Below are 144,179 nucleotides of genomic sequence, written 5' to 3' on the forward strand. Positions count from 1 at the left end.
TGTAACCTTTGATGTGCCATATGTTATTGATTGAAGACTATTCCAAAATTTTGCTCTTCCAAGCAAAGCAGTCATGAAGATACTTGTATGCTGTGTGCTTCCTTGCTTCCTAGCTTGCTATTTTCCGAAGATACATTGCTACAAGTGGGTCTGCTGGTTTAAATGGCCTACCTCTTGTGAAATATTTTGATACATATTGACAACCTGCCCTTCAGAAAAGCTGTGACTGTTTATACTCCCTTCATCAAAGCACTTCCTCTTTCATACCTGCTCCTCCCCAGCCTTTCACACTTGAGGGAGGACGACTCTGTTCTGGCAGCTAACACCAGATCTTGATCATCCTGGTGCCTCTTATTTGTTTCCCACCCCGCACTGAATCTACCAGCAAGTTCAAAGTCTATCCATATCCGACCGCTTCTCCCACCTTGGTCCACGCCATCATCTCACCTGGTCCTTCACCTGACCCTTTGCAGGTTCCTCCCCACCTTTCCCGGCCCCCGCAAAAATCTGTTCTCCCTTCAGCCGCCAGAGGGCGCACTTTAAAAAGTAAATCAACCAAGCCCTGCCTCTCCCCAAGCCTGCCTCTGACTTCTCAGTTCACTCAGGATAAACCCCACAACCCTGGCCAGGCGGCTCCTGACCCTACTCTTTAGGGTTCTGCCTGTGTCCTTTCCCAGTTTTTCTACTCGTGTGTTTCTCTTCATAAAAGACAGAGATCTCTTTGTATATTAGGAATATTAGCTCTGTCCATCAGAAGTCACTGGTGTTTTTCCACTTTGACACCTGCCTTTTGATTGCATTCATGGACTTTTTTGATATAGAAATCCCAGACTTTCCATTACGATTTCTTCCTTGCCTGTACACTTAGAAAGACTCTCTCCTCTTTAAACATATATTCACCAATATTTTCTTCTAGCATTGTTTTATATGTAGAATATCGAAACAGTTTGTCATTTCTTTTTCTTTTAAAGTTCTTGACAATTGTAACGTATTGGCTTTTCAAGACACATTTTAGAATGAATTTTCTACTTGTCTGCAAAAACCTATTGGGATTTTTATTGGGTTTGCTTTAATTTGGGGGAGAGTCTACATTCCTATCCAGGAATATGGTTTGTCTCGCCATTTAAGCTTTATGCTCCCCAGGAAAGTTTTGTGCCTTTCTTTACACAGGTCATAAAGCTGATTCCTAGGAACTCTGTTTTGTAGTTGCTTTTGTGGGGGAAATATATTTGCAGCCAGCCTTCTTCCTGGGAACCCCATCGCAGGCCGGGCCCCTCTTCCTTCCGTCGGGGTACCTGGAGGGAAGGAGGGGCACGTTTGGGAACGAAGAACTTGGAAGTGGCGGTGGCCACGCCCAGGGTCCGCCGGCCCGGGCTGAGATTGGCACCTCCGCAGCCTGCTCAGGGCGATTAGGTGGCGCCTCCTGGTGGCCACCTCCAGGGCGGCGCTTCTGCTAATTTTCAATTTCACCTTCGCATCACCCCCCTCGATTTTACTTCCCTGCTAGAATTTCGAGACACCTCTCATCAAAGAAGGCAAACATTTTCAACGTTTCTGATTCAGAGAAGTACAATTTGGTAGATGAACTTGTAAAAGTCACTCTAAAGCCAAATCGACTCATAAATGTAGCAGCTATTTTTTCATGCACTCAACACCCGCTGATGGAGGGTGTCTTATGGGCCAGGCTGTAAGGATTTAGGAGTGAACCAAGACAGGCAAGGATCCTACCTTTCCCTTGCATCTTCTATCCTAATGAAAAGAGACTAGAAATAATCAAGTAAATAAATGCGATTATTCCCGAGTGTTACATGCTTTGAAGAAAATAAAACAGTGATGTTTAAGAATGGAGAAGGGGTCAGGGTGGGCTTCCATGAGGAGGTGTCACTGAAGTGGAGAGCTGGATGGTGAGGAGTCATTGCGGGAGGACAGCTGGACTAGAGATTAACCCTCTTATCAAATAAGCCTGTATTTTTTTTTAGAAGTGGAAATTCAATCAGGAGACAGTGGAATATATGAGTCTTCGTTGCCTTGTCGATTCTTTCATATTCATATTTTACGATGCAGCTATGTTTCACCCACAAGGTAAGAGTGAAGTTCCTGTTTGTCTGCAGACCCCGCCATTTGTACTTGTTCAGGGAATGTGGGTGTTGTCAGATTTGACCTGGGTGTGGGACACATCTTACTTTAGACCTTGAGCTGTCTTTCAGGCTGTGCTTAAGGATTTCCTTTTTTTCCTGTAATTATTGCTGTCAATACTAAAAAGAAAGTCTAGGAATTAACAACTCATAGTTTTATGAGCTAAATTGTCACCTCCCCAATTCCTATGCTGACGTTCTAACCCCCAGTTCCTCAGAATATGACTGTAGGTGGAGAGAGGGCCTTTAAAGATTAAGTTAAAATGAGGCCATTAGGGTGGGCCCTAATCCCATATAACTGATATCTTTAAAAAAGAGGTGGTCTTCCCTGGTGGCGCAGTGGTTGAGAGTCCGCCCGCCAATGCAGGGGACACGGGTTCATGTCCCGGTCCGGGAGGATCCCACATGCCGCGGAGCGGCTGGGCCCGTGGGCCATGGCCACTGGGCCTGCGCATCCGGAGCCTGTGCTCCACAACGGGAGAGGCCACAGCAGTGACGGGGCCCACGTACCACAAAAAGGAAAAAAGAAAAAAAAAAGAGGCAATTAGGACACAGACATGTACAGAAGGAAGACCACGTGAAGACACAAGGAGAAGATGGCCGTCTACAAGCCAAGGAGAGAGGCCTCAGGAGAAACCAGCCCTGCTGACTTGAGCTTGGACTTCTACCTCCAGGATTATGAGAAAATAAATTTCGGTTGTTTAGGCAAGCCGGTCTCTGTTACTTGTTATGACAGCCTGAGCAAACTCATATACTTAGATGAATGTTATCTTTATTTTTTATTTATTTTTTATTTAATTTTTTTTTTTTTTGAGATATGTGGGCCTCTGACTGTTGTGGCCTCTCCCATTGCGGAGCACAGGCTCCGGACGCGCAGGCCCAACGGCCATGGCTCACAGGCCCAGCCGCTCCGCAGCATGTGGGATCTTCCCGGACCGGGGCACGAACCCGTGTCCCCTGCATCGGCAGGCGGACTCTCAACCACTGCACCACCAGGGAAGCCCTGAATGTTATCTTTAGAAAGAAATTTAAAAGAATCAAAGTATAATGGTTGAAATAAGTGACTTACTGTAAGAAATACTTGTAAATTTGGGCTTAGAAGGTTGAGCAGCATCCTACTAGGGTTGGGCCATGAGATTTTAATGTGTTGAAACCCAAGAAAGCTGAGAGTTCACTAACCATGCTGCACCCGGGCGGGGTGAGGAAAGACTATTAACAGGAAAGAGGCAGAACAGGGAGCTCAACGGGCAGGGACCAGACGGCTTTCAGAAACTCATCCATTCAGCCAACTCAAGTAAGTGTCACCTACTTGCTAGAGGATGGAAGTGAATCAAGTTCAAGGGAGGGACACATGAAGTCAGGAGCAAACTAGACAACAGGGTGAAGCCGTCAGGTTTTCCCACACTCTGCTGAAAAAGACCATCACACCATCCTAAGCAACCTTCTGGTTTCTAATTTAGCTTTCCAAGTCCCCTGACCTGGGAAAGAGGGGCCCATCCTCCACCCCAAGTTTTGTTTATTGAACATCTACTTTGTCCCAGGCCCTGAGACATACAGTGAGGGATATGGAGAGAAGTGGGTACATTCGAGATCTGTTGGGAGGTAGAATAAGAACTTGGAGAGAGATAGGAAGTGTGGGGAGGTGGGAAGGAGAGAGATGACTCGTAGGTTTGGGGCCAAGGGACTGGATGGATGGTGGTGAAATGAGAAGCTGTAGGGAGGACACTTAAGAGCTCTCCTAGCCATATTGGGTTTGAGATGCCCTTCAAGCATCTAGGAGACATCAAATAATTTGATATGTGAGTTCTGGGCGGAGGCTGGGCTGGAGCTATAAATTTGGGAGTCAGCAGCTTAGATATGGAATTTAAAGTCATGGGACTGGATGAGGTCCCAATCACATCATCAGTCATAGATGGAGAAGCCAAAGGCCAGGATGGATAAATTTTGTTCTGTTAGGTTTTAATTTTCACTTATATCAAAATATTTTCTTATTTTCCTTGTGATTTCTTCTTTGACACATGGAATACTGTGAAGATTGCTTTTTAATTTCCAAATATTTGGAGATTTGAGAGAGATCTTATGTAATTGACTGCTAGTTTCTTTCTACTGTGTTCAAAGAACATCCTCTAACATATGCTATATAACTTCGATCCTTTTCCTTTCAAGTTTGTTGAGAATCACTTTATGGTCCAGCGTATAGTAGACATTGACAAACATTCCATGTGCACTTGAAAAAAATGTGTATTTTGCAGTTTGGGGTTTAAAGTTCTATTAATGTCCATTACGACAGGTTGTTTGATAATATTGTTCAAATCTCCTGTATTCTCACAGACTTTTGAAAAATTAACTTTTTTTAGAACAGTTTTAGGTTTACAGAAAAATTGTAAATATTGTACAGAGAGTTCCCATATGCCTCACACCCCATTTCCCCTCTGTATGGTACTTTTACATTTGTATGGTACTTTTATTACAATTAATGACTCAATATTGATACATTATTATTAACTAAAGTTCATATGTTATTCAAATTTCCTTAGTTTTTACTTAATGTGCTTTTTCTCTTCCAGGATCTCACTCAGGATCCAACAGGACATTTAGTTATCACATGTCCTTAGGCTCCTCTTGGCTGTGAGAATTTCTCAGATTTTTCTTGTTTTTGATGACTATTGGACAGTTCTGAGGTATTTTGTAGAATGTCTCTCTAAGAAGGGATTTGTCTGATGTTTTTCACATGATTAGATAGGGGTTGTGGGTTTGGGGGAGGAAGATCACAGAGGTAAAGTGCCATTTTCATCACATTACATCAAAGATATATATTACAGCATCATTTATGGCTGATGATATTGACCTGGCTGGGGTAATATTTGTCAGTTTAACCAGGTGTCCTGTACTTCATCTGGTACCCCCCTCTAGTGGTCCTCTGGGACTCTGCCATATGTCCATTTGGAACATCAGGGACATAAGGTGGTCTTCAAAAGATTAAAGTTCTGGGCTTCCCTGGTAGCGCAGTGGTTGAGAGTCCGCGTGCCAATGCAGGGGACGCGAGTTCGTGCCCCGGCCTGGGAAGATCCCACATGCCGCGGAGCGGCTAGGCCCGTGAGCCATGGCTGCTGAGCCTGCACGTCTGGAGCCTGTGTTCCGCAACGGGAGAGGCCACAACAGTGAGAAGCCCGCGTACCGCAAAAAAAAAAAAAAAAAAAAAGATTAAAGTTCTTCCTCAATATTTTTTATCTGATGTATGAAATGCTTTTCTTACATTATCAAGGTTTCTTTCAGCCAAGAGAGCTCTTAGCCACATTATCATGAGCTTTTTCTCTCATGGGAAATAAGCTGGCTTCAGTAATAGCCCATGAGTCTTTTGAATTCTTCTGATGGAATTTTGGCTTGTATGCCGTAGGTATCCAGCCCAGCTGATCTTGCCATCTGCTTTGGAAAGATTCTCCTATAACGTTAAACAGCAAATTCTCTCTAGATTGGATACTTGGCGAATATTCGTTTATTTTTCTTGCTGTAATTCAGGAAGGCCTTGAAATTTCTGCTGGTATTATTGCCTCTCCCTTTTTGTGTTTTTCTAACTTCAGTGAAGCTTTCTTAGTTTGAAGACTTTAAATATGAGGGCACTGGCTATTTCATCTTCTTCGACGAATTTAGTGTACATTCTATTTCTTTTAAAATGTTTTAAAATAACCCTTTCATTGAGTGGCATGAATCAGTTTCTTCAAAAGTCCTTTTGGTTCATCTTCTAAGAACTCTCCTGTTTTCTGGTGCATTCGTTATAGCTAACTCCAAGCTCCCATCATCCACGTTGTCTTCTAAGAGTGCCAGCCTATTGCTTCTCTGTAGCAAGTGGCCACTTTGAGGCTTGATCAGATTTTCTTCAGAATTCTCTAACATTTCATTGTGTTTAATATGTTCACTCACTCTCCCTTTTCCTTCTTTGGCTTCTTGTGAAAGCAGCTTCATGCATCCCTAAAGATCATCATTTTCATCCAAAGCATCTTTTAGCATTGTCTAAAGCTGTTCTTTTTTTCTTCTGATGCATTTTGAAGCCTGTTTCAGTTGCAGGTACTTGATATTGAATGTGTTTTGATGAATCTTCTAAAGACTGGATGTTTCTTGTAATGCTAGCCATCACCTCAACTTGTTCTGGATGTTTAGATTTCTCTTTGATACATCCTTTTCTAAAACCCTATACCCCTGGGCATAGTCTTTTCCCTTATCAACATCCCCCCATCAGATGGTACATTTGTTACAGTTGATAAACCTACATTGACACATTGTTATCACCCAAATGCCATAGTTTACATTAGGGTTCACTCTTGGTGTTGTACATTCTGTGGGCCTGGACAAATGTATAATAATCTGTATCCATCATTATAGTATCATATAGAGTATTTTCACTGCCCTAAAATTCCTGGCCGTTCTAATAGGTGAGTAGTGGTATCACGTTGTTTTAATTTGCATTTCTCTGATGACATATGACGTGGAGTACCTTTTCATATGTTTATTTTGCATTTGACTATTTTCTTTGATGAAGTGTCTGTTAAGGCCTTTGACCCATTTTTTTAATCATGGTGTTTGCTTTCTTATTGTTGAGTTTTAAGATTTCTTTGTATATTTTAGATAATAGTACTTTGTCAGATATAGCTTTTGCAATTATTTTCTCCCGGTCTGTGGCTTATCTTCTTGTTCTCTCTGTTTTTATTTTGTTTATTTATTTTTGGCTGCGTTGGATCTTTGTAGCCGCACGTGGGATCTTTCATTGTGGTGCAAGCGCTTCTCTCCGTGTGGCACGGGGGCTCCAGAGCGCGTGGGCTCTGTAGTTTGAGGAACACGGGCTTTCTAGTTGAGGTGCGCAGGCTCAGTAGTTGTGACGTGCGGGCTTAGTTGTCCCGCGGCATGTGGGATCTTAGTTCCCCGACCAGGGATCGAACCTGCATCCCCTGCATTGGAAGGTGGATTCTTAACCACTGGACCACCAGAGAAGTCCCTCTCTCATTCTCTTGATACTGTCTTTTACAGAGCAGAAGTTTTTAATTTTAATAAAGTCTAGCTTATCAATAATTTCTTTCGTGGGTTTTGCTTTTGATGTTGTATCTAAAAGGTCATTACTATATCCAAAGTCATCTAGGTTTTTCTCTATATTGTCTTGTAGGAGCTTTATAATTTTACATTTCGCATTTAAGTCTATGATCCATTTTGAGTTAATTTTTGTGAAGGGTGAAAAGTCTTGTGTTTAGATCTTTCTTTCTTTCCGTCTCAGTCCCTCCCTCCATCTCTCCAACCCTCCCTCCCTTCCTTCCTTTCTTTTGCATGTAACTGTCTAGTTGTTTCAGCACCATTTGTTGAAAAAAACATCTCTGCTCCAGTGTATTGCCAGGGGCACCCAGGCCTTGTCCAGCTTGATGAGTAGCTTGATGTTGTTGATAATGAATCTGCAGGTTGACTGGGATTGACTAATTTGGGCTGAACTTGGTTAACCTGAGGTCAGTTCTGGTGACCTCAGTTGGGCTCACTCCTGCATGTTGTGGTCAGCTGGAGGTTGGTTGCTCTCTGCAGGCCTCAGCCTGGTTCTCTCATGAATCTCAGGGTCAGCTGGAGGTTGACTGATGCTGAGATGGGCTGGGTCACCCTGCTGATCTTGGCTGGGTTTGCTCGTGTGTCTCAGGGTTGGCTGGGTGTCTGCTGAGGTGGGCAGGGCTTAGCTGGGTGCTCGGCTATTCAAGGCTTCCATGGCCCAGGGGCCAGCCTCCAATTGCTGAAGGGAGCTCAGGTGGCCCAGAGCTCCTGCCACCGAGCTCTACCCAGCACCTAGTAATAGCCCCTCAGGGCTTCTTCCTCATCAAACATCTCACTCCTGCAGGAAAAGCTGAAAATCATGCCTTCCTTGCTCAGGTTGGCCTGTATGTTCTTGAAGAGCCATGTGTCTCTCATCCGCCTCCAAGATGTCAACTACTCTTTTTTTTTGGTAGTTAACAACTCCCTAATTTTAGCCTTGAGTTTCTTTCTTTTTTTAAAATTAATTAATTAATTAATTTATGGCTGTGTTGGGTCTCCATTTCTGTGTGAGGGCTTTCTCTAGTTGTGGCAAGCGGGGGCCACTCTTCATTGCGGTGCGTTGGCCTCTCACTGTTGCAGCCTCTCTTGTTGTGGATCCCAGGCTCCAGACGCACAGGCTCAGTAGTTGTGGCTCACGGGCCTAGTTGCTCCGTGGCATGTGGGATCTTCCCAGACCAGGGCTCGAACCCGTGTCCCCTGCATTGGCAGGCAGATTCTCAACCACTGCACCACCAGGGAAGCCCTCAACTACTCTTTTAACGGCCTTTTCTTTTCTCTTCCTGAAGTCATCATCCCCGGGAAGATGGTAGATTTCCTAAACCAGGATATAGAGTAAGAGCAGAGCAGATGTAGTTACCCATTCCTTCTTCTCCTTTTCTTATTTCTCCTCCTCCTCTTCCTCCTTCACAGCTTTATTGAAGTATATTTGCTATACAAAAAACTATAGATATTTAATGTACACAATATGATGAGTTTGGACCCATTTCTTCTTTTGTTTCTGTGGCTCGCATCACCTCACCACCCACTAAACAATAGAAAACACATGAAAAAAATCCCTAGCCTAGCGGGGCTCCAGCGAGTGTGGACACTTCCTCCTTGGCAGGATTGGGACCATTTTTTCTGATAGAGCTAGTTTTTGACCATCATAGTGTTTTCACGAAGGAGTAAGTCAGCATCTGGGTCAAAGCTGCGTCTGCTGCTGTGCCATCATCCCCCCTACACCTTGTCCAAAGGTTACACGCCTTTCATTCTTGCCCTGGAAGAACAGCTGCAGTAAGAGCTCCAGAATCTCAGCCAACTGGACATCTTGCTCCTCATCTTCTCTTGTTTCCACCTCTCAGAGTCACTGGCCCTCCTTGGGGACTTCCCACGACTCCTCCTTTGGGCTGGGCAGCTGCAGCAAAGTGTGTGGGTGGGGGTGTGGGCATACAGAGGATGCCGTCCCCCTGCAGTAAAGCTGCTGTCTTCACTGGCTTTTGTCTGCTGGTTCCACCAACTACGAAAGGTGTGTTTCAGTGATGGATTGCTGCATAACAAACCACCCCACAACTTCATGGCTTAAAACAACTCATCGTTCCCCATGATTCTGTGGGTCTACTGGGCATTTCTTCTAGTTGAGGTGTTAGCTGGTGTCACCTGTACAGTTGCAACCATCTGGAAGACTCACTCACATGTCTGAGGCCTTGGTACTTGTTGTTGCCTAGGACGCAAGAGCTGTTCTCCAAGTGGCTTCCCTGTCTCTCATATTCAATAGTCTAGTCCAAGAGAGTGAAAGAGTATCTTCCATGCCTCTTAAGGACTTGGGCTGGAATTGATATAGTGTCACTTCTGCTAAATTCAGTTGATGAAAGCAAGTCACGACAGTCCAGGTTGAAGGAGCGGGAAAACAGCTCCATCTCATGTTGGAAGGCATGGCACATGGTTGGAGGATGAAGGAATTGGTATTGGCTGTCTTTGGAGGCAATCTTACCACGGGGGAGTTCCCTATCCAACAGTGATTGTGAATTTAACTATTTCCCACTTAGTTCTGTCAGTTTTCATTTCACGTATTTTGAAACTCTGTTAATAGGCACAGACATATTTAGGATTGTTATGTCATCTTGATGAATGGATCTATTAATTATTAAGAAATATCCCTCTTTATCTCTGGTAATACTTCTTGCCTCAAAGTCTACTTTATTGATATTAATATGGTTACATCAGCTTTCTTGTAATTACTGTTTGCATTGTAATTTTTTCATCCTTTTACTTTTAAGTTATCTGTAGCTTTATATTTATAGTGCACCTATTATAAACAGCATGCAGTTAGGTCTTGCTTTCCTATTCAGTCCGACAATTAATTTTTAATTTTATGCAGTCTGACTATTAATACATTTAATGTAAGTATTTATATGGTTGAGTTTCAGTCCATTATCTTGCTGTTTGTTTTCTATTTATCCTATCTGATCTTTGTTCCTGGTTTCTCTTTTTCCGTCTTCTTTTGAATGAATCAGGTATGTTGTAGTATTCTATTATTGATTTTGCAGCTGTACTTTCTTAATTTTCATTTATTTGAATTTTTTAGTGGTTGCTTCAGAGATTAAATAAAGCATGTATTCTTACAGTGTATGTTTAATTAGTATTAAGGAACTTCTGCATAACACAAGAAACTTGCAACGATATAATTACTCCTCTCTTGTCTTTCACCTGGGTCATACCGTGTTTCTATATATGTTATAAACTCCACAATACGGCATTATTTTTGCTTTGAAAAGTCAACTGCCTTTTAAAGAAATTAGGAAAGAGAGAAAATAGCCTTCTATGTTTACCCGTTTATTTGCATTTCTGGCACTCTTTATTCCTTTCTATTAGATCTGCATTTCCATCTGGTATCATTTCTCTTCAGCCTAATGAGCTCCCTTTAGCATCTCTTGTACAGCGAGTCTGCAGGCTATGAATTCTCTCAGCTGTAATTTTTCTGGAAATGTCTTTATTTCACCTTCATTAAAATTTTTTTTGGTAAAATAGAAATTATTCTTCTTTATGTCCATATTACAATGATATTTTACCATGACTTTGTACTAGAAAAAGTGCATTATCAATTACTACTTTATTTCCCAATGGATTATATTTAGGCAATAGAAAAAAATACAATTTTTTTTTTTTTTTTTTGCGGTACGCGGGGCTCTCACTGTTGTGGCCTCTCCCGTTGCGGAGCACAGGCTCCGGACGCGCAGGCTCAGCGGCCATGGCTCACGGGCCCAGCCGCTCCACTGCATGTGGGGTCTTCCCGGACCGGGGCACGAACCCGTGTCCCCTTCATCGGCAGGCAGACTCTCAACCACTGCGCCACCAGGGAAGCCACTCAGTCAGTATTAATGAGGATTGTTGGCAGTTAATGAAGAACCTTGAAAGAATATTGACATGGGCGCTTTAGGAAGATTTAGATGGAGATGGTTAGCAAATATTGGGCCGGCCAAAATGTTCGTTTGGGTTTTCCATAACATCTTAGTTTTTGGCCAGCCCAATATTTACCTACTAGTTACCACAAAAATAAAGTTGATACTTATTCTGTATTGCATCATCATACAATTAAATTTCTAAGTCTGTTTCCTAAGAAGGGAAAAAAGCTTTCTTACAATTTTAGAAGTCTTGTTATAATTGTTGCAAGGACATCTGACTCGAAACCTTGAGACCACAGCATTTGGAGGCAGAACAAACAGGATTTGCTGTTGACTGGATGGGAGGAGATGGTGGGAGACAAGGCAAGGAATCGAGGATGACTGTTGATTTAAGCAACCAGAGCCCTGAGCCTGGAGGGTGGGAGGCCTGCACGAGTTCTGGTTTGGACCTGGTACACCTGTTGGACATACACGTGCAGCGGTGAAGATGCTGCCTGTGCTGCTCCATCCCCTCACATCCTGAAAACCGGAGCGGCCTTTCACCTTGCATTCAGCCACACATGCTGGGTGAATACCACACCCCACCCTCAGCCATTTTTTGCATCAGTGATTTTGTTTCATTTTATTATGAAACGTTTCAAGCACAAAACGTTTCAGGCAGAAAACTGAAAGGATTTTACAGGGGGGAACGATATAATGGGGGAGGAGAGTCAAAGCTCCCATGCAGAAAAATTCCAAGAAATATATGTAGATACTTGCTTCTAAGGAGATGGAGCCTAACCCCCACCCCTTGAGTGTGGGCTGCTTATATCGACTGCTTCCTAAGAGGACAGAATTGAAAGAGGGAAGATGAAAGAGCAGCTCTGCATTGGAGAAAGCTGACAACACTAGCTCAGCCAGGAGATCAAGGTCAGCATCGACAGGAATAGGTCCTGGTGATACTGTGCATCCTTGATATGCTGTGATGAGGATGGCACTTTACTTGTCTTCCTCCCCTAAACCCATAATCTCATTCGAATCATGAGGAAAACATCAGACAACATCCCACCTACGGGAGATTCTACAAAATGCCTGACCAGTGCTCCTCAAAACTGTCATCAAAAACAAGGAAAGTCTGAGAGACTGCACAGCCAAGAGGAGCCTCCGGGGACAATGATGACTAAATGTCATGTGGGATCCTGGATGGGATCCTGGCAGAGAAGAAAAGACATTAGGGGAAAAGGAAGGGTACCTGCATAAAGTATGGACTTTAGTTGATAATAACACATAAGTATTTGTTCAGTAATTGTGACAAATGTCCCATACTAATTTAAGATGTTAATAATAGAGAAACCAGGTATGGGGTATAAGGGAACTCTCTATACTATCTTTGCAATTTTTTTTCTGTAAAACTAAAACGCTTCTAAAAAGTAACATTTCTTTAAAAACACAACCACCATATACCCATCATGTAAGTCCTACCCTTCACACTTTACTATCCTTATTACACTTCACATCTTTATCACATATCTGCCCCATCCTTTTTTTTTTTTTTTTAACAGCCGCGCTTGACTACCTCTTGCTTTTTGCTCAGAACGGCACTCAGGAAGCCCGGGACCGCCCGGCACCCCACTGCCACAGGATCTCTGGGTCCCTTCACATTTGTTAGGCTGGATTTGCTCTCTGGATGCCCCATGCCCCAGGCTTGGCAGCTGCTGAAAACAAAGAGCTCTACTGGCGCCTAGTGGATCTTTAAAAGTAAAGCGTTGAGTGCAGGAAAACAGGGAGGAGGCCCAGAGTTGATTCCGCCCTAGTCCCTTCCCCACTGATCCCCATCTCAATTCTAATTTAGACCCGGACATTGCCTAACTCTGGCCCCGATTCCCAACTGTGCAATCATTTTGTAGGGTTATACTATACTTTTCTAAAAACAGAAAAAACTCTTTTGGAAGGGGGAGAGCATGAGGGGATTGGGAGTCTCCGTTTTGCTGTTAGCAGTTTTGACGACCGTGGAGAACAATTGTGGGGCCGTGGGTGTGCCTGTCCAGCCGCCCCCTCCGGCAGCAGCAGCAGCGATGGTCCTGAGTGGCCTCGCTGTGCCGGCCACGGTCTCTCCCGAATACCGAGGCGAGCGGGACCGGAAGGGAGCTTCCCGAGGGCGGGCGGCAGTGCTCCGCCGTCCCAGGCCTCCTTTTTTGAGGGAGGCCCCTCACCTGGCCGCCCGCAGGCGTGGCAGTTCATGCCCAGGGGTTAGAAGGAACACAGCAAGCACGTCTTAGTGGGGTGTCCCTGTAAGCAGAGCCTGGGACCAGGTTCAAATGCTAGTCATTTCCTTGGGTCTCAATCCCAGGAAACCCCGTACCGAGCGGGACGTGAGCCAGGGGAGGGAAAGCATCCAATAAAAGGTGTGTCAGCAAACCATGGACGCGGCGGCTTCGAGCCCAGTGCTGCTGGGGAGCACCCACCCCGGCTGAGGGGCCGGGGGCTGGGTGAGGGCAGCTTCTGGCGACAGTAACTGCTGTACTTCTGGTGCCCGGGGCCACAGCAAGCAGCTTCCGGAGAGCAGAAGGGGGTGCCAAGGGACTGGGGTGAGGCCCTGCCAGGTCCTCTTGGTGTGTCCGTGTGATGGGGGTCGCCACCGGCCCCCACCTACTCAGCCCCAGGGAGTTGGTCCCCGGCGGCCTCAGCCCAGCAGGACCGGGCGCTGTCGCGTTAGGAGCGGCGCCTCTGGGACCCTGGCCGCCTCCTGCACACGGGGGAGACTCTGTAAGGTGGGAAGCTGCAAGGAGGGGCGTGTAGGGGGGGCGGGTTGCAGGGAGGCCCACCGGGGAGGAAGCAGAGGGAGCCGGCTGCCCGCCGCCTCTTAGGAAGCTTCCCTGGGCCCTGCCCGCCGCCTCCGCACGCGCTTGAATCTCCAACGAATAGAGGACCCAGCTACTGAAAAGCGGAGCAGAACCGTGCTGCTCGCACGGAACAGCGAGTATGCAGGTGATACAACTGTTATCGCCAAGAAACAGGAATGCTCACGGGCTGCAGCTCATCTTGCGGAGGATGGTGAAAAACAGAAACCTTCCCCCAAATCTTGGTGCCTGTCTTCCTGAAGCGCTACCTAGAAACGTGTTCCATAATCTCAGAGCACACGACCTCCTGCGCAGACACCGCTGCTCGCCACGCTTGGGGACCGAGGGAGGGTCCCCGGGCAGCGCGCCGACACTGGCTTTCCGTGCACGCGCTGCACCCTCCCGCCGCAGCGGGGACGGGAGCCGACGCCCGGTGTGAGGCCCCCGCCCGACGGCTACGCGGGGACCCGGGCTGCGCCATCCCCCGAGGGTCACTGTGGGGCCTCGTGCAAGCGCGGGGCCGCGCAGCCCGCGCAGCGACAGCCGGCGCCCCGGAAGGCGTGAACTCCCGGAGGCGGCAGTGCGTGCGAGAAGCTGCAAGTCTCTGGTCGCGTTAACCGTCTGGGCCTGCATGCCCGGCGGCTGCGAGGGACCGGAAGTGCTTGCTGGTGGCGGAAGTGGGGTCGCCGCTCGGCGGGAGGGAGCACCTTGAGACTGTGGTGGAGGTCTCCCCTCGTCCTTCGTGCCTTCACCTCTCTGGTGGGAGGGTCGCGAGGTGTGGGGAGGACACGGGAGTGGCCGGTGCCCCGCCTTGGGGCCTCTGCGGGGCGCGCTGGGCGCGGGGACTCACGGTCTCCGGCGGCTCCCGCTTCCAGAACAAGCGCGTGAGCGCGCGGCCGCCCTCCGCGAGCCTTCGCCACCACGGTCTGTTTGACCCTCACAGATGAAGAAGGGAGAGGCCGCGTAACTTCAGCTGCGGGCGTGGGGACGGGGGGCGGGGCGGGGGGCTGAAGGAGGAAGTGGAACTCGCGTGAGAGCCCGAATCCAGGCCTCGGTGTGGACCCTCCTTCCGCGTGACGCCCTCGCTCACCCTCAGGAGGGGCAGCGTCCCCTGGTCCCGCCGTCGTCTTTGGAGAAGCGCGACAAGACACGTGGGTTGAACTACCTATAAGAGATTATAACAAGCAAAACGCTGTTACTCGGATTTCAGGTAAGTGCTTCTGGCAAGAACACGTCGGGGAGGATGAAGACCCCATCCGCTGACAAGGGTTACAATAAACCTCGAGGGCAGGGCTGTGTGCCACGTCTTAGCAGGTGGCCTGGAGGACGGACCTCCTTGCAGGTGCCGTTTTACACTGTGCTTCCTTCCATAGTTCTTTCAACCTTCATTATAGTTTCACTCAAGGGACTTCGCCCGTGGTCCCATGGTAGAGAATCCACCTTCCAATGCAGGGGACTCGGGTTCAATCCCTGGTGGGGGAACTAAGGTCCCACGTGCTCCCACGTGCTCCCACGTGCTGCTAGGCAGCTAAACCCACGCAGGGCCACTACTGAGCTCCCGCACCTCAAGGCAGCAACTAAGACCCAACACACACACACTCCCAAAAAAGAAAGAAAATATAATTTCACTCAAGTAATTTATAAATAGTCCTGCCAAGTGCTCACTTTTATCTTAGCGTATTAATAATCACAGGACCAGAGACACGATCTACTCCCCAGATGCTACGGTCTAAGAAGCAACGCTTGTATAAGGCTTAAACTGTGAAAGGAAGGGCCAGGGAGCTATGACGTACATGAAAACCACATTTTTGACAACAAAACTAAAACCTCGAAGGGGGAAAAAAAAGACGTAAGAGACTTGTGTATGAACCGTTCCTGGGTACAGTTTGTGACAAAGTGTGTGCCAGTGTGCCTCCTGATGGTGGTGCTCAGTGACACAAACGGATTTATCTGTGACATCATAAAACCAAAAAACCAACAATGCTGTTTCTCCAAATTTTTATTTTAATTTAAATTACAGGGCCAGCCAGATAATCTGATAAGAAATTTACTTTTCCTCAAGAGAAAGGAAATGCTTCCATGGCATTGTGAACAATTGTATACATCTCCACCTTTTTTAAGGGTTAAAAATCACATTGAGTAACTGACTTATGTAAAATGAAACCTTTATAACACAAAAAGAAACCACTTCCAGTATAATAGTTTTGGTAATATGAATATATTAAATGATCATAACTTCAAATGCAACTTTTCAACTTTGAATGTTTTCACATTTTTGTTTAAAAACAAAAAACCAAAAGTCTTAACTATCCCCAGATTCCAATGCGATAGTAACACATCAGTGTTTTCTTTGACACGCTGCACCCCTGTCTTCCACACAAAAGCTCTAGTACTATGACAGCATTGCCAAAGTGGAAGCTGTTGTTTCAAGTTCTAAGAACCAGCTTGGCAAGGAAACCTTGCTTCCACTTGGTGTAATTAATGTTTGCACACGGAATCCAGATACCCAGCACTGGACCACGAGAACCAGAATGATGCATCGCAGCCAAGTCTGCCTTCCTAAACATCTTGGATATTTTCATTTCAAGGAGCTTGGATTGCTTTCTCTAGTTCCGATAGAAAAACATGAATTATTTTACACAGATTTTGGTAAAGACAGCCTCAGGAAAACCAATTATAAGTGTAGACTGCCATTTCAATTAAACAGAATAAAATACATCTATGTTTTCTGGAGCTGTTTTCCTAACTGGTGCTCCTAGAAGGAGATCTTAAAGCCTGCTGAAACATCAATTGGGAGTCTCACTTTACTGGCTGATAAATAATTCAATTAGTAAGAGAGGCTAGCAAAGAATTATATAAATTTCTTAATCAGCTACAGCCATGCTGAATTCGAACTGGCAAACTCTGATTTGTAAGTTGTTAGTTGTGATCTTCATATCACTAAGATGAACAGATACCATTCTAATAACTTTACATAGATATATTCTAGGAGACGTTGTTCTGCTGTGGTCACAGTAACAAAAAAGTGGTGCAAAATCAGTTACTTTATAAATACTGATAATTTGCAGCATTAAGGAACAGGACATTAAAAAAAATAAATTTCCCCATAAGACACCTATGACTAGGAACTCTTCTTTTCCTAAGAGAAGCCAAAGTTTTAATTACTCAGTTTCACAACTATTGTACTGGATTACTTTAAGAAAGAAAAGGTGCTCTCTACAGAGGTCTCCCACACACACAAAGAATCGGCGTTAATTTAGCATAATCGGTATCATTCATCGATCTGGAGAACTCATGACTCATTTTAAGTGAATAAGGCCAATATTATGCAGGAAAGTGTAGCTGACTGAGTTCCAAGTCTGTATTGTAGCCTACTGATGGCACCCCATTGGATAACTGAATACAAAGGATTGGTTTACTTTTTCTTTTAATGCTGTGATACTTAAATGTTAAATCAGCATTTTCAGGTGATCTGAAGTATTTCAATTACATATGAGCATTCATTTTTTGCAAAAACTCAATATTAGGTAATAGTTACATACTAATACAATAACATTCCTCTGCTGTACAAATTAAATCATTTAAAAGAAATGAGCATTCTAAGAATTATATACAAAAGGAAACTGTAAGCATTGTTGAAATGAAATGCGAGGTGTCGTTGCTAGCTCTACTGTTTTAAAATACCTTCAAAAAGTAAAATTAACAAATACCCTTCAACATATCCAGGTTTACAAGTCTCAAGAAAATCAAATGTCAAAAAATTCTAGAAAGCTGTGAAAAGCATATATACATTTTCCTTATGACCTTACAAAGCTTCACAATTTTGAGAAGCTGCTAAGTTTCAGTATCAATTTATTCGTGTGTCAACTTTATCCACCCAAGAAGCTCACATCTTGGATACAGTTCCCCTATGATTTCAAATAAAGCTCTGCACGATCTTCCATTAGTGAAGGCATATAATCTTACCAAGAATCCACACCCAGATCTTTAACAAAGATAAATGCAAACAAGCAGGTTGCTCTGATAATATCAGTGCCCTCTTCCCCTAACACACACTATCATCTATGCATTTGCCTTCATGAACCTAGCCATGTTCAGAACTTCTACAGCAAACGGAGTCTTTGAATTCTGAAATGACACAAAGATCAAGAAAAAGTCCACGTGTGCTCTAGTGTGCAAGAAAGCAGCAGCTACGTTCTCCAACTTGGACTAAAAAAAACAAACAAGGTAAAATGAAAACCGTTCACTTAACAGCAGATTAGCAGTAATGTTCCTCATGAATCGATAACAGTGCCTGATGCTGAATAGCTAACAGCAAATGCTGAATTTGGATTTAATATTTTTGATGTTTATAGGAAATTAGGCTTCTTGCTGAGCTGGTCTCTTCAAATCCCTGATCTGTTTAACTAAATAGGTCTTCTCATCGTTAAACTGTTCATCCTCGGTCCTGTCATTCTGGAACTTGCTGAGGAACTCTATAAGTTTGGTCTGGTTCTTGAGGAGGATGTCTAGGATGGGCTGCGTCTTGTTAGGATTGGCTACAAACACCTGCACAGAGAAAAATCAACATCAGCCACAGGGAAGGAACAAGACACGGGGACATCTATGCTGCACTGAGCAGAGCACATGCTATACCCATCCAATGCTTCCCTGGGGCCTGTGGTGAAGTCAGGATTATTAATTCAGAGGTGTTCGCTTTGGAAGACCTTATTTTACAATTTAAAAAAGGGGGAGAATTACATGTTTTAGCACAAAAAGGACTGACATATTCACTCATGCTCTGAAACTCAGCAGTTGGTATTAAATATAGACTTTGATTGTAGAATAAAATGAGCAGGAGTTATTTCTGGGCAGAGGAGGTCAGAATGGATTTTAAGAACAAAAAGCTCCATGGAAAGCATTAAGAAATGGATTACCCTTTAGTGATTAATAATCTTCTATGCCAAAGATAAATGACACCCCTCTACAAATAAACTTTCCTCGTTCCCAAATGCAAATGGTATATACCCTGTTTCTGGGTCTATTTTTGTTTAAATGTACCACACAACTATGAAAATTGACTGAACTGAGCTGGGTCACTGAGATTACCAAAATGAACCTAATAAAACTTCAGTAATTTGTAAATGAAATGGGATGAACAACTAGTGTTTATGCTTTTAGTACTCTACCTTAAAAACGTGGAAGGCCTCAAACTGGATGTTACGGCTTTTGTCTCGTAGAAGGTTCATCATTAACTTGAGGTTCTCAGGTTTACTGATGTATTTTGTCATAATTGTGAAGTTGTGTCTGTCTAATAGTAGCTCACCGAGAAGCTGAGAAGACAAACAATTACGCTTCCATTACCATTTAAGATTTGAAGTAAAACCAAAGCTTTAAAAACAATTCATTAAATAAACATCATTATTAAGCACAGAATACTAGGAGGCACTCAAAAGACTGATGAACTGAACTGAATTCTGACCTAAAAGCTAACGAGTGCCTCCTATTTGTTTGAACACCTACCTTTTCTTCTGGGGTTTAAACCTATGGTGCTCTCTGCTCTCTGAAGAGGACATTCAAGTCGCATTTGGCCCAGAATCTGAGACTGTCAGAACCTATTCTTTAAATATGCATTTGTGTTATCTCAGTAAAAAGAAACTGGTCAGACGATAAGTTACTGAATAACTATATACCTTAGCTTAATTTAAAAATAATTTTACTATTTTTTAAAATTTTATTTATCTGAACTTTACAGGACAAAGGGTTTCATGTACAAAGTTTTCCACATACGTACCCCTAAACACACCAAACTTATCATTTTATCTTATCTGATTCAGAAAGGTTTATAAAAACAAATACTTTTCTGTTCCTTCTTAAGCAAGGTATCCTGAAGATACTCTCAGCTTTTCTTAGTGACTCCTTATCGTTACTAAAAGTGACATTAATTAAGCTAAAAAAAAGTCCGTGCCTTCTGCTAAGTCTGTGCTTCCTGAGTTCTATGGAGTTGACTATACCGTATCAGCCCTTAATTTTAACATCGTCCCTGTTTGTTCTAGATTTCTCTTTCTCTGAAGCCAGCAGTCACCTCTTCATGCTGTCAGGGTGCCAACTTCTAGTCAAGGACTAGTGTGCAGGCGGTATAACCTGCCTGGGGACAGGGACCAAGCTGCGGTCCTTGTGGACCCAGGCAGAAGCGGAGCAGTGGAGAGCGTGGCCCCTGGCACCAGCCTGCCTGGGTTCCAGTCCTGACTCCCTGCTCCCTGTGAGTTCTGTAACCTTGAGAATGTTATGTAACTTCTCTGTGCCTCAGTTTTATCATCTGTACAATGGGAGTGGATAATGGTACCTCTATCTTATGAGAGTATAGTGAGAAGTAAAAGCATGAATACATGCAAAGCATGTTGGACCCGAGTCTAATAAGAGACATGGAGTGAGGTCTAAGGGAAGGCAAACGCATGGACAGCGCTACTCTGCCATGGTTTACTTGCTGTTATTAATTCCTTTCTGGGTTCCTGGCTATGTTCTAGATACTTGAAGTTTCCAGATAACTGATCTCTAGATAAATAACATGCCATCACAGTAAATCAAAAATAACCGGATGTGCAAGAAAACAAATTTATTCTACTTAGGATTTATAAAGAATTTAGAGGAAGAATTCAAAAGCTCAGATAGGTTTCACGTCAAATCTGAATCACAAAATATACAACTTTCAAAGTAAGAAGCCCAGTATTTACTCTTACAGAGGCTCAAAAGATAGTATTAAGTATGTATAAACTTATTGGGTGTTCATTTTCTGTCACAGAAACCAAAGAAATACGGAAAATGACTCATTTCAATGTGATTATCTAGAGAAGGATGACCAGTAATTTAAAGAATTTCTTTGGACATAAAAATAAAAAATTGGGGGAATTCCTGGCGGTCCAGTGGTTAGGACTCCACGCTGTCACTGCCGAGGGCCAGGGTTCATTCCCTGGTCTTAGAACTAAGATGCCATAAGCCATGCAGTGGGGCCAAAAATAAACAAACAAAGAAAAACAAACAAATAAATAAAATTGAAGCTTGGTACAGGGAATACAAATTTGCTGGTAAAATAAATATAGGGATAAATAAATGCCAATGTGGCAGTAAAAAAGAGAGTACAAATTAAAATACATTTTTAGAGTACCACTGGTCCTCACAATTTCTCCATGTGTTCATGAGAAACTGTAGGAATGAAAGACTTGCTTCATATCCATTCCTTTGCTAGCCATACAGTGTCTCTGGGGCAACAATTCAAACCTGCTGTTGTAGCCGAAACAGCCACAGATCATATGTAAATAAAAGAATGCATCTGTGTTCCAATAAAAGTTTATTTACAAAAATACACAGTGGGCTGGATTTGGTAGTTTGCCAAACCCTGTTCTAGAGTTTTAAATCTTTAAGTTTCAAATGGAATTGTCCACAACCTATTTTGATACAAAGCAGCCAAACTCGTCTACGGTTCACAGTGTCACTGCTCACGGCCACCCCCCTTCCCTCACACAGCAAGCTTGTGCCATCTGGGCAGCACTCTGGGGAACAAAACACCTGCAGGGCCTTCAATTCGGTGATACAATTCTAAGTTTTAACAACAGACTCCCAAATCTAAAATACCTCATTACTAAGTGATTAAATCCTCTTCAAAATTCTGCACGTTCCATTTTGGTGTCTCTAACACATGAGGAGGTGAGCAGGGGCAGCTGCCCCGCGTGAACCACTGCTGAACCCCGCCCGCTCCTTTCCACAAAAATCTTGACCATGGGAAAATGTATTTTCCCTGCAAAGGTCTAGAACCCATAGCACCATATCTCCCTTTCCCCAAACACACATTTCAAATAAGGGGTGGAGAGAAATGAACTACTTCAATAATCTGTCATACCTTGAGTGACTGTCTTTTTGTCACATAATTTTCTGAATGAAGTAACTTCTCATATTCACTGAAGAACTAAAAGACAAGAAAACACGTATCAGTTATTTTTTTAAAGACCAGTAATAACATTAAAAAGCTTGAGTACAAACTTCTAACAGCACAAAGGCCAATCGCTGCCCAAGCTCAGCCCCTCCTGTCTGCTTCACACCTGTCCTCAAGGTGATACCCACTGGTTACCTCCACAAAGAAGGCTCCTGGCCCCTTCCCAGCTCTAGCCAGGTGCGCATATAGCTTAAATCTGGTCCTCTTCTGTCCAAACTCCATATGCACACAACATAACTCCCTTTCCCCCCACTGTTTTCTCACTGTTGAGTCAGCTCTCATTTCCTGGTGTTAGATTAGAAAATTCCTATGTTTTACAACTCAACTAGTCCAAAGCACAAGCACAAAGAGAAAAGTCGCCTGTTCTTTCAAAGCAAGAAGAGAAAATAATTAAAAATAGAAGAGAGAAGAAATTCAGCACTTTTAAATAGGTAGGTGTCCCACAGAAGGTAGGACGTGAGCTCAAACTTGACTAATGGGAGAGATTTCGTTCAGAAATGGGGAGGAGAAGAAGATACTCTTGGGGGATAAAAAGGGAAGAACACAGCATGAGCGAAGACCTGGGAAGTGCAAAATGAAGCAGATTTAAGAGCCGACGAGCGTCCGCTAGATTTACAAAATGGTGCTCTCTAACAAGACCAGTGTCCCTGGAATGGTAAGGAGCAGAAGCAGAGGAAAGCAGGGAGGTGGGAAACAGAAGTGAGGGGCACACAAGGCCTAGGGCCACACTTCCCAGACGTTAGGAGAGAAGGCCAGTCAGCTCTTTGTTTTAACTACAGCCGGGTTTTAAAAGCTCCACAATTTTGCAGTACTAGTATGACTCCGCTGGGTAGCAGTGCTTTACTGAGACCTTCCCTTGGTCGTGGTGGGTGGCAGAGGATGCCTGCTTTGTAATTTGTCCATGCGAAAACTGTTTCTACCTTTTCTTTATGATGGGTTCTCATCAGCCATTCGTCTGTGGTTTAGAGCAGGGGTTGGCAAACTATAGCTCGTGGGCTAAATCCAACCCACTGTCTGTTTGTATATAAGTTTTATTGGAACGCAGCCATGCTCATTTGTGTATGGTAAATACATTGTTTATGAACTCTTTATGGCTGCTTTTGCAGTAGTACAGACAGGAGAGCTGACAGAGACTGCATGGCTATGAAGCCTCAAATATTTACTATCTGGGTGGCCCTTTAGAGAAAAGGTTTTCCAGCCCTTAGTTTAGAGCTAACCAGAACTGCCTATGCATTCATTCTGTTGCTTATCTCTAGGCAGAGGTGGGATGGCCATCTGTTTAGTATGCAAGCACCTAAAACTTCTCTCTTCAGAGATGGCTGTTAACCCTACCTTCTCTCAAATGATCATCAAGCCAATGATCAAACAATTGGGTCTGCCTTTAATCAATAACGCAGAAACAGGAACACCTCAAGTTCTCGACAGGAAATGCAAGTTAAGATTTTCTGCTGCATAGTTTTTAGGGTAAGCTTGGTTGCAAGAAATTATTCTCAAGGAGAACTGCCTGGTTAGATTTTATCCCTGGGCCAGCAATAAAGGACTAGGAGAGACAGAGGTCAGGCACTGTTTGGGCCCCTCAAAGATTTGCTCTCCGTGAGTGCACTTTAGTTCAGCATTCTATTTACTGCAGAGGCACGCTTGGTGACTGCGTCCACTGCATGACACTGTAATTCAATTCTCGTCTAAGAATGTCGATGGGAGAAATTTGTTCCAGGTCCCAGTGCTAGAAAAGGCTGTTTCTTTTGAACAAGCTTTACAGAAACTGTGAGCTTTTCCTTGGTTTGGTTTCCCTCTATGCTTTAATTATTAGAAAGCACAGAGTCAAGTGTACAGGTTTTAGAGCATGTGTTTTTGCACAGTAACTCCACCTCAGCTTAATTTAAATTGCCTGCACCTCCCCATTTCCTTCTCCTCCTTGGATCTGACTGCACTGCATGCATATTTCTGTCAGCTGCCGCACATAAATTTGCTAAAATCCTGTTAACCAATGTCACCCATTAATAACATATAGGAAAATATTTTATTGCAAAATTAAAGCGACATCATTGCCAGTAGCAAATTTCTGGGAAATTAGTTTTTATCTTTGGTAGGTTTTAAATTAAGCTACTCATATGTTTAATTAAAAAAAAAACTTTTGAGACCGTGTGGTAATAGAAATAATAATGCTAATGTTTATTAAATGCTTACTGTGTTCCAGGCACTGTGTCTTGCATTTGACACACACATTCTTATCTAATCCTCACAGCAACCCAGTAGTAAGAAGGTGCTATTATGAGCCTTCTTTTAGAGCTGAAGATCCTAAAGGCACAGAGGGTGAATGAAGGTTGCTGCCCAAGAGCTGGAAGCACACGGTGGAGCTGGGACTTGAAGCCAAACTCCACGCAGTCTGGTGCCAAAGCCCACACTTCTAACTACTGTAAAAGGCACCAACAAAATGACTGTGCTTCCAATTTAAACCAACAAATGCACAGGAAAAAAAAAAAAAAACACACCCACATCCCAATGTACACGGGCAGAAAAAAAAAAATGACCAGCTATGTTTAAGCCATTGATGAGGCTATTTATGAAGGAATTACTATGTACTCAGCACTGTGTTATGATGTTACTGGGAGTGGGAGGGAAAGACGGGAAAAGGAACACAAGAGAATTAGAAAGCATAGATAGGTTTTGCCTCCAAGAATCTTCTAATTTAGTTCAATGGCACAGTGAACAATGAAGTATTAACAATACCCAGGATTTTAAAAATTCAAACAACTAGTGGAAGAAGGAAAACCTAAGCCCAATCTTGGGGGAGAGACAGACATTTTAAGTGGATTGTTACTATCATAACTTCTCCAGGAGCACCTATGAGATCTTGGACAATGCCTACATTAAACTAGTACGGCATAAGGAAGCGCTCGTGGGAATCGTGGAGAGCAGAGATGACACGTGGTGGGAGAGAACACATGACACCACTGCTGCGATGATCAAGGGCAACCAGGTTATCAGAGCACCCAGCGCTCGTCACAAGCTTCTGGGGGTTCTACGACTAGCTCAGTCTGGGGGCGGGCCTTAAGGCTGGGCTAATCCACTGCCCTCCTTTTACAAATAAAGGACAGACTTCTGAGTCCCCCAGCGGGCCTTGGTCTTGGGCACAAGGAGTCAGCAGCCGAGCAAGGGCACAACTGGCTGCTGCGTCCTCTAGGCTAGAGTTCTGCCCATCTACCCGCTGCTGTCCCCCTTCCTCTCTACTTGTAAGCAGCAGGAATGTGAGCAACTACCGGAAAGTAAGGGGAAGATAAGAAGCCAGACAGTAATTTTCTTTTTATCTTAACTGTATATTATCATTCAGCAGCAAAGTGCTTTATTTTCCTCTTCTAAAGCGAAAAAAGATGCAAAGGGCAGTGTGTCGTCAAAAAGATAAAATTCTGTTTCTGACCACATAACGCTCTATACCTCGTTTTAGTAGAGAAATGATTTCAGCACCAATTAAAAACATTGTATTTCCAAAATACATACTCTGGTAGAAAATCTAATTAGAATCTTTCATTTCTGGTAACAAAACTTACAATGTGCTATTTTAAAATAGTGTTTCATGTACTTACTCTATCATAATGTTGTTCCAAAAATTCTGCGCTGAGCAATTTATGTCTTGTAAGTAAATCCTAGAAAAAGAAAATACACTTTTTACAGTTGTTTGGCATTCAAATTCTTTTAGAAAAGAGAATCCTAAACATTCCACGCCATTTTACCTGATAAAAACTGTTGTTAAAAATTACTATACTTAAAAACATTTGAGCATGAATTGTACTGAAAATGTTGATTCTATGTAAGAGCAAATAAAATCATTAATAATCAAATTGTGATTGTAATGATTGAGTGTCACAGGTCTACAGCTCTTAGAAGGAAAAATTTTTAAAAAATTGATAAGGCAATGGAGATAAAAACTCAAAGAAAGGGAATCAAGAATTGAAATGAAATAAAAGTAAACGGTTGTGATAAAATGTCAAATAGTATACTGCTCCTGGTGGCAAAAGAGGACATTTCTTTTATTAGAAAAAGTACTGGAGGTTCCATCTTCTTCCTCCTAAATTCAGTTACATTCAGTTTCATATTGAATGCAATCTTTTTCAGAGGTAGAATGGTTTTTAAAAGCCCCATCATATTATAAACATCAGCTCCTAAGTAAGCAGACTAATGCTGCAAACATGTAGCACCAAAAGTTAGTATGACCTAGAGTCCAATTGTGCACCCCTATGAAATAGAGCTTATGCCTCACCCCATGAATTTCCCTGGAAACAACTCAAGGATCATTCATTCAGAAAACACCTACTATGTGCCAGATAAAGTTCTAGGTGCTGGGGCTACAAGGACAAAAAGATATGGTCCTTGCCTTCAAGGACATAGAAGTTATTTAGCAATCAACTGGCCTTGGTCTCACCAGGTGGGAACAAGAATGGAAACACGTCACAGCAGAACAGCCAATTCATCTTTGGTGAATTAATGAATTAAATTCCTTTAGAGCTGCCCACTGGAGAGGTCACTGCCAATAATCCCCTTTCTCCAAACCAACTTTCCTTTAACTTGTTTTCTTTGATGTGTACGTTGGACTTACCCAGGTTACAATGAACTAGTGTTTCCTGAAGTATGTCCTGAGAAATGCTTGAAGGAACGCTCCAGGGTCAATGAATGAGGAAAATGCTACAGCTCTGGTTCCCTCATGGGGATCCATCAGGTTTCAAGAGATTTTGCAGGGAGCTCTTTTGCTGCCTGCTTGTTAGCACCCTTCCCTGAAAGGCCTCCTTTGCACAGGCTTTCCCCTGGCCTACTTACTTCCAACCTTTGGACCTCGACTCAAACATCACCTCCATGGGGGACCCTTCCTGACTGGTCACTGGCACCAAAGCATGGTCACAGTTATGACTTGACATCTGTGGGATTATTTTATTAATGTCTCTCTCACGATAGGCTGTAAAGTCTATAACTACAAGGGTCATGTCTATTTTTACTAATTTCTGAATCCCCAGCACCTATGCAGTATCCAGCACATAGTAAGAGCTTAACATTTAATAAATAAATGAATGAACCAACAGAATCAGGGAACATGTTTGGGAAAACAGCACATTAAGCAATCTTCAAAGTATGCTTTTAAGAAGGCTTCTAACTCCACCCCAAAGACTTACAGGTGTTCAAACTGCTGGATGGGGTATGTGTCCTACGCCCATGGAAGGTCTACCCAATTTTTCCCGAATCCCCCTTGGGGATTAAACAGGCAAAATTAGAAAACCTGGAGTTTGAGTACCTTCAAGCAACTGGAAAGAAATGCTATGAGGCTTCCCCGTATGGGAAGGAGGAGATGGCAGGGCTAGAAGAATTTATATTATCTATTGGTCCATGGGTTGAGATGTGAGGGAGACAGGAACATGAGAACTTTAAGGGAATGTATCAAGCATGCTTGTTAAAGAGTGTGTCCCGCCTCTAACACGCTACTGTGTGGTCTATGACGGTCTCCCTTGAGTTAGGAGCCTCAAGGGCAGGCGTTTGTCTGGACAGATCACTGCTGAACCGGGAATTCCCTGGCAGTCCAGTGGTTAGGACTCTGCACTTTCACTGCAGGGGGCCCTGGTCAGGGAACTAAGATCCCACAAGCCGTGCAGTGTGGCCAAAAAAAAGAGATCACTGCTGAACCTCAGGACCTAAAGACACGAGCAGGCACTCAGAGACTTGTGGAATGAACTGAATGAACAACGAAAAAGTGAATTTAAGGACTGCTGTGGCTAGATCCATGCATGACTTGAGTGTCACGTTTACTTTTTTGTGGCTGGGTCTTTCTGAAGGCCACTGTGAGGAAGTACAGAGCCGGGAGCCAGGTGCTCACCACTCTGTCATGATATGACGACAGAGAATGCCAAGGGAAGGGGTCTCAGAGACAACGGCTCTCCACTGGGGTTGGTTTCTTAGGAACAGGTAGGTAGAAAGTATTACTCTGAAAAGCAAAGATCCTAAATATGCTGCGCCAGAGTTTTTTTCTTTAGGTCTGAGTAAGGTGACTATTTACCTTGAAAGCTGTATCTCCAGCAGCAGCAAGAGGCTCACAGTTGGGCCACACATGACAAGGGGGAACCTCAAACATCTCCCCATCAGAGATTCTACTTGTTATCATCTGGTTTAAAGAGACCAGGAAGCTCAGGAAACCACTGCCAATCTAGGAATCACACCTCCATGGCCTTGGGGTAGGAGAGACTGGAAAGGGGTGCTGAGGCTGCTAAAGCAACCCTTCTTTAAGGAGAGTAAAACATTAGCAGGGAAGGAACAATTGCTGGGAGTGGGCACAGAGTAAAAAGGCCGATACTAAGCTGGGAAGAGAGGAAGTGGGAACTTGCGCAGAGCCTCTGTCTCCTGAGAGATGGGAAAAGACCTTACCCTTGGAACTAGAGCCGAGAGCTCTGGAGAACTCAAACCAGGCTGGGGTGGGGGTTGGGGGGGCGGCAGAAACCGACAGATCAGAAAACGAAGGCAAGTGGTCATGCAGCCAGCATCTGGTAAGCGACCCCCAGAGCGGACAGGATGCACGTGGTCCCAGATCAGCAGAGCTGCTGGGCCAGCCAGCAGGGGGACAGAAAGAACCTGATTTCTGACTTCCCAACCTGTTAAATTCCAGTATAGCTGAGACCCTGGCATTACCTGGAGGAAGGTCAGGGGTCATCTCCCAAGTCCAGCAGATTGAGCAGCCAACTTTTAGGGTGGGCTGAATTTAAAAGATTCCTAAAAGTTATGTGAGTTTGGGTCCCAAACATCATGTCACAAAGACAGCCCTGGAATCCCTGAAGAAATGCTGCTCACCCGGGGGCTATTTTCACAGAGGCTTGGCAAGTCATGTGGCCCAATTTCGTACTTGATGACTGTCTATGTCCAAGGACAAGAGACTCAGTTCTTCCAACTGTGTGGTTCACCTTTGGAGCTCTGAAAGTCAGAAAGTTCCTCCTGTGCTAGAGAGTCAAAACCTATCCCCAGGTTATTTCCAGAAAACTGTCAGAGTCAACAGAACTAGGTTTAGTACATTTTCTCTAGGACCCGCTTTAAATCCAAGCAGTGCTCTCACGCAAGTCCCTACCGAGTCTCCTCTTCTTCAGGCTAAATACGTCCAGTTCCTTTAACCACTCCTCGAATGACAGGTTCTCAGTCCCCCTCACCATCTACTGTCTTCTGAAAGTCATCTATTTGTCTATGTGCCTCTTAAAGTGTAGCGCCTGGAATGGAACACATTTATGTGTTGTTACCTTATAAGCTTATAGTGGGGTGAGACCATCGACAGCTCCTTAGGTCACACGTTACGTGGTCACAGGTAGCTTAGGGGCAGGGCAGCAGCATCATACTGTTTAATTTGACTGGACGTACTCAGAATTTTGTTTACTCAGGGTGGGCTCTCTAGTCAGACTGCCTGGGTTCAAACTCTGGCTTCCCCATTTATGGTCTGACTTCCCCCAACATTTCTAGGCTTCAGTTTCCTCATCTGTAAAGGAGATAATAACAGCATCTCCTTCATAGGGTTGAGCATGATATGACGTTACCTGCCTTTTAGTCATTATCACACTCTGTAGCGATTACACCTAGCGTTACCTATTACTATTATGCCTGACTCCCACATCTCATATCAACAGAGCTGAGTCCTCAGGAGGAAGACCTCAGTTCATCCATATATAATTTCAGCCCGCTATCCTCTGGCCTCTCTGGATCTTTATGAGCCTTATTTCAGGATCTCTGTTATCTGCTTTCTATCCCTTCATGGTATACATTGTAAGTCTTTAATAAAAATGTTCAGCTGTGCTGAGTAAAGACAAATCCACTAAGAATTCTGCCCCAAGAGGGTGGCAGTCCATTTTCTGGCTCCTTATGGATATGGCGTTCAATTAATTATGATTGCTACCCTGAAACTCCATCTAGCTCCTACCTTTTCATTGTTTCCATGAAAACAGACCTGTACAATTATTCAACATCTAATATATCCACGTTGTCATAAAGAAATAATTCTAATAGCTCCTGTTCACTGCATACATACTATGTGAAGACACAATAACCCTGACATACTACTATTACCTACATTTTGACAGATGAAAAGACTGAGGTTAAATCAGCAGCAGAGCTGGGAACTGAATCCAGGCAGCCACGCCCTTAGCCCCCTGATCTACTGGCGTCTATGAGATTAGTATGACTGAACTTACTCTTAGTGAATCCATGCTGGCTGTGGGTACACGGTTTCCTTTCCAAAATGCTCAGAAATCATCTCTTTAGCAATACTTTCTAGTACCTTACACAGGTATAATATCGAGCTCCACCAGTCTCTCTGGGGAATCTACCTTCTTTTACTCTGGAAAATTGGAAATATATTTGTTGGCCTTCTGATGTCCCTCCCCATCTCCTTAATTCCTCAAAAAAAAATATGTGGCCACTGATTTACCATCTCAGAACCCCATTCGTTGAAGCTATGAATCTTAAACATGTTTCACGCAGGTAGTTTTAATTTCCTTTTAAGACTCAGCACCTGTTCCTTGGACTTTAAATCCAGGGTTATGGATAAGCTGCATTTGTTTCAAAGTTGTTTTTTTGTTTTTTTTGTTTTTTTCTTGCGGCATGTGGGCCTCTCACTGTTGTGGCCTCTCCCGTTGCGGAGCACAGGCTCTGGACGCGCAGGCTCAGCGGCCACGGCTCACGGGCCCAGCCGCTCTGCAGCATGTGGGATCTTCCCGGACCGGGGCACAAACCTGTGTCTCCCTGCATCGGCAGGTGGACTCTCAACCACTGCGCCACCAGGGAAGCCCTGTTTCAAAGTTTTTGTGTGTAGAGTGCACTTTCTGGGAAGGTAGCTCTGGTCATAGTCTCGAAGGAGAGCACAAACCATCTATTCTTTTCTGCTATAAAAATGTTCTTTGCAAAGAAGACATTAGCAAACAGAAGAGGAGCGGTCCTCCCTCCCTTCCTGTCAGCACCCCTGGTGTGCAGGTGAGACCAGGGCCGACCAGACTTTTGAAGGAGGGGTGGGTGGCACCTTCGGTGTGTTTGGTAGGTCTGCGCCTCTCCTACACTGTCTCAGTTTGGGGCTCCACGTAACTTTGCTTCTTGCAGAGCTCTCCATTCAGGAGGCTCTTTAACTAGCTCTGCCCTCCTGAGTCATCAGGAGCGGCTGAGATACAGAAGCCATGCTCGCTCCTCACTGCTCTCTCTTCTAGAGCTCATCCTTAGAATCCTACCTGGTTGTAAAGTTTCCCTTCTTCAGGTAGGGAATACCTGCCTGACTCTGCCTAATCCTCTCCTCTCTGGCTACCACGACCCGACAGGGTTGCTTTACCCACAGTGATTCCATCACCATCGTTTTCTTCTTGGTGAGAATCTCATTCAAAGAAGCAATCCTAACTGAGATGGAATTATCAGCAAGGCCAATCAGGGACTCACATCTGTGGCACAGAGTTGTCAGCACATCTCTCTCACCTCTGAGCCACCTGTGCCAAGAGCGTGTGACCTGTGTCCTCTTCTTGGTTAGGCGGTCCGGCTGCACTCCCCGAGCCCACTGCTGCTCCTCTCCTCTGCCCTCACCCTCCTCCTCCCAGAGTGTCCCACGCTCAGGCTTCTGGCTTTCTTCCCACCCAGGAGTACCCCTTTTTGACACATGGTGCTGCTACATCTCCCTTCCTAACAGGTCTGCTACTTTTGAATGGGGCGTCCCCTTCCATCAATATATCCCAGGTCATGAGTCCCATCCCACCAAGTGCAGTGATACCTAAGATGTCGTATTTCTACTCTATGTTATAATCTCAAATTCATTTCATTTTGCTTTGTACATTAATGTATAAATATCTGAGGTCTTCTGACATCCTCTCTAATAATCCCTAGGCGGCCAGGTTCCCAGGCTTTCATCCCATTTTGAGGGTGTTCATTCGCTCTGAGGGACAAATTTTATCCAGAGACCAAGACATGTGCTCATTATCTCAATGGCTCTTTATACATAAAAGTGAACCTTCACAAAAACAGTGGCCACTTCTCACCGTAACAGTGTTCATGGTTTCTGAGCACAGTAGTCTGCAGGTTAGTATATTAAATTCTGATTATATTAAAATTACAGTTCTAAAGATTCACTTATGAGGTCAGACATTTTACATAAGGGAATATAACGTACAAAGGCTTGCTCTCATTGTGAAAAACACTCATAAACATTACTGCTTTATCTACATACCTTAAACAGCACAGAACTTTGCAATTCAAAACAACAATGTGCGCATTGTACAGGGGTATCGTATCATCTGTGTATTTAATTTACACAAACACACAACAGGGAGACAAGGTGGGCGGGTGGGGGGGAGGAGTAGTGCCGGTGATTCTGCACCCCCACCCCTTGCGTTTAATAAGCTCAAGCTCTGGCCTGAGCAGGAGATGGGAGAGAGAAGTCCACTGTGCCCTCGGGCCTGTCCACAATAGAGAAATCTCTGTCCTGAGTGTGGTTCTAGTATACTGCAAATTAACAACAGCCCTGAACAGAAGCCAACTACTTTGTCTGATGCTTAATCAAAGAAACTGCTGCAGTATGTTCCAACGCAGGAGAAAAATCTGATTTTCATATGTACTGCATATCTATATACTGTACTTGATGGGTAATTTAACAGAAAAGTGTACTTTTGACCGTACAGGACTTTTTCCTTTTAGACAGACTTTAGAATCTAACTTTTCTACCCTTTTTAAGCTGTGACTCTATTGCGTACGCCTGAGTCACAATACACATTTAAATATATCTTCCCTCTTCCCGCTAGAGGGCAGCCATGTATAGACTTGGAGGGTAGAGAAGGTTTAGGAAAAACAGCACCCCTGTTAATCTCACTTCTATGTATACTTAGAATATTATAGCTTTTATGTTACCTTGAATGTGGCAAATGCATCTGAAGCTATATCAAATGTTGACATTTCGACATATCTGAAGAAATCATAAAACTGTTCTGACCACAAAATGATTTTTGCAAGTGGTTCATGTCTGATGCATTCTCTTAACATTATTCCACAATTCAGAGCTATTTCTGGAGACTCATATCTGCAAAAAGAAAAGACAAAGATGACTGCTTTTTTCCCCCATCACTGTTCTTTTAAAAACTCTAACAGTTCCAATTTTTAGAACAGGAAGTTTCAGACGTGTCCTAATTAAGAGCAGGTTACGAAATGCATCTCTCTCAGAGTAGAATATGTGCTCAGAGGGGTTCAGTCCAGAGGGCACACACACATTAGTTGGTGGTGACTGCTTCAACCCAAAGAAAAATAACAGCTGTGAGAGCGATCATGGGAATAAAGGCTCATTACTTAAGCTAAAAGATCTGAAGAGACGTCTGCCGGGTCACACCTCCAAATAGGGTTTAGTTTTACATGTGGTGCTCTCATCACTTCAGAAAAACCAAAAGCTGAATGAAAAAACAATATGAAATAAGCAAAATAGTCTCCTAAAGTTCATAGTATCTAAACGGGTCTATCAAATATACCGCATTTATACTTCATTGCTTCAATTCAGTACTCAAAATAGTACTTTCAAGACCGTTGGCAGCAACACATAAATGCTACAAAGGATGTCACCAAGTGCCTAGTCAGGGATGGCCCGAGGGCTCTCGCAGAGGACACAGGGGACTCCACGGCATCCCTCATCAGCTTTCCGCACAGCCTTCCTCTACACCCATCTCAATGTCTCTGGCCTCTTCCTTCCCCGTGATCAGAAAGAGAACCTTGTTTTCCTCTCAGCCCAGCAGACTCTTCCATTCTGATGTACATCAAATCCCTCGGACTGGACTCTGCCGTTCTGCTCCAACACAGCACTCTGTCCCTCCACCTGCTTTCAAGCTGCACACACAGGCTTAATCTCCTCCCCACTCAGTGTCCTCTAGTTTCCTGCCATCGAATCCATTTCCTAACATTTTACGAGTAAATGCCTCCGCTTCGCTAAAACAAATGGTCTTTTCTCATCAATTCTGCTATTTAATTTCCTGACAATGCACATCTTTGCATCTCTCTCTTTAAAAAAAGAAAAGTTCTCCCAGCTCTCCTTTCTGCCTCCTCTGTTTCTATTTCTCGCCTGGCTGAGGTCTTTCCTCTGTTGCCTCTGGCCTGCTAGTGAACGCTCCTACGATCTCATGGTTCCCTCCACGGCTCCTAAATTGCCCCAGCTCAGATCTACCCTGGGCTGTAGTTAGGCATTTTCTGTTGCTTCTGGACAACTTCAGTTAAAGGCCTACCATAAACTCTACAAGTCTAATATGGCATCACTATTTTGCTTCAGATACCTGGGTCTAAAACAGGTTTAACAGAACTTTCTTTGATAATGGAAATGTTCTGTAACTATGTCGTCTACTGAGCACTTGAAATCTGGCTAGTATGACTGAGGGACTGAATTTTAAATGGCATTTAATTTAAATTAATTTAAAATTAAATAATTACGTGTTGTCAGTAGGTACAGTATTGAACAGCACAGTTCTAAACCTTCCCCTCTTTACCTACTCCCAACCTTCCCATCCTCAATATCACCACTCCTTTTAAATACTTCTTTGCAATATTTGTTTCATTTTCTTTTATCCATTCCCAGTGCTGCATGAAGTCACACCTAGTCACTCAAGTGACCCCTAACCAGCACCTTTGTTCAAGCTCTGTCTTAACAAATCTATCTGACGACCAGTGTTATCAACAGCCTTTCCAGCTTAGGAGCTTATAATGATTTCTTCTTGTTAATCAAATAGACAAACGTCTGGGCGTTGATGTCCAGGCGTCCCCACATCATAGCTACTCCTCTGGTACAACTCCTCTCCCACTATGCCATAAAATACTCCGACTATCTCCTTCCTGTTGTCAATCACTGTGTTCATTCCTGCCCTTGTACTCACTCTTTTTTCTGCCTATGCAAATTTGAAACCATCTGGAACCTCAATCCTAAGTCTATCTCTGTTACCAACTCTTGCCTTATTGACTAAACCCACATTTTATCCCCTGAAATCCACTAGTAGTATTATCTAGTAGAATTATCCTTCTGTCGTACATATGTTTATCACAGATCCTCAACAAGATCAAAACCACGTTCCTTTGTATCACTTATGGCATGGCAGCTAGAATGCTTACTGGCTCTTAGGTGATTAAAATGTCTGCTCACAACATGGCTGATCATACAATTCATCTCTGCTGATCTGTAACAGGCAGGAGACTAGAAAGACAAGGGTAAGACACTTTGGCACAACAAGTTGGGCAGGTTTTGATGGCAGTTTGTCAAGCTTGTCTTAAACGATTAAATGTAAACCAGTGAGTACAAGGTAAACAGTTACGCTGTACAACCTGTTAGCACGTTAACATTTCAATCGCCAGTGGAAGAATGACCGCTCCAGATTTAGACGAACACTAGCAACAGGATTATTTTCAAATGCACTAATATTGTTAGCATAACTCTGCCAAATGTCTAACATCAAAGTGCCAATACTTATAGCCTGAGTGGATAATCACATTGCGTTAAAGTAGACCAAACTAATTAATCAACAAAAGCAGAAAAATCTTTTTATTTTTTATTTTTTTGGCCACACTGCATGGCTTGCAGTATCTTAGTTCCCCAACCAGTGATTGAACCTGGGCCCTCAGCAGTGAAAGCGCCGAGTCCTAACTACTGGATTGTCAGGGAATTCCCAAAAAAGCAGAAACATCTTAAACTGGTAGTTTCAACAGGGTCCCTGGAAGAAATGGCTGTTTCCGGGTCTGAGGCAGGATCTGTACAAAATGAGCAAGGGACATTTTGTGCCAGACAGCAAGGAAGCCATCAAAGATGAATGGGGCCTTGCCAAAAGGACATAGGAGCCAATTTGAAGGAGCTCTCAATAGCCCAAGACGGGGCAATTTGGACATAAAAATTTGGTCATAATGACTGCAATGGATTGAGACACATCAAATATATTTTAAAACCCCCTAAAACTTGAGGTCATAATGGTGCTTAAGACAATAACATACTCATTGCTCATCTAAGGAAGTGGCTAGGGCACCAATTGATTATACTAAAAAATGATACAGTGGAAAAAATCAAGCATCTATTCTGTCTTTCCTATAGAAGTCACTGCTGAGGAACGAAACACATTTAATATACAGAGAAGGAATAACAGAATTAGCAAATCACCATTTTGGACCTAGACAATGATCCTCAGTGGATACTAAAACCATTAGGTGAAGGGTTGATGGAGAACTTTATAATGGACAGACTGACAACGCCTACATCCACTGATCAATCTAAGTATCACCAGAAGTAGGACCATCTGCGTTGCCCAACAGGAAGCAATCCCATCACAATCCCATTCATGAAGAATTCCTGCCCCCCCCAAACTGAAGCTGAATCTAATCAAACTAACTTGAAAGAATAGAGGATAGAGGAAACATGGTTACAGGTGAAACCACAGAATGCAAATCCCAAATATGTGGTTTTCCTGCAAAACAAATGACCCAGTTGCTTCAACAAATAAGTGGTGTTAAAAGAAGGGGGCAGGAACTATTATAGATTAACAGAGAGTTAAGAGTCATATCAACCAAATTCAGTTTGTGGACCTTGCTTGAAAACAGAATGAAACAGCCAAAATGAAAAATGACATTTTTGGTGAAAATCAAGGAAATCTGAACAGTGACTGGGCATTAGATAATATTAGGTTTTTAAATGATATTATGGTTATGTTGAAGAATCCTTTATTATGTACTAGGGATGCATACTGAAGTGATGTTATGTTTGAGGAGGAGAAACAGGAGGCAAGGAATAGATGAAACAAGAATGTTAATAAGTGTTAGTAATTGTTGAAGCCTGGTGACAGGTAGGAAAGGGGTTGTAAGGGGTGGGGGGACAGCTTCTGTGGGATCCCAACACCAGTGGCTTCTCTTTGCCTCCCTAAGCTGAAGTTTCTGCTCTGGTCAGCTCAGCTGAGAGCTTGAAACCTTTCTTTAAATATTACTTCAAAAGTCTTACTTTCCATGACATTAAACAACATTCATATCATACCCCTGGCCACTCTAAAGTGAAAACACAGGCAGAGTTAACTAATTCATAGATTTTAATAACCGCTGCTTTCTATGGAAAAAGGAAGACTGGCTTTAAAAATACACAAAGGCATTTGGCAGCTGCTCTAAGAACACTAAAATTTCAGACTACTCACTACATGTTCATACACGCAGCTCTGGATTGATACAACAAAAAATCAGATGCCAAAAATTCCGTATGGCAACATCTGAAGACGCAACATAGATAGTTAGAACTAGAAAGAAGGAAACAGAATGCTGGCATCCAACACATGCACTGACTCATGCTTTGTCTAAACGAGTTTGAACTTGGGGGAAGTGTTAAACCACAGAGATATGCATCAGAGTGAGGCAAGCTGTAAAGCTGGGGCAGGAGAGCGAGCTGATTCACGCCACCAGTCATGCCAATAGAACAGCTGCCCGCCAATTTAACAGAACGCCGCCAGTGCACACATACCCAGAGCCGGCGAACAACTCTGGTGTGAAACAACAGGAGTTACCTTGCCAATCCGTGATGAGGGAGAAGAGGATTTGTTTTTTTAACTTTTAGTTTTAAGGCTTTTTTGGTTTTTGTTTGTTTTTTTTTTTTTGAAACTGACAGGCTACCCAAAGATAAATGCCTGCTTAGTCCAACAGTAATTCCAGGAAGATGCACTGTGAATTACCAAATTAAGTGGGTTAGTGAGTGGACACACACAGGTGAAAAGCAAAGGGAAGTACGTCATAAACATGTACTTTGTTGACTGTTGACTGAACAGGGTTAAGCTATATAGCATCCAAGCTCCATTTACTGGGAAGCCTTTGCTGCAGTACAGTGTGCATGTACGTCCAAAGAAGATGTCTTTAAACACATGATTTAGCTGATATTTCAACAATTAAGGTTTTTACATCTTAGAGAACAGAAATAAGACACAAAGGACTTATTTTTATTTATTTATTTATTTATTTATTTATTTATTTTTGCAGTCCGCGGGCCTCTCACCACTGTGGCCCCTCCCGCCACGGAGCACAGGCTCCGGACGCGCAGGCCCAGCGGCCGTGGCTCACGGGCCCAGCCGCTCCGTGGCATGTGGGATCCTCCCGGACCGGGGCACGAACCCGCGTCCCCTGCATCGGCAGGCGGACTCTCAACCACTGCACCACCAGGGAAGCCCCAGAGGGCTTATTTTTTCCTTCAGTCATGTATGGTTTGAGAATATAAAGGCTCACAATTCACCTAACTTTAAAATCCCATGGGCATTTTCAAATTCAGTTTAGCTCATAGGTTAAATTTTAAGGAGGGAAATGTGTTCTAGAACTACGGGAAAATGAGCTGATGAAACTACAAAGGAAATGCTTTCTGACATTCACCATCCTGTTTTTGCCCAAGACCGTCTTTCCTTTTTATTTCTCAAGTCAAAAATATAAATCTTATTATATTATACTTTATACATACCCTTTCAATAACATGAACAAAATATTCTGTTGGGTGCAGATGTATTCAACAGTAGGAGTTCTTGTACCAATTTGTCTTCTGAGAATATTGTTGAAAATCTGAGCCACGTCTTTCTTGCCCTATTAAGGAAGACAAAAATATCAAAATGCCTGACTAAATGCCAAAATGCCCTAAATAAACTCAAATCTAGGTACTGTATATTTATAATTATGACTGATTATCTGACTTTAAAATGTTCACAGACATTAAATTTTCTTTCTTATTTCTTCCTTCGTAATTTCAAATTCTAAGTTTTAATAGTGAATTTTTTTAAAGATTTTTTTGATGTGGACCATTTTTTTAAAGTCTTTATTGAATTTGTCACAATATTGTTTCTGTTTTATGTTTTGTTTCTTTGGCCTCGAGGCATGTGGGATCTTAGCTCCCCGACCAGGGATCGAACCCACCCTCCCTGCACTAGAAGGTGAAATCATAATCACTGGACCACCAGGGAAGTCCCTAAGTTTTAATAGTAAAGTATTTTTGACATGAATAACGTGTTGACAAAGTGAAATCTTACTATATATAATTTCAATGATTTCTAACTCTCAGAATCATGCTGACTCGGATATGAAAAACAAAACCTTGCTATATGCTTACATTGTTCAGGGATCTGCTTCCCACCCAAGCAGCTTCAAATAGGATGCTTGTATTGTAAACAATACATATAGCTTCCTTTTGTAGTGATGGAAGGAGGAGAAACTGTATTGTTAGTGTAATAAAAATGAAAGAATTCTGTAAGAAGTTGACCTTTAATGGCAAGTAGACACATCCTCCTACTAAACTAGGTATACTTGGGAAAACCTTTATATATAGATAATTAAGGTACTAAGTATCACATGATGCAGTAGTTCAGAGATCAGTTACACCACTGTACTTCACTAAACAAAACAGGTAGATGTTAACACAATACAGTGAAACTTGTAATCAGAAAGCTGCACAAGAAAGTAACAAATGGAGAAGTAGACCCCAAGAGGTGTTTCAGAGTTGCCACTTTATAAGGCTGACAAGTCTGCAGGAGAGTGAAACGCTAGCATTCCAGCACTAGAGATCACCCTGGGGCCTATGCTAGGTCAGGAGTAGTAATGGCCATCTAGAAGAACCAGTCTCAAGGGCACACATTTGTTTTAAATTAAATTTATGTCTCTGAAGTCCCAAATGAATATTAAGTTCAAGGCCCAGGTTGGGGAGTGGGGTGGGAAGACGAAGGAGAAGGAACTGGATGGTCCAGTGCACTCCCACCTTTGCAGTGGAGATAAAAATCCTTGTTGTTGGAATTTGACACTCTATTAAGTTCGGTCTGTTCTAAAAGATAGAAATAAATTTTCATTCTCTTTTATTATCTATTGATAATACATTCAAGTAACCTATGAACCACATCTTCCCCACCCTTCTCTAAAACTGAATCTGGCTACAGGTGTCTGTCATTTTCTCCCCTGGTTTTCCAAGTACCTGAATAGAGACACAATCCCTCAGGATGATAAACACTGGGGCTTAAATAAAGCACAGCCATAACAAAGAGTCAAAGAGGAGACTGCTCATGACCATGCCAGAGCCCTTCATTACACACTTCTCAGACTAGTTTATTCAGACTGGTATCAAGGACCATTCTTCTCACTAATAAATGCACTAAATATCCAACATGGGATGATCTGGCTGTATAAGCCTGGGCACCAATTTCAAACGCCTACCAGGGACGAGCAGGAAATGCAAATGAGCGCAGCAGGCCGAGGTAGAAAAAACAAGCTGTGCAGTCTGTGGCACACCCAAGCGTGGATGCCAACGTCACGGGCTGAGGGGCCACACAAGACTACAAGGCCCAATGTTGCCAAATTTTCCAAGGGAAGCCAGAAATTCAAAATTGTGTATAAAATCTCCTGCTGTTTTAATGTTATCCTCATTTAAATATTTAAAAGCAGTGCCAAGGAAACAAAACACATATAATCTCGACTGTAGTGAGTTCTCAGCAGGTTAAAAACAAACAAACAAAAAAAACCTAGATGTTCTCTAAGATCTCATCTACCTCAAAAATTCTAACACTCTATTGTCTTCTTTAGATTGTTTATTCCTTGAGAGCCAAGAACCAGTGAATTATGTAAACCAGCAGCTGTTTATTAAATACAGCCTAAATGAAAGGGCATAACAAATACCTAAAAAACTTCATATACGATGTAGTGAAATAGGGGGAAAAAACCTGGCCTAAGTCCGAGATACCCTTGAGTTCCTACATTGGCCCGCTTATTAGGCAGGCAGCCCGGGTATGCTTACAGGTCAGTACCCCTGAGCCAAGAGCCCAACAGGAACCTTAAAATGTTTCAGAGGAGAGAACATACGGAAAATGACTATGAATAGTTAATGTTTTTGAAAAATAAAAAATTGATTTCTTACCTCAAAGTCAATGAGCTGTAAATCAGCTACTAGGGTGCTAAGGAGCCCACTATTATACAGTTCTTGAGCGAGCTGTGCCACTGCTTCTGTCTGTGGCTCTTTTTCATTTGTGCCATACAGAATTTCTTTCATGGCAACCAGATTTTTGGAAACTTCTTCTGTAGCCTGATTTTGGGGGAGAGGAGAAAATTCATTTTCACAAACATATATAACATACCTACACTTGCTAAATACCTTCTCTATATATTACATACCCCCAGATCCCTGTACAAGACATAAAGGTGGGCAAGCCCCACCCTGGCCCTCAGGAGTCAAAAACTGCATGTGTGCACATGTGGGGACTGACATATGTGTTCGACAGCAAAGGCCAGCAGATTCACAACCTGTATACTTGAACGCTGAAAACAATGTTGTTGTAGTAGAAACAGAACAGGGAGAAAAAGTTCAGTTCTGCTCAAATGGGAGGGAAACAACATGGAAGAGGCACCTGAGCTGACCATGAGAATGGAGAGACACTGACAAGCAAGAACTGGCTGGGGAGAAGGAGACTGAGGGGAACGAATGGCATGAACTGGGGATGAGGGAGAGAAGCAGCACAGGGCCTGTCAGAGAAAAGGTGTGGAGGGAATAAGGGAGTGACAGAAGAAATGAAGCTGAAAGAGGCTTTGAATGCAAAGCTAAAATATTAGCAATAAATAAAGTCACTAAAAAGCTTCCACTTCTGGCAAGATGAAAAACAAGGGTCAGATTTACCTTCCCTCATGAAAAAGACCAAAAATTGGAGGAAAATATTTGAAACAATGAATTTTAAACACTGAACTTCAGGCAGCACAGGAGAGTGATTCCTGAGAGAAGGGACACAGATGAAGCGAACCTCATACTTGCCCTAGCTTACTGCCTGCCCGGAGAAAACTTACAGGCCACGTCACAGGGAGAGGGAAGCCAGGCAGAACAGGCAATGTCCACGTGAGGAGACAGAGCTGGGAATCTATGGAGGCCAAGGAGACTTGGTGCTTTTGCAGGGCAAAGTACCAGAGAGGAGACAGCCACACTGAAGAGAGTGTTAGAGACCTGCAAAGACTCACTTGCTACTCTATCTGAGTACTGGTAAGCACAGGCATGTGAGTAACTACCCAAGGCCAGGGAACAGAGCCATGGAGCTCACGCTAGACTCCCATCAACCTGATGGAAAACCTCATATTCACAGGCATAAAGCAGAGCTCTCAAAGGATTTTGTCTCTGCTGTTATAAAAAATTAGCCCTGGACTAAACTCTGCTCTCCAAAAAGCTTAAAAGCAAGCCTGGAAAGAATCAAAACTGGAAAACACAACCAGTAATGAGGAGGAAAAACAGTCAACAGTAACAGCCCTGCAAAGTGACACAGATGGCAGAAATCAAACAAGGACATTAAAAGTTACTATAGGGCTTCCCTGGTGGTGCAGTGTTTGAGAGTCTGCCTGCCGATGCAGGGGACACGGGTTCGTGCCCCGGTCCGGGAAGAGCCCACATGCCACAGAGTGGCTAGGCCTGTGAGCCATGGCTGCTGAGCCTGCGCATCCGGAGCCTGTGCTCCGCAACGGGAGAGGCCACAACAGTGAGAGGCCCGCGTACCGCAAAAAAAAAAAAAAAAAAAGTTACTATAACTATAGTCAGTACGTTCAGGGAAAAAACGAGCATGTTAAGTAAAGGTATGGAAGACATAAAAAAACCCCACCAAAATCAAACACTTAAAAACTAAAATTTATGAAATAAAAATTACACTGGATGGGATCAACAGCAGAGCAGACAGTGCAGAAGAAATGGTTAGTAAATATGAAGACAGAGCAATAAAAGCTATTCAAAATGAAACACAAAGAGAGGGAGAAAAAAGACAGCACAGCAGTGAGCTACAGGATGACTGTAAGCAGTCTAATACATGTGTAACTGCAGTCCCCAAAGGAGGGGGAAGGACAGACAAGATATGTGAAGACATAATGGCTGAAAAATTTCCAAATTTGATGAAAACTATAATCCCATGGAGCCAAGAAGTTCAAAAAAATCCTAAGCACAAGAAACAGGAAGAAAACTACGCCAAGCCATAGAATAATCAAATTGCTTAAATTCAGTGAAGAGAATATCCTAAAAGCAACCAGAGGGGGGGAAAACATTACAGACAAAGAATCAAAAAGTAACAGACTTCTTGACAGAAATGATGCAAGTCAAAAGATAGTGGAGGAACATCATTAAAATTCTGGGGAAAAAACAAAACTAAACTGTCATTGTAGAATTCTATACCTAGTAAAAATATTATACAAAAATGAAGGTGAAACAAGAATTTTTAAGACACAGAAAAGCTGGAAGATTTTGTCACCAGCAGACCTGCACTATAGGAAACGTTTAAGGAAGTCCTACAGGTAGGAGGAGAATTCAAGATGAAAATCTGTGTATACAGAAAAGAATGAAGAGCACTGGAGACAGAAATGTGGATAAATGGAAAAGATTTTTCCATTATTAAAAAATAGTCTCTAAAAGACAACTGGCTGTTTAAAGCATAAATAACTGTATTTTGGGGTTATGCCATATGTAGAACAAGAATATGTGGCAACAATAGCTCCAAGCGGGGGCAGTGTTAAGGTTTTTATACATGAAGCAGTATAATATTTCTTGAAGACAAACCACAAGTTAAAAGGCATACACTGTAAGTCCTAAAAGAACCACTAAAAAAACCAAAACAGTTATAGCTAATAAGCCAACAAGGTAGAATACTAAAGATATGTGAAAAACATAAAGGCTATAAAAAGCTAAATAAACGGAAATATTTATGACCGGAAATTACTTCAGGGAGATTACTTAGCACAGATTCAGAGGACATCAGCCTTTAACGGTACCTAAAGAATCATCCAGGTATTCCCTTCTACAACCTTCTAAACCTTCTTACCAAATGATCACACTGCTCCACCTTAAATATTTCCAGGGTCCAGTAATGCAGGATTAGCAGACTTCAGAATCAGACAGCTGTTAGAAAATTTCATAGTGAAACAAACATTGCCTCACTATAGTGTCGGCTGGTCCTGGGTCTGCACTGCAGGTAAGGCAGTATCTTAACTTCTCTTCCACATAAAGGCTCCTCATTGAAAACAGCTTGCCTGTCTTCCCTAAATAGTCTTCTCCAGAAAAACCTCCTCCCAGCTACTTTAACTATCCTCCTAAGAAAGACAGGATTAATGTTTCAACTCTATCCAGATGGAGTGATGCACAAGACACCGGACCACCATTTCCCTGCAAATGTTGCAAATTTAATGTAGCTCAGGGCTACCTTTAAGAATTTTTGCAATTATATCATATAATTCATTCAAAGCCAGAATAAACACTGCAATGATGGTTTTAACTCTTCTCACTATTTAATTTAATCTCATTAATAGCCCATCATTCAACACTGTGGAGGTATTTCTGAATTCTGAAGGACATCCAAAATGCCAGCTATTGTACCCATATTTGTATCATCTGAAATCTGATAGGTAGGTATGCCTCCCATGGCCTCAATCATTAACCAAAATGCCGAAAAGGAAGTAACTGAATGGAGCCTAACATTATGCCTTTGAATCATCATGCTCTTTTCAGTAACGATCTATAAATAATCTTTGGGCATGGCTGCTCAGCCACTTACATATACACTTATTTCCAAATGATATTCAAAAGGCTTTTGTTAAATACTTGGATAAAATAAGAATATACTATTTCCTCCACATTTCCTGAATATAAGGAAATGAAATAAAGTTAATTTGGTACGACCGTTTTACTTAAGTCTATGCTGATTTCTACTGACTACTGCTTTCTTTTCTAAATGCTTACAAAGTATCTTCCTAATAATCCCATTATGAAACCTTATTCAGTATCAATGTAAGCAGAATCTTTACCTCTTTGAGTCTGCTGTTACTACCCTATTCTGTTAATGTCTTAGATTTCTGACAGCAGTTTGTTGTCATCCCATATATAAACTTTAAGTACCCCAGAATGTTACTTTTTCTGGGCCAGGAGATAAGAATCAGTTATCAACAGTAAATGTTCTCTTATAATCTAATTACATGTGTTGCCTTTTCAATTTCATTTTATTAATCTCTATTCTTAAGATGACTCTCTTTGACTGGGAAGAATCTGACATTTAGTAGGTTTTCTGAGTATACTGTCTGCTGAATTTACTCAGTGACCCTACGTCATAGACCTTAGCCCCACCTGCTTCTCTGACTAGATCAAAGTTTTGAGGTTCTTAATAACCCTTCATGTGTCTCAGTTTATACTCTGCTTTGAAATCGTGATATGATTTTAAATCTGAGATCAGACCATACTTTATGCTTTCTGATAGCAAAGGATGAAGAAGAAGTGCTCACCATGTTGGGGGGAAGGGGAGTGACAGCTGAAGTATGGGGTTTCTTTTTGAGGAGATGGAATTTTAAAAATTGTGTTGTTTGTGGTTGCACATTATCGGTGAATAAACTACGAACTACTGAATTGTACACTTTAGATGGCTGAACTATATGATATGCAAGCTGTATCTCAAAAAAGCTCTTTTTAAAAAATGGAGGAGAGAAGCAAGGAAACAGAAAGCTACCTATGGTGCTTCTAAGATGAAAGGCACCCTGGATTCACACATGAAGCCCTCTTCTTCCCTTTCAGCAGACGACACTGTCACCTACATTTCGAGCGGGGAGGAAAACACCACCGAAACCTCTCCTCTGCTATAACCATTATACTCACCTACCTCTATTAACCCTCCTTGCTTCTGAATTCCACTCATCTCCTGCCTTCTCAGGATCTCATCCTGTCTGTTATCTCATCTCCTCATATAGTCGACTCCCCTCTTACTTGATTCTCCCAAACTCCAATTTAAATATGGTCTATTAGATTCCTACTAACAAAACTAAACAAGCTCTCCTTTGACTCCATAACCCCCTCCCAGCTACTGCCCGCCATAATTAAGCCTCTCAGAACACGTCCCTGGGTCTGTTACAGTCCACATCTCTTTCCTATTCACTCTTCAGCCCAATCCCGTGAGGCTTCTACAGCCAGTACTTTATAGCTTTTAGACAGTCACCAACGACCTGCCTGCCATAAAGACAGTTTCTAGCCTTCATCACGCGTGAGCTCTCGGCAGCATTTGAAGTTGGCTACACCCTGCTTTTAAAACCGCTCCTCCCTGTCCTCTGTGACTTACCAACACCTTACTTTTTTTCTTCCTGTCTCCCTGGTTGCTCCTTCTGTCTCCTTTTTGGCTCATCCTCCTTGAGTGGGCCATTTAAATACTGGGAATTCCTCCAGGCAGAGTACAGGGCCCTCTTCTTCTCATTCTATCATCTCTCCCCAGGTGACCTCATCCACACCCACAACTTTAATGAACACCTAAATGCAGATGCCTCACAGATTCCTATCTCTAATCCAGTTCTCTTACTAGTATATTAAGCAACCTGCTAGAAGTGTCTCTACTTGGATGTCTCAAGGTATCTCAAACCTAATGCATCTAGAACAGAACTCACGCTCTTGCCCCAAAGCCTATGTTCTTCCCTTGTTCCCTATTTCTGGGAATGAGATGCCACTATTGATGTTCTTATAACGTGTCAGAAACTTAGGATTCATCCTCGACTCTTCCCTCTTCCTCACCCTGCCCTGATATCTAATCCATCACCAAGTCTCCAAAATCCATGCATTTATACTCCACCATCACCACCCAAGTCCCCATAACTCTTGTCTGGACTACTAAGGAGCCTACTGACTGGTTTCCTTGAACTCCCTAGAGTCCGTTTTCCACATCACAATTAGAATGATCTTTTCATAACACAAATATGATTAAGATTTGTGCTTAAATCCTTTGTCTTAAAATGCTTAAATCTTTGTGTTTAAAATGCTTCAATTACCTACTGCTCTTAGGATGGAGAAAATTCCCTTTTAACATGGCCCATAAAACCCTGCATGGTCTGACCCTACCTCTCTGACCTTACCCTGCACTGCAATTCCTCCCCTACTATCTATACACCAATGCCCTGGTCACATTGGGCTCCTTTCGGGCCCCTGCACATGTGGGCGCCTATACCCACAAGGCTCTTCGTGCTCACGTTCCACCCCACCTCCCGGCCAACTCCCACTCTTCCTTCACTGCTCAGCTCAACGATCACCTCCTCAGAGAAGTCTTTCTAAGTCAATTCTATCATACATTCTCCTACTACCTGGTACTGCTTCACAGTGGTTTTCACAGTTGTATATAACTCTGCTTTTCCTTGTATTTCTAAGTAATGTCTGTTTCCTTCTGCTCCATTAGTAGCCCAGTGCTTGCAGGTGCTCCATACATGCTTGATGAGTGGCTGAACATGAGTATACATGATCACTGGGATATAAAGTCCAGATGAACACTGGATGTAGGGAAATGGGATGTTCTCACACCATAAAGTCAAGGAATTCCTCTAAAAAAGTAGTGTAGATACAGGGACCTGAAGGAAGGACACTCTGCAACACCTCACCATGAAAAGTTAAGGGAATCTACCTGACAGAGTTTCAGTGGTGAGCAAGGAAACTAACTCCCTGTTTCCTCAGAGAAAACAGTCTGGAAGGATACACAGCAAACTGAGTATAATATGCCTATGGGGAGGGGCAAGAAGAATACTTTCACTTTGCACTTTCTGTATTTCAGATTTGTTTGAATGTTTTACAGTTCATATTTTAATTTTTTTAAGAGCAAAATGACAAAGGGAATGAGAGAAATAGATCAAAGTGTTTACTAAGTTGGTAACAATTGGCTTATCTAATTTCTGCTTCTGTTTCCCTCCTTTCACTCCTCCCCACACATCCCCCCTAAATTTTTAAGATTTCTAACAAATAACTAAGTATTGTGTATAGGTCTACACATGTAATTAGGTCTACCAACCACGCCTTGAAAACCAGTGCCACAAACACTGCCAGACAGAAAGTTAAAGACTAGAATTGGGCTTAACAGATAAAAGGCTACTCAAACTACTGAGAAGTAGAGAATGGCATTGGGGACAAGTGACTTCCAAACCTGGTTATTTCCATGGTTAGTTACCATCGACACAGGATAATCAGCAGCGTGATATAAAAGAAAAACTAAAATTCATCAACTTTATTGTTCATTAACAGTCCTGATACATGAGAGCAATCAAGTTCATATTTCAATTGACGACTTCTAATTTTATGTATATTTCAACCATTTGTGTGAGTTCTGTTCCCCATTACAAGTTGAACACAATTACAAGTTGATTTTTAAAAAGCTTGAAAAAGAAATAAACATGATGAAATATTACTAAAAGATGATCAGAAAAGCTTATGAAATTAAGTGATTCAGCAGAAAAGGTGATGCAGCAAGAATTTACTGAATGAAGACACCACATACAGAATAAATAAACTTGGCTGTTCTTGTTTAGATTTCACTTGGTTCCCTTCATCAGCATTCACATTAGTGACCCTGGCCAGCCTGCATTATGTCAGCACGTCCTCTGCCTCTCTGACCACATCCTCCTTATCTGCCGCCTCCCTGCTTGTCTCCTCACACCTACTAAGTAAGCTGTTCACACTTACAGCTCCTCACACGCTGTACCATGGTCAAGCTGCTGAGATCATCATGACACCTAATCCACTGGGCTCCTTAATGACCGTGGGACCTGTCCTGTGAAGTCAAAGTTTCAGGGCTGCCCATGCTCACAGCTCCAGGTCTCCTGCTCCCCTAAACAATGTGGGATGTCCTTTACTGAAGACTTTCTCTACTTCAGCCCCCAGGGTAGAGCAAGTGACGGAACCTGTGCACACCTGGTTCACTAAAATTCATGCAACTGCTTTCACTCCAGCCAGAAACATTCCTTCAAACTGGATTGATTTTTCAGCCAGTTACTCCCAGCAGCAAATACTTCAAAACTGCTCCACTTTCCACAACAGAACTTAGTTCTCTTTCTCTGTTCCACATCCGAACATCTAGCTTCACCTCCCCCATACTGAAATAAGACTTTCTAGTGAAAACATCTTCAACTTCTTTGATCCACCTTGATGTATTTCTGCCATCCTGTCTGGACCCTGGAGATACACCAGAATCACCTGGGGAAATTTTAAACAAAGATGCTCACTTCCCTAAGAGACTTAGTAAATGACAAAAGAAAAATAGTACTTTTACAGGGAGACGCCACTTAACCATGTGATCATCACAAATGGTACTGAGACTACTGGCCTCGTGAGCCTCCTGAAAGGACCCGCTGCAAAGGGCACGGCATCACTTCTGTGGTCTTTCTTGCCAAAAAGGCGTCACCTGCATTGAATCATGAGGAAACATCAGCCAAACCCAAATTAAGGAACATTCTACAAAATAAGTGGCCAGTATTTTTCCAAAGTGTCAAGGTCATGAATGTCAAAGACAGACAGAGAAACTGTTCCTGATTAAAGGAGACTAAGTAGATGTTACAGCTAAAAGCAATGTGTGATCCTGAATTGGATCTTGGTCCAGAAAAAGGACATTAGCAGACACTGTGGAAATTTGAAAAAGGTCTGTGGATTAGTCAACAGTATTGTATCAATGTTAGCTTCCTGATTTGATCATTGCACCGCGGCTACATAAAATATTAACATCTGGGGAAGCAGGGTGAAGGGCACTCTTTTGCAATCATTTTATCAGTCTTAAAAGCTAATCAATCCTCTTATTTTGCTTTACTTCACAGGTAAGAGGCAGCCCTCCATAATCCCCAGGCTGACGGCTCTATGTATGTGTGCTGGGGAAAGGGCCCCTACATGAAAAGGAGGCTGGCCTTGCCTCAAGTCCCCCCTTGCAATTTTGCCAGTTGTGTGGCCTCATGCAAGGTTGCTGGGCCCGACGCCTGCTGGGATCTATTCCATTTCTCAAGATCTCGAATTCCAAATAAAGGTTCTCCCAATTCTCTTCTGCCCCGTCATCTACTCTCACTCTCGCGCCCTGGAGGCTTTGTCTCTTCTCACGTGACCCCAAATGCTCACACCCCTCCTCTTCCCTCTCAGCCCATTCCCGCCTCCTGCCATTCTCCTCCTGACGCCACAGCAGCTGCTACCTTGTCTCAGCCCCCGGCCTTGCAGTGCTCTCTCTCCTCATCTGCACCTCTCATTTCCCTAACACACATTCAAGGGCTTTAGAAAGGGATTGCTTACACTTCTTTACACCCTCCTCCCTCCAATGTGACCGAGACAGTGATTTACACACGGTCTGACTTCACGATTTTGTTAAATGGCTGAATTGTCTAGGACACTTCGTCAGGAGAACATGGTGTTCTGAGACACAGATGCTACACGTATGTGGCCAGTGAGCCTCATATTATGTTTCATGGGTACAGTCTACTAACAGTAGCCAACTGTTTTTATAAATACATGGTAATGAAGAGAAACATGTGAGAGAAGCACCCCCCTCAGGATCAGCCCATTCACTTGACTGGAAAATGATGTGGACTGTGCCTCACTAACTCACACACTGCTGACTCGTCTAGGTGAGAGAGACAGAATTTTAAGTTCCTGATTGTTTTCTTGCAGTTTTTGAGAAGTGGTTTACCCTGTATGATTCTACTAAGCAGCCACATATATAGTGGGAGTCTGGGGACACCCAGTTGAGCAGAGTCACGGAGGAAAGAGTCTGAGGCTTGGCAGAGCTTCTCAGAGTCAAGGCCGGGGTAGGGTGCGGGGCAGGCATATTAATCCTGTGCCATGAAGCCTCACTGACTTCCACAAACAACCAGTTGGTAACGACTTTATTTCTACTTAGTATCTTTAAAAAATACTTAAAAATTAAACAATTTAAGGTACAGGATCTACTTAAGCAGTAACCAATATTCCAAAGTTCACACCTACTACTCTCACCTCACTAGTAACAATATCAGAACTATACTTCTTCCCCTCCCAGGGTGAGGAGACAAGTAACTACTTCAAAATTTTAAGTGTCGTGCCCATAATGACTTCCCCAATTAGAACTAAGGCTATGAGACTTCCCACTGCCTGTTTTCTCTTTAAAAAAAAATACGAGGTGGAAAAAAAAGCAACTAGCAAGCCAAACATTTGTGCAAGTGGCCTATTTCAAGACTTCCAAGAATTCAGATTTCATACTAAATCTCTTGCCTTAAACCCAATGTTTCCACAGTACCCATCCCTGTACCATTTTACCGTCATCAGTGGCAACCACTCAGATACCAAGTTGTGATACAAAAATACATTTTTAGAAGACCAGAGGAGCTACTCACTCACCCACTAATGCTTCCAGACCACATCCCTGAAGTGCCCGTAGCCCTTATCACCCACACCTCTTCTGGACCCAACAAGGCCCAACTACTCAGGAGATCCCAAACTGGTCTTACGGTGGGAGCTGTCTAATCACAGATGGAGGTACAGGGTTAATCTGCTGGAGTACAACACTGGGCCTGCCCTCCCCTTGGCTCCCAATTTTTAATAGATAAAGTTACTTGTTAAGCCTAACTTACCAATATATAAAGCACACTTAAACACAGCAAGAGTAAAACGTTTCAAGTATAGATATGGCTAATTCAGAAATTAAAAGGCTAATAACCTTAAAAGAAAATATTCTACTTTATCATAATGTTAACTTAAAATGATGAAACATTTTTCCCCTCCTATCAGAGGCAAAGACTTCTAGAAGATATACTGGTAGTGGAAAAATATATTGGTACAACTTTACTGGAGGGCAATTTAGCAAAATGTATCAAAAAGCCTTAAAAGCTGCAATCCCTCTGAGTCACCCATTATACTTCTAGGGACTTTACCCTGGGGAAACAGATAATTACACAAAGATGTTAAGTACAAGCAGTGTCATTTACAATAGCAAAGGATCAGAACTAAAAGTTATCCCACTGAACTGGTTAAATCATGGTGTACCCATAAAATGGAAGATTATGGCAAGCTTTAAAAACAAGTACATCTATACCGACATGCAAAGATGTTAACATGAAAATTAAAAAACAGGGACTTCTCTGGTGGCGCAGTGGTTAAGAATCCGCCTGCCAATGTAGGGGACACGGGTGCGATCCCTGGTAGGAAGGTCCCACATGCTGCAGAGCAACTAAGCCCGTGCGCCACAACTACTGAGCCCGCGTGCCTAGAGCCCGTGCTCTGCAATAAGAGAAGCCACTGCAATGAGAAGCCCGCGCACCGCAACGAAGAGTAGCCCCCGCTCGCCACAACTAGAGAAAGCCACACGCAGCAACGAAGACACAACGCAGCCAAAAATAAATAAATAAAATAAAATAAAATAAATAATTTTTTTAAAAATTGAAAAACAAACCAGGACCTAGAATAGCGTGACCTCGTGTTTAGTATTAGTAACTTACCAGCCCCAGAAAGACAGGGAGAGAGCTAGAATATGCATGAGAATCTGTGAGGATATCCCACTATCTTAACAGTAGTCATTTCATGTGGGAGTGGGATTAGGATGAGCTTTATTTTGCCTTTTATACTCTGCTGAATTTTCTGAACTTTTGGAATGAACGTATTACTAAAACATAACACTTCATATAGATAGAAATATAGAAATCAATTAAAACTATCAGGCTTGATGAAGGAAGCATAAATCTCTTGCACACACATATGCACCCACACACCCACGCTCCCACATTACCTACAGAGTGCTTACAAAAAGGGAAAGAGGGAGAAGCTGCAAATTTCGGCCTCCTCTCCCCTCACATAATGGTTTCAAATGAACAGGACTTCGTCAAAAAGATACTGCAGTAAAGAGAAAGAATCTGATGACTCTAAGGTTTTGAGCCAGAAAGGCAATATTTCTTAAACCAGTCAGTCAGGAATAGAGAGACCAATTCTGGGGCAGAGAAAATGAATTTTTGAGTTGAATATGTTAAGTCTGAAGGGATGCCTCAGTATGGAATCACAAGATCTTAAGCGTTGAAGAGATGTCAGAGGTCATCGAAATCAGTGGTTTTTTTTAAGTGCTTTTGGGGGCCACTGATAATCACACTTCTTAATCCTGCTGCCATCATTTTTCAAAGTAAAGATCTTGTGTAGAACCCTAATATACAAATAAGGATAAGGTAAAATTGAAAAAGTGGATGAAGGGAGAAAGAACACCTGAAACCATGGCCTGCCTGCTTCTCCAGAGCACCCTTTGCATGTTTGTGGAACATTAAGTTTAAAAGCAAAACAAGAATATTACTCAGCCATAAAAAAGAATGAAATAATGCCATTTGCAGCAACATGGATGGACCTAGAGATTATCATACTAAGTGAAGTAAGACAGAGAAACACAAATATCATATGATGTCACTTCTATGTGGAATCTAAAAAAATGATATAAATGAACTTATTTACAAAACAGAAACACACTCACGGACACAGAAAACAAACTTATGGTCACCAAAGGGGACCGTGCAGGGAAGGGAAGAGCAATAAGTTGGGAGTTTGGGATGAACACGTAAACACTACTATATATAAAACAGATAACAAGGATCTACTGTACACTACAGGGAACTATGTTCAATACCTTGTAATAACCTATAATGGAAAAGAATCTGAAAAAGAATACACACACACATATATATATCTGAATCACTCTGCTGTACATCTGAAAGTAACACAACATTGTAAGTTAACTATACTTCAATTTTTAAAAATGGTTAAAAAAAACCCTTAAAAAACAAGGCAAAACAAACACAAAACAACACTTTCCTTGCACACCACACCCCCGATTTCTAATGAAATAAGAATCCTGCTATAATCTATCTCATCAAAAGTATCTTATCAGGACTTCTCTGGTGGTGCAGTGGTTAAGAATCCACTTGCCAGTGCAGGGGATACGGGTTCAAGCCCTGGTCCGGGAAGATCCCACATGCCGCAGAGCAACTAAGCCTGTGCGCCACAACTACTGAGCCTGTGCTCTAGAGCCCACACACCACAACTACTGAAGCCTGTGAGCCTAGAGCCTGTGCTCCCCAACAAGAGAAGCCACTGCAATGAGAAGCCTGCACACTGCAACCAAGACCCAATGCAGTCAAAATTAAATAAATAAATAAATAAAAATTTAAAAGAAGTATCTTATCAAGTTTCTTTAGATATGTAGGTAGCTCTCTTTTTGTGGGTCATATGGTCTTTGTCACAACTACTCAACTCTGCCACTGCAGCAGGAAAACAGCCACAGACCATGTGTCAATGAATGGGTATGGCTGTGTTCCAATAAAACTTTATTTACAAAATCAAGTAATGGGCTGACCTGGGCCACAGTTTATTCACTCATGCTCTGAAAAATATCTGGTGGGTAGAAGGAAAGGCCAAAGGATATGTGAACCTGAAGTTAAATGTGGACACCCATCAAATCCTTTCAATCCTCCCTCAGAAATCTAGTCTCACATCTTGCTTCTCCTCCTTACCCTTAAGCTTTCCTTGTCATCAGAGTCCTCTTATCAAGTTAATCTTCTGCCATTATGTCCATCTTTACAACACTTCCAATCTCACCCCATCTCTGACTTTGAAACATTACTAGTGGGAATTTAATGGGAAAGAGGTTGGTGGGTTTCTTATAAAACTAAACATGATCTTACCCAAGAATTGTACTCTTGGGCATTTATCCTACAGAAAGGAAAACTTATGCTCACACAAAACCTGTATGAAAATATTCATAGTAGCTTTATTTGTAACAGCCCAAACTGGAAACAGTCTAGATGTCCTTCAAAGGGTGAATAGTTAAACATTTACCCTATGTACACACTATGGTACCTTCATGGAATGGAATACTACTCAGCAATCAAAAGTAATTATTGATATTCACAACTACTTGCACAGATATATGGGGAATTAAGCTGAATGGGCAAAAAAGCCAATCTCAAAATGTTACATACTGTAGGACTCTATTTACAAAACATTCTTGAAATAACAAAATTATAGGTTGGGAGAACAGATTAGTGGTTGCCAGCAAGGGTTAGAGATGGGGGAGAGGAGATGGGTGTGGTTATAAAGGGATAGCAAGAGGGGGCCTTGCGGTTATGGAAGAGCTCTGCATCTTGATTGTGGTAGTGGTTAGACGTGTGATAAAACTGCACAGAGCTACACACATACACTCACAAAACTGTAAAGCTGGTGAAATGTGAATAAGGCCTGTGGACTACACCAATGTCAACTTCCTGGTCTTGATACTGTATATAGTTATGTAAGATGCTAACACTGCGGGAAACTGGGTGTAAGGTACATGTATAAGGTACATGTACCTGTATACTTTTTTGCACCTTCCTGTGAATTAAAAATTATCTAACAATAAAGATTTAAAACAAAGCAGGACAACAACAACCACCACAGATTTCTTCAGCTCCCTCAGTCTATCTTTAGGTTGTATATAAGGCGCTTTTCAATCTACCACAATCTACATCTCTAGCTTCACTTCCTACCATTCTCCTCTAGTAACTCCTATAGTCACCCTGAACTTGTCACTGTTTTCTGGATATGCCATGCTTTAGTCTGTTTCACATTCTGTTCCCTCTCACTCTCTGCCTGCCAAACACTTTTAAACCACTTCAAATGTCACCTAATGCTATCTAATGTACCCGGTCTCTGACAGAGGTAGTAATTGCTTTATCCTCTTGGTTCCCACAGAATTTCACTCATACCTCTAAGTATCTCTACACTGTATTATTTTACATACCTATTTCCTCTACTAGATTATAAACTCCTTAAGAATAGGGACAAAACTTGATCCACGTGTCCATCTATCTGCCCATGTATATATAAGGGCACTAAAATGTCTATGGATTCAATCAAGTTGGGAATCTTCTGCAAAACACGACAATGGAAGTGATGACAGTAATTACTCCTATTGTTATCTTCTGCAAAAAAAACCTGTCCCACTAACTACTGTAAGGATGGAACTCAGCATAAGGAAACATAATTCAAATGCAAATCATTCTTTATAGTCATCTTTTTTAGAAACAATTTTGAAATGATTAAGCAGAATTGTCCTTGCTTCTGCTCCCTATTAGTTTACACAATCAAGTGTATAATTTACATGTAACTTATAATTTACATGTATAATTTACATGTAACTAGTTATAATTATTGAGAAACGCCTCAAAGAACCCAGATTTTTTGAGGAGGAGGGGGCTTAAATCATTTATTTTGTCTTATATTCTTCTCTGTTTCTGAGTTTCTTTATACCCACTCTTTAGCAAAAGAATCATTTTAAACAAAGTCCTCTAAATATATATCAATCTATTTTACTGCCTTAAATATTAATTCATCCTCAAAAAGGGATTAGATGATCTCATTAAAAAACGGAAGTTCTTAAAGTAAATTAAGATAAAGGATGTGAGATGGAATCTAAAAGTAAACTGAGAAATATTGCTGGTACCAAATACTTAATAATGAGACCAATTCTATTATCATATTAATTTCTAAATTAAAAAAAAATCCTACACACATATGTGCATCTCTACTAAAGAAAATGTCTGAGTATACTAAGCTGAAAGATCATGGACTAAAAAAAAACCTATTAATAACCTTCTGGTGTCAAAGATTACTCTAAACAAGTTTAGTAACCATGAGTCACTGTTAAATGGCTATGCTCTGAAAAGGCTATTCCCTTCCCCCCTCTTAAATATGCCAGCAAACTTACTCCTCTCATGAAATGAGTGAATATAGCTATTCAACACTGTGAACACATGCATTCACAGTGATGAAGGGAACCAAGGATAAGCTGAGCAAGGCAGCTATACCTTCTTTACATAGCATGCAGTGGGCAGAGTGTGGAACCAGTCATTATGTATGCAGATCTATGGGGCTATCAGCAATGAGAGAACAAATTCCACTCCACCCCACTCCCATGCCCTAATTATCTAAAAATAGGGATGGTAAGATAAACCGTGTTTTCTACAAGTATGAGGAAAGTAGTTTTCAAATTCTCTTTAAAAGGTACGGCACAGTCCCTAAGAGAGTAATCTATTTGTATTATAGACAAGTCTTAATATGGCAACTGTATACCATACAGAACAAGTAAAAACATCAACACACTACAAAGAAAGAAAGAAACACTCAAACGTTATATTTATCATTTTGTCTACAAGATCACAAGAAATGAATGAGAAAATGCCCACAGATATAATGAATGAAGCAGAAACAGACAAAATTTTACCATGGGTTTGGCAGAGCTAGGAGTGAATACCACCTCTGATTCTAATATAACAGGTGTCCTAGGAAACAAGAGCTTTCTTCATGTGGATCGTTGAGAATAATAACAACAAATAATTCTACCTCAAAATAAGACAGAGGCCTATTCTCTACAAAGGCACCTTGCAAAATATGGCGTTGGATATAACAGTGTGTCAATCGTACAAAGCTTGAATTCCTTCTAAAAGACCTAAGTGACCACCTAGCCCACACCAATACACATCCAGAGACAGGAACCTTGCAATCTCCCATGGAAGCCAACTTCTACTTATTATTTTCCCTAACATCAGGATGAAACTGGACTCCCTGTTTCTCCTCCACTCATGGGGCCTTAATTCTATCTCCTGTCACTGTCTGGAAGCTTCCCTTATCTAATATTAGATGATCTCCTAAAAACATTTTACTAAGAGCTCTAGGGCTCCAATTTTATTCTCTCTCTACATCACATCTCCAGTTCATTCAACTGTTTCTTATGGCAGAACTTTGAATTTCTGTACTAACCTGGCCACTCCCCTCTCAATACACTCTGGTTTCTCTCCATCCTCAAATATGGACTTATCTACACAGAGCAGATGATCACTTTGAATTTAGTGTTTTTCTATTATTGCAACCTAGGTTTTCAATACTCTTGTTTAGGTGCTTTATTACATGATCTATTTATTCTCAGGGCAAACACCTGTGGTTTCTAAGCCACCTATATCTCAGTTGGTACACGGATAGTCTTTTTCTCTCTTCATTGAGTTATAATTAACATACAACAAAGCACACATATTTAAAGAGTACAATTTGATAACTTTGGTCTTTTGTACACACCTCTGAAGCCCTCGAGACAGTGAACACGCCCATCACCACCATGATTCCACTGTAATCCCCTCATACCACCAACCCCACTCTAACCCTCCACATACATCCCTGACAACCCCAAAGCAAACACTGATCTATTTTCTGTCATTATGGCTATTCACAGAGTTTTGTATAAACAGAATTATACATTATGTACTCTTTATAGTCTGGCTTCTTTCACTCAACACAATTATTTTGAGATTCATTCATGTTGTGTACAGCAATAGTTCATTCCTTTTTATTGCTGAGTTGTATTCTATTCTACGGATGTGTCACAACTGATTTATTCACACACCTGGGCAATTTCCTGTTTTGGATATCCCAAATAAAGTTGCTATGAACATTTATGTAGAAGTCTTTGTATGGACATATATTTCTTGTTCTCTTGGGTAAATACCTAGGAGTGAAATGGCTAGATGTAAGTTTAGCTTTTCAAGAAACGGCCAAACTTTGTTCCAAAGTGGTTGTATTATTTTACATTCCCCCCAGCAGTTCCAGTTGCTCTGCATAACCACCAGCATTTGATATAGCCAGTCTTTTCAATTTTAGCCATTCTGATAGGTGTGAAGTGGTATCTCATCATAGCTTTACTTTGCAATTTCCTAAGATTAATATTTTTTCACGTGCTTACCTGAAATCTGTGTATCAGCTTTGGTGAACTGTACATTTAATCCATTTTTTTTTTTTTTACTGGTTTGTTTTCTTTTTGAGAGTTCTTCACATATTCTCGATGTAATCTTTTATCAAATATATGCTTTGCAAAAAAAATTCTCCTCAGTCTGTGACTTGTCTTTTCATGCTTTCAACAGTGTCTTCTGAAGAGCTGAAGGTTTTAGTGTTGGTGAATTCCAATTTATTATTTTTTTCTTTTATTGAGTATGCTTTTGGTGTCATATCTAAGAATTCTTTGCCTATCCCAAGGTCGTGAAGATTTTTCTCCTGTTCTCTAGAAGCTTTATAATTTTAGGTTTTACATTTAGTTGTGTGATCCATTTTCAATCAATTTTTGTATACGGTATGAGGCATGGGTCCAACATATTTTTTGCACATGTGGCTATCAAATTGTTTCAGCACCAATTGTTGAAACTAACGTCCTTTCTCCACTGAATTGCATTCTCACCTTTGTCAAAAATTGTCCATACATGTGTAGGTTTCTTTCTGGATTCTCTATTCTGTTCTACTGATCTATTTGTCTATCTAACATATCTTTATGTTGATATCACACTGCTTTGATTATTTCAGCTTTATAATTCTTGAAATCAGATGGTGTGAACCCTCCAACTTTTTGTTCCAAGCTGTTTTATTCTAGGTCTTTTGCATTTCCATATATATTTTAGAACCAACTTGTCAATTTCTATTAAAAAGTCTGCTGGGATTACAATGAAGTTATAAATCATTTGGGAGGGAACTGACATTTTAACAATATTGAGTCTTCCAACCCATGAATATGGTGTCTCTCTCGCTTACTTAGGTCTTTCATCTCTTAGCAATATTTTGTAGTTTTTAGCGTGCAGGTCTTTCATTTCTTTTGTCAGAGTATCTCTAAGTGTTTCATATTTTTTGATGCTATTCCAAATGATACTCTTAAATTTCAACTTTGGTTTTGTCATTGCTACTATAGAGAAATACAACTGCTCTTTGTATATCAATATTATAACCTGTAACCTTGCTAAACTCATACAGTAACTCAACTACATTTCTTGTAGATTCCTTCAGCATTTCTGAGTAGGTGATCATGTCATCAATACAGTTTTTACTTCTTTCTTTCCATGCCTTTTATTTCTTTTTCTTGCCTGACTGCATAGTCTGCAATCTCCAAGTACAAAGTTGAATAGAAGAGGTGAAAGTGGACATCCCTGTCTTATTCGTGATCTTAGAGATAAGTGAGCCTTTCACCATTACGTATAATGCTACCCATAGGATTTTTTTTTTAACATCTTTATTGGAGTATAATTGCTTTACAATGGTGTGTTAGTTTCTGCTTTATAACAAGTGAATCAGCTATACATATACGTATATCCCCATATCACCTCCATCTTGCGTCTCCCTCCCACCCTCCCTATCCCATCCCTCTAGGTGGTCACAAAGCCCAGAGCTGAACTCCCTGTGCTATGCACCTACTTCCCACTATCTATTTTACATTTGGTAGTGTATGTATGTCCATGCCACTCTCTCACTTCATCCCAGCTTACCCTTCCCACTCCCCCTGTCCTCAAGTCCATTCTCTACCCATAGGGTTTTTATAGATGCCCTTTACTAGGTCAAGGAAGTTCTCTTCTATCCTAGTTTGCAGACTTTTTATCAGGAATGCTAAAATTTGGTTTAGAATTTTTGCGTCTATGTTCATAAGGGATATTAGTCTATCGTTTTCTTGTAATGTCCTTGATCTGGGTATCAGGATAATTGTGGACTCACAGAATGAGTTAAGAATTATTTCTTCCTCATAAATTTTCTGGGAAAAGTTTGTGTAGAAATTGTGTTATATTTCCCTTAAATGTTTGGTAGAAATCTCTAGTGAAGCCATCTGTGCCTAGATTTTTCTTTGTGGGAAGATTATTAACTAAATTTTGAATTACTTTAACAGATACAGGGCTATTAAGGTTATCTATTTTTTTCTTGAGTGAGCTTGAGCTGAGCCATTTGTGTCTTTCAAGGAATTTGCCTATTTCATCTAAGTTGTCAAATTTATTGGCAAATAGTTGTTCATAATATTTCCTTATTACCCTTTTAATACCTGTAGAATCTGTAGTGATGTCAGCTCTCTTATTCCAGATATTGGTAATTGTTTTTTTCTCCTGATGAGTCTTAGCTAGATTTTATCAATTTTATTCAACTTCTGATAGAACCAGTTTTGGTTTTATTGTTTTCTCTGGCTTTTATTTAACTAATTTCTGCTTTGATCTTTATTTATGTCCTTTCTCCTTACTTTGTAATTTGCTCTCCTTTTTCTACTTTCTTAAGGTAGAAGCTGAGACCTTTCTTCTTTTCTATCATATGCATTTAGTGCTATAAAATTTCTGAGTAATACTTTAGCAACATCTCACTAGCTCTGATATGTTTTTATTCCACTCAAATAACTTTGATCCATGAGTTATTTATAAGTATGATATTTAGTTTCTAAATATTTTGGAATATTTCCAAGGCTCTTTCTGTTATTGATGTCTAATTTAATTCCATTGTGATCACAGGTATACGTCACATACATTTAGCCTTTTACTAGCTGATTTTCTGCCTACTTCTTCTATCAGTCATTGAGATTGGGGTACTGGAATCTCCAATTATAATTGTGGATTTGACTGTTTCATCTTCTAGTTTTACCAGTTTTTGCTTTATTTTTCTTTATTTTAAAGCTGTTATTAGGTGCATAAACATTTAAGATTGTTATGTCCCTTGGATTAACTGACCCCTATTTTATCATGAAATAAGTATCCTAGATAATATTCTTTGCTCTGAAATCTATTTTTGTCTGATATTAATAGAGCCCCTCCAGTTTTCTTTTGACAAGTGTTAACATCGTATATCTTTCTCCATCCTTTTACTTGTAACCTAATTGTGTCATTGTCTTTAAAGTGCATTTCTTGTAGGCACATATAGTTAGGATTTTTTCTTTTTTTTTTTTTTTTTACCATTTTTTAAAATCGAAATATAGTTCATTTACAATGTTGTGTTAGTTTCAGCTGTAGAGCAAAGTGATTCAGTTATACATATATATAATATTCTTTTTCAGATTCTTTTCCATTATAGGTTATTATAAGATATTGAATACAGTTACCTGTGCTATACAGTAGGTCCCTGTTGTTTATCTGTTTTATATATAGTAATGTGTGTATGTTAATCCCAAACTCCTAATTTATCGCTGCTATACCCCTTTGGTAACCATAAATTTGTTTTCTATGTTTGTGAGTCTATTTCTGTTTTGTAAATAAGTTCATTTATATCATTTTTTTTTAGATTCCACATAAGTGATATCATATGATATTTGTCTTTCTCTGTCTGACTTACTTCACTTAATATGATAATCTCTAGGTCCATCCAGATAGGACTTTTTTGTCCAACCTGACAATCTCTGCCTTTTAATTGGGGTGTTCAGACCATCTATACTTAATGTGATTATTGATATGGTACATTTGAGTTTATCATCTTGCTTTTTGTTTTCCATTTGTTCCATCTGTTCCTTAAAGTCATTTTCCCCTCTTTTTCTGCCTTCTTTTGGTTTAAGCAAATATTTTTAGTGATTATGTTGTATTTTCTCCTTTGGTATCTCATCTGTTTAGACCCTAGTACAGAGCTATACTTTTATCTTTACTGCATTTTATCAGTTACAATCATGTCCTTCCTCCAACTCCTGCCCCACTACCCCCAGCTAATTGACCCTTCTTCGGTGCCTGATTTAGTCACCTATAGAGTTTTCTATCCTTCTCCAATTTTTATCATTCACAAGCTCTGCTAATTAAACCTTTTAATTCTCCTCAGATCAATCAGTGACAATAAATGTTATTAAAAGTTTAAAGTTGGGGACAGTATCCTGCAACAGATCACCAAAACCCTGCCTAGGTGCTCAGAGTTATCCACTAATCAGATCCACTGGGTATAATTATTCATCCAATCATGAAAAGTGTCCACTAAGCATCCTGAACTACAGGGCAAGATAATTAATAAACACAAAACTATATGGAAGATACTAGGACCAAAAGGGTAGACCTCTTGAGAAGGGTCATTTATCTCACTATTTCTGTGGGTGGTAGCACTACAAGGGAATGTGATACTTGGCCACCATCATAGAATTCAGAAGATATCTGGCTGGGATACCCTCTTATTGGGTCTTAAACTCAACATACAAATTATTACAACACTCTCAGTAATACGTGTTTTATCCTATTCAGTAGAAATTAAGAGTTTAGAAGAGTTACCTTGACAGAACTATGTTAACTCTGTATTCCATTTTCAATAAATAAAAAATAATTATTGAGCTGTCTTTGGAAGGCTTATGTTCTAACAGAGGGAAGAACTAGTAAAAAAAAAAAAAATCATTAAGTATATTAAAGGTGTTAAGTGATACACAGAAAACCAGAGCAAGACCGGGGGAACAGGAATGCCAGGGAATAGGCTGCATTTTAAATAGGGGGTTGGGTGAAAAGTGACATTTAAGCAAAGACTTGAAGGCAATAAGGGAGTTAGCCAAGCAGAGAGTTGGGGAAAGAACGTTCTAGGTAAAGGGGACAGCCCAATGCAAAAGCCACAAGGCAGGAGTGTGACTGAAGTACACAAGGAAAAGCAAGCCAATGTGGGGGGAATACTAGGAGAAGGGACCATTGAGGTCACGGGCCTGACTGACCAGGGCAAGAGTGGGCATTTATTTTTTGGTAAAAGCACCAGACAGGAAATATTTTAAGCTTTATAGGCCACATAAAGTCTCTGTTGCATAATCTTCTTTGCTTTTTAAACCAACCCTTTAGAAATGTAAAAATCATTCTTAGCTCATGAGCCTTACAAAAACAGGCCTAGGCAAGATTTGACCTGTAGAACTTAGTTCAGCCCTTGTTAAGGATTTTGACTTTTACTCTAAGGAAAATATTATTTGACTCATGTTTTGAAAGAATCACTATGGTTGTGGAAAGGCAAGGGAGATCAGTTAGAAGAATACTGCAGTAATCCACAGCAAAGATAATGGTAGCTCAGACCCAGGTGGTAACTAAGAAAACGGGGTGAAGTGGTCATGAGAGTCTTGGCTTTTTAACATCCCCCTTCCCACCCCCCACCCGCAATAAAGTGGATGTATTTGCTCATGAATTGAATCTGGGAAGTGTGAAAGGAGTCACGGATGACTCAAGACTTTTGGCCTGAACAACTAGAAGGATGGCGTATCATTAATCATGATTGGAAAGACTGTGAGTGGATGTGTGAAATGTGTGTTTTGCTTCAAAACAAAGTAGAATTCATATTCCTTAAATTCCAGCACAACTTTGTAGCTATTTTATTAACTCTTCCACAACTTCAGAATCATTTTTTGTCAAGGTACAAAAAGATCCTGCTGTGATTTGAATGGAACTGCTTTAAGCTTAAAAATTAATTTGATAAGAAATGGCATCTCAACTATATTCCATCCAATAACATGGACCAAGTATTCTTTTGTACCTCTGAATAAGGTTTTATAGTTCTCTTCATATAGGTTCTGCATACTTCCTGATGAAAGTATTCCCAGACACCTTATTTTTTTGTTGCTACCGTAAATAAAACTTTTTTTTAAATTACAATTTCTAGATCGTTTTGATGGTATTTAGGGAAGCTGTGAATTTTGTATTTAGCTGCCCTAGTGAACTCTAATTTTCACACTGATTCTCTTGTGTTTTGTAAAGATATATGAATATCTCAACATTGTAATTTCCCCTCTTTATTTGAAATAGCTGTGTCTTTTATCTCTAAAAAATAATTTTATGCGTTGCCTAGAATTTCCAGAACCACTCTAGATAAAAAGTCATAGCAAGCACCCTGGTTTTAATGGGACTACATTCAAGTTTTCAGTCTTAAGTTTGATGTCGAAGTTGCTTTTCATGGTTTTTAATTTAGAGGTTATATTTTCATCTTCCACTGTTTGCAGGTCTCATTCCCTCTTCGCCATTTGCATTAGTACTATTTCCTTCTGAATCTTGATAAGACAGTGAAATGAGAAAGTTCAGGGTTTTCCTCCCTATTTCTAACCTATTTCAGGATAAGTAATTTGCATTGATTGCTCTTCAATCTTCAGAGTTGTCCCCTTCCTTTGAAATAAAATTTATTTTTCAAATTCATAATTTTCTTTGCTTTATTTAGCAGGAGGTCTATTCTTGCTTAGGTTTAGAGCAGGAATTCTCAAACTCTGTCTTACCAAAAAAGGTTCCCTGAGACCCTTTCAAGGGGTCCATGAGGTCAAAACTGTTTTCATATCGATGTAAACACATAATGTGCCTTTTTCCACTGTTGCCATTTGCACTGATGGTGTTGACCTCTAGCCTGAGTCAAGGCTTAAAAAAACGGTTTCACTTAAGAGTGTCATGAGAAAGCAGGAAAAGAATTCATTTTATTAAATTTTGACCTGAGTATACATACAACTTTTTAACACTTGGTATGATAAATAGGAAGTACACATAAAGCACCTTGTGCCCCTTACTGAAGTATGACTGCTTGTCTTGAAGAAAAGTATTTGTATGATAATGTTTGAGCTATGAGCTGAACAAACTATTTTCTTTATGGAACATCACTTTTCCTTGAAAGAAAAACTGACAAATTATTCCAGCTTGTATATTTGGCAGACATTTTCTCAAAAATAAACAAAGTGAACCTGTCTCCTTAAGGAAAACAACCAACAAACAGTATTTGTTGCCAGATTTGAATTTTGAAATTTGAATACAACATAAGTAAGTTTGACCACTTTCCAAAACGTATACTTTTCTGATGAGATCACAGTGGTGATATTTTAAAATGTGAATTTTTGATATTGGATAATGTGTCAACGTTTGGAAGATGTATGTAACTCAGTGATGCAATAGTTTCTAAATGACCAGTGCATGTTACAAAGTCGTGCATGGATAAAGGACCTTTTCAAAGTACTGAGTATGGAAAGTTCATTTATACAGTTCGAGTCTATTACAACCAAGAAACTATCAACTGCTGAATTATGCTGTGGTATCAAAAAACACTCAAAATTATCTGAAAGGCTATTAAAATACTCCTCTCTTTTCCAATTATGCATCTGTATGAGGCCAGATTTTCTTTATATACTTCAACCAAAATAACATAACAGCCATCTTTAAAAGAAGTTAGTTTCATCATATTATTAACATTTATCTACATCTCTTACTAAGGTATGCAAGAAACTGTCTAGAATTTCCATGGAAGATCTAAAGTAAAGTTGAATTATAGAAAATTTCACTAATTGTAGATTGCTTCCAATGACAGAAAGATACAACTAAATAGCCTATAATTACAAATCTTAATCCCATGAGTGCGAAATTCCTTTCTTTATAAGAATACAGGTAAACCACAGTCTTAGACTTAAAAAGATGGTAGAAATTAAGCAGTTTAAGTGTCAACTCAAAACAAAAACAACCTGCTAAAATAAAAGATAGGATGGAAAATCCTGTTCCAATCAAACACTCATCCAATGAATCATCAGGCATCCAGCCTATGGGAGACAGGTACTGTGGAGGGCACAGGTGGGCCAGAAATGACACATGGGTCAAAGAGCTCAAGGTCTAGTAAGGAAGACAAAAATATGGCACAAATAAAATCATGTTGAAGATGGCAGCACTCCTGCCATTTCCAAAGGAGGTGGCCAAATGGTAGATTCATTTTAGAGGGTAAGGGTAAGGCCAGGAGAGGGAATATTCTGGGAAGCCATACAGGAAAAAAATGAATTGGGTGGTTCTGAAAACTGAATGGGGGCTGAGGGGAAAATGGTGCAGGGGTGACAACAAGACAAAGACAGTATGGCTAATTGTTTGCTATTAACTGCTTTCAATGAAAAGAGACAAGCTGAGATTGTTAGAGCATACAGAAAAAGGGAGAAAGGGGTTGAAATTCACCTAGAGAAGCACAGGCCAGGTCACAAAGGGTCTCGTGTGCTACGTGAGAAGGCTGAACTGAAGGTTTAAAGCAGGGGAGATATTTCAGAAAGAGCCCTAAAGAGGCTACCGCTGAGGTCCATAAGAAAGGTCATGAGAATTTTTGTGAAGTAGGAATGGAAGTCGGGATCAATTCATAAACCCCTTAGGAAGTAGAGGTTCATACTATTTATTGAAAGATGATTTTTTTGTGGGGGGGATAGACTGGTATGAAAGTCAGGTTTTGGACTGTGGTGACTTGGGTAGAAGAAGATACTTGTCATGGATACAGAGAACACAAAAAGAAAATCAGGAGAGGTTATCTCCCTAAGAGGACTACCAGTAGAAACACTGATTTCAGAAATGAGATAAACTACATCAACAATGAAAAAAAAATTTTAATAAAATTGAAAACCTCAAATGAAAAACTGAGAAAAAAGTTAAAAATGTATTTGTTAGATGGTAGTACAGGAGAAAACACGTGGTGTTTAAGCACCAGCAAATGCCACTTTAGGACTAAATTTTAAAAAGCCCAAATAAACCCAAATTGGGATTTACTGATTTTTAGAAATCACCTCATAACTTGTCTTACGTTTGCTCCTAATCAAAAGATTAAAAATATAAAAAAAAGCCAAATACATACCTTTTCTGCTTTTTTGTCAGAAATGTCTTGCTTTTCCAGCACGGCCATGCTCTCCTTCAGGTTCTTCACGATGTCTGCAGGAGATTTGTGAGATTTTCCAAATGGGAACGGCATGGCGGCAGCGACCGGTGCCTCACTGCGCTCTGCCTGCTTCACCTGGGGACACAGCACATGGTACAAGTGAGAAAAAGTGAGGTGGATAGAAGACATACTTTCTAAACCCTAATCTGAGAAGAAAAACAGTGTTTGAGAAAGTTACTTTACATCGCTTTCAAAATCAGGACTAGGAAACCCACAAATATATGAGAAATGATAATAAAATTACAGAACACTTTGTACTTTTCAAAATACCTTTTTAATCCCCTGCTCTCCTAACCACCCATTTGAGGAGGAACATGATGGTGCTGATGATGGAGGGTAACTAGCACTGCCGGGCCCCCTATTAAGCAACTGAATCCATCATCTATGGGATCTTTTCAAACAGTTCCCCGAGGACATTATTCTACTCCCATTTACAGGTAACGCTGAATGAAGAAACTGAATTAAGAAACTGCCTCAAGGTACTAAGGGGTAAAACCAGCTCAGGTCTGTCTTGATTCAAAGTGTCCTTAATCACCACATTATACCTCCAATTAATAGATATCTCTATTTCACAGTTGAGGAAACTGAGGTAAAAAGTTAGGTAAGGAGCTTAGCCAAAAAGCACTAGCAACAGACCCACTCTTTAGGTCTCTCCAGATGCGCCTTTTCCAGTGTTCATGCTGATGCTGCTTCCTCCTAAGCATCCTGTGGGTACACCCTTCCTCCTCTTCCATCAATTCTATGGTCTCAGGGCTGGAGAGAACCCTGGACAGAGCCTTGGACAAATCTCCCATCAGATCCTCAAATTCTTTAAGTGACGGTTTCAACATGTACTTTTTCTGCCTGGATATGACTATATCCCATGAAGGAACTCACTTGACAAAGTCTGGAGACAATGAACTTCTGGAAGTTCTTAAAATTTTGCAGGTAGCAGAAAACAACATTTCAACCACATAAACCACAATATTACATCATGCAAAAAGGAGGACATCGACTATTCCAAAAAGTCACCATGAAAAAACAAAGTTAACAAGATAAGCAATGAAAGTAACTTGGGAACATGTCAGAAGTTACAATTTCTTTCACTAAATAAACTAAGTTACACTCACAGGCATTAAACAATCTCATATAAGATACCAAAAGACAACACTTTTCCGAAGAACCTTATAGATCACTTAGATGAGTGATTTTCAAACTGTGAAGTTCCAAACTCCTGTATTTAACCATCCCTGGCACCCACTGCCCACCTCTGCCAAAGTGGGGAGAGGTGGGTCTCAGATACCTCAACCCTACTTTGGTTTTTTTTTCCCCATCAACATAAAATATCTCTGTTGAATAGCATCATAACACTTCCTTTGACCTATGCCTAAGACTTCACTGGAACAAAGTATTGGAATGTTTTTTTCTCTAAAGTATGAGATACAGTGAACTGCATATCTGTTGACAAATAAACATTTAGGGGAAAAGAATGTGCAAATGAATGCTAACAAGAAGCTTACAACTAATGAACAAGTATGTTATTTCTTGACATGTTTTGATACGATCTGTTTTGACCAATCTCTATACCCAAATATCACCTATATAGTTCACCTTCTGTCAGCTTATAAATCCTCTTTTGATCACATTAAAACCACATCTTCATTATCCAAAGGGAAATGTCCTCAAACACAGGTTCTAAATTTACTTTTAAATATTTTTTCTACGACAAGAAGTTTGGATCAACTACAGGTGGCTGTTATATTTTCTCTCTGATTACCTGGCAAGATGGGACCCAAATTCTGGATCATTCTTTTCCATTAAGTTTTTCTTTTTATTTATTTATTTATTTAAATTATTTTATTTTTTTGAAGAAGGGTAGGGGGCAATGCAGCCTGCTTCTCTATAAACAGAGTGGATTCACACTCATGATAAGTCCTATGAAAATATAATCTTCCCTATTTGTACTCCACAAATAATAGCAGTGATGCTATAAGTCAATGCTGGGTAAAGGGTGGGAATGTTTAATGGAATTTTGCAGGAAATGTTAGGGTGCCATGCAACAGAGATATTTTCAGCTCTGGCTCAATGGTGGAAGAAGTGACTTTCCAGGGCAAAGGGGGTTTTAAAAAGTCCTACAAAAAAAAAAAAAAAAGTCCTACCACACACCAAATATTGGTCATAGCAAAAAGAGTACAGCTGCAGAAGAGAATACATATATGAAATGCTTTTGTGAGGGAAAGGGGAAGCATGACACAATCATTCCTCTTAATTAATACACTAGGCAGCCAAGATTCTGCAGAACATATAAACTAATAAAACTATACTTTGGGCTCCCCTGGTGGCGCAGTGGTTGAGAGTCCGCCTGCCGATGCAGGGGACACGAGTTTGTATCCCGGTCCGGGAAGACCCCACGTGCCGTGGAGCAGCTGGGCCCGTGAGCCATGGCCGCTGGGCCTGCACGTCCGGAGCCTGTGCTCCCCAACGGGAGAGGCCACAACAGTGAGAGGGCTGCGTACCGCAAGACAAACAAACAAACAAACAAAAACTATACTTTGAGGAAATACAGTTAGTAACAAGTACCCAAAACAAGAAGTGGACACTCCTCAGCAGATTCCAATCCAATCCCAATGCTGAAGCTGTTCATGACATGCTTGTATTTTCTCTCTGCCCTCCCCGTCCCTCATACACACGCTTTAAATATTCTTTTTATTTATTGTTTAAAAAAATACAGCTAAGTATAATTAAAAAGTAAAAGAATAAATATAAGAACTATATAAATAACTTTATTATAAAATGTATAAATAAAAACTGTATCATATAGTTCTTACTTTAAAGCCTGAGTGCAATAATTAAACAAATCCTTTTATTTCTTTCATTTACATCCTCAAATCCACCAATTCTTAATCAACACAACTAAGATTTGGGGGGTCAAAAACAAGGAAATAATACCCCTTAAAACTTCTGCATTAGAATTTGTTTCTTATGTCTAAGTTTGCTTTGCATTAAGCTTATGCTAATGTATGCCACTCAGTGTTCCAACTTTTTAAATAATTAATTGAAAACATAGAAAAGTTTAAAATTCATGAATGGCTGCTAAGTGATGACCAAGTAGGTAGCCAATACATGTGCCTAGAACATTGCTAAAAGGCTGAAAAATGCTTTAAGAAATAAAAGTTTTAATAAACATGTTAGATTAATATGGACAGAGCTACTAAGTATTTATCGTGTTACTGACTTTAATAAAGAAAACAAAAGCAGCTATTGAGGCAAATGTTACAAGTAATATGGTGAAATCATGGATGTATCATATAAGCATGTTCATTAAAGATGGGGAGGGCTTCCCTGGTGGCACAGTGGTTGGGGGTCTGCCTGCCGATGCAGGGGACATGGGTTCGTGCCCCGGTCTGGGAGGATCCCACGTGCCGCGGAGCGGCTGGGCCCGTGAGCCATGGTGGCTGGGCCTGCGTGTCCGGAGCCTGCGCTCCGCAATGGGAGAGGCCACAACAGTGAGAGGCCCGTGTACCGCAAAAATAAATAAATAAATAAAGAAAGAAAGAAAGAAAGAAAGAAAGAAAGATGGGGAGAAAGATCCCAAAACAATTGATCAAAAGAGGGAGTACCTCTGGGGAGCAGGAAGAGAGTAGGGGACTGGTATTTTTTCTTACAAGCCCTTTTTGTAACTATCTGCATCCTTCAATTTCACATGTATAATTTGATAAACATAAAACTAAGTGTAAAGAAACCAATGAATAATATAAAACAATCTAGCCTTAACACATAAAAAGTACTATTCATAAAACATTTCCACGGAAGGCTGAATGACACAGAAAAGGCTGCCAATTTACTAATCTTACTCATCTCCAAAGTGAGAGCCAATAAAACCAGCAAACTTTGATCATGATCTATAAGTAAGAAAGCTATTTAATGTTACATACATGTGTATGTGCACACACACACAGCTAAAAAAAATATGGATGACTAACCTAGATTTCATGAATCACTAACTAATTTTAGAGACAATAAAGAACCACCTGAAATCCACATGAAGATTTGGAACCACATACAAACTTAGTTTAAGGGTTGAGCATGAAGCTTCAGTCTCCTTACTTCAGTCCCTACAAGCAATAGAAGTGAATCCCTTCACAGAACAACTCATGACCTTCCAACAGTGCTCAAATGATAGCAAAGGCACCACTGAGAGTGAACTCTCCAGCCCACACTGCTTTCTCCCAGGAGTGGAGACGGTGCCTTGAAAGGGGCCTGGTCCACCATCAAGCAGAACTATTCACAGGGTTCTGTCTCCTTGAAGGATGTGAAACACTCAGATACATGTCTGAGTTTTGGAACTGACAATCCCAAGAGTATGGAGATGCCAAAGCTGGAAGTAGCAATGGTTAAACAAGGGATAAGATGGTTACAAGACACCTTTCACCTGCCTGACTCTCAGTTCCCACTTTCTTCCTTTGTCATACGTGTTTGAGAGAATTCCAGGGAACAGTAACAGCAAGAGTTCACTGAGTAAGGCCCTTCAATAACTCTTCATTGCCCTTATGGTAAAATCCAAATTCCCTACCATAGCTTTACCCACCTCCAACTCGCACAGCCCACAGAGGCTCGCTCGCACAGAGGTCCAGCCACACTGAGGTCCTTTCTGTTCCCTAAATATGCCAACTACCTCTAAGCCAGAGTACCACAAACTTGCAAGTATGGTAAAAATCTTAATTTTTAAATCTAAATGGATATATGGGTTTTCATTGTCACTCAACTATTCTGTACATTCAAATTTTTTCTTAAACTACGTTTTGCCTAAACTATGTTTCAGACATAACTAGAGTTCATGAAGAAAATGGACAAAAATACGTACTATAATTGAAAAAATTCATTTAGTTTTCAAATACTCATTTCCCCATCCCTTCAAAAAAATTCGTTCATAATAAACCTCAGTAGGATTCCTTGGGCTGAGTCAAAACTACCAATGCCACTGGCAGAACGCCAGCCACCGTCCGCATTTAGAGGGCTGTGGAAACCCGTGCCTACCATCTCGCACACCGGCGGTAAGCGTGCTCCTGATGGTTGGTTAGTGGTGTATGCCTGAATCCCAAAGGTAAAGAACAGTTAGAGGAGAAATTTAACTTGAAAATTGGGAGGAGGGAGGACAGGGGTGGGGAATAATTTAGCATGCTTTTAAACTAAAATTAATATTTATGAAATAACATGCTAAACCTGCATGAAAGGAATTTGCAGGAACATTTAGCACTGTTACACCCCTTAGGTTTCACGCATTTGTTTTTCTGTCTTTCCAAATGCCCTTTCTTTCTGCCTTTAACTCAATGACTCAACTTTATTCCAATGGTGATGTCCTTTAAGGTTCTATCTTGGCTGTCTTCTTACCCTATATTCTCTGAGTGATCTCATCTACCCACGTTTTCAACAACCTGAAATCTACCTCCAGCCCCGACCAATCAGCCTACATTTCTAACTACTGCTCCCGAAAGATGTCCTCAAGGCAACTCAAACCTCATCCCCAAGTCCTGCCTATTTTTCTAAATTCCCCTTCACAGTGAATGGATCCATTGTTCACCCAATCACAAAACCTGGTCACCACAGCAGACTCTTTCCACTCATTAACTCTTCCATATAATCAGTTCACAATTTCAGAAAATTCTGTTTTCTAAATCTCTCTGTCCCTACAGACATCAAGTGTAGACCCTCGCTATTCTCCACAAAGGGCAGTGGTTGTCAATGGGGCCAATATCACCCCTAGGAGATGTTCTTGAAAATCTGGTTGCCACGATGACTGGGACATTTACTGACCCACTGAAATCACTTTAAAAAGGTGGGTGGGGTTGCTTTTTGTGCCACTGTTCACATAAGCACAGTCCTTAGCTAGCTTCTATATCCTTGGGGTAGGGAGGAGAGGGCTAGGCTGGGAGTCAGAATAACTGAGGTTTTTCTATCTACTCCTGCATCTATGTCCATCACTGAGTGTTAAACTTCTAGCTTTTAAAAAATGGTTATACTATTCATCACGCACAATTCAAACATTAAAGGACGGCTCAAGGTACAAAGTGAAAATCACCTGCAAAGCCTATAGGGACAGCTAGCACTAACAGTTTGGTATGTTTTTCTCTTTTTATCACTTGCTCTATATTTGTGGTCTTTTGCATGGGGGACTCCACTCTTTTCTCTAAAACAGATGGAGACCCGATGATAGCAGAAATGGTCACCTCCATCTTACAAAGCACAAAAACTTCAAGTCACTGTTCTGTTAGGTTAATACTCCTCAGAGTACAAAGCTCCATACCAAGAAACCGCTGGAGAACATACAGAACACCCACCGGGAAACTAGAAGGGTAACACCATTGGTTAGGACTGTTAGGCACTGACCTTCTTAGGCAATCTGACTGCTTTGGGCTCGTGCAACATACCCCTAACCCCTAAATGCAGCTAACTCTAGTCACCTATGTACTGATAAATACTGAAAAGTAGTCAAATGGTCCATAAGCCACTAATTAGGACATTCATTCATTCAAGTATCAACCGTGCGCTTACTATGTGCCATATAAACTTAAGGCACCAAGAGTGGCTGCTCTCAAGAAGACAACATTCTGGCATATATGGATGTGGGTGTATATGTTTTAAGACAATACAGAAAAGCTCCTGAATGACAACACGTTCCTAGACAGTTGAGTTCACAGGACTCTGTGCTAACATATACGTTAGATCTGACTCATAAACTTGGTGGTCAAATGCAAAAACTGCTAACAAAACCCCCCACATACAATAATAAGACTGTTGCAGGACTATCAAGGTACTTAATTAAGCAGTCAGGGAAAGTGTGAAATGTAGTAAACATCTGAACCCATTTTTTAGATAGCTGGCTCTGAGACCTAATCCCCTGCTTCTAGGGTCAATGTTACTTGATTCAGATAAATATTAAATATCTACAACATGCTAGATCTTGTGTTAGGTGCTAGACTACCCATATAGTAAGGTAGGGCAATTATATAAGGCACAGTAGTTAATTACATGGGCTTTAAAGATAACCCGGGTTCAAATCCTGGCTTCACCATGCCTTAGCTGACTTAGACTTTTCTAAGCCCCCTTTCCTCATCTCTAAATTGGGAGAAACAATAGCGACCTAACAACTTGGTATAAGAATTGCATGTGTTTCAAGTGTTTAGAACAGCATCTGCATATGGTAAAATCTGAATAAACAGCAGTTAAGCATAATTACATGCATTTTTTTTCCTTCTAAAATCTGATTCATGACTACTGTTTCCAGAGCCAAAATGGGTTTTAAAAAAGGTATCCACACAGACTGTATAGTAATATAAAATGAGTGATCTTATCCTTTTAAAACCTGCATCTAAAAGTTTTGATTCAGTTTTTGGAAGGATAGGCTACATGCCCTTCTAAGCTGCAAATAAGATGCAATGACTCAGCTCCATTAAAATAAACCATGGATAGCTTTAAGAAGCAGCTGGACCTTTGGTTAATTATCAAAGCTACCATATACATAGCTCATCATCAACTATGTCAAAACCAAAATTAAGTGTTCAAGAGCATACAAGACGACCTGTAAAGTGTGCTTTGCAATTAATGTATCTTGATCAGACTTTCAGGGGCCAATGATGTGCAACACTGGATACTATGCAGGAGTCAGACTGACTTTTTTATAGCCTAGATGGTAAATCAGATGGTTGCCATGGTGGTAATAGTAGCAATATTTTAAATAATGTAAGATCTCTCCTACAGTACTACACTTCACAGTTTACAAAGCCGCGTCACTTCTCTGTTTAATCCCTCCCCCAATGACCTCTCACTTCACTCAGAATAAAATCCACACTCCTGACCAAGGCCTGCAAGGCTCCTTGTGATCTACTGCTCTCTGTCCTCATCTCTTACACTCTAGGCTTTAGCCACACTGTCTGGCTTGACATTCCTGGGCCCGGCCTAAGTACATTCCCCATACTGTTCATGGAGAGTTTTTCGCTCAGATCACTATGGCTCTCTCCCTCATTTTACTCACAGGGCCTTCCCTGACCAATGTTTCCAAAAGAGCACCTTTCCCCAATCTCATCTCCTTATCCTGCTTCATTGCTCTTCCAGTACTTGTCACCATTACCTGACATACATGTCCCAGGAAAAGGACGCTGTTTGTTTCACTCATTCATTGTTGTATACCCAGACACTGGAACAGTGTCTAGAACATACCTGTAGAATATCTGTAGAATGAGCAAACTATCTTTTGATTCTCAAGGAAAGAGTAGAACTCTTTTGATTCATTACTAAGTTTTTTTTTTTCTGTTCTATAGATGAGTAAACTAAGGCACAAAAATATTGAATAATTTGTTCAAACACCATGAAGCTAGTTAGTAAAGTGGAAGAGAAAGGACTTCCAAGGTTTTGATTCCAACTCTTAATGCACCATCTATCAGATTAACCAGTGTCTTTCATATGACAATGAATATGTTCACTATGTATCAGGAGACTTAAAAATGCTTCTCTCTTAAACCTGCTTCTCTTAGATATACGTACCAAGATGGCAGCTGAACCATTACTTAAGACAGTTGAAAAAAAGGGAAAAAGCCCCAGGAAATATAATTGAACACTGTGAACTCATTTAAAAATCAATTCTTCTGAAGATTTCTACTGACGTGAAAAAGTGCCCACAATTCCTTTTAACTGAAAACACTTTAGATACAAAGGTGCATATACATATTTTTTTACATATTTATATGCACCATATATACATATGGGTGTATATATGTATATAAAATAGTCATGTGTTCTATATATGCAAACACATATGTTGACTAAGAGAAAAAAAATCAGAGGTTAATAATGGGTAGTGAGAATGTGTGTTCTATATTAAATTTTTCTTAATGTTAAATATTTACAATGTACATGTACAGTTTTTTCCTGATTATAAAAGTGCTGTTAAAAAAATTAGTACAAGATCATTCCCAATAAAAGGAACCAGGGCTCCATGAAGGAGCAGGAAAATATATAAGATCAGCCAAGCCTAGGGCATGTTACCTCAGAAAGCAAAGATGGATGAGGTCCTGCCAAAAAAGACACAGGAGCCAACCTGAAAGGCTCCCACAGGCCTAAGATGGTACAATTTTGGCATAAAAAAGAAAAATTATTGCAATGAATTGACATGCAAATTAAAATTTGCATATACAATATATAAATTATGTATTTAATAGTAGTACAAGTAACTATAATACAGTTAATATAAAACATTAAAACCCATGAAAATTATAATACTAAAAAAGAAAATCCCTTGGTCACCTTAGAGTTTGTGAGAACAACTCAATACCCCCCAAAACTGGTAAATAAAAGAAAGGGAATAGCACATTTATCCTGTCTTTACTGCATAGCCTGTATTTGAGGGTAACCAAATAGTTGAAAGGGAAAGTTTTTTATAGAAGATTCATATAGTTAATAAATGTAGAAAGAAAAGTAGAAAATTGTCATTTTGTAATCCTTGATGAAATAAGGGATCTAGGCAACAATTATCAACAGCCATTAAAATCACAGGTGAAAGGTTGATGGAGAACTTCATAGTAGATACACCAGAGCTGATAACTTGGAACACTGATCTATCATTAAAAATAGGAAAATCAGACATCAGTGTGTCTCATGATAGGATGCAACAGGAAGTACAAAGGTCCATCTATAAAAATATTTGATCTCCTTTCCTCCACTTAAAAAAAAACTGAATCTAATCAAGTTCCTAGACCTATCAGTCTACAGGAAACACAGGGGATGAAGGAACAAGTTAAACATCACATGGAGTCACCAAGTCAAACCCAGAACAAGGGCCCCTGGACAAGACAAATATTGGGTTTCTGCAGCAAATCAAATAGCATTAGCAGAGCGGGGGCAGGAAAGGCAGTGGAGAATGTTAAGTAATAAAAGAAACTCACTAGACATAGTCAAATGTATGGCTCTTCTGTGGAGCCTGATTCAAATAAACCAACTACACAAAAGATACATGAGCAAGTCAGGAAAATTATACTGGGTAGGATAATTAAGAAATTACTGTTAATTTTGTTAGGTATTATAATATAGTAGATATGTAAAAAATATCCTTATCAATAAGACATACATACTGAAATATAGGTGATTTGGGATTTGCTTCAAAATACTACAGTACCACCCCTCCCTAACAGTAAGGTAGGGGGAATAGATGAAACAAGGTGAGCAAAATACTAGTAACTGCTGGAGCTAGAACTTCATTATACTACAGTACTTGAATATACTTGAACATTTTCATAATTTTTAAAAATCAGTTAATAGAGAACATTTTTTACTCTAAAGAATTGTTATGTTTCTTGTAATTGGTATGTCCATTGTGCTTTGCTTTCACTTTTTTCCCCTTTATTTGCCTAAACGGTCAAAGTTAAATTTGTGTATAACTGCAAAGTTATCACCTTAAACCATGTTTCTGACATAAAAACAACCCTTTCTCCTCTATAGTCTCACAGCTCTTACTTAACTGTTCCAATGTATACGTGTTGTCATTTTGTCCACTGTAATTCAATAAATAAACTTATCTGCTGATGGCACAGAAAAAGTATCTACAGAGGAAATAGGTACACAGGCAATGCCTTCAACAGCTGACTTACAGTGCCCCTCCCTGAAATTCTTGGAAAACTACAGCAATGCCAGCATGAGTATCCCCGCCTTGGGAATGCCCCCCTTCTCTACTTGTCCAAAATCCTGCCCATATCTGATTCCACTTTTAAATAACACTCCTCCATGAAGACCCCCACAGTAATCTTCCTCCTCACTCCTGAGCTTTCAAAATCTTGATTATAGTGTGTTTTTATTATTTATATATGTATCACCCTCAATGAGTCAGGAAGCCCCAAAACTGAATGTGGCCAAACTGAATACCAGCCAACATGTTACATGCTCATAACATTTGGCATATTGCTTTGCATAAGACTCCAGACACATGAATTGACTGGAACTGAAAAACAGTTCTTAAAACAAAAAAGGCCACAGAAATGACTGATACATGAACCATAAACCAGGAGTTAACCAGAAAGTTTTCATCTGAAACCCAGCCAGAACAGGGTTAGGGGCCACCACCTAGATGGTCTTGGAGGATAAGTGAGCAGGAAATCTAGGTAAGCACCTATAATCTAGCTATTGCTATGTACAAAGTTGGACCCACACCTGCTCACTTAACTGTTCCAATCTATATGTTGCCACCTGTATGTTGTTTGTGCCATGAATATAAACATGGCAAAATTCTGACTAAGTCTAATAGATTCATGTAATTAACCAAGATGAAATACTGAAAGGGTGGATCTGGGTTCCCAAGATTGTGGCACGATTTGTAGAACCATCCTGTTTTGGATCTTCACAACTTTTTTGCATTGACTTTTTATTAATGTTAAATTAGAATGAAGTTAATTGACTGATCACTTGGGCATTATATTGTGATGTGTAGTCTCTAAATCCAACACTTTCTATCCACGAAACTACCCCTTCCCACTTTCCCCAATTTCTGTGGTAAATACTTGCTGTACGTCTTAGATTCACATAAAAGGTCAGCCCTGAGACCCCATGTTGAACGTGTGCATCAGAATTCAAGGCAAGTCTTTTGACTTCAAATTCTCTTTGTATTTATTTGTCCTGTCATCTTACATACAGATCAAGTATCACAAAATGTACAACATGGAAGTATGACAATTATCAAAAAGTAATCAGAAATAAATGTTCACAAAGTGTCTTTTTAAAAATATTGATCTTTGGGCCTCCCTGGTGGCGCAGTGGTTGAGAGTCCGCCTGCCGATGCAGGGGATGCGGGTTCGTGCCCCGGTCTGGGAGGATCCCATGTGCCGCGGAGCGGCTGGGCCCGTGAGCCGTGGCCGCTGGGCCTGCGCGTCCGGAGCCTGTGCTCCGCAACGGGAGAGGCCACAGCAGTGAGAGGCCCGCATACCGCAAAAAGAAAAAAAAAAAAAAAATATTGATCTTTAAATTCTGATTAAATAGATAAAAGGCAATTTCTAAGATTATTATGAGTTAAATAAATATGAAAAGGATACCTTGACTGTCCCCTCCCTCCCCGAAAAAAAACCCTACAATATCAAAAAACAAAAATTGGCCCATATCTCTGTTCCATATGCTTTGGAGAGGATTTTTATTGCTCATCGTTGACAACCCAAGTTCCTTTTTTCTATTAAATATCAGAAGTGCATTGCATAGAGAGCTAGGAACTACCTTCCAGTTCCAACTAAAATCTCCCAAACACATGTATAGGTCTGAGTGACCACAAACTTCTTCAGCCACTTATCTTTTGGGAAAATGTCATATTAACTAAAACAAAGCTTCTTTAGGCATATGCTTAATATTTTTTCCAGATCATTTTTTAAAAAGAGAGATTGTTGGAGACCTCAAATCTCTAACATTTTCAGAATTTAGAAGTGTAGGTTAGGGTAGACTATCCTTGGTGGAACTTTCTCCATGACCCTAAAGCTAAATGTACCAATTACATACATCATATGGACCATTAATTCTGTTTTTTGTTGTTGCTTTTATTGTTTTTGGTAATCAAAAGTAGTAAATAATCACTAGGTGAATCAATCTTTAATAGTATTCCCATAAGTTTAAATTTCTAGAAAAAATTCCTATTTTAAATTAATAGCTTTTGTTATGTATGAGTTACAGATTGAGAACTTAATGAAATGGGCTTAGTAAACACAATGTTTAGAAATAATTTTACTTTGTGTTCTTCTAATAGGCTTTCTATTAACTCTTGAAAGTTTCTTTTACACACACTAAACATGTGAATGTCAAATTATGAATGTTTATGAAATATGCTCTAATGATAAAGTTCATTCTTTATTTGAACAACAAAGCAAGAGACACCTGCTTATAGGAGAGAGCTTTGCTTCAGACAAAGTAATTTTTAGACAAAGGAAATTTTACAAGGATTTTTTTAAAGCACCAGCTCTCGTTAAAAAAAAAATCTGTGTATTAATTTTACAACCAGGAACCTCATGTTAAACCTCAAACACTTTTTGAGAGAACCATACTACTAGTGTCAAGTTTTACTGGGGTAATCTCAGTGTATCATGCAGTCATTATGGATTTCCAAGACTAAAATTATGATAATTAAGTACAACAGAATACTTCAAGCTACCTTAAATCCTTTCTGGAACAGGGCAGGGCACATGTAAACAATCACTTAAACAGTTCTAGAATTCACTTAAAGATATGGTTGGAAGTATTTTAACCAAACTGGAATTAGCTAAGTAATTCTTAGGAGTTAAGACTGCATCATGTTTCAGAGCTCTCTGACTTCTTTCTTGTAAGTTTAAATTTTAACCTTAAAAATACACACACACACACACACACTAACTTGAACCTGGCTTCTGCAGAAAAGTTTGCTCTTATACATCTGCTTTTTGCTCCAGTTGAGTATTGGCCCCATAATAGTTTTCAAATATCTTTTGTTGCTTAAAAGAAATGTAGTTTGCTCAGGACTAAAATAAGTGCCATGAATGGGACTACTCTTGTAAATGTTTTTTAACTTGTACCAAAAGCTTATGCCAATTTACGCTGTCATCAACAGTGGATGACGGCAGCTATTTCCTCACCAGCCAACCAACACCAGCCCTACTAACCCTTTTGATTTTTGCCAATCTGCCAGATTAAAAATGCTATTCTCTTGACCTCCTTCTCTTCCCCACACATCAACTTGACTCTTTGAATTGCTGATCACTGATGACAGTGAACGCATTTTCATGCCTATTATCCATTTGTATTTCCTTAGCAAAATTGTTTGTACATCTCTAATGCCCATTATTCTACTGGCTCTGGAGTCTTTTTCTCATTGATTGATAGGATACTTATAATATGAACATTATCCTTTTGGCTGTTATTTTTTTTTGCAAGTATGTTAGTTTGCCATTTGCATTCCAACTTTTTGTCAATGTACAAAGTTCTCATTTTCTTATAGCTTTATCTATAATCTTTTTCTTTACGAATTCTAGGTTTCCTATCAGGCTTGTAACTGCATACTGACTATGATGCAAGATTTCATATTATAGATATCAGACATTATTTACAGTTAAACAATGGTATCCTTTTCTGAAATTAGTTCTAGTAGAATCTAATTTAACAAACCTCACTATGATATCCAGTTTGACAGTGAGGCAACTTTCACACTAGCACTGCTTAGTTGTGGGAAAAATCAATCAAGAAATCCACTACAGTAACATGAATTAGTGACCTTTCTCCAATAGCCACCTAATTAAGTTATTGAGGGGTGGGGTGGTACAGAATGTATTCTTTATAAATGGTGACTATACTAAAATACATGTTAAATAAGGATGATGCCAAATAAACATTTAAATGATATATTTTTCAAAAATATAAATCTGTGATTTGAGAATATTTTTAGATGTCACGTAGAAAGAAGAACTCAAAGCACTTTGAACAGCCTAATCAGACATATTAATATTTAAATTACCATCACCATGCTAGCCCGTGAGCTGTCTGGGAACAAGAGCCATAATATTCCCATTCAGTCTGCGTTACATTAAAGCACTGTTGGCAGCCAAATTCCTATAACATGTATCCAGTTGTGCTTTTGTTACAGATAAAGAAGATAAAACTTGAAGGAGTTGACTCAGTCAGAGGACTCCCCTCAGTTATTCTCCAGGATTCCAGCTTGTCACCATTCCTCTTAAAAGTGTGGTGTTCCAAACCAGACCCTGTACTCCACATATGATCCGAGACTACCTATCCATAGATTTCATAAATGTAGTCTTAAACTCCATTCATAGTTTTGATACATTACATGGCAGCTCTCTATTGAGCAACATAATTGACCTGTATGTTCTGTAGTGAACCACACCCTCACCCATTGTTTACTACTGCCTTTTGGGACATAACCTGCTGGACTGAACAATTATTCCTACTAAATTGCTTCTGATTTAGATTCAATATACATTTGACATTTAAAATTTTTTCTTGGATCTCTAGTTTGTTATCCAGAGTATTATTAGCTTTCCTTACCCGGTTCCTGTCAAATACAAATCTGTTCAGCAAGTCACACAGGTCTTCCTTTATTCCCTGTTAAAAGCACAGTACAAATACTGGAACCTTCCAATGAAAGCCGGCCATCAGCTGGTATTGTGTGTAGAGTCATTGATTTTTAAATTTTTTTTGACATCAGTCTTAGCGGTTTTACTTTTTTTAACATCTTTATTGGAGTATAATTGCTTTGCAATGTAGTGTTAGTTTCTGCTTTATAACAAAGTGAATCAGCTATACATATACATACGTCCCCATATCTCCTCCCTCTTGCATCTCCCTCCCACCCTCCCTATCCCACCCCTCTAGGTGGTCACAAAGCACTGAGCTGATCTCCCTGTGCTATGCGGCTGCTTCCCACTATCTATTCTGTGTGTACAGTCATTTAAACAACCACAAGGCCACCAGGTCACCTAACTCATTTTTACAGATTTCTCTGATTTCAAGACACACATATATTCATACATAAAAAATATGTATCACATACACACAGACACACACACAAAATACCACCAAACAGCACTTATCCTCACTATGCAAAATTACACTGACATTCTCCATTCTATTTTATTCTATCCTAGTCCCCTGCTCCCTTCCCTCTCTTTTAAAATGCTAGTCATAGCCCACTAAGTTGATTTCATAACCAACTGATAGGATGGGACAGGCAGTTTGTAAAACAGATTTATAATCAACCTGAGTAGTTCATTTACTAACGATAGCTATCTTATTCACAATGCTGAATTTCTCAAATTATCACAAGGCAAAAAGATTTCATCACTTGGTTTAAGACTTGAAATCATAGTTACATATTACAAAGCATTATTTAGAAATACTTGTAATACATGACTAATTAACTGATTTCCATGAATATGTTAAAGGCCTTTTATCAGTATGGATCTGCCATCTTTAATTTTATCTACACGGATTCATTCACAGATATTCTAAGGAATTAAGTTACATTATCATAGTTTTAGAATTAGTTTCAGAAACATGAACTTCAACTATTCCTTGACAAATTAGCACTGAATTTAATAATATGAAAGGTTAATCAGTGTCCACATTTTTAAATGTGAAACCATTAATCTTCAAGGAAAAAATTATAAATCCATTTTTCTTCTGGTTAAATTTACTACTCACTTTGCCACAAGGTTGTGGAAGCACAGTCCATATGACCATGAGTAAACATCACAGCCTCACCCATGTTTGGTAAAGAAGAAAAAGCAAATAGCCAATCCTGCTCTTTTAAAAAGATGGTAATTCCTTAAAAAAACTGTGTAATTCAAAACTTGAACAGCAAACAAGTGAGAAAATTTGAAACAAAGTTCAAACAAGAAAAATAAAAGCCTTTTCGAAAATTATTTTTTTGTCAAAGAATTTAGATTGAAAAAGTAAGAAAATACTGTCGTTCTAAAAATTTGCACCTGAGAGTGTTGAAATGATTTTTATTTTTTTCCTTTCAGTCATTCCAATTAAGAACTGTATTTTGAAAAAAAAATTCCTTTTAAAAATTTATAACCTTAAAACTTATTTCTAGAGGATCAGATGTAAACCTGAAAAATCAGTCTCCTTCAAGGTTCAGCACTGCTATTTCTGTTCTGGCTAAATGCCCACAAAAGCATAAACATGCCACAAAACCAGCCTGAGCTGAAGCACCATAGTTGGAGATTTGAAGGTTTGTTTTCTTTTAAAACTGCTCAAAGGCCACCGTATGGTGGTATTCAGTGTAAACAGACTTTTTCCAGCAGAAATATTTAGAGTCACAGAATACACAGTTGCATGGCCCTTTAGAGGATCATGTAGAACATTTTACCCAAAGATGATTTCTCTGAGAATTCTTCTAACTGGTCAACATTCCTTTCCACCCCTCCAAATTTCCACTAACTGGCATATGGAGGCTTGATCCTGAGTTGAGAGAAAAACTCTAGATGAAATAATGAGGCTAAAAACATTTTATTTCAGAGAAAGTAACTGAATTAATTTGTCACCTGATTGGCATGATCATATATAAAAACTCTTGCTTGTGTTTTTGGAGGGAAAAAGTTCTCAATCCTACAGCCAAAACTCAGCTCGTGGACCAAAAGATGTGGTCATGCCTCATGTAGTACACACAGGGATTCTTCCAGGACTCAGAATACAGCTAGAGAGACAAGGCACACACAGGAAGAGTGAAATCTATGGAAGACTAATACATGCCACCAGACCCTGCATGACAAAACCCAAATAAGAGAGCCTAGTGGCAAGCTCAGAGGACAGGGCACTGTGTGCTGAAGGTCTCACACTTCAACAGGGGAGATGCTTCCTGAGCTGCATTTTGTAGACAGAATAAATTTGGATAGAAGTCAGAAAATGTATTACAATTGATTAGAGAGCTTTATGCAACAATCTGAACTCTGATAAGGAAACAAAAATTATTTTGTAATTTCATCAAGCTCTGATAGGTAATAAAGTGTCGAATGAAAAGGAAGGCAGAAGGCAGTGAGTTTACAGAACTCACTGTAAACTTAAGTGCTGTTTACAGAATAAACACATGGCTTCTTTTATTGCTCAAAGAACATTCCCCACTTTATGGCGTGGTGCTTTTTAGGGAGTGTTGACATCACAATATAGTCACAATGGAAAACTTGCTTTTTATCTGAAAGCTGTATTGAAAATGTACAACAGAGACATCTTATATCCAAGGGAGTATAGAAAGTTAAGTTTTAGGTAGAGGCCGCAAAACATTCAGGAAAAGCTACAAAGGATACATTTTCTTCCATTAAAAACTTATTTCCTTCTACAAAAATTCTGAACATGGGATTCTGTTTTTCCTTTACTGTTTCAGCAGAAGAATGCTACCAACTCAAGTGAATATGATTACTAGGCCTCAAAAATCCACCTTCTTAGTTTTTAACTTGATCTACCAAATATTTGGGTTATTGCTAACCATGTCACCAACCTATCAGAATCACAGTGGTTTAAACAGGAAGTTAAGGAGTTAAATGTTAAAATTAGGCTTTCTACAGGTATTCTGTGGGTGGGGGGGCACACAGGGTGAGCTTGTTCCATAAAAGTGGGAGTCTGGTGATCCAGGCTTTCTTGAAGTTTTTCCAAACTAAAATGGTGCTAGCCTTGAATCTCACAGTGGCTTTTAAACCTTGCCCTAAGGTCTGGAGCAGGTGAGGGTCCACCTCATCTCTAGCCCAAACACCTCACTTCTATCAGTTTTTTATGTTGTGTTTCTGTGTCAGAAATTTAACAAATTAAAAAAATACTACTACCTTATGACGTAAAACACTATCCATTAAACATGTCTGGGGGACTTCCCTGGCGGTCCACTTGTTAAGACTCCATGCTCCCAACGCAGGGGACACATGGGTTTGATCCCTAGTCAGGGAACTAAGATCCCGCATACCGCGCGGTGTGCAAATAAAATAAAATTTAAAAACAAAACCAAAAAACATGTCCGCATGTTGGACACAAAACTGTTCTCTGAGGAATTCAATGACCTGGCCTCCAAGTCAATTTATACAACTAGATTTGAAATCAAGTCCTGGTTAACCTCTTCAATTTTTCAAAGGCAGATGATTAGTGCTGCCGGCCCCCTCAGTTAATTGTTAAAGCAGAGTAGTTACTAGAAAACTATAACCTTGGACCTCTTTGGTACTCAATTTTCATAAAAAGTTCAATGGCATGAATGAGTATAGGGGGCCATTTCCATAGCTACAGAGCATCAGAAAAGTAGTGATTTAATTAAACTGTGCTCCAGTCTAACACTATTCCTATGTCTTGTACTAAGATGCCTTATACTTGAACTGGGTACTTTTTTTTTAATTTATTATTATTTTTTTTTAACCCCACATTTGTTTATTTATTTATTTTTGGCTGTGTTGGGTCTTCGTTTCTGTGCGAGGGCTTTCTCTAGTTGTGGCAAGCAGGGGCCACTCTTCATCGCGGTGTGCGGGCCTCTCACTGTCGCGGCCTCTCTTGTTGCGGAGCACAGGCTCCAGACGCGCAGGCTCAGTAGTTGTGGCTCACGGGCCTAGTTGCTCCGTGGCATGTGGGATCTTCCCAGACCAGGGCTCGAACCCATGTCCCCTGCATTAGCAGGCAGATTCTCAACCACTGCGCCACAAGGGAAGCCCGAACTGGGTACTTTTACAGACACTTCAGAGAACAGAGAGAAGTGTACCAAGGACCCAGAGCCTTCATTAATAAAGGATCCACAGGGTCTCAATTCCTGGAAAAATTATGCTTCTCCTAAGTGGCTGGTTTACTTTTTATCTCGTGAACACAGCCTTGCAATTGATGGTTTTCTTCTTTGTTTTGGCTTCTAAAACTCAAAGCCAAATGGGTGGTCCCCAACTAGCTAGTGTAAAAGACATGCATTTATTTGTGTACTAACCCTGCCCCAGGAATCATTTTGTCTTTCCTTATTTTTCCTTTGCTCCTTATCTAATTCTTTGGGGTGAGGGAGAGGATGGGACAGAAAGGGGAGAAGAGAAGGAAACATACCCCTATTTTTTTGCATTTCCCTAAAATGGAAGGCAAGAAACATGAAAAAAAAAAATAACTAGCTAATCTTAACATAAAGGTGTGGTTTTAACCTTACCACCATGATAAACTTGTTAAATACTGCAAGATCTAGTGCGTCAATTTTCTCGCTCAGGTGGAAATAGGTAACACTGCTAAGGGGACATCCCGTCTGGGGAGAGATTACTAAATTAAGTCCAACACGGAAAGTGTATTGAGGCAATCAACGTGTATGGTGTGCAGCAAAATAAAGTACTTCCATCACTGTTCTTCAGAGTCAAATAATTTCTATGAATAACAATGGCCCCGGCCTCTTTTCTAAGATGAGAGATGGCTGACACAGCTCCTCCATCACTCAAAGAGCTCTGACTCCAGCATGCAACTCCTATTCAGTACCTGTCATTTGGTAAGTAAGGATAAATAAAAAATACTTCCAAGTTTATTCAACATAGTTTTCGAGCCCCTATTATCTATGAGGCTTTACAGATACAAGGTCTGAATGGCTGTGTTTACAGAAAATACTTTTAGCCAGTTATACAAAATGTATTCTATTCAACTAGTGTAAAAAATACCATTCATAAATTAACATAATGGCTGAATTGTACTTCCAAACCTCTATTCTATATTCTATTCCAATGTCTTCTAGGAAATTAGTAAAAACAACAAGAATACAACTAGGGGTCAGGGCATTTGGGGCGGCAGGGGTGGGGCAGAGGCACAGGGCGTTTCACTGTAGCTGAAACAAACAGAGAATGAGGAGATACATCAAAATGCTACTCAATCAACAAACACTGCTGGCTTAGACTAAAAGCAGAACACTTAGCCCCTCCTTCTGTGTGTCCAGGATTGTTGAGACAAATGCAGTAGCTTTTCAGTCAGAGGTGGATTTCCTTTAGGATACTATGGTCCAATTCTTTACAGACTCCTTTGGGCCTTGAGGATATCTATGGCCAGAGGAGCTAAGATGGAGCCTGCTTTTAGGGCTAAAAAGAAAGATAAAGGACAAAAGAATAGCAAGAAATATGTGGCCTCAGGGCAGACAAATAACCAAGAAGTCCTTTAGAACTTGTATCTTGGACACCTAAACAAATCAGATAGGAGGATAAGAATCCCAACAATCCTCACAGCTGGGAAAATCACAGGGTCACCCTATAGGGTCATAAGGTCCCCAGCACCATCTCCTTCTGGCAACTGCCCCTCCCACCCCACACCATTAACACAGCTCCAATAGGAGGTGCTATAGTCCTATAAGAACCATACCCCTGCTGTCCCCAGCAAAGTAACCTAGAGGGGAAGGTAGACCCGGGCTAAATTGTCTATTGAGAGGCTGAAGCTCCATGAAAGAAATGTAGGTGGCCAGGCTTTCTATCAGGTGGAGAAAGCTGGTCTGCAGAGAGAGGATGCTGGGGGGAGGGGGGCCACGGCAGTGAGTAAACAGAGAAACGCAGTGGCAGATGGACACTCACAGTAGAGTTTGTGTCCCTGGTGAGAACTCTTGGTGAGACCCCAGTGCATTTCTGCCTTGAGTGTTTGACTCCTCCCTGAGATAAACCTTCACTAAATCTCTGCCTTGTTGGAAGAAAGAGAGTTCCAAGTAACACAGGGGCTACTACTTCCTAGGCATCACTGCTCCAGCCCTGTGCCTCAGAAAGGCAACTCTAATAAGGGTAGGGCTTAGACATTGCTCTCTCAACCTTTTACAGGCCAAAACTGGAGTAGTGAAGACTGAGAGTGGCACCATCTTTTACTCTTCCGTGTACTCCACACACCTACTTTGGGGGCTGGAAATCTGAAATGTGTCATTAAATGACACAGGAAGTAACAAAAAAAAATGAAAATGTGTAAATAGTTATGTCCATTTATTGTCCCAAACTGAGAATAAAGCTCAAGATTATATAAGCAAATGCAAATTAAATGCAATGTTTTTCCCATGGACATCCTAAACTGAACTCTCAAGATGATTTTGTGAAACCCTTGATCTTTCCCTTGAAAACAGTTGCTCTGGGCTTCCCTGGTGGCACAGTGGTGAGAGTCTGCCTGCCGATGCAGGGGACACAGGTTCGTGCTCCGGTCCGGGGAAGATCCCACATGCTGCAGAGCGGCTGGGCCCGTGAGCCATGGCCACTGAGCCTGTGCATCCGGAGCCTGTGCTCCGCAATGGGAGAGGCCGCAACAGTGAGAGGCCCACGTACCACAAAAAAAAAAAAAAAAAAGAAAACAGTTGCTCTGAAATGTGGAAGAAATATGGAAAAGTTTAAGAATTAAAGATTACATAAATATATAAGTGTAGTGAATACAGGTATATCATCTCTTTAAACAGTCCTTTTAAGAAACCATAAACAAAACGAAAAGACAACCTGCAGACTGGGAGAAAATATTTGCTAACGATGCAACCGACAAGGGCTTAATTTTCAAAATACACAAACAGCTCATACAACTCAGTAACAACAACAACAAAAACCAATTAAAAAATGGGCAGAAGATCTAGATAGACATTTCTCCAAAGAAGACATACAGATAGCCAATAGGCACATGAAAAGATGCTCAAAATCACTAAGTATTAGAGAAATGCAAATTAAAATTAAAATGAGGTACCACCTTACACCGGTCAAAATGGCCATCATCAAAAAAAGTCTACAAATAACAAATGCTGGAGAGGGTGCAGAGAAAAGGGAACCCTCCTACACTGTTGGTGGGAATGTAAATTGGCTCAGCCATTGTGGAAAACAGTATGGAGGTTCCTTAAAAAAACTAAAAATAGAGTTGCCATATGATCCAGCAATCCCACTCCTTGGCATATATCTGGAGAAAATGCTAATTTGAAAAGATACATGCACGCAAATGTTCACAGCAGCACTATTTACAATAGCCAAGACATGGAAGCAACCTAAATGTCCACTGACAGATGAATGGATAAAGATGGTGTGGTATATACACACAATGGAATACTACTCAGCCATAAAAAAGAATGAAATAACGCCATTTGCAGCAACTTGGATGGACCCAGAGATACTAAGTGAAGTAAGTCAGAAAGAGAAAGACAAATACCATGAAATCACTTACATGTGGAATCTAAAATATGACACAAATTAACTTATTTACAAAACAGAAACAGATTCACAGACATAGAAAACAAACACGGTTACCAAAGGGGAAAGGTGTGGGGGGGTACATTAGGAGTTTGGAATTAACAGACACACACTACTACATAAAAAACAGATAATCAACAAGGACCTGCTGTATAGCACAGGGAACTCTACTCAACATTCTGTAATAACCTACATGGGAAAAAAACCTGAAAAAAGATGCATATATGTATATGTCTAACTGAATCACTTTGTTGTACACCAGAAACTAACACAACATTGTCAATCAACTATACCTCAAAAACAATTTTTTTCTAAAAAAAAGTCTTTTTCAGAGTTATATGGCATCCAACAACAACCATTTAAAAACTAGAACTCCTCAACTTCTCTTTCTTTAATAGTTCCTGAGAAGCTACACGTATGAGTGGAGGAAGAGTGCAAGAGGGAATTTGGGCAAAAACAAGGTGTTTACACTTAGAATCTCTCCATTCAAATGTCTGACTTGAGGTAAAGCAGAACATTTTAGAGTTAGAACATCAGAGTTCTCATTCAGAGAGAAAAGTCTTTTGGTTCAAAAGAAGAATCAGATAGCTGCCATGGCTCCAGAATAAATGTCTCAAAAATCAAGCTACTTTAGGAGGAGACACCTGAGGATCTGAGAGACAACCCTGCTCCTTAAGCATCAAAAAAAAAAAAAAAAAAAAAAAAAGTAAATAAGGCAGGGAAGGGGTCCAGGAACAGCTAGTTTTGCAATTGCTAAATGTTAGATGACATAATTTATCATCCAAACCAGGACAATTCAGGGAGTAAAGGGTGACACAGTGAATAATTATGTGAGGACAACAGGCATAAACCTGGACTTTTCCTGGCACACCAAGACATCTGGTTACCCCTACTCAACTATGGCTATCTTGCCTCCCCTATGACCAGACAACTTTTCTATTTCACTTACTCTGATTTAGCAAAGGCAAAGCAGCCTCCACCTATAGCAAGGCCTAGCAGGGTCACCTGCATATAAATATTTGTCAGTGATGATGCAGGTAAGTCTTTCTTAGCAATATCTGGTATTTCAAATCAGCAAACATCTACAATTCACCAGGAAGAATATGCCCACGTCATGGGATAACTTAACTCTGGAATCTCCCACCAACTCCTCAGCTCCAGGCCAGGTAGTCAACAATGTGCCAGTTCCCCTATGTCTTAAATATTATCCTGACTCATCCTATCCTGCTCTCATTGCTGAAGGGATCAGAACAAGCTGATCCAATTGATCTAATTTGCCCCAAAGGTTAACTGTACTCTGTATTTACAACATTTACACAGCACTTACATTGTATTAGGTATTATAAGTAATCTAGAGATGATTTAAAATATACTGGCGGATGTACAAAGGTTATAGACAAATACTATGCCATTTTATACATAAGGGCATATTTTGGTATCCATGGGGGTCCTTGGAACCAACTCCGCTCAACCCCTGCCCGTGGATACAGAGGGCCAGGCTGTACATAAAATTGCCTTATCTCACGTCTCAACCCACCCCTAGTAGCATAAGCATTATCAGTTTTTAAAATCTCTAATTAATAGCCTCTGCCCCATTGTTTATTTGAATTTCTTTTATTTAGCCACTATCTGAATTGACTACTCATTTATCCAGTGCTTTTAGCCTTACAACCTGTTTGAAAAACATCTTTTAAGAGTTAAGAACATAAGATCTTATCACACCCAAGTTGGAATCCAAGACCCGCCATTTAGTAGAAGTGTGCACAAAAACTCTTGGGCAAAACATTTACTTTCTGAGTCTCGATTATTTACAAAATGATAGGATGACTATTAAATTTTTAACATGAATAAAATGCCCAGGGTAGTACTGAAAACACAGGGAGAGCTTACTAATAAATGGCAGTTATCAGTCTGTATGAGCTTTTACTATTACTGAAGTAAATATTAACCTTTTGTCTATCATCATGCAAAGTTTTTTCACATATTTACCTTAGTGTTTTTTCCCTTTCAATCACTTGACAGCAATGGAAATAAGCCTGCTTCTCATCCAAAGGTCTGATAAATATTCAGATAAATGTTTTCTCTAATTTATGTTTTTATTTGTTTTCTCATTCTCCCATCAGATTTATTTTCATAAAGGGGTAGCTTACTTATCAAACTTGATTTTCCCAAAGAACAAATAACCAATTGTCTAAAAATCTTTTGCTAAACAACCCTTCCTCCTTCCCCACTGATGAATGATTTCACTTATGTATTAGGTGCATATATACCTCTCACTGAACTCCCTAAGTTGACTTTTAAAAAATCTGACTGTACTCTCTGGCCAAGATACACTAATTTAACTTGGGAAATTTTCTTGCTTCATAACATTCAGTACTCACATTCAAGACCACGGTAACTCTCCATTCTGCCTTATTATCTAAGTCTTTTTTTTCACTCAGTTAAGTTTATACTAGTTTTCTTCAGAGATCTTAAACATTTCATATCAATCCCCCAACTTAGGAATTTTATTTTTTGTTGCTATGATGAGATTTTTCTCCCAGTATTTTTATAACTGGGTATTGCTAGCAAGAAAAATGCTACCAACATTTAAATATATTTATGTGGTATGCAACTATCTTATTGAAGTCTCACTTTTAGTTTTTCAGTTGATTCTGTTGGTTTTCCTAGGTTTAAGATTGCAACATCTGCAAATATTGCTATTTTCTACCATTTTTTTCAAGCAGTTATACCTTTTATTTGATGCATTCTTGCATTGGCCAGGATAATATCAAACATCAAAGGTGTATGGCACGCTTGTTTCATTTTCTGATTTCAAGGAGAATTCCACCAATGTTTTCCCATTTAGTAGGTTGTTTGCTGTTGGTTTAAACAGATATTCTTTTAAAGAGTTCATAATCAGGAAGAACTGGTGAATTAGCGTTGTTATCTTGGCACATACTGGTATGATACCACATGTTCAATGTATGCTGATACCAGACCTCAAGGGTTCAAAAACTAGGCTCTGTGACTTACTGGCAATTTATCCTTGGACAGATAATTTAACTTCTTGGCCTAAATTTCTTCATGCATAAAATGAGTGTAATAACAACAACCTCTTTCTTAGGGCTGTTTTGAGGACTGTTAACTGAGATAATATATTAGAACAATGCCTGGCACACAGTAAATACCAGGCATTATTTGTCTTCTTTAATTAAGAGAATTTCCTATTTAATTAAATTTGCTGGTGTTTTACTGAGAATTTTCAGTAAATGGCTATTTCCACAAGTGAAATCGAAACATAGTTTTCTTCTTTTGTAATGTCTTACCAGGTTGTCTCTCTTATATTTTATTATGTTTTTAAGAGTTCATGCTGGTTTTTGAACATGAATTTTATACCTACTGGTATTTTTGTGGAATCTAGAATAAATGAGATAGTTTATTGGTAAGTTTTTCAAGATTTTTAAAGGAACTTATCCTGTTTATATTATAGGGGTCTGAAACTTCCCTCCTTTTTTTGGTTGGGAGGCCACGGCCTTTAATATACATGTAATATATTCCATGATTAACAATCTATTCAAGTGCGGCGGCTCTTAAGACAATTCCTAAAAGCAACCAGTTCCACTTTTATCATTAGCTCTTTCAAAGTTGCACATGACATACAAATTTAGAGCCACTGTCTTTCTCTGGTCACTTCCTTCCGGATGCACGGCTATGCCTTGTTCCTCTTCCCTATTCCTTCCTCTTCTTAACAACAACAAAAGCATCTGCAAAAGATCGCTGTGTCCTTTCCAAACACCTATGATATCCTAGGCTAAGGACACTCATCCCTCACTACACTTAATTTTAAAAGTGGGGGAGCTTTCATAAGATAAAAGAGAAAAAAGCTAAACCACCCCCCATAAGGTTTTAGCTTTTGTGAGGACTGAGTGCACTCCCCTATTGTCCAGTCCTCTTCCATCAACTTACTTCCAGTCACTCACTAGGCAGTCTTCAGGAACAAGAGCAAGACTAGCTCTTGAGTAAACAAATGGGTTATGACCAAACTTAAAGAACAGGGGTGAACGATTTTAACAATATTAAACTAGGAAGTATTTACTTTGCTGTGTGCACATACAGCAATATGGTACCAGTTCTAGTTCCTCCTCGCCTACTTGAGAAGGCAAGGCACAGGGATGTGGGCCACTGTATCTGCAACTGATTTGCCAGATGCAGCCTAGGAAAAGTGTATTATTATAAAGCTATCTTCTAATACAATGAACATAAGTAAAATGATCTTATAAAGACATCAAAATGACTTCTAGGGCTTCCCTGGTGGCGCAGTGGTTGAGAGTCCACCTGCCGATGCAGGGGACACGGGTTCGTGCCCCGGTCCGGGAGGATCCCACATGCCACGGAGCGGCTGGGCCCGTGGGCCATGGCCGCTGAGCCTGCGCGTCCGGAGCCTGTGCTCCACAACGGGAGAGGCCACAACAGTGAGAGGCCCGTGTGCCGCAAAAAAAAAAAGAAAAAAAAAAAAGACTTCTAAGTCCTAAAAAATATTCCAACTTAAATTATACGATTTAACATTTTACAGACAATCTCAAATATGAATGAAACTATGAATCCTTACAGATCCGTATCTTGGCTACATCCTTATCCAACACACTTAACAGAATCCTATTAGGAAAAGAAATAGTTAATAAATGGACAGTAGCTTCTAGAAGTCAACACTCTGCTAAGGACTCACCCCTTTCTGGAATCTGTCCAGCAATCATCAAGTTCACTGTCTATGATTTGTGGATTCCACCTTTTCCTCTTTTGGAAGAACACTACATTAGCTTCTCTCCTCTTCCTGCACAGCTCTCTCTCTTCACAGCTCCTCAAAGACCACTGACAGCTACTCAGTAACGTGCAAGTTCTCTCAGTGTCCTAGGATATCACACATCCTGACCAAAAAAACTTGATCTCATCTGTTTCTGTAACAGAAATCTCCTATGTTCCAGGATGATTCTACATTTCAATACCTTGTGGTGAAGGCAACAGAGTATGGTGGGATACAAGTACACCCTCTGGGACCAGGGTTTCAAATTTAGGGCCCCTTTCTAGGTGTATGATTTCAGACCAATTACTTAGTTTCTTTTTCTCTGTTTACTTAACTGAAAATATGGGAATGAAAATAGGATTATTAAAGGAGTAAATGAGGTAAATATATATAGCGGTCTTAAACTTTATACCAGCAGGTAACATACATGTGCCATGTTAGTAATTATTTATTCTTGTTACCTCATTCCTCTTACTTACACAAGTTCAGAATCTTTATGCTTCTTTAATACTGACTTGGTCTGCCTCAGTGATGCTGATTAGAACCTCTCATTTCAGAAACTTCAGGTCATACTGAGGACAAATAGGCAATAAAAGAAACAACAGGAGAAAATTTAATTAGGGATAGACAATGTAAATGCCTCAATAGGTGACAAAAATGACTGAAGCAGCCAGCTAAGATCAGGACAATGGAGAACAGTCTACAAACTGGATTTGGCCCCCACCACTGTTAATACCCTCTGAATGTTCCTTTTCTTAGGTCGGGACACAAAAATTAAACCCTCAATAGCATTATAAAACACTGAGGATGGGGGAATTTAAAAAATGCAGAAATGGAGATAAAACAGGAAAGAACAACTTTTACCTTGTTCTTTTAGTGAACTACAACTATAAGGATACTAAACTAACCACTGATATAGGTATGTACTTATTTGTATTTAATTACATGCTATAAAGAACGATTATTCTAAACTTAAGATACTGTTAAAAATAGTTTAAAAAATACAATAATATGGCATGAAGCAATTATGAGTCCATTTACAATCAGGAGGCAAATCAACTTTAAGTGGGTCCTTACGGCTATTTTAAAGCTTACTATTCCAAAGGGCTGATCTCAGAACAAATGATATATCCAGCTACAGATCAAAAAGAGTTCAGGTTCACCTGAAGGCCACTTTAACACTTTCAAAGTCCTAAAATATTTTTGAAAGTGTGTACAGTGCAGAAGGAGTTTTAGAACTTCAGTTATCATAAAAGCTAAAAGGTATTGGGCACTTAAAGCATATCAGACACATTATGCAAAGCACTTCTTACTGAATCCTTGAATCCTCAAGACTACTTCATCCGTAGGTTCTACTCTTGCTATTTTACAGATGAGAAAGCTGAGGCAGAATGGACACTGAACACCCCGCCCAAGAAAACACAACCAGAATCTAAATCCAGAATTCTAAAGCAAGAGCCCTTCCTCTTCTAGGCTGAGCTTTAGTTTTCTCACTCACAAAACAGTCTCGACAGTATCTTCTCACTCTAAATCTTAAGAGTTTATAAATTCATGTAACCTCACAGTGTTTCTCAAATTGAATGGTGAATTATTTTAGTAACTAATAACATACATTTAAAAATAGAACAAAATAAAAAGTATCAGAACGCATGCATTGTACATAGGAAGGCCTAAGTATTGTTTCATGAAACTTCTTTTTCAGTTTTGACAATGTGTTTATATATGTGCTGGGTCACTGATAAAAAATGGAATTTCTCACTGTGGGCTGAAGTTTAAAAAAAAGGTGGGGGGAGAGCTTGAAAAGCCACTCATCTAAAGTGTTCATTCTTTTACTTAACAAAACTGAAAATAAATTATTCCAACCTTAATTGAATTCCAACTTGCTGTAAGTAATCATTCCAATTAAAAAGTAAATGCTTTGAATTCCATACTAATAAGTATGGAAATAAGAGGTTCTCCCAAATTATGTTCCAACAGAACCCTCCTTCAAGGTGTTTGTGGGTATTTCCTGGGGAAAGGAGGTGTTCTTGTTACCAAATAAACTCGAAAATTGGGAAATACTGTACATTACATTTCCCTCCTGGACAGTCAAAATGCACATCATTAAAAACTCTGAAAAGCTCTGCAGAAGAATAACACGACCATCATCAAAAAATAAAAACTGATTAACTGTTTTTAATCCAATGCTTTCTAAACTTAAATTTTCTCTGGAACCTCTCCTACCAACTACTAATCTCTCATAAAACCATATTGTAAACAGACAGCCAAACGATCTGCAAGGATCATTTTAATGACCTGAGTTTCTGTCTCCCTGTTGGAGAATCCAGAAAAAGTAAACTGGCTGATAACATGCCATCAAAGAGGGGAAGAGTTGTTTACCTGGACTAGGAAACCTCTGAGACTGACATATAGAACAGGACCCAGCATAATGGGCAATAAAGACTGCCTGTGGAACAAATTAATTCAGAATAGATTTTTGAGGAGTCATAAATGCTCAGGGGTGGTGAATATCACTCTCATCTCTTATCAGTGACAGAACCCTGAGCTAGAAACCATCCTATGATCTAAGCCAGCCTACCACCCTTTCACAGGTAGAGGATTAGAACCAATTATAACCAAAGAATATTATCTTGAGCATGTTCTTCACATCTTCAAATCTGTTTCTACATTTTTGGTCTTTTCTTTTCCACTCACATTGCCTTTAGTTAATATTTTTCCTTTCTGAAAAACAAACAGCTCATAACACTCCACAACATATAGTATTGATACTTAAAAGTTGACAGAGAAACTAGATGTGAGGCTTGAGGATTTGTTAATCATTAACTTACTAAGCTTGTACTTCACAACCACATAACATTAGTTCGTAACCATTTATTCATAAGTACAAAAGAAGAAAATTTGAAAAATAAATACATTTTGATGTAACATTACCTGAAGCAGAAAACTACTGCATTGTGAAATAACACGAGGCACCTGACCAACCAGAAGAAAAAATGTAAAAGCATGGTTACGTGCCACAGAGCTCGTAAAGAAATTGACTTCAAGACCACAGGCAAAAGGAGAGGTGTCCAGTAGAGGGGGGAAAAGCCTACAGAAAGCTTACACACAGGATCACTGAAAATAAGAAAAAAAGAGACTGAAAGGGCTTTTCGGTCTGGTCCCCTTAGTATAATAATGGGACGACTGAAGCCTGGAGATGTGGAAAGACTTGCCCAGAGTGACATGATTAGTGAACGAGTCAGAACCCAGCCCAGATCTTCCAATTCCCAGGCTTCTGCATTGCCCACTATAACATAAGGCCTCCCATCTTCTCTACAAGACCAACATGAAAAATAAACACTGCTTACTGGCCTAATAACCACTAATCAAATTATGACTCTATACAACTAGAGCATTTAGAAGAAAACATCTCATTTTGTGTTATAACATGTGGTTGCTGCCTAGAAACCTATTAATACCCTCTTAGGTATATTTACAAACCTTCGTTCTAAAGTACTAAATCAAAGAAAGTCAGCAAGAAACCAAAACCCTATGGACTGAAATAAAACTGTGTCATATGAGAGAGTCACTGTTTCCGGGAGCACACATTTTGAAGTGAGGCAGATCTGGGTTCAAATCCTAGCTCAACTGTTCAACGTCTGTGTGACCTTGGACAGGCCCTCACCTTGGCTTCCATCTGTAATGATGCTGGGGGATAATACCACTTGATTCTTCATCTATTTCAACTTTATATTCATACAACTACCCCCCCTCCAAAAAAACTTGCCAGCTACATCATGATTATAAACATTAGTATATTAAACACCTTTAAAAAGAGGATTAAGTGCCATAAAGCATTTAACATATATGAATACAATCTTTGTAAATGCTAGTGAAAAAATTCAAAGAAGACATTACTGCATAAAGTATAAAACTAACTTTCTTTCAAGCAAACTGGATAAAGAACAAAGAACCAGACTCTACATCAGTCCGACAACTAATAAGCAGCACAACCCTAAGCAAGTGACTCCACCTCGCAGAAAACTCCACCAGTTACAGCTCAAAGTCAGCCACACCCCATTCCAGTTATGGTGCAGGAAGAACCATGCCGACTACAGGGCTCCTAAAGCTCTCTTCTACTTGAAAGAGTGTAGCATCAGCACCATCACAAAACTCAGTATGAATCGGCCCTGTTCTAAGCACTCTAGACATAGTAACTCGTTTAATCCCCCTACAATCTTCTCAGATGGTCTATATCATTCCTGTCCAAGGAATCTAAGCTAGAGAGAAGTGAAGGAATTTGCCTAAAGTTACAGAGCCCATAGGAGGGCTGAGGGTTCAACAATCCAGGAGTCTGGTTGCATCTGTGCTTTTAACCACAGGTAATACTGGCTCTCAGAATCCTATAAATCCCAGAGTGGGCCTTCAACTATAGACATGTAAACAGAAAACTGTTAACGCTATTTCTTCCTTGTGTCCAAATACAGCTGATAAATAATCTACTGTGGAGGGAGAGAACAGTGACTAACACATTAATGGCGCCCTGTAAAAGATAAAACTACAGTTCACTTGACAAGGTTATAAAGTAGTAACTTAAGATCAAGCTACAAAATGTGTATTTTGTTTCTCAAACATGTTATTAAAATAATCAAAGTGTTGTGATGTTTTAACATTACCATACTTCCTTGGTTATAAAAATTTATCTGCTGGATAATGCTCCTAAGGAACAATCATCATATAAAACCAGAATGCCACTAAATATTGGTTAACTAGATTTCTGCCTCTGTAACCATGCACAGGAAAAATAAAGAAGCACATACAAACCTACAACTTAAACACTGCATTCTGAGTATGGAAATCTCAAATTAGACACAATGTATTAAGGGTTATGCAAATAGGTATGTGCCAGACACTGCCAACATAAATGGCCAGGGCAGGCTTGACCTCCCTCCTTTGCAGCTACTTCACACCTGACTGATTTCTTGCAATTCTCTGCATGCCACTCTTCCTTCCTCTGCCAACTTAACATCACAGTTGCTAAAAAACCACAATTCTGCCATCCCCTCACCCCTTCTATCTCGAGAGAAAAGTTAAAAAAGCACAGTGGCGCCAGGGAAGCTCAGTGGGATAGAAAACAAGTCACACTGGAGGACAACACACACACGTACACATGCACACACATGCGTGCACACACCCCCCCCCCAGAATGCTGACTGCAATAAGCTGTTAACCTTAATTTCATCACCACAGTCTATCATCTGCCGACTAGTCTTGCAATAACTCTTTTCAGAACCCTTGGAAGGCCTAAGAAACAGAAGCAGAACAAACATTTGGCGTTTACTCCCAAACAAGTCGACTCTATAAATGCTGGTGGTACAAATATCTGCCTCACTGTGCTCTGCCCTCATACTCTGGACTGACAGGGTAGTGATTAGGGTCCAGTTGGATAGTCATTTGAGTGGTGAGACACACAAAGTAAGAAGTCCCATAGATCAATTCCTTCTTTAATTAAGGATGGCTCCAATACTAGTCTTCTCTCCAATAAAAAACAAATTATAGACTGATGACCAAATTGTTATGCAATTTTTAGGCTACTTGGCTTGATCTGCATTCACACAAATACAAGATCTTTATATCTCAATAATTAAATAACATATCATAAGCAACGTAACACAGAGGTTCTAAGATTTGATCTTTTCCACAATTTCATCACACAACAAAGTTTTACCAACATTTTGCCATTATATACACTAATCCACCTATCAGACTCCTGCTTCTATTAACACCAGACAACACCCATAAAATCAAATTTCTAAATAAAAGAAGCCATGGAAGACGGAAATTGATGTTTAAAATAGAGACACCACCAGAAAGGTAACCAGAAGACACTACCTGAAATGATGAAATCCTGCTGTATACTGGATTTTGTATTTGCCTGCTAAGGTGAGGTGGGTGGAGGTAGGGGGGTGGGATTTGGGTTTGTGTCTGTATTTTATGGCAGGTGGCACAACTGTGAATGATCAATGAACAACTCCTCTTGGAAAAAGACGCTTGGTAAAATATGGCAGTAATTACAGAAATCTATAACCTACAAAAGTTGACCAAAAGAAAAATACTTTAGTAAATATTCAAAAGTAATAAAGGATGCCTTGTGGTATACACATTTGCAATATACAAATAAAGATTCAAATTAAACCATATTAGGACTTCCCTGGCGGTCCAGTGGTTAAGACTCTGCGCTTCCACTGCAGGGGGCATGGGTTCCTTCAATCCCTGGTCGGGGAACTGAGATCCTGCGTGCTCGGGGCGCAGCCAAAAAGATTAAAATAAATAAATAAAAATAAGACCAGATTATAAAACCAAGCCCCATACTTAAACTGGGCTTTCTCAGCTCTTCTTTTACAGTAACTTTATGAAAATTTATACAGTCTAACTCAGCATCACACTTTAAATGCCATTAGAAAGAGAAACAGAGACCTCATTAATACAGTTTAGATTGTAAAGCACAAGGGAAAAAACTGGTTTAAACAAGAACCTGCTAACGAACTAAAGGGATCTGCCTTGGAAAAAAAAAAGTCCCTTTTGTTACAGCAGCAAATTATTTCACAACAAATTATATATTTTACTAAAGAAATACCGACAGAAAAATGAAATACACCTAGCCTGAATCTTTGTGATGTTATGATCAAAAAGTAGTTAACCTGTATGGATGGCCTTAGTATAAAGACTATTTTTTAGGAGCAGGGGGGAGATGGGGTGGAGTGGGAAGGGGAGGTGCATCACAGTGTATGGGAGATATTATACCAGCTATGAGTAACCTTTTTATAGTGCCTTTAAAAAAAAAGTACATCCACTCATATAGCGGAAATGTGTGATCTCTTCCATACCTGATGACAACACACATCCCAAGTAATAAAACCTTTCTTCATTCAACAAGCAATAGGATCCAAATCTTACAGAGAAGTTAAAAAAGAGTCTTCAAACAAGACGCCTTTAGAAAAAATTCCATCCACAGCAACAGTTATTAAGCATGACTACTGCATTTTATCTGAGGTAAATAAGGCTATCTTGTCAGAAAAAATAATACACTTAAGAAGAAAGACTTCCCTTACACTTCAGTAAAAATATTTTTATATGAAGATACTCAATGACAAAATTGAAAAGCCTAATAAAAGCTATATATATACAGTTTATTTCATTATGTAAAGAAAAAAACAAACATAAAAAGACTGAAAAGGAAATACGCGAAAATGTTAATAGTAACATAAGTGGTAAGATTACAGAAGATAATTTTAAAAAATTTTACAGTACTTCCGGCATTTTACGTCTTTTTTTTAACTGAAAAAAGTTGGCATTCACTTGTCATATAAACAAACAACAAATAAGTCCTTACAAAATCAACACAGGTTCTAAGCTGCTTCCATAGACCATACCTCTAGACTTCGAATAAAGGTGCTAATTATTTGCTAGTAATCTGGAAAAAAGGAACAAAATAAAGCCAAAGACTTTCATTTCTGGCTCTCCTATAAATATTTTCATAACTAAAAACTAATAAAGAAATTTTTACCTTTCTAAGAAAAGGTTCTATGTCCAACTTTCTATTAGTGACAATCTGCTTTTTTAAAGCATCAGTTTAGACTGCCTTACACAAAAACCATCTCAAAGAACTAAGTTATGTTCAGTTCAGTAGTTCCAAAATGTAGACACCTAATACACGGTGCGAGATGTTTTGATGCATTTTAGTGAACTGCACCAACAGAAACACCTCATTTTATACACACCTTTCCATTACTTCTTAAGAGCCTGATATCTAAGGAAGCTTTCTGCAAAAGATACTTTGCTTAGCCTGGACGTGGATTTATTTGAATATCCGGGAAGCTGTCAAAATCGATCTCAAACTGCATTATATTCAAGGCACAGAATGTCACCTCTTTACTGGGCCTCCTTCTCTCCTTTCTTTCACAAGAGCGCCCTTAATATCCCCTAGCTTACACTTCCGGGCCCATGAGTCACTGAGAAATGAGCTCTAAGTTTTCCTTAAAATGCGGCTCAAACGGCTCCTCTACAGCATTCAACGATCTGTTCCCCCAGCAACTCTTTGGCCTACCCCCAGTCCCCACCGTGGCCCTACGCAATAAACTGCACTATCTACTATTTCTAGACTATACCTTTTTACCTTTGTCCTCTAGCTTTGCTGCTCCTCCACATACCGCGTTCTCTTCTGCAACCCTCCTCTCTCCCAAATCCCGTCGGGCCTTCAAGACCCGCTTTGTACCGCCTCGCCCAAGAAGCCTTCCAGATTTCTGCTAGGCGGAAGTGATCGATCAGTCCGGGTACCTTTGATCTTCCCTGGATACCTTTCTAGCATTCTGTAGTTCTTTCACAGGACTTATCATCTCCTTCCTGGTATCGTGGTTATTTGTGTACTCGCCTTATCTCCTGCACCAGAGCGTAAGCTCCTCGGGGGAGGGGACCGCGGGCCCGGGTTCCCCTTTGAATCCCTCTGGCGCGGACCGACCAGGGCGCCTGCACGCACTCAGCGCGCAGGCTGGTTCAACCGAACTCGGGAACGCTCCGGCCGCACAATTCCTAACCAGAAAGCGGTTAGGCATTTTCCCGAAATGAAGAACGCAGAGATGCTATCCGCCTCCCGATAACAGGAAGTTTACCAGGGACCAGGAGCGAGGTGGCCGGAGCCCTTGTGCAGTGGGAGTGACAGTTAGCCGGGCCCGCACTCCCCTGTCCTCCCGGCTCCGGCCGCAGACGCCCCCACGCCGCCAGCCCCGCCACAGAACCGCGGAAAGCTGGCAGGAGCACGGGGCCTCCGGAGACCCGGCCGCAGGCCCGTGGGCGCCGCGCCGGCGAGGACGAAGGGGGAAGGCTCCGCGAGAGGCCCGGGCCGGGCGGAGAGGGTAGGCCGGGCCGCTCCCGCCGACTCCCGGGCTGGGGCCGCCGCCGCCACCCGAGAAAATGGAGGCAGCCCCGGGGCCGGTGACGGGCCGGGACAGGGAGGCGGAAGCCGGGCTGGCGTCCGCGCCTCGAGAAGGGTCGGGCCGGGGGTCACTCACAGGGCTGGGCCGGGCGGCTCCCTCTCCGCCTCCGCGTCGTCGCCGTCCCCGTCCTCGGCCGCCGCCGCCTCGGGCTGCTCGCTCGGTCCCCGCGGCGCGGCTTGGGCGCTCGGCCCCTCCGTTGTCTTCCGCCCGTTCCTGCTCCCGGTGACAGGATCCCGCGGCGGCAGCGGCAGCTGCGCGAGCGGACGGCGGCCCAGGGGCTCCCGCGGCGGCCGCCGCACTGTTGCTCTCGCTCGCTCGCTCCGGCTGCGGCTCTGCTGCGGGGCCCCGCACCGCCTTCGCCCGGCTCCCGGAGGCTCAGTCTCTCCCAGGCCGCGCCGCTCCCCGCTCCCGGCCCGAGCCCGGCTTTGACGTGCGTCTGCGCAGCCGCCGAGGGCGCGACGTCGGGCGGTGCCGCAACGCCCCCTTCGGCCTCGGGCGCCCCCAGGCGGCCGGGCGGACTCGGGGCGTAGGAGTCCGCGCCGAGCCGCAGCGGGAGGGGACGCAGAGAAAAGCGGAAGCAGAGAACGAGAGTTCCTCTCCTTTCACCTGCGGCTTAGATGTTGGTGCTCAGCCCGGTCTCGTCAGTCTAAGCACTCTTCCCGGAGGAATCCTACGTCCACTGTCTGCGACCACTTCCTGAACTCTTAACAAAGCTCTATTTCTGCTAAAGGCCGGGGGCAGACTTGTGCAGACTCATTCCTTCCTACTTTCGAGAGACAGATAACTCTCATTTTAGCATCCTCTGAGAGAGAGTGTAGAAAGTGATCGAATGACCCATATTAATAGGATTCAACCGCCTGGATTTAAATCTCAACTCCACCATTTAGTCTCTATGGGCTATTTCCTGTTCCTATTCCTGCGTTCCTTCACATAGAAGTATGATAGCACAGTACCATAGGCTTATGAGGTTGAACGAGATAATGCATTGCAAAGCTCTGACAACAGACTCTGGTACATAAAAATGCCATACATGTATATTTTCATTTCTTTCTGTTGCTTTGCTTTTAATTTGTAACTGAACAGCTATTTTTGAGTATCTGCTGTGTGCCAGGCACTGTTCTAGGTGGTAGGGCACTGAACGAAACATTACCTGCTCCTGAGATAAACAATAAACAAATAAACCAACAAATATATGATATCAGATAGTTTTTAGTACTATGGAGAAAAAGCACACAGGCTAAGGAGGCGAGGGAGTGCAGGGTATTGTTATTTATAGCGTTCCCGCAGGGGGCAGCTACTTGAAGAAAGAGGCTGCTGTGAGCTCTGAGTATGGAAAAGCAGAAGGAGCAGCAAGGACCAAGTCCCTGAGGTGGGGATGCCTTGGAGCCCAGCAAGGCAAGAGCCCTAAGGCGAGAGAGGAGAGATAAGAAGAGAGGGAGGCCAAATAGACCAAAGTGAGGACTTTGGTTTTTACTCTGAATGAGAGCGGGAGATATTTGGAGGGTTTTGAGCAGAGAAAGGATGTGGTCTGACATTTCAAAAGAATTACTCTGGTTGTGGTGTGAAGCCCAGCCTGAAGGGCCTGAGAGTTTCATCCAGGAGACCAGTTGGAAGGCTTTGGATATAGTCCAGTGACAAGAAGACAGACTCAGCCCAGTGGAAGACTAAAGAAGTGGTCGTGTTCTAGACACATTTAAAAGGGGGAGCTGACATTATTTTGCTGAATTCTTTTTTTTTTTTAAAGATTTTATTCATTAAAAAATTTTTTTGTTTATTTATTTTTGGCTGCATTGGGTCTTCATTGCTGCGCACGGGCTTTCTCTAGTTGCGACGAGCAGGGGCTACTCTTTGTTGTGGTGCGTGGGCTTCTCATTGCGGTGGCATCTCTTGTTGTGGATCATGGGCTCTAGGCACACGGGCTTCAGTAGTTGCAGCACGCAGGTTTCAGTAGTTGTGGCTCACAGGCTCTAGAGCACAGGCTCAGTAGTTGTGGCACACAGGCTTAGTTGCTCCATGGCATGTGGGATCCTCCCAGACCAGGGCTCGAACCCATGTCCCCTGCATTGGCAGGCGGATTCTTTTTTTTTTAAATAAATTTATTTATTTAATTTATTTATTTTTGGTGCATTGGGTCTTTGTTGCTGCGTGCAGGCTTTCTCTAGTTGTGGAGAACGGGGGCTACTCTTTGTTGTGGCGCATGGGCTTCTTATTGTGGTGGCTTTTGCTGCAGAGCACAGGCTCTAGGCATGTGGGCTTCAATAGTTGTGGCACGTAGGCTCAGTAGTTGTGGCGCATGGGCTTAGTTGCTCCACAGCACGTGGGATCTTCCTAGACCAGTGTTCGAACCCGCGTCCGCTGCATTGGCAGGCAGATTCCTAACCACTGCGCCACCAGGGAAGCCTGATTTTGCTGATTTCTAAGTTTTTTGTGTGTGTGTTTTCTGTCTTTTGTTTTCTCAAGCAACTGGAAGATACAATTTGGGGAAATGGGGAAGACTTAAACAGAAACAGATATGAAGGGAGGAACTTGGAAATACATTTGGGGGCATATTAAGTTGAGCTGCCTGTGAGACACCCAAGGAGGGAGCTTGACGTAGAAGTCTGGGGTTTGGGGGAGAGGTCTGGGCTGGAGATAGAATTGGGGGAGTCCTCAGAGTAAGTAAAATCTCAATACAGTACTCAGGGAGATCCTTTAGGGAGAGAGGGTTAACAAAAGACAAGGCCAAGGGTGAGCCGGGGCCCCAACATTCAGAGGTCAGGGAGATGACAAGGAACCAGCAAAGGATGCTGAGAGGAGCCAGCATGGCAGGAGGAGACCCAGGAGAGGTTCACATGCTGGAAGATCAGGGATGGAGGATGGATCCATGGCTCTGAATGTGGCTAATAGTTCAAGTAAGATTAGTAGTGGTGATTGGTTGTTGGTGTCAGTGCCACAGAGGTAACTAGTGGCCTTGGGAAGAGCTGTTTCAGCAGAAGTGGGTGGGAAAGCCTGACAGGCATGGTCTCTAGAAAGAATAAGACCTAGAAAGACCTCTGTAGAGAGAATTGGGCTCTAGAATGAGACACCATGGGTGCAGACAATTTTTTCATGAAGCTTTGTTCTAAAGGAGAGCAGAAAAATGGGGCAGTAGCCAGAAGGGAAAGTGAAGTCAAAACAGATTTTTTGTTTTATTTCATTTTGTTTTGTTTTGAGGATGGGAGCTGTTAGAGCCAGCTTACATGTTGGCAGGAATGATTCAGTAGTGAGGGAAAATTTGATGATGACTGGGGTAGGGCAGCATTCTCTGGAGAGTTATCCTTGAGAGAGCAAGAAGAGAAGGTTGCAGTGCACAGTGGTGGGTCTGGCCTTGGAGACCAGCAAGGCAAGCGTTCCCTCACAGTAACGGAGGACAGGCAGCCCCAGGGATGAGGTGCCAGAACGTGTAGACGTTTCCTTTGAGGGCTTCTCTTTTCTCAGGGAAATAGGAAGCAAGCAAGGTCATCAGCTTAGAGCGTGGACAAGGTGGAGGTGTTGGAAGCTGGAGGGGAGAGGGGAAGATGTACAGAAGGGCCAGTCAGCGGGATTAGTCTGTTTTTCAGAGACCACAATTTGCTGGAATGGGGCCAGCACAGGATGGTGGGGACTTGGATTCAGCTGGGGTGATTTTTGTTAGATAATTCCATGGAGAGAAAAAGGGGAAAGGAAAGGGAGAGTATATACAAGGAAGTAATAATAATAATTGCTGGCTGTTGCCTCCGAGCTGGATAGGAAGAAATGAAGAAATGGGGGAGGAGGTGGGAGCCATGGGAGGGCAGAGACCCTGTGGAAGTGGCAGCAGGATCTAAGGAATGATGGGTGAAAGGATGGTGTAATCGCACCGTAGGCCCAAGTGAGCTGGAAAGGAGGAGGTGCTAGAAAGGAGGAGAGCCAGTTTGCTTACCCTGAGACTATGGAAGAAGCAGTTTCTGGTAAATGACAAGACCTGGGGCAGCTTCTCAAACTAATGTCCACGTGCATTACCAGGGGATCCTGTTGAAACGCAGATATTGATTCCGTTGGTCTAGGGTGCGGCCTGTGATTCGCCATTTCTAACAAGTTGGCGGTGGGATGGGGGAGGATTATTCTTATTCTGGTTATAGCCTTGATACCAAAACCTCAATAAATGCAACACACACACAAAGAAAACCAGTGACTCTTGCCAGTGAATATATATAATCTTGCCAGTGAATATATATATGAAAAACCTAAATAAAAAATATGAAATATAAGTAAAATAATAACACATTACAAGTAAAGTTCATTCCAACCAAGGACAATTGATCTCAAACATATTAGAAGCTATTAGAAAAACTATAGCTGTCTAGGCTCAGAGAGAAATCAACTGATGACAAACCCTGAACAAGCTGGTGCCTGAGGCTGTCTCTGCTTCTCTCTAGTTACCAGGGAAGGGAGGCGCCTGGCCCTCTTCAGTGAGCAGACTGCAAGTTTTATCTAATTTTGAAACTTTGTTCAATGAGGAGTTTGCTCCCACAATATTTTTTTTTTAAGAGGAGAGTTCTTTTTAACTGCAGTCCCCCAAAAGGTGGCCTTTATTGTGCTGACATTCCACAGAATGTAGGGACCCAATTTCCCACAGAATAAAAGAATGCATGGGGGTGGATAATCCCACATGCAAGGTTTGGATTCCTTTGATTTAAGGGTCAGAGCAGGATTCCAGATTAATCTCTTAACTGGGATAAGTCCACTGCATCTGAGAATTATAACAGCAAGATGGCAGAAGTTTCTGGAAAAAGGAGTTTGTAACAAATTCTGAAGCCAAAGTGAAAGGAGCAGCATCATCTGACCACTTGACCGCCTGAGCACTTGAATTTGCCCTTGGGGAGATACCTTTTCAATCCTTCTACTGGACTCCAAGCCCTTTCTATTAATATAATATATATGTATTATATAATATATTCTATAATTTATAGTATATGAGGCATGACCTCTTTCTTGGAAATTCCTTGACCTCTTCACCTTGAAGCCCTCTCTACAGAGGCCCCTCACTCTCCCATGCTATGTCCACAGACCTCAGAGTCACACGGCAGGGTCATCATTCTCCTGGAGTCCGTGTTGGTCCTGTGTTAATTCTTCCATCAGGTTCATTTCCCTTCCTTTCTTCTGCTGAAGCTGGGCCATCGAAAAAGGCACCTCCCTGCCTTAATCACACCACTCGTGAAAGGACTTTGAAGCCTGACTCACGGCTTCCCTCCCCACCCCACCCTGTGCCTGACTTCTCCAGGGCAACATAAGTGCCACTCATCTGATATATTAGGTCATGGTTCCCTCGTACTCTCTGCCCCAGTGACTTTCACTTCCACTCCACTCACCAACCACCTGGTTAGCGCCATGCTGGTCTCTGCAGTCACCAAGATTCTACCTTTGAAGCATGAACTCTGTAACTCTCCTGTTTAACTGCTCTTCCCACCCATTCACCCTTCCCACACCCTCATACCCACAAAACCTGCTCTGAATCTCATTGAAACTTTGTTTATTCAACAAATACATATTGAGAGCACATAATTACTGGGCACAAGCCGTGGGAATGAGACATTGGGCCAATACATGGCCCCTGCATTCAGTGAGCCTGTGGTCCAGGAAAGGCACACAAAAAACAGCAATTACAGAAGAGTGAGACTTGAAGTATAAATAAGATTTAGCCAGTTGAAAATGGGGGTAAATGCTCAAGGAAAATCATGTGAATAGCACCCAATGCAGGAAAGCACAGTGAATATACAGTATATACAGCTTAGAGCTTGCGGAGGCGAATTTTTTTTTTTAAATTTGTCATTTCTTTTTTTTTCCCGACTTACTGAAGTATCATTGACATACAACATATGTAAGTTTAAGGTGTACAATATGGTGATTAGATACACGTATGTATTGCAAAAGGATTACCATACTAAGGTTAGTTCAAATCTTCACTCCCTCACGTAATTATGATTTTGTGTGTATGTGTGTGGTGATAACATTTAAGATCTACTCTCTGCTAATTATAGTCACCACGCTGTACATTAGATATGTACACCTCTATGAGCATTACATATGTGATATATGTGCATTATATATATTATATTTACATTAGATATACTATGAACATCTCTCCATTTCCCCCACCTGCAGCCCCTGGCAGCCATCATTCTACTCTCTGTTTCTGTGAGTTCATCTTTTTTAAATTCTGCATATATAAATGAGAACATGCAGTATTTGTCTTTCTCTGTCTGACTTACTTCCCTTAGTAGAATACCCTCAAGGTCCATCCATGTTGTCGCAGATGGCAGGATTGCGGAGGGAAATTGGCACTAGATAAGGTTGAAGGATAAACAAAGTTCTAATATTTGAAGGTCCATATCATCCACGTTAAGGAGACTGGATTTCAACATGAAGGCAATGGGGATAGGTTGGGTGGAATGAACATTGAAACTTTAAGCCATGGAGTGACAAGCTCAGATCTGTACTTTAGATTTATAAACATCACTCTGATCCTGCATGCACTGTGGGTGGGAGGAAGGCCAGATTAGAGGTAGTGAGGCCAGTGGGAGGCTATTTTCATTCTGGCAAGAGAAATGGGGCCTCAATTAGGGGGCATGGAAATAAAGTGAATCAGTTAAGAAAAAAAACTATCTAGAAGGCAGTAATTGGTGATTTGAAGGATATAGGTGGTAGGGGAGAATATAGAATATAGGATGAAAACCTGGCTTTTGACATAGGCAACTGGTTGGATAATAGGGCTAATTCATTAGATGGATGCCATCTAGGAGAAGTCAAAAGATAGGAGGAAAACCAGGAGAGCATAAAGTCCCACAGACACATTTCCAGAGAAGGCATAGTCAGCAGTCTAGTGCTACCGTAGGATCAAGTGATACAAGGTTGGAAGTTATCGGTTGGATGTGGCCACAGGAGGGTTTTGGTGACCTGGGAGAGAGCCGTACCAGCGGAGTGATGGGTGAAGAGGCACTAGTGTGGCAGTGGGTTTAAGGTGTGAACAGGGGCTACGGAGAGGGAGGGAGGTTGCACTTTCAAGACAGGGAAGCGGAGAGGGTCTGGGAGACAGCGGAGACTTGAGCACGTTTAAGTCCTTGTGGGAAGGAACAGTTAAAGAAGTTGAAGATACAAGAAAGAGAAGGGAATCACAGATGCCTGGAGGTCCCTAAGGAGGGAGGAGGTTTCATGGGAGCATAGGAGAAGGAAGAGGGCTCCCACTTTGTAATAGCAAAGACAGAAGAGGGTGGAGGTCCGGGAAGATGGTGGCTCAGTAAAATCAGGGGAGTGTTTCCGGGAGTTGAGGTATGCAGGGTGTGTTTTGTTAAGAAGAAAAAAAAAAAGAATAATTTTGTCCTAAAGTAAACGGACTGGTTGTTGCATAATGAGAAAGAGGAACGTGTAGGTTACAACCTGAATGGATATAGAAAGGTATAGAAGGTCTAGAAAAGGGGATTTTATTTGTCAAAGCTGGCTAAGTTTTGATGGATTTATTTATAAGATTTTTAAAAAGAGTTTTAGTATCAAATACACGGACACAAAACTAGAATTTGTTTTCCTCTCCGTTAAAATGAGAAAATTATTGGTCTGCCCTTCATGAGAGGTTTGGTAGATTGACTGATGGCCATGGCCCAATCTCTGGAACCTGTGAATATGTTGCCTCACATGGTGAAAGGAACTTTGCAGAGGTGATTAAGTTAAGGGCCTTGAGATGGGGAGATTATTCTGGACATCTGGTGGGCTCAATGTAATCACAAGGGTCCTTATAGGAGGGAGGCAGGAGGGTCAGAATAAGAAAAAGGTGATAGGACAACAGACACTGAAAGAGATTGAAAGCTAGTTCACTGCTGGCTTTGAAGATTGGGGAAAGGGCCATGAGCCAGGAATGAAAAGGGCCTGTAGATGCTGGAAAAAGTAAGGAAATGGATGCTCTCCTGAAGCTTCCAGAAGGAACCAGCTTTGCTGGCATCTTAACTTTAACCCAGTGAGACTGATTTTGGACTTCCGATCTCTAGAACTATAAGATAATAAATCTGTGTTGTTTTAAGCTCCTAAATTTGTTAGAGCAGCAATCAGAAATGAATATGAGGCTGTAAAAGGTTATTCCATACCTTCTGTGTAGTTTGCCAAGGTAACAAAGATTCTGTGTTTTGCCAGAATAACTTTTTATGGTTTATGCTGACTTTATTATGTCCCTGATTTTTTAAGAGAACAACGTTTTCTTACTTAGGAAAGAGCTAAGATTCCTTACAGTCACGTTACCTCCTATGTTTATTTTTAAAATCCTTTCTTGTCACTTTAAGTAAGTACCAAGTATTATTTCTCAGGAACTCATGATCCTACCTTATTCAGGTGTTCAAATATCCCGACAACTTTTGATATTTTGTCTTACCCCATATTGATCCTAAATAATACCTTTTGCACCCAAGACTGTCTTATGATTTCCCAAAGGAAAAAACACAAAGGATTTTTTCTTTCATTGGAAAAAGAGAAAAGGCAGGAAATAATTGGGTTTATTTGATGGTTACTATTGATGAGTTGCATAGGAAGAGTTGTTAAATCAGAAGAGATGCTGCTTAGCATGTCCCAGGGTAAATTAGTTTGGTAAATTGTAATTAAATTCGGATTTTAGGAACTATATGCTCTGGGGAAAATTCCTAGAGCGTTGTCAATGCTCTCATTGGCCCTGTTGTTTCTTGGTGCTGCTGTACCTGATAGTACAGTCATCCCTCAGTATCCACAAGGATTTGGTTCTAGGATCTCCCACAGATACCAAAATCTGTGGATACTCAAGTCTTATAGAAAATTGCAAAGTATTTGCCTATAACCTACTCACATCCTCCCGTATTCCTTAGATTACTTATAATACCTAATACAATGTAAATGTTATGCAAATACAATGTAAATGCTATTTAAATAGTTGCCAGTGTGCTGCAAGTTCAAGTTTTGCTTTTTTTGGTACTTTCTGGAATTTTTTTTTCCAGAATATTTTCTGTTCTCGGTTGCTGGAATCCACAGATGTAGAACCCGTGGACACAGGACCAACTATAGACAACCACAGTAGGTGTTGTCAGTCATAATTTAGCTATTTCTTAAAATGGTAACTCAGCCATAGCTTCTTTAATTTGAATTTAACATCTACTACAGTGGCAGTTTTCAACTGGAAACTGATATCCTTTACTATGGACTTATATTAATATGCAGAGGTTTAGGACTAATTCAAGATTTACAGAGTCTCTTTACTTGATATTCTTTATATATTCTCAGTGTATATTATGTCAGGATTACTATATGTTATATCTGAAGATTTTTTTCCTCTGAAGATTATGTTCCTCCATTTTTATAAATTAGATATCTACTCTTCTTTGAAAATAGAGTTACTCATTATGTTAACAGATATTTTGCCTAAAACATTTTCTGGATTGACTTTATTATTTTGGTTTCTGTGCTGTAGAAACAACCAAATTTCCTTGTCAGTTGTATTTTTCTTGTTATGAACTCCCAGCCGATCTTTCACTTTTGAAAATTGTCAGTAACAGGTTAACCACAGCCATCTTATTTTGTCATCTAAAGATAGTTTTTTGGGTTTCTCTGATGCTTCCCTGAAAGCACTTACAATCAGCTATAGACTAGAGTGCTTGTCTTTGACAAAGAAGGGCTGTCTCAGAGTCCTGTGGAAAAGGACTGTGCTAGGCACTTTGGGGTACAGGCTTCTGATGGCCTTATTTAGACAACTGTGAGACCATACCAGTGGGCTGAGTCAGGATTTCTAGAATTCTAGCTGAGACACAGCTGAATTCATGAGAATACAAAACCAAAATCCAGGGGAACAAGAATTAGTTACCTAGGACTGAATGAATGGATGAGGGGTGATGGTGGGTTTTGTTTGGAATATTGTTGATGTTGTTTTAATGTTCTGTTTTCTAGGTATATAAGGAACTCCATTCTCTTTTCTCTAAAGCTATCTATAACTCATAATAATTCAGTAGACTATGCTTTGCTAACCAGAAACAAACCATGTGTAAATATCTTATGCTCCCTCCTTGATGGTTCCAAAATTCAGAAAGTCTTGTGAGTATTCTTAATTTCATGTCAATATAATTGTTTGCATAGGTTCAATAAGAATCTGTCTTCTGGGCTTCCCTGGTGGCGCAGTGGTTGAGAGTCTGCCTGCCGATGCAGGGGATGCGGGTTCATGCCCCGGTCCGGGAGGATCCCACATGCCGTAGAGCGGCTGGGCCTATGACCCATGGCCACTGAGCCTGCGCGCCCGGAGCCTGTGCTCCGCAAAGGGAGAGGCCACAACGGTGAGAGGCCTGTGTACCGCAAAAAAAAAAAAAAAAAAAAAAAAAGAATCTGTCTTCCTTGTTAACAGGACAAAATTGTAAGCATTGGTTATGAACCCAAGGCTTTTCCTGGAATATCATATTTGAGAATGATGTTCATTTGATCAGAAATGACCTGACACTTTTAAGGAACTAAGGTTGATTTTATGGAGCCAATGGTTACAAAGCCTTCTTGGGAAAACTGGCCTGGTACTTGTTTGCCGAGTTCCCAGCCTTACAGGTGAGTAAGGAAGGTCACTTCCTGGCAGGCCCATGAGCTTTAGGATAATTGGGCAACCTTGAGAAGAGAGGAATTTGCTCAAATTTATGAGTACTGCAGGTGAATTTGATGGCAAATTCTTGGCTTGGCTCCCTAGCCTGAAGAGGCTTTCAACAGTCCAATCTGAGATACCTTATTAAAACTTCCAGCAAACTAACTTAAGCAGGCCTATGTGGAAGATTGCCATTCTGGAGGTACCTACGTAAATAGGCCAAATCTACTGAAACCAGCCTTATTTTGTGATCAAGAAAAATCTTTCTTTGAGGTTATCTTTGCCAAAAGAGGGGTATCAAAAAAGAGAAAATTTGTGTTTCAATTATAGCACACCCTTCCAGGTTATCAGACACTCACCCTGTTCGTTGCCTTTGAGTTTGTTTTTTTTTTTTTTTTTTTTTTTTGCACGTCTTTGTACATTGCAGGTAGCTGATGACGGTGCAAACTCTGTCTTGTCTGATGAGATTTCACTGACCTCCTTCCCCCACCCCTCATGGAAAAACCAGTTTTGGTACCTACCTTTAAATTGGACTGGATTTGTTGCCTTGTCGAAATTGTCAATCCTTACCACATTTTCAATTCTTTCAGTTTTCTTCAATATCTGACTACAATCTTCCAAACTAACTTTTCAAATTTCTCTCCCTCCTGCCTGACTCAGCATTACCAAGAACTAAAACTTGGCTACCTGGATCCCTATCAGCACTCTAGATTGCCTTGCAGCTGGCCTTTCCCCCCAGAATCTGAAGAAGCTCTGCAAGCTGTAGCCTAGTGACTTGGCATCAACCTTTAAGGACCCAGCTCCACAGCAGACCATGCACAGGCTGGAATTCTCCCTGGAAAAGCTGCTGCTGGACCACTAAGGAAGTCCAACAAAATACTTGGATCACACATGCCCGTGAATGAAAGGTAGCCAAGACTATGCACAACATCACCAAGAGTATGGCCATCTTAGCTTTGAGAAACTCAAGGAGTGGTGCTGCAAGATTTTCTTCCTCTAGAATCCCCTGGACTGGTTAATTCTCAAGGTCCAACTTCTGGCTCTTTACTTTAATATGATTCTTATACTATTATGTCTCTATTTTAGGCATCCCTCTTTTAAGATATTTGATCTCCAGGACCATAAAACAACTGACCTCTGACCCACCTCTCAACAGATGGGCCACCAGTTTTAGAAGAACAACACCAGCAAGAATGCTGGAGAGACTGTTTCTTAGGCCCTGCTTCATGCCACTCAGGAGATTTATGCTTGCCTCTGAGTTGTTCAGTGAGAAAAGATAGTCATCTTGAACGGGAAGGCGGGACTGACATTATTGAGCTTTATCTGAGCTCTGTGCAACTTCAGCAGTGATGGTTAAGAAATCCCCCCTACCCCTTTGTGCCTTGGAAATGACAAACCAGCTAACCACAAAGGACCACACTGCCCTCAGTTTCCAAGGGAAGTCTCAACTCCATTCTTTCTCATGACTTCTGTAAGATTCCAAGATGACTCCCTTGTTTACCTGCCTCTATAAAACCCCTGGTTCCCTTCCTTTTCTTTGAGATGTTCCTCCTCAATGAATGTTCTCCTTATTGCAATCACCTGAATAAATCATCTTCCTAATTATCAGGTGAATTTTTTCTGTCACAACTCCAGTGAGGACCTCCCTTTGATGGCAGCCAGCACATCGCCCCTGACTGCCCGGCTGGAATGACAACCATCTGTGCCCTGATACTCTGTTCAGTCCTCCTGAGGACAACCACCCTTTCAACACCTCAGGACATGAGTAAACAGAGAAGGACAGCCTGGCCCTAGTTGCCTCAGGTAGGGTTGGAGTTATGGAAGGAAGCTCTCACATCTTATGTTGAATGGGACAGAAAGGAATCAGTCTGAGATGCTTCTGAATGAGCTGGGGGTAAACACACCCAGGGCTGTCTTTAACATCAGCTGGACAGGTGCCGGGCAGAGCGCAGGCTGAGGCAGAGATGGACCGCAGCAGGTGCTGCTCACCGGGGAGCCGTCGGAGTGACCATTATGAAGGGAAGGGTGAATCTAAAAGTCAGAAATGCCAGAGGCAGCCCTAAAAGCTGGGAAGAGGGGAGACCCCAAAGAGGGAAAGTCCAGGGGAAAGACTGGCCAGAAAGTAAAAGGTGTACAGGCCTTTAGCCAACCCTGACCCCGTCTGATTCCTCTTCTTGGAGGGGAGTGAGGGCAGACAGAGAAAGCTCCACTGGGCAGAATGTGTACCCTCAGGGGTCTCTGATGGCAGCATGTGACAGGATTCACCACCTCTGCAACTTCACAGGAAGTTGAATCAGAAAGAGGCCTTCCAGATTTCAGCAAGGGCATGATGCTGAGAAGGACGAGGAGACCAGATGATGTCTCCATTCTGGAACTGTCTCTCTTGTAGCCTGAGAGATCTAGACATCCGTGGTGGTGGTGTTTTTTGTTTGTTTGTTTGTTTGTTTGTTTTGCGGTACGCGGGCCTCTCACTGTTGTGGCCTCTCCCATTGTGGGGCACAGGCTCTGGATGCACAGGCCCAGCGGCCATGACTCACGGGCCCAGCCACTCCGCGGCATGCGGGATCTTCCCGGACTGGGGCACGAACCCGTGTCCCCTGCATCGGCAGGCGGACTCTCAACCACTGCGCCACCAGGGAAGCCCGTTTTTTTTTTAATGTATCAGATATGATTCCCCTTGGTGAAGCAAGCATGTCTGGGGCAAGGTCCCAGGGGACAATGATAGCCAGGGAGCTCGTGAGAATCCTCAGGGCCCTTGGGTATTCTCTGTGCTGTCCCCAGGCCTAGAACAGTGCCTGGGACTGAGGAGCCATTTTACGAAGCTTAAGAATCTGTACTTACTGTACACATTGTGTCCTGGGTCATAAAAAATTGACAAAGTTAGCAAGCTCATTAGAGGCAGGATGAGGGAATGGGTCACGCTGACTATATGACACGCAGCCAGGAGTCATATTAAGCATGTTTATTAACCAGAACTACACTAGTTCTACAAGTATATACTAAGCAGAATGGATTCTGGCTAAAAATCATCTCCGTGTATAGCAATGGTAGGACCTCTCTGGGCTCTGGCTCACTTATTATTTTAACAAAATCAGGGGACAGAGAGGTGGGTTGACACTCACTGGGCTTTGAACTGTGCTTCCAGAACTGGGGTGCAAACTCAGGCCACTAGGTAGTCAGTGGATTAGAACCTAACCTTGACCAATAGGGCTGTGATGGCTGGAAATGGGCTCTGGTCCAGGAGATCATGTGCATGGTCTTGGTGACATCATCCATAACACCAGCAATTCAAGAGGCCAAAACCATTACAGAGTCCAGTTTTTCAGGGGCCTCTGGCATCCAAGGTGAATAAGGGAGCCTTTAGAGTCTTCTTGGCCCTTGCCTTGACCTGAGTATATTCTGCCGGAGACCTGACATCTGGATGTTTCTGGGTTTCTGTCCTGGCAGCAGTACAGGCCTGTGTTCTGGCTCTTCCCCAAGGAACATGCTGAAGGGGTCATAACGGCAGAGCAAGCCTCCCCGTCCTCTGTACTCCGGAAGTCCCTACCCAATGGTACAAGGCCTTGTCCAGGGGCTGCTGAATGCAACACTGGCCTGTTGCTGGTATCTGGTCATGTTGGAGGTTCTAGGAGCGCTAAGCTATAATTTATTTAGAATGGAGGATCTTCCTTGAGTTAGGCTGGCCTCTGCCAGCTCCTGTTATTTGGGCTCATATGATAATGGAGGATCTTCCTTGAGTTAGGCTGGCCTCTGCCAGCTCCTGTTATTTGGGCTCATATGATAAAGGTTTAGCTGAGTGGGTGCCTAGGCTAGCTGTTTGAAAACCCCACCTTTGAAAGTTAAGTGCCCACTCTAAGTGACCAGGGCTGAGTTTTCCTCTCTTAGAGCTGTTTCAAGCCTCTGTTGTTAGCCTTTGAGGCCCAGTATGTCAGATTCTGTTAAGTTCATCTCTCCAAGCCTTAAAACCTCTTTTAATGTTATTTGTGTCCTGGGAGTTGGTTTCTCACAGAACTAGATTCTTTGAAAAATTGGCAACAGAGCAAAAGTTTTCTAGCAACATGGTGGCCCCATATACATGTTTGGGAAGCTTCCAAGCCAGGCGGACATGGGTGGGCTGAGTTAGAATAGGCTTGGATGAGGGCAGATAAGATTGTGATTTGGGGAGGAGTTTTTGCTAATTTTGGGGTCCAAAGAATATTCCTTTTATTCTGAGGAAGTCTGTTGACAGAATGGTAATGGAAAAGTGAGTTTTTGAATACCTATGGCAACCAGAGAAGTATTATTCCTGATGTATAAGAGTTTTGCCCCTTGAGTGCAGAAACCTGGTCAAGTCAACCTTAAGTATTTTGCATATACACTTGGGGGGAGGGGACACTGGCCCACACGTAGTGTAAAGACAGGGTCCAGGAAATAACTGTGGGTCAGAACATCAGTCAGGTAGGGCTTTGCCCCTGACCAGGAGGCCTTGAAGGACTACACCTGTGAGTCCTCAGAACCCACCTGGTGTGGTTCAGGCCTCAGAGTATCACCAAAGACCTGGACTGATCCACACACATCCAGAAGGCCTTCTCTGCTGGCCCACAGGCCCACATCTGAACTGTTTGTCCTCAGAATGTCCAGCTTTATGGATGGACTGGTTCCTCCAAATTGACTTCATGAATTGAAAATGATTGGAAGTGAGTCTCTTACTGTGACCACCTTGATAGGGCCACCATACAGGGTCTGGGCCTGGTGAGAAAAAATAGAGGCAGGGGTTTGAGGGCTAAAAGTACTTACATGGGATTTGTATGAATGTGCAACCTAGTTAGATCCTAGTTTCCCTTCCAGACTGATGTCTCCTGTCTTGGCGGCCCCAGCCCCATTCAGGGCTGTCCTGTTTTAGCTGGAGCTCCCAGTTTTTCTTCTTTACAATGACATCAGTCCTTGCTGGGTGTGGTCAAGGATTTGCTAACTCTCCATTGTAAGTTTCTTCTAGGTTGTCCTGGATGGAAGACCTGAGCTTCAAAAGATGAATATACTCTTCAAACTCTGCGTCTTGTATAATCTGATTGAAGGACACCTACCTAGGAGAGTGCTGGTTGCAGGAACTGAAAGAGGCTCTATGTTCAAGGATCCAAGTGAGACCGAGACCAACGGTTTCCAGCTGGGTGGCGCCAGGAGCAGTGGGGCGTCCAATACGGGTTATAGACAGCAGCTGAGGAGCTTGTGGGTGTGCTCTCGGTGCCAGAGGGGAAGCCCAGTACAGGGACTCATCTGTGCTATCTGTCTATATTGGTGTGAACCAGAGTTTAGAAGCCTCTTTGACACACTGTAATTTGTCATGAAAAATATCATAGTTACCTATGAAAGGTAGCCAGATCCTTCCTGTCCTTGATTTTAGGGTGGAGAGTTGGGTCTTGATTTCTGTAAATGACATCTTTCTTGGGGGCTGGGAGGGGACAGTTGGGAAAGAGCATCTATTAAGTTGAGGAAAGTGCATGATTCCCTTGGGTGGTTTGTCCATTTGGCTGGTGGGAGTGTGTGTGTGTGTGTGTGTGTGGTGCATACAGGTGAGTGAGTGTATGTGAGAGTGAACATGAATGTGTATAAATGTGAGGGAGGTACAGCAGGAGGTGGCCTGTAACACTTACACAGGAAGCTGACTGACCCACCCCAGGTAGTACATGCTGGGCTGGTCAGAAAGGCAAGAAGATGTAGATTTCTATTAACTGTTGTCTTTTACCCATTTCTCTCCCTACGCCTCCAAAATGGGTTGAGTTTGGCAGGTAGGACAAGCCTCAATACAGGCATACCCAACCTCATACTGAAGGGTGACCAATGACCTCTGCCAGAAGAAGGATCCAGGGGTCAGAGTCTTCCAGGGACTAGAATGGAGGCACCAAGCCCTCACTCAAGCAGCAGCCTGGGCTGGAATCCGGCCTTCCCAAGATTCTACTACAGTGGAAGAGAGCTCAGGGAAGTTGCCGGCTACTGTGGTCTAGTCCCACTGATTCCAGAAAGGATTGTTCAGACCTAGAATGAAGAAGACTCTCTCCAGTCCAGACGTGGTCTGAGTGACAATGCTCCATGACACATGCCCAGATTGGTGCAGCTAGATGCAGCTGATGGACTTGGCTCCCGGCCTCCACTTGCCATCAGGGCCTCCAAGAAGGAGCTGCAATATCTCCAGCTATTTTAGGATCGATAGAGAAGATGTTATTTGTATTGCCACAGTGTCTGAGGAACGGTACATAAGGTACGTAAAGTGTGCTGGAGATGGCCCAGAGCAAATTCATCAAACTGAAACTTGATTTCTTCCAGGCTGAGGATCTGTGTGTATAGTTTTGGTGTGGCTTCTGCAAACCCCAGTGCATCCAGCCATACCAATTCCACACTCACAGCACAGTCTACTAGCCACTCCCAGGATCATGCAAATAAATTTCCAGTCATTTCTGGAACCAGCTCAGGGATAGGGACAGACTATGCAGTAGACAAGTTTCAAATGAAAAGAGATAAAAATTATTTTCAAAATATATAAAGTATCAACACTGTAACATCTTCATTAAAAGTGTTTGTAATCTCTTTGTAGATCTAAGTTGATCCAAGTGTTCAGTAGCCCAGGCCTCTTTTACCGTGATTACATCGCAAACCACGCCAGAGCACAGGCCAGATTATGGGTAGAGGAGGTACCGCTAAAAACATAAAATCCCATCAAGTTCACCAATAATCATTACATGCTCTCATTCAAATTACCAAGCAAATAAGCTCTAACGCTATGGAATGTTTGTTTTGTTTGTTTGTTTGTTTGTTTGTTTTGCAGTACACGGGCCTCTCACTGTTGTGAGCTCTCCCGTTGCAGAGCACAGGCTCCGGACGCACAGGCTCCGCGGCCATGGCTCATGGGCCCAGCCGCTCCGCGGCACGTGGGATCTTCCCGGACCGGGGCACGAACCCATGTCCCCTGCATCGGCAGGCGGACTCTCAACCACTGCGCCACCAGGGAAGCCCTATCTTGATGTTTTAATGTCTTTCCCTGATTCTTATAATTGGGACCTGTAAAACCATAAACATTTGACATCCTGCAGAACTTTTCCAAATCAGTGCAGATCAAACCCTGATTTTACTTTAAATATTACCCTGCTCCATTAAGCAATGAAATCCTTTCCTAAAAGGCATTTCGAAAAGCACACTAAACATTCAAATCTTAAAGTCAAATACAAATACCCAGATACTCACACACGAACAAAATTTTAACAAAACTGATACAATTCATATTGAACCAGTCATCTGGGGGTGGGGTGAAAGAGGGCAGAGGGAGCTGGGTTCTACCCGGGGTCAATGCAGGCGTTCCTTCCAGATCTACTCCCATGTACCTAACAGTGTTCCTTCATTTCTTTAAAAATTGATAGGGAGCTTTGCACCAAACCACGGTCTCTCTCTTCCGATTAAAAAGAAGAAAGGAAAGAAAAAGTCTTAGATTTTCAACTTCCAACTTTACAGTAATCAAAGCTTATGGCTTCTCAACTCTTCCAGGCCTGGAGGAGTTTAGCCTCTGGTTCTCTGAGGCTCAGGATGATTTGTTCTGGATGTTCTTCTTTGCTCCTTGCTGAGTCATTCGTGAGGCTTGATCACTTCCTTTGAGCTCATTTGCCTTTCCCAGGCTTGGAACCGGCATCGCTCACATTTCAGTTGCCATTGTAAAGTTCCAAGGAGACGATCGATTATGACTTCATTTTTAATTTCTCCTCCTGTTAATCCCTCTCTGTTTTCTACGCCTGCCCCCAACACGGCCCCGCACCCATCTTCTAGTCTGTATTCCAGTCCTGCCTACACATCAGAGCACTTCCCCCAACAAGCCTTGCAAGGGCACCTCCTAAGGCCCGTAATGACAGTTGTGCAGAGTCTGAGGGTAGGAATCAAACAATTCACAAAGACTTTAAGACTGTTTTTTAAAATCTTGAAGGGATAGTATTAAAATAGCAAATGTTTTGGAAACTACTATCCACAGGTCCTGTGCCAGAGGCTTTACCTGCGTGATTGCTGATCCTAAAGCAAAAGGGAAATGCTGCACTTCATCAAATCAAATGCTACTCTGTGTAACATTAAGGACAAAAAAAAAAAAACAAAACCCAGCAACACCTTGTCAACTGTGTTGTAACCTGACACATTGCAAATTGCATCCTAATTTCAGAGATGTTAAAATGTGAAGGGAAAAAAAAGTGTGTCTTAGACTTGATGGTGAGGAGTTGTACAGAGAAAGCTGAAGCTCAGAGAGGCTGGGTAACGTGGCCAGAACCACAGAGCTGATCAGGGGCAGAGCTGGCTTTAGATTGTGCCAGAGTCCATTGCCTCTCCAGACGTTTGAAGGCTTTGTCTCCTGACTGGGATCCTTTTCCTTGCCTGCCTGTTCTCAGGAACCAGTCCCTAAGCCATCTGTCCTGGAAAAAAGAGCCTCTGCTTTCAGACAACTGACAGCTAAAGCAAGTGTCGTTTTGAGACTGCGTCCCCTCCTCACCGTGCCTGATCACAGAGGCTGCCCATTCTGCTGTCGCTAGGTTATTTTTGGCAGGGGGAGGGTGGGAGGGGAAGGAGTGGTGGCCATGCAGGCTTCCCCTTCTCCCCCAGCTACTGGCTTCTCTATCTCTTACCCTAAGGCAGCAGCGGAGGGGCCGTAGCCCTTGCCAAGTGGATTAATAAAAGCTGATTTAGGGGGCTAGAAGCTGCTGGTGAAATCGACCCATGACTCTCCTTATCAGGTCTTCTCGCCCTTCGCCATCAAAATGTTTTGCCCCTCTGATCCCAAACTCAACATCACCCCTTAGACTTCAAAGTTTTGTTTCCCTCTGAATTGATGTCCTGCGTCTCCCGAGATGAACTCCCACCTGCTGAGGCCACTTCCCATTTACTTGTTTATTCATTGGATGATTTAATAAATATGTAGTGAGCACCCACTACATAGTGCTCTGAAAATGAGTGATAAGCCAGCACACACACAGTTCCTGCCCTCTTGGGGTTCACAGCCTAATGCGGGAGACGGTTGTCATCAAAGAAACTTGTAAATTACTGTAGAATGACAAGTGTGATAAAAGTTTCTCAGGAAGAGCTGCAGCTGAGCTAGCACTCCCCCAGTATCCCGTGTGCTCCCCTGCATTTCCCAACACCCCTGCTCTTGCACTTTCAGTTGGGGCCAAGTGATTCATTCTGGCTGAGGACCATGAGTGGACATGATGTGTATCACCTCCAGGGAAAGACTTTAAGAGCTGGGGTGCATCTCTTTCAACTCTCGTTGCTCTGTTTTGATGACCGTGGGCACCCTGTAGATGGTGGAGCTACAGGATTAAGGGGTCTACCCAACCCACATTGAACATTACATTTAGGGGAAATAAGCCTCTATTGTGCTTGCTCACTGAGACTTTGGTCTGACCCCGTAGCTATTGGTAATTGCCTTCACAGAATCACATGTTCCTATGAGGGAAAACAGGGAGACAACTGACCAGGCAAAGGGCCAGGAAAGGCATCCTTAGGAAAGTGACATTTCGGTCAGGGTCCAAAGGGAGAGTGGGAATTAACTTGGAGAACAGTGTGTGTGTGTTGGGGGGAGCATTCCAGACAAACTCACAGCCTGTGCAAAGGCCCTGTATACATTTCAGTGCTTATCTTCCTGGGTCACTTTGTTGATGTGACATGGTGACCACACTCTCATTTTTCAGACTTCTCACTTCCTTGGCTTCCAAGACAGCCTCTCGCCTGGCGTTCCTTCTAGTCAATCAACCAATTCTTCCAAGACTCTTTGATGGAGGCTCGGGATCTTAAGACCCGAGTCTTGCTCCTTAGAGTTCTATGTTCAGTGTGGTGTTCTTTTTCCTCCTCTTCTGTGTCATTTCTCATCCATCTAAGAAGTTCTGTCACTTCTATGTTACCAATGCTCTGATATATATTGATATCTTTAACCCTGATACTGCCTGTAAGGGTTAAAAAAAGATTCTATCACAGATGGATTGCATTTCTTGCTCCTCCATGAACATGGCTGACCACCAAGTCCAAGTTCCTCGGGGTATGTACCCTCAGGTCTCAGCTCCTGCTCTTTCTACAGTCTTACTCCCTGTCTAGTCATTGCAGACTCCCGTACAGGCCATGTTGCCTCATGTGTCTCTGCCTCATTCTTACTCATCCTCAGTGCTCACCTTAGGCATCACTTCTCTGCCAGGAACCTTTGCCCGTCTGGCATCCTCAGGCAGAGCCATGTGCTGCTCTTCTGGGCATGCCTCCACCACTGCATGTAACACAGCACATCAGACCCAGCCGGTCTCTCTGTCTCTCTCCCTCTCTCTGTCTCTTTGTCTCTCTCCACCTCTCCATCTCTCTGTCTCTGTCTCTCTCTCTCTCACAGCCCCCACCCCTCTGCACACTTGTTACACTCTCCCCAAGACAGCTGGGAAGCTTTGCCTTTGCATGTGGCACTGACCCCAGCCTATGTCACCTCCCAGCTGCAGGGTCCACGGGACAGCTTCTAAGCAGCAGCACCTCTGGGACTCAGGACTCACTTCTGCATCCCCAGGAGAAAGTGATTGGGCCACTTTGGGTCAGGGATGACCCATGGGCAAATTAGAGTTGGGGGTAGGACAGGGATCTCTTGGAACACAGGTGCCTATCTGAGCTGTGGCCAGCAAGGAAATGATACCCATCTCTGGTAGAGCTGATTTAAAAGATAAACCATGAAAAGAAACTTCTAGAAAGAAGCTAAAGCTGGGTCCTCTTCCCCATGTCCTGAGCTAGCCTCTTTGAGTGGACTATGGCTCCTGTGAAGCTACCTGGGCAGGGCCGTCTTCTGATGCATCTGAGTGTTAATGCTACATTGTGGTTCACATGTTTGTTGAAAATCAGAATTTTGTGTCCATTGATTTTTTGCCTGAAGTCCTCTTCTATAAGGGTTCACAGAAATGATATTGGCTGGATCCCCAGAATTGGCTTCAAGAAAGCCTGAGCTAATGTTCCTTGGGTGGTCCCAGGATCATGTGGAGGCTGTGTCTTGACTTTCCCGGGCCCTCACTCCTTGGACACTGGCTGGTAATCATGGATTCAGATGCTCAGGGGATCTGGGTGCTCTCAACGGGCAAGTGGCCGTGCATGTGACAGCACTGGGTAAAAGGACCAGTCAGCAGGATGCCTGGCTAGGCCTGGAGCCCCAAGGAGAAGCCCAACCAAATGCCTGTCCTACAGGAGCACATAGTGAGAGATACACATAAATGACCGCCTGATGCTTCATCTCTTTTGCTGCTTTGTTTATCTTCATAGAACTCTAAATCTGACATGCCATGTAGTTTACTTATTTATTTAATTTATTTTGGTCTCCCTCCCATACACTCTGAAATGCAGATTCCATAAGGGGGGGGGGATTTTTTTGTTTGTTTCTTTTGTTCACTGCTACACCCATGGGGCTGAGGGCAGGTGCATAGTAGATACTTAAGTATTTGTTGAATGAAGTACTAGGAGTAAGGTCTGTGCCAGGTGCTGGAGAAGTTTAGTCCATACTAGGGATTCTGGGATGGCTTTCTGCAGCCAGTGTGCCTAAGCAGTGTCTCTCAGCATTAGCCAGGTGAATCCAGGTAGGAGGAGGAAGGGGGGTGTCACAGGCAAAGGCTCAGAAGGAAGGAACAGCCTGATGTATGCTTGGACTGGCTGCCCTCGGTGAAGAAAGGCTTCTGGATGTGGGCGCAGCTGCAGCGTTGAGCGTACAGGGGCCCAGGCATGCAAACACTGGGTGGGCGAAAGTAGAGCTTGGGGTGGGTGAGGCTGGGTGACGCACAGGCACTCACTCCGGTGTTGGAGCTCAGCATAGGCCCAGGAGGAGGGTGTGCCGTGTGGAGGCCTCTCCCAGTAAGCGGACAGCCAAGCCCCTCTTGCAGTCAGTCCCACAGGACACAGAGCAGGAGCTCAGTCTGTAACAGGAGAGGGGCTTAGGATCTTGGTCAGCAGAGAGACAGAAGGGGCCAGGACCTGGCGACAAGCACCCAGGTTGGCACAGGATTTTAATGTCCGGGAGACAGCGAATGATGGCGACTTCAATCTATCCCTCGTTTGGACTGGGGTGGCTCGGCCCCTGCCACAGGGAGATGCTGCTGGGAAAGCGTTCCCTGCAGAAGAAGGCTTCGTTGTTCTCACTTGGGATGGTGCCCTTGCTCCGCTTTTAGCCCGATGGCAGAAGAGCCCCACCCTCAGCTACTGAGGTATGAATGTTCCGTTGACAGGCTCGCTCTGAGCCTCGGTCTCTGAATGCTGCTCCCAGGAGAAGTCGGGTCAGTCCACAGGCTGAGCCCCGCGTGCTAAGCCTTCCCATTGAACCCGGGTCCTGACTCACGTCACCACCTGTCCTCATAGTGAATTCCCCTCTCAGGCCTTTGCTGCCACTAGTCTTCATTTGGGACAGCCTCAGTTCATCAGAGATGCCCTTGGGATGCTGAAGGTCAAGAGGCCCAGGGGGCCAGGGTCAGAGTTGCTTTTGTTCTGGGAGGCTTCTTGGCCCTATGCAAATGTGCCCACTGTCCCCAGGCCAGCTCTGCAGAGCAAGGGCACAGGGCAGTGATGTTGCACACTGTGGCTGCTGCATCCTCAGAGACCACTCTGTGGCCTGCAGTGCTCCCAGGCATGTCACACCACAGAGTGGCCCACCCAGCTCCTGTTGGGGCAGGAGGCCCCTCTGAGGTCAGCCTGGTGCTTGCACTTGGTTCTGAGTTGGCAGTTCGCTTACACCCTAACTCCTGTGCTATGATGGCCCCTCCAGGAAGCACCCTGTCTAGACCTGCAGCTCCTATAAAGTCTGGCCTGTGGCCCCAGGATCCAAGGGTGGCTCTGGCAAAGCTCAAATGTGGGGTGGGCCTCAGCTAATCTAGATGCCCCCTCTGGTTGGCACGGATGCAGCTGCATCCCAGGCAGGTAGAGGCAGCCTCTCCGCAGAGGTCTGAATAAGGAGTAGGGGTGGGGAGGCGGGGGGGTGGAGGAGTAGCTTCCCTCTTCCCCCCACCTCGCTCTGTTTTATATCCTGTCTGCCTCCCCCAGATTGGGGCACACGCTGGGTTGCTTTGCTCCCTTGCTCCCCTCTCTCTGCCCTTAGCTAAGCTACTCACTATTTCCTGGGCTGCCTCTTCCCTTGTCTCCACACGGGATGGGGAAAGCACATTTTGCTGAAAGCTAACTTAGGGGCATGGGGTGGTGGTCTGGATTAAGTAATTTAGAATTCTTTTTCAAGGTGATAGTCTGACTTTCAAGACTTTTTTTTTTTTTCTCTGTGGAAGTTGAATAGCATATAGACTTTTTTCTTAATTTAGCTCTAGTAACAAATCCTAAATTTTCCCCAGGCAGAAACCACACAGATGAAGGTGGAAGTTCCAGGTCTCACTAATATTTTTCAAACCCATCGCATACTTTTCTACTCATACATTCATCATGTACAAAGTTCTTGCTCCAAAAAAAAAATTTAATTAAAAAGTTTTATTTGGCTGCTTGAGAAAAAGAACTGAAATCTCCTCTTTGATTCCTGCTTCATATTTTCTGGATAATGAATGAGTCACACTATGAAGGAGTCTGTCGGGGGCAGCCCTTTATTCTCGTGTCTCAAGTCCCATCATCCCTGCTCCATTTCTAGCCTCCCTTGTAACCCCACAGCTGTCCTACATATTCCAGAAGAATGTGGGGTCTCTCCCTCTGGTTGTCTGCTGTGGAGAAACCGTTCCCCAGGAGACGATGGCAGGATGTCAGGACACAACTGGACCAGCAGAGAGGGGCACCCTGCAGTTGTCAAGGGGACACAAATGGAGGTCACATCTTCCTCTGCACTCTGCCGTCTGGACATTTGCTTGGGGAGCAGGGGGGTGATGAAGGAGAAATAAGTCACATTTCTTCATACCTGCCTGTGATCATTGAGTATTTATGGAACACCTGTTGTGTGACATCCAAGGGTTAGGCTGGAAGAGACAATTGTGTCCCCAGCTCCGTGGGCCTCCCTCTGTAGGAGGATGCAAACCTTGCACTGGGAACCGAATCACTGCGGTACTAAAACAGCAGCTCCGTGCATGGAGTCTCAATCGTCTCCTCCCTCACCCCCTCCCATCCCAATCTGCATGGGAACCGCCGCAGCACCCTTTGCCTTGCATCCCATCTCTGAGACACAGTGGTTAAAAATCTGGGCCTTGGCTTCTGAGTGACCAGTTCAGATCCTGCCTCTGCTACTTAACTAGTTGTGTGACTTCTGTTCATCTCTCTGAGCCTCAATTTTCTCGTCTATAAATTGGGGATCAAACTAGGTCTCCTGGGCTTCCCTGGTGGCGCGGTGGTTGAGATTCCGCCTGCCGATGCAGAAGACATGGGTTCGTGCCCCAGTCCGGGAAGATCCCACATGCCGCGGAGCGGCTGGGCCCGTGAGCCATGGCCGCTGGGCCTGCGCGTCCGGAGCCTGTGCTCCGCAACGGGAGAGGCCACAACAGTGAGAGGCCCGCGTACCGCAAAAAAAAACCCACCAGGTCTCCCGTCATACGGTTTTCTGAAGATTAAATGAGATTGTGTTGGGAAAGGGTTTAGCTAGGGACCTGGCTTTTCGGGTGATCCGTCACCTGCCTGGAGTCTGTAGCAAACTCTGGCTGGGAGCTCCGAGCTGCAGCAGAAAGAGGAGAGTCTGCAGCTCTGGTTGGGGAAATAAGACCAACCCATGCAGAGAAAATAGAGGACAAATTAAGAGCTAAATTGTGATATGGGCCACAAACAAATTAGGATTTATATAAGATAAGGGAGGACCGGGTGCCTAAGGAGGTCTCAGAGCGTGTAGAGTTGGTGGCTGATGGGACCAGAGGAATCTTTGGTTAAGTAAAGGCCATTCTTGTGAAGCCGAGTTAGGGCCAATCCAGGCTGAGCCAGCCCTGTGCAGCCCACCTGGTGGGCTCCGAAGACTTTCTACTGCCCCAAGGCAGTTTGCACTTGAATTTATTAAGCACCTACTATGTGATAAGCATACATTTACAGAACATCTCTAGTTTCACAAAACATTATTTGGGGAAATATAAATATATGATTTGGAGACTTGCTGTTAAATATATACCTAGAGGCTTCCTGGGTAGATGTTTGGCAGAGCTGAAAAGCTCACTTGTTTTTCTGTGATGAGAGCCCAGTTTAGAAGTTTTTCATTCTAGGCTTGGCTTGGTATGATTTTACTCTGTAATTCCCAGCCTTCCCTTATTTTTCTAGTTATGCAAAGCTTCCTTATTTAGAAAAAAATATTAGTTACAAGTTGTTACTTTTTTAAAAATTCAAATACCCATTACACTTGGTTTTGTGGTTATGTAGGAGAATGGACCATTCTTAGGAGATGCAGCTGGAGCATTTAGGGCTGAGGTGTCACCATGACTAAATTCACTTCCAAATATTTCAAATCCTGATAGATAGAAAATATTAGCAATTGTTGAATCTAGATGGAGTGTTCACGAGTGTTTCTTGTCCTATTCTTTCCATTTTTCTCTATGTTTGGAAATTGCCAAATAAAAAGATAGAGAAAACCCATTGAACTATAGAGAAAAAATGGAGTAAGAGGAATAGCTGTCCTTTCTTGGCTGGTAGTTTTAGGATCTACCAGCCTAGGGCACTTCCCTTTTCATGCCTGGAGCTGGAGAGTATTTCCCCTCATACTTCAAGGCTGTTTAAAATTTGAGCCGTTCCTACAGGCCTCCGATTTCTGCTCTCTGCCTTGAGGTCTCCTCTGTGTCTCTCACTGGCTGCATCCTCAGCCTGCTGGTCTTTCTGAGGATTTGCCAGACTCTGCCCTGGCTGCCATGGCAACAGAGGAGCAGCCCCGGAAGAGGCTGAGAGGGGATGGAGAACCTCTTACTTCTGAGAATTCTAGATGTGGGTTCTTTTGGGGACACATTGTGTGAACCTCAAGAATCCCTGAGCAAGCACCTGTCAGCCTCAAGTTTTGAGCAGAGGACTGGGGTTGGGGCTGGGGAGAGGACCAAGACCCTCCCCTTAGCTTTGGGGGCGGGGGCCTGAGGAGGGAGATCTTGCGGAGGAAGTATCATTGCACTGGGCTTACTGAGAGATTTATGTCTTCCTGATGGAGTCTCAAGGGTGATTTAAACTCTGAGCTCTTTTGACCTTATTTGCTAACTTTAGACCTAACCTCCATGTAGCATGCGATGGCCCCGGGTAATAAAGTGCTCATTCATTCCTTCCACCCATACTGACTGAGTGCTTATTTTCGGCCCCATACTGTGCCAGCACTGGGGACACAGGGCTCCACTGTGCTTTCAGACTGCAGTTGCCCCAGGGGCTGGGAGAGGAGGTAGGGGTCAGTGAGGGTTTGCTCAGAGGGGTGGGGCCGGGGGCAGGTAAAAGAGGGCTTGAAATTAGACAGAGGGAGGTGCTTTCTTAGGAGGTGGGGGTCACAGTGAGGGAAGGCACCATCTGATCAATGCACATTCTCTGGGTGAATGGAGATGAGTGGGCCTCGGTCAAGCTGTGAAAAGCCTAAAATTAGCCTGACCAGCTGGGCCCAGACTGTGCGGGACTCCTCCTTACCCCCCTGGCCTCCTCAGGTTTCAGAAAGCACGAGTGTGTGCAGGAACAGCATGCTTTGCCCAGGTCACAGCAGGCAGAACAGGGCACCTGGGGCCAGGCTGGGCAGGGGTGCAGCTCCCAGCAGGGGTGCGGTCCCCACGGGGCCTCCTAGCCCTGCAGGGCCTGAAAAGAGGGAAGGGGGAGCCTTTGTCCTTCCCCTCTCCTTCTTGACACAGTTTCCTCTTTGGCTTCCCTGTTCTCCTTCGAGACCTGCAGGCCTGGCCGTGTGGCCAGTGACAGGTCAGAGCACTGCCTGGGCCAGCAAACCAGAGCCTGGGCTGGGACGAGCCTAACGGGGTTCGGGGCAGGGCAGAGGCCTGGACAGGCAACTTCCTGGGGCGCTGGGGGAGGAGCAACCAGAACACCTCATCCTCCCCCTGAAATTCCCTTCGTTACTCACCACCGGGTGCTATCATCAAGCCTGAGAAGTGGTTTGAGAAGCTAATCTTGTCTTAGAAGGCTCTGGAGCGGGTCTGAGTGGTGGGGAGCAGTAAGCAGGGGGGTGGGGAGGTAGGAAGGAGATGGCTCAGCCTGGTGGTGGTGGCAGCAGGGTGGGGCTGGGTAGCTGGACAGCATCTTGGCGTCCTCCACCCGTTTCCCATGCAGGGCCATCCCCATATCGGACATCCGCAATGTGATTGCTCTTAGGGGCTGTATTATGTCTCCAGCCCCACTCCCGTTCATTTGTGGAAGCCCTCTCCCCTAGTACCTCGGAATGTAACTTTGAGAGGTACAGTCTTTAAAGAGGTAATTAAGTTAAAATAACGGTGGGCCCTAATCCAATAGGACCAGTATCCTTATAAGAAGAGGCGATCAGGACACAGATACACACAGAGGTATGACCCTGGGAGCACACAGGGAGAAGACACTATCTGCAAGCCAAGGACAGAGGCCTCAGAAGGAACCAGCCCTCCAAACTCAATCTTGGACTTCTGCCTCCAGGACCGTAAGAAAATAAATTTCGGTCGTGGAAATACCCTCCCCCGCCCCCAGTCCGTGGTGCTTGTCATGGCAGCCCTGGCAGTCTAACAGGCCCTCAGTCCCTCTCCCCAGCATGCCCTGCCTGGTGCTCTCTGTCTATTCATCTTCTTCCCATCTTTTCTCCTGGGTCACCAACCCCAGCTTTCACATGGCTCTAATTTGCAAATGCCACCTCTGGTCCCGAGGTCTTCTTATCTGCAGCTGTGCTGGAAGACTCCGGAGAGTTAAACAGCACTGAGAACAGGCAGGAGGGCCCAGAAAGGCCTCCGTAGAAGGTGTGGTGATCACAAGCCCCCTCATAAGTCGCTCAGCCTAAGCTGATGGCAACGAGAGCCCGTCAGTACAGAGTTGTTGGAGCCCTACCATGTCCTCTGCATCTGCTAAGCATCCCACGTGCCTGGCAGCATAATTCACTGAAATATTAACTTGGGGCTCCTCCTTCCACCTGCCTGCACCCGCTTTCCAGCACAGCACCATGCTTGTACGTCCTAGCTTTGGACATTAAGGGAGCCTAGACTTTAGCAGGTGGCAAATGGGCTATGATTCCCTAGGAATAATATTAAAACTGGTACACAACCTCCACACCCCAGCTTCACATCCCTTCTTTGGCAGAGTGGAGGGGGAAACCTCCAGGAAGCTGTGATGAGGGGCAGTGGCCAACCCCTCCGCCCCCAGGCCCCCTCCCCCGGCTGCCATGGGCACCAGGCTCACAGTGTCCGGGAGACCCCAGGGCAAGCGGTAAGAATGGAGGCTGCAGGATGCTGGTGCATAGGGGCCCCACGTATGTGAATGAGACAGGAGGGTACATGGTTAGAGAAGCAAAAAGTCTACCCACAACTGGCCAGCCCACACCACGCAGTCCCTCCAGATCCACAGCTCTAGGCTTTGCCCCTCTCAGTTCTGGACTCTCCTGCCAGTCCTGGGGCCATTGTTGCTGGTGGGAATGATCTTGGGCCAGGCTCTTGGCTACAGCACTGACCTTACCAGGGGTCTAATGCATCACTCACCCTCACTGTACTGAGCTCTGCTGAGAGCAGTGTGCCAGGAACCTACCCAATGTCTATTTTCCCCTTCTTTCTACTAGCAGGACCCTGATTTGGGGAGAGGGGTAGCAATGTACCCAGCTAAAATACTTCCTAGGATCCTTTGTATCTAGTGGTGGCCATGTTGATCCAGTTCTGCCCAATGGAATGAGAGGAGAAGTCAGCTAGTAGATATTGAAAAAGGAACTGCCTCAGCAGACATGTTCGTCAGTTCTTTACCTCTGATTGCTGACTTCACCCTTTCTCCTTTCCACCTTCCTGAAAGACAGTTTGGATGCCTGGAGGTGCAGCAGCCACCTTTCAACCATGAGGACAAAAGCCAGGTGCTGAGTGTGGTGGAGGAGAAATAAAGAAGGAATCTGGCTAACACCCCTAAGTAGTAGCACCGGCCCTTGACTGCCAACTCTGAATTTATTTTTTGCAAGAGATTAAAAAAGATCTCTTCTTTGTTTAATTCCCTGTTACTCTAGTTTTCAGGTACTTGCAGGTAAACATAGTCCTGACACACAGCCCTTCCTACACAAAATCTGGAAGCTCCTTCTGAAATCTCAGCACCTACCCCAGCCAACCCTAGAGCAGCCCCACCCAAGGATGGCCGTGCCTCTACTCTGACCCCACCACCCTGAGGTGGTGGCCCAGAGGAGTGCAGGGGTGTAGGGCCACAGGCTCAGAGAGGTTAAGTGACTTCTCCTGCATCACATGGCTAGTAAGAGAAGAGTCAAGATAAGATCTTCTATCTCAGAGACACTGTTTCTTCTCCGAAACTAAGGTGGGTGAGGTTGGGCAGGGATGTGGGAGTTTGCAGACCAGCGAATCTGCTGTGATTTCCTAGGAATCATCATCATCATCATAAATAGTAGATCAAAGCCTCATTGAAGGCTTTGCAAATGTTGCCTCAAGGAGACCTAACCTGACTACTCTATTTAAAATTTCAACCCCTATTTCCTGATTTCATCACCCTGCTCTATTTTCTTTTCAGTAGAATGGATCACCTTCTAGCGCAGTATTTAACTTATTTTTATTATGTTGGCCGTACATGTCTGTCACCTCTGTCCCCACCCCAGGTTTAAGCCCCACACAAATAAGGGTCTTGGTTTACTTTGTTTATGAATACGTTCTAAGAGCCTAGACTAATGCTGGCCTAAAAAGGTACTTGTTGAACTGAATTAAATAGCAATGTTTCCCGAGCACCCCCTCTAAGGGGCTTGTGTCCTCCCCAAAATTCATATGCTGAAGTCCTAACGCCCAGTACCTGAGAATGTGGTTATATGTGGAGACAGGGCTTTGAAGAGGTAATGAAGTTAAAATGAGGTCATTAGGGTGAGCCCTAATCCAACATGGCTGCTATCCTTATAACAAGAGGAGATTAGGACGCAGACACACAGAGAAGGAAGACCATGTGAAGACAACAGAGAGAAGAAGGCCACCTACAAACCACGCAGAGAGGCTTCAGAAGAAACCAATCCTGCTGACACCCTGACTGCAGATTTCTAGCTTCCAGAATCATGAGAAAATAAACTTCTGTACTTTAAGCCACCCAGTCTGTGGTCCTTTGTTATGTAGCCCTAGTGAGCAGATATAGCACCCATGCTTAGCTCTGTGTGAACGGCTTTGTACACGTTGTCTCATTTGATCTTAACCACAATCCTAAGAGATAAGTACTTACTTCTCAGGTGCGGAAACTGAGGCCCAGGAAGTGATGATGGGGGGCAGGCGCTAGGGAAAGGCTACATCTTGGTGTGTTAGGCCTCCTGGGGCTGGGGGGAGGGAGCCCCAGCTGCTGACTCACCAGGGCCCCCTCCTTATCCTGAGTTCTGTGGGAGGTCAGGCCTGTCCTCGCATCAGCCCCTCTCCCAACCCCACCCCTAAATGGGTCTACGTTGGACCCCTTGCCCCCTCACCTACTCTCTCAGCAGCTTTGTGCAGACCCGTGATCTGAGACGTTGCTGGTGCCACCCAAAGAAACAAGTCTCTATGGTACAACTTCAGACACTGAAGCCAGTGGAAGGAGGAGAAAGAAGACAGCTTTGGGGGAAAGCATTTCTTCAGTGTCCCTGGAGGCAGTTGGTCCTGAGGCACTGCCTGCAGGCCCGCCCAGTGGGGCAGACCCCCCAAGATTAGGGTGCGAGCAGCCCACTGGTTGTTCAGCTAGCACTTCTAACCGGGACAACGGTCGTGGTTGGGGTTTATCGAAGTCCAGCAGGTGCCAAGCTTTGTACTCAGTGCGTGGTGCCGAGTTTCTCATTTAATCCTCTGAGCAGCCCTGCGAGAAGGCCGCTGATACTATCACCATTTTACAGGTGGGGACACGGAGGCTTAGAGAGCTCAAGTGACTAATAATCGGTTGGGCTGGGATCCCGTCTGATTTCAGTGTTAAGTCCCTTCACCGTTAACTGACACCGGCTGTATACCTTGCCATGTGCTGCCTGAGGCTGCAGTGGGCCGAGCCCGTCCCCCAGACTCCTTGCTCTAGAGAATTAGGAAAGAGGACGGAAACTCTGACAACTAGCGGGACAAAGGTCTGAACTCCTGAACATGTGGTCTGTAACCTCCCCTGCCTCTGCCCGCCCCACCCCCGCCCCCAGATCGCCTCTTCCTGGGAGTTGAGATTGTCTCCGCTTCCCCCTCCAAGACCACACCATGCTCATCTCAGCCAGGGTCATGAGGAAGTGGAAGTGCCCCTGCCACCAGCTCTCTGTCACCGGTAGCTGGTTGTGGAATGGCCTGGTTACTCCACAGCAGAGGATGGGGATCGTCCAAGGCTTCCCAGAGGAACGAGGACAGTCTGGGGACAGTCTGAAGCCAGGCCTGTGGGGCCTGGGTGGAGGCCGGCCTGTGCTCTGCCCTCGGGACCCCTCCCCTCTGGCTTCCAGAGTCCTTGCCCTTTCCTCGTGCGGGTGTTCCCTTTGCACCAAGGAGGGGCCTTCTGAGACTTTCTGACTACTGACTTTGTAAGCGTGGTTTCGGGAGTCTGGCTGGGAACCTCTGTCCTCCCCTGCTGGCCTCACAGCCCTGGTCACTCTGCAGGTCAGCATCTGGGTGAAGGTGAACCAGGGCAGGCCCTTCTCCACCCTGTCCCCAGAGCCAGAGGGCAGCTGCCTGTGACCCAGCCACCTCTCCCCGGTATGAGTGTGGCAGACTGATGGGGGTGGCACACCCTCTGTGTCTGCCGGGCCCTCTGCATGTGCAGGGGGGCCTAGGGATGGAGCCCATGTGCCCGGGAGCACGGCCCGTTCCTGTTGACAAGACTGCCTGGCACAGTCCCTGCCCCCAACAGGAAGGTGCCTGGCATAGGAAGAGGGCAATGGCATCACGGGGCTGGATGCAGAGGCAGGTGGCCTGGATGGCCTTGGTGGGAAGCCAGAGGGCATGACGAGGCTGCCCCAGGCCACACCCGCCTGCCTGAGTCTGAGGAAGTGGCAGGGCCCCGGCTCCAGGTGTCCGCCAGCCACCCCGCTGGGCAGATGCCTTTGGCTGCACATCTGCGAGGGCTGGACTTGGAGTGGACTGATGGAGGGTCACAACGAGGGCGTCCCCGTGCGTCCCGGTGGGGCTCTCCTAACCACGCTTATTCTACTTACAGGCTGACTCCTGGGCTCTTCTTTAGACAAAGTAGTGTAACTGCCTTTCCTTCGGAACCTGTCATCTGCTAAACCCCTATCTTCACTTAACAGACACCCAACACCCTGTTTCTCATTTTCAGGGTGATTCTGCAGTTCTAGAAATTAAAACCTGCTGCGTTCTGAAAAGGTGCTTTAGGTCTTCCCTGGGAAGCGGGCGACACATCCCTCAGGATTCCACGGGGCACCTCTGGCTACTTACAGCTAAAAGGATAGAAAGAGAGGATCCAGGGCTTGAACTAGACTGGCTAGGCAGGTTGGGGTTACGGAGACAACTGGGGATGCTTGGGGAAAGCTGGGCAGGCAGGCTGCGCAGGGGGGAGTGGGAGGGGTCTGGGAGTTTGGGGATGGCAGCAGAGGCCTGGCTAAAGATGCTGAGGGCACACCAGGCCAGGCAGAGCCATTCTCCGTGGGAGCTGGAGTGTGGGGCAGGGTTTGTGGTCACCAGGGCTGTGGCCAAGGGTCCCAAGGACATACCTGTGTGGCCTCTGAAGGGCCTGCTCAGTGCTGGTGTTGTTTGCTCCATGTCTAGACAGTTGAGGGGTCACTGGAGGCCTGGGAGGTAGCAGGGAGCCTGAGCCTCTACCTGCCAGGCGAGGAACTTTCCTTTGGAAGAGGGCATAGTGGCTGCAGGGGCCGTGAGTCTGTGATGGGGTGCTATCCCTAGAGCAGGGCTGGTGGCCGGGGGACGGATGCTCTGCACGTCCAGGAAAGGGTCTTTGCAGGGTATCTGCCATGTGGTCACCGCTGGGCTGTGGCAGAAGCCTGTGGGTTGGACACAATGGTCAGCTGCCCCGGCCTGGGGTGCAGAGGCTACCACTCGCCCCACCGCTCCCTTGTGGGGGACACTTCCCTTCATGAAGTAGTTGCTTCCAGATGCCCATGAAGACCCTGATGTGTGCAGGACATCGTGGGAGAAGGTGAACACGGCAGAGCCCTGCTTTCAGCCCCAGCACGAGGCAGAAAGGCCTGTGCGCCCCAAGAAGCAGACTCGGAATTGCAGGCTCCAGAGTGGGGTCTTCAGGTGGTCTGGGGCTGTGGAGCAAGTGGCCCTGAGCTAGGTCTTGAGGGCTGTGTGGGCCACAGACTGGGAGACCAGGGGGCAAGGATCACAGAGGGAGGGGTGGCGTGAGAGTGGCCTGAGGGATCACAATTAAAATGACATCAGCTAAAGTAATGAGGGTTCATACTTGCACCTCAAGTGGATAAGGGTGTGGAAGAGGCTCTGCAGTGCTGGCTTCAGGCCCAGCACAGACTGAGCAGCTGGTAAAGGCTGGCAAATGGCAGCTGTTATCTCTACCAGGAGGCGGCCCCCAGCAAACTGTGAAAGGTGGCCTGAGTGTCCGTCTATTTTGGAGCCAACTCGGGTGCCTTTGGCACATTTTCTGCCCTGCATCCCCTTCATTGCCCCCAGGGGCAGGGCTGGACCCTGGGTGGACCCAGCCCTCTATAGCGAATCTTCTCCGAGCTGCGTTAGCCCCATTGCCCTGTGAGCCCTGGCCCCCATCCCAGACACCACCACGCTGAGCCCATTCCACAAAGTATTAAGATGTCTTTTCACCTTGCCTGGCCCTTTTCACTGGGGGATGATTCCAGGAGAGGGTCAGGGACCAGCTCCTGTGAAACCTTGGGCTTCAGCCTCTGGAGAGATGCCTTCACTGCCCAGAGTGGAGTGGGGGGATACCGGGTGTCCTTTCTGTTACTCCAATGGTACCCAAGGCACTTTGGAGAGTGTTGCAGAACCCAGATGAGGAAAGCCCACCCAGACCCCAACTCAGAGAAGCCAGGGCATCATTCAAATGACAGTCCCTGACTCAAAATCTGCTCCCTAGCCGGAGGTGTAGCCCTGTCACCTACCCAGATGTTAATCTCCTCACCTGCGTTGGGTATCGCCTGCCACACATTTCCAAGTGACCACAGTTCATCTGACCCTCCCAGACTCTCCCTCCCCTCCCCTCCTCCCCTCTCCCCCAGGCCCTCGTCTTCTCCCTGCTGTTGCCTGCTGTTATTACATTAGCTTCTCAATGCCTGGCTCCCCTCCAGGGGCTCTTCTTTGGGGCCAGTCTCCAAAGAGCTAAGGAACAATCTTTTAGAAATGCAAACCCCACTGCCAGAGTTCCCCTTAGTGGTCTTCACTTACCTTCTAGCTAAAACCCCAGTTCCTTAGCAAACGAGGCTTCCTTCCTGTGGTCGGCTTCTCCCTCTCCTTCTGACCCATCCACTTCTCAGACCTGGGGGCCCAGGCCCACTGAAGGCTCCCCCTGAAACCCCTGGACCTTGCTTTCTTGGAACCTGCACGTATTTGTACCTGGGCCCTCTGCCTGGAACACCTACCCACCCCAGAACTTTTATCTCCCCTAACTCCAAGTTACCTTGAATTTCATTTTCAATGTTTATGTCACTATTTTACTTGTAGTTTTTTTTTTTTAAGTGGAAATGTCTATTGTTTTTGCTGGCAAAACAAATAGACAATGTTTTGCATTGTCTATTTTGCATGGTCGTTCTGGTCAGGGTCCCTGCATTGGGATGCCTTCCTCTCTCCCCATCTGGATGCTTTCTACCTGGGCTCCCTGGTGCCTCTGATGTGCACACAGGTAGTTACGCCTGTACTTGTTCACGCCTGTTGATTTCTTAGTGTTTTACTCTCTGCATCCTGCAGTTCCTGAAGTATGTTGGGTGCTTAATAAAGATATTAATCAAAATTAATGATTAATAGAAGATTAATCTATTATCTATTAATCTAATTATCTATTAATCTAAATAGAAGATTTCAAAGCTATAGATCCAAGTGTCTGAATTTTTTAAATTAAAATTTAGAAGAGTTTAATTATTCTGCACCTCAGTGGCTAGCTCGAGCCCTCTTTCTGTCTCATGGCGGATACTTTAGCCAATCCCAGGAAATCCACCATTTCTGTGACACCCCCTCTAGTCCAATTTATGCTTTTTATTCTATTTTCTCCTCCTCACTTCCGTAACAGGATCCAAGTTAGGGTGCCTCTCTGAAGTGTCCAGACACTGGTGGGAAGAGCTGGGTCCCTGGAGGCCATGCTGAAGCTTGGCTGGCATCTGTCTCGCAGTAGGCATCTGTTCCCCAGCCTTTGCTGAGATGCCTTCTCAGCATGTCGCAGAGGATAGACGGGGGCAACCACTGAGTGAGGGCTGGTGGCCTCATTCCTATCTAAGAGCCTCTTCCCTTTACAAATCCCAAACCTCAAGATGCTACCTTGCGAGGGGCCTTAGAGTAGAAGGGGTGGATGTGAGTAAAGATCCATCCACCTCCCAGCTCCTTCCTCAAAAGTGGGGAGGGGCTGGAAGAGAGGCTGAGCCTTGGAGAAGGTGCCCCATTATCTGGAAGAGCACAGTAATGAGTCTCTGAATATGCAAAGAGCCCTGTGGGGCCCAGGTTGGTGGTAGGAGGTCTTGGTGGTAGAATGGCTCAGCATAATAGAGGGGAGGAATATTTGTGGAGTTGGAGTTGGCGGTGGGGTTCAGGGGCTGGCCAAGGGCGTGAGTGGGGAGGGTAGAGCCACTGCTGGCAGAATGGCCAAGGGACTTTGTAAGAATAGGAACACCTACTTTGTCCCTGTGATGGGGTGAGCCCTGTCTGTCTCCGCAAACTTTCAATCAAGTAGACTGCACCTAAATTGGAGTGCTCACCCCGGGGACTGAAGGGAGGCTCTTGCCATCTCAAGTTCAAGCTCCCACCCTTTCACCCTTGGGAAAACCCTGGGGGACGTAGCCTGCAATCCTGATGTGGCCCCAGCAAAATGATCAGTGGCTTTCCCTGGGCAGGCAGTTCTGGGAAGGAGTCACCTTTGAGGAGCGGGGTCACTTGGACAAACCTGGGGTTAGGAGGAGTCAGCGCCCCATCCTCCTCTGCAAACACATTTGGCTCTTTCATCAGCACCTGGGGTGATGCCAACAATCTGTGAAAGAAAAAGTGTCCCCAAACTGGTCCAGGACAGAAATTTTTGTGTGTGATGCAATTAGCAATTTCCTTCTGGAAAGAAATCAACATTCCTGGTGAAATGCAGAAGCAAATGTCTGATGAGCTTTAATGGAATTAAAACTGGTGGGAAACGAGTGCCCAGCCCACCCAGCTGCCTCCCAGAAGGAAGGGGCAGTGGCCATGCCTGTCTGTATCTAAGGAGATATGGAAATAGTTCGTTGCCAGCTACTTCCACAAAGAGAGAGGCTATAACAAAAAATCATGCCCTAAAATAGCTATAAAATATGTGGTAGAGGGTCCACTTAAGTCTAAACTATGACTCAGACCGAAAGGGGCTTATGGTGACCTGTAGAGTCAGATGGGTTCTGGGAGGGATGAGGGAGCTGGACACCAGGAGTGGGAGCCTTGCTTTCTTCGTCCACACCGATGAGAGTTGCTTTGCCTCCCTCCCTCCAACGCTGTGATGATCAAGTGAGATAAGGATTAGATGGCAACGTAACTGGCAAAGTAGAAGGTGGCTTGTAAATCAGGGATTTATTGTTGCTATCCTCTGCTTCAGAGATGACCTGCCCATGCCAGAAAAGCTCAGGATGCAGGTTCTACACCGGTGTCCCTAACATAGGCCTGCTTTTCAATGGTATGCAATTTCCCCATCGTCCAAAGGTGCATCTCCCCCTCTGCATTTTCTCTGTGATTGCTCCAGCTCTGAAGCTCTCTGAAGTGCATGGCTTCCTTACTCCCTGCAGCAGCTTCCTGACCCTCCTCCTGTGGCCTCCTGTCCAGTCTCCCCAACAGTCAGACCAGACCAGGCACCCCCAGCCCTGTTTACAGCAAAGCCAAGGCCACTGGAGCTGCTATTGGGAGAAAAGCTGCTATTAGTCGCCTTCCCAGCCCGTGGCAGTCCCAGCCGGGCCTCTCCCCACACCCAGCACAGGCACAACGAAGTCTGTCTCTCTGCCGATTATGAGATAGCTCATGGCTGTTAGGTCTGCTTGAATAAGCTCTTTTGTCTCAGAGAATTTTCCCATGTCGTACATTTAGTCTGTTGTGTTATGGGTCAGTGAGCAAGGAGATAAGTCTGAATTCTTAAACAACCTTGTGAACGCAAGACATCTGTCTGAAAGGCAATCGAACAACATCTGTCACGCTCTCCCCAACTTCCAAGACCCTTTCTTAAAAAACAAATCATTGTTGTATGTTTATGTTTCTTTGAAAAATTCAGCTATTACCGAGATATATACTTTGAAAGATGAAAGTCCTTCATAAATCCGCACCTCCCTTCCCCCCTCCCCTCAGTGTCAGAAAACTATTGTTAATACTTTGGTGTATATCGCCCAGATTTTTCTTCTCTGCACCTACTAACACAGATAGTATTATTATTATTACATTTTTCTTTTCTTTTTTTTTTTTAATATTTATTTATTTATTTGGTTGTGTGAGGTCTTAGTTGCTGCAGCCGGTCTCCTTAGTTGCGGCTCGCCAGCTCCTTAGTTGTGGCATTCCAACTCTTAGTTGTGGCATGTGGGATCTAGTTCCCTGACCAGGGAACGAACCTGGGCCCCCTGCATTGGGAGCGCAAAGTCTTATCCTCTGCGCCACCAGGGAAGTCCCTACATTTTTCTTTTTTTTATCATTGTACCATAGATATTGTTTTGCAATTTGCTTTTTGACTTAACATAGAACTTCTTTCAGTATTAGGATCTCATTTTTTAAACAATTGTACAGTGTTCCATCATGTCTATGAATAATCACTTATTTAATGAGCCTCCTGTTGATGGATATTTGGAATTCAACCCTTTCCAACACAATTTTTCCTTTATATAAACAATACTGCAATGGATATCCTTGCACGTGTTTTTGTATACCTGTGAGAGGTTTTCTATGCGTATAGGATGTAATATTTCTAGAAACAGAAATGCTAGATCAGAGATATAAACATTTAACATTTAGTAGGTATTGCCAAATTGACTAGGCAAGCATGGCTAGGGTTCAGTTTGTAGATTTCTTGAAGGTAGAGAATGCCACTGGGCACCTAGAGGGGGTTAGTGCCAGCAACAGAAAGGAGAGGCAGTTCACCTTGGGTACACCCGGGAGTGTTTCCCCAGCTGCCTGCAAGACTTGAGACATCTTAGTGTGTGTGGACTAATCCAGGAGAGGACAAGGCATAAACTTTCAGTCTGGAAAGGACAGAGTCATCAGTTGAGTGAATCCCAGGTAAGGTGAGGCCTGAATGGCATGGACATTTATGAAATTGTGTGTCTATCACAATCCCTTCGAGAGAGACCTCTTCCCACTCCCCAGCTCCAACCACTGGGTTCTCGTAGGAGCTGCCTATGCTATTGTTTGCCGGCCTAGCCAGGGGTCAGCAAATATAATCTCTGGCTAATTAGAAGTCTTCCCTAGCATTTTTTGAATGGGAAGTGAGGGAAGAGAGGTCTTGTTCCAGTTGAGGGGGTTGGAAATACGTGTGTCCAGAGTTGACCGGGGGTCATGGTTTCTGCACTGTAGAGAAAGACATTTGGAGAGACCGAAGCTGACTCCCCAATAGAGGATGAGACAAGAGACAAAGAAAGCTCCAGAGCCCAAGTGGCGATGGAGGCTCTGATTCTTGCCATTCCCAAGGCCCAAGGGCTAATACTTTTGGTATGAGCCAAAATAATTAGTTTTGCCTGTTTTTGACCTTTGTATAAATGGAATTATACAATTTGTACCCATTTGTCCTCGTCTCTTTGATGCAGCGGTACATTGGTGAGATTCATCCACGTTATTGCACATAGCAGTAACTTTTTTCACTTTAACTGCCTCATAGTATTCCAGTGATCTTGAGTATATACCTCTGAATAGGATTTGGGGGCCATGTGATAACTCTATGGTAACTTTTTTTTTTTTTTTGCGGTATGCGGGCCTCTCACTGTTGCAGCCTCTCCCGTTGCGGAGCACAGGCTCCGGACGCGCATGCTCAGCGGCCACGGCTCACGGGCCCAGCTGCTCTGCGGCATGTGGGATCTCCCCGGACCGGGGCACGAACCCGCGTCCCCTCCATTGGCAGGCGGACTCTCAACCAATGCGCCACCAGGGAAGCCCTATGGTAACTTTTGAACTGTTTCCCCAAACAATTGCACCCTTTTAAGTTCCCACCAGCAAAGTATGGGTGTTCCAGTTTCTTTACACCCAAACCAATACTTGTTATTGTGTGTCTTTTGATTACAGTCCTCCTAATGGGTATGAAGTCGTGTTCCACTGTGGTTTTGCTTTGCATTTCCCTGATGGCTAATGATGTTGAGCAACGTTTCATGCATTTATTGACCATTTGCATATTTTTTTTTTTTGGAGAAAAGTCTATTCAAATACTTTGCCCATTTAAAAATTGGATTAGGGCTTCCCTGGTGGCACAGTGGTTGAGAGTCCGCCTGCCGATGCAGGGGACACGGGTTCTTGCCCCAGTCCGGGAAGATCCCACATGCCGCGGAGCGGCTGGGCCCGTGAGCCATGGCCGCTGAGCCTGCACGCCTGGAGCCTGTGCTCTGCAATGGGAGAGGCCACAACAGTGAGAGGCGCGCGTACCGCAAAAAAAAAAAAAAAAAAAAAAAATTGGATTATTTGTCCTTTTTATTGATAAGTTGTAAGAATTCTTTAAATATTCTGGATCCTAGACCCTATCACATATATGACTTGTAGATATCTCCCCCCATTATGGGGCTGACTTGTGTTTTCAAAAGATCACTGTGGTTACTATTTTGACAGTAGGTTGTGGGGAGAGGGCAGAATTAGAAGCTGGGAGAACAGGTAGGAGGCTAACGTAGTCATCCAGGTAAGGGATGATGGTGTCAAAATAAATTCTGACTCTCTAAGTTGTAAGACAGAGCCTTGGGTCTGCTCTAAAGTCTCTGTCTGGTTCTGGCCCTGGCACTGCCTTTGACTCTCCCTGATTCTGACCTTTTTTTTTTGCCTACGGTTTTGCTCATCCCTC

General features: G+C 42.8%; 1 protein-coding gene across 1 annotated transcript; it reads right to left on the reverse strand.

The window, feature by feature from the left end:
• Positions 1 to 15,874: 15,874 nt before the first annotated feature.
• Positions 15,875 to 103,810, reverse strand: CAB39 (calcium binding protein 39). The gene is made up of 9 exons (XM_082629835.1): positions 103,517 to 103,810; positions 66,963 to 67,118; positions 40,749 to 40,913; positions 38,322 to 38,440; positions 32,747 to 32,915; positions 25,447 to 25,506; positions 21,770 to 21,835; positions 19,062 to 19,205; positions 15,875 to 18,441 (listed from the first exon to the last, which is right to left on the reverse strand). Exons 2-9 carry the CDS (start codon positions 67,074 to 67,076, stop codon positions 18,253 to 18,255), a joined length of 1,026 nt encoding a protein of 341 aa, XP_082485961.1. The 5' UTR covers positions 67,077 to 67,118; positions 103,517 to 103,810; the 3' UTR covers positions 15,875 to 18,252.
• Between the last annotated feature and the right edge of the window lie 40,369 nt (positions 103,811 to 144,179).

This window comes from Mesoplodon mirus, assembly GCF_964341445.2.
Source record: "Mesoplodon mirus genome assembly, chromosome: 8".
Lineage (NCBI taxonomy): Eukaryota > Metazoa > Chordata > Mammalia > Artiodactyla > Ziphiidae > Mesoplodon > Mesoplodon mirus.

Coding starts and splice junctions, on each gene's coding strand:
- CAB39 (XM_082629835.1), bottom strand. CDS start 67,076: ATGCCGTTCCCATTTGGAAAATCTCACAAATCTCCTGCAGACATCGTG. Junction 32,916..38,321: donor TTGTTCATGTTATTGAAAGG/GTATGTATAAAG, acceptor TTCTTTTTGCAG/ATATGAGTCTCCAGAAATAG. Junction 18,442..19,061: donor AGGCCTTCCACGTTTTTAAG/GTAGAGTACTAA, acceptor TTCTCTGTGCAG/GTGTTTGTAGCCAATCCTAA.